Raw genomic sequence first — 108,699 nt, 5'->3', positions numbered from 1 at the left:
CTGTCCTGAGCACAATGAATGGTTCATGTACGTGTTCAAGAGCAGTATCATGCTTGAGATAACCAATTATTAGTTGCCAGTATTTTTGCAGTATTTGGCAGCAGCACTTCTGTATGTAACTCCATGGTCATCTGTTAATCACAGCAATATCTTCCTCAGGCAGACCCGTTCTGTGGCCACTTTGCTTTCTGCCTCTGCAGCAGCAGGGAGAGTGCGGCTCCCATGGACGCCTCCATCAACAGAGCTGGGCCTCAGGCACTTCGAGGAGGTGCACTGCAGGAACCCTGAGGAACTGGGCCTCAGACATCCTGAGGAGCTGGGCTTCAGGCACCCTGAGGAGCTGGGCCTCAGGCACCCCAGGGAACTGGGTTGCAAGGACTCTGAGGAACTGGGCCTCAGGCATCCTGAGGACCTCGGCTGCAGGAACCCCAAGGAATTGGGCCTCAGACACACCAAGAAGCTGGGCTGCAGGAATCCTGAGGAACTGGGCCTCAGGCACCCTGAGGAACTGGGCTGCAGGGAGCCCAAGGAGCTGTGCTTCAGGCACCCTGAGGATGTGGAGTGCAGGAACCCTGAGGAACTGGGTCTCAGGCATCCCGAGGAGCTGCGGCTGGGGCACCCCGAGGAGCTGGGCTGCAGGCAGGCTACCCCAAGAGATACAGCGAGGAACATGTGGTGGCAGGTGTCACATTACATGCTTGTGCAGACTGCAAGTTCCAAATGATTGCAGTGACTCCTGATCCCAGTGAACTTGATGATAAAATTAGCATTTTTATTACTTGGTGAATCATGCTTATCACAGAATATTAAAAACCCACTGCTATGGAAGAAGTGTGGAAAGCACAGCAAGATACTAAAGGATACACAGGTTGGATCAATGGGCCAAGGCCAATGAGATGAGGTTTAATAAGGCCAAGTGCCGGGTCCTGCATTTCGGTCATAACAACCCCAGGCAACGCTACAGGCTTGGGGAAGAGTGGCTGGAAAGCTGCCCAGCAGAAAAGGACCTGAGGGTGTTGGTGGACAGCCGGCTTAACATGAGCCAGCAGTGTGCCCAGGTGGCCAAGAAGGCCAGCGGCATCCTGGCCTGTATCAGGAATAGTGTGGCCAGCAGGAGTAGGAAAGTGATCGTGCCTCTGTACTCGGCGCTGGTGAGGCCTCACGTCGAGTACTGCGTTCAGTTCTGGGCCCCTCACTACAGGAAGGACATTGAGCTGCTGGAGCATGTCCAGAGGAGAGCCACCAAGCTGGTGAGGGGTCTAGAGAACAAGTCATCTGAGGAGAGGCTGAGGGAACTGAGTATGTTTAGTTTGGAGAAGAGGAGACTGAGGGGGGACCTCATTGCCATCTACAACTACCTGAAAGGAGGTTGTAGAGAGATGGATGTTGGACTCTTCTCCCAAGTGAATAATGGCAGGACCAGAGGAAATGGTCTGAAGTTGTGGCAGGGGAGGTTTAGATTAGGTATTAGGAAGAATTACTTTACTGAGAGAGTGGTCAGGCACTGGAACAGCCTGCCCAGGGAGGTGGTGGAGTTGCCATCCCTGGAGGTATTTAAGAAACGTGTAGACATGGCACTTCGGGGCATGCTCTAGCGCCTGAGATTGTTGGTTTGTGTCTGTTTGTGGGTGGGTGTGGTGTGTGGTTGTGGGTGTTTGTTTTGGTTTGGTTTTGGTGTTTGGTGTTCTGGGATTTTGGGGGTTTTTTTTGGTTTTGGTGGGTTTTTGTTTGTTTGTTTGTGTTGGTTTTTGTTGGTTGGACTTGATGATCTCAAAGGTCCCATCCAACCAAAAATATTCTGTGATTCTGTGATTCCGTAAAGACCATCTTAAGTTGTGTATCAATTATACATAATGGCTGCAAATGTGTACAAATTGCTGCTTTGCTTTGGCTTAGTCATATCCGTGTGCAATTACAGCAGTTGCTGTGCCTATTACCAAATGACTCCAGAAATCGTGCTGGTAATACTTTACTCTTTTCAGGTAATAAAGGCGAGATACTCAAGAAAACGTGAGTATTGAGAAAGAAGCAGAAGGAAGGTCAGACAGATGCGCAGCAGTGAGTTACAGGGATTTATGCAGAGCACATGGAAGTTCGAATGCAAAATGTATTCACAAGTTGAAAGAGTGAGCTGGCATGAATGATTTCGTCATTGACAACAACCACTTCGGGTGGAGTTTCTTGGGAAACCTTTTTGTCATCGCATCCTTTTTTGAGACTCGGTTTCCCAGCTCAGGACGGCGTGGAGCCACCAGAAGTATTTCCAGACGAAATGGCACGTGGAAGAGGCCGATTGGGAAAAGCCAGAGTGTAGACCATCCACAGAAAAATCCTTGCAGGTTTTATTTTGTGTGTATTGAAACGCATCAGCCTGCAATTGCTCAGACCCAGAAACACACAACGGCCACGAGAAACCGGAGGAGTGGGCCACGACAACGAGCAGCACCAAAGCGCAAGGAGCCTCCCGTGCTTCGCGAGCAAGAAAAAACCCCTACTTTCTCTTTGGCCGAAAGCCACAAATACTGCATTCTTTTTTTTTTTTTTTTTTTTTTTTTTTCTCTGGACGCCGAGAGGGCACCACGGCTTATTAGTATTACGCTACTTCTAAACGCCCTGGTAAAACGCATCCGGACAGTGGGTCACCATCGGCGAGAGGCACCACGGCTTACCGGGGCTAGCCGCCCCGCCGGCCGGCCTGGCACGGGAAGCTGCGGCCCCGGGGCGCGCCGGTCTGTCCATCGGCGTATGTAAATGAGCCGCGTCCTGCCGCCCAATCAGAACGCCGGGAGAGGGAAGCGCGGCGGCCGATTGGCGGGCGGCCCATGGCGAGATGGCGTGTTCCCCGCTCCTGATCGACTCGCGGGCCGCGCGGCGTTCGGCCGGCCGGTTGCCCCGGCGACGCGGCGAGTGAGGCGGCGCGGCCTGGGCGTGCCGGCCTCTCGCCATTGGCTGCGCGATCGGGCGATGGCGGCGGCTGGCGCGGCGCGCCCCGGGTGTCCTTGCGGGGAGAGGAGCGGCCGGCTCAGTCCGCGGCGCGGCGGGAAGGAGGCGGGTGTCGCCTGTGCGTGGCGGGGCGGCGCCGGGGAGGTAAGCGGGGGCCGGCGGGGCAGGGGAGGGTGGCGGGGACGCGTTTGGGTCAGGCGCGGTGCGGGACAGCCCCGCCGTTGCGACCCGGGTCCTCCGCGACTCCTCGGAGATCGCCGGATAACGGCGGCGCGGGGGGAGGGCACTTGTCGCCATCGCTGCCCTAAGGGAGCGGCGGCCGGCCCGCGTCCCGGCCTGCCTTACCTGCCGCCCCGTGTGGCGGGCGGGGCAGGTCAGAGCCGCTGTCCCGGTGCCTTGTTGAGGCTGGAGGGCGCGGCCCCGCGGAGTGGGCAGCGCCGAGCCGCCCGCCGCACCTGCCGCCCGCAGCGCGCCGGCCTCGCCGTCTCCGCCCAGCAACGCGCGGGGGCCCTTGCGGCTGCGGGGAGAAACTGGGCCTTCACCCAGCAGGCTGCCTGCGGGCTGCGGGGCAGCCCTGCCTTCGTCACGCTGGAGGGCTGCGGCCCCCGCCTTTCTCACGGGGTCTGAAGGGCTACGGCCGTGGGTCTGGTGGGGGCGGTTTCCCTTTTTGGAAGCAGGGAGCGCTGCCCGGCAGTTTGGCGGGGTCGGTGTGCTGCCGTGCGCCTTACAGGTGAGCTCTGCGCAGGTTTTGGCTCAGCTGTTTTTGACACTCCGTTCCTGGATAGTGCTGTAGCTATTGCTGAGTCAGCCGGCAAGAGATGGGAGATTTGTGCTGAAATGCCAGCTGATCATATGCATTGAATTATTTATTATTTTTTTTTACAGCACTTAATAGTGCAGAATCAGCATGAAACCTTCATCATTATACTCTAGAAATGTCAACTGCATAGCAAAAAAGCAAGGTGCACTTCAGGCAGGTTAAATGAACATGAAGGCTTTAAAGAATCCTTTTAGGTTAGGAGTTCATGCTGCTCAGTTAACCCCAAGATCAGCAAATAAGGCTTCCTGTATTTCATAGCAGCAGTTAATTAGAAAACATTGCCTAAAAATAGATGTAATGGATAATTATTTTCATAATCACATAAATGCATTTTCCCCTAATTTATTTTTTGTGATACCAGTTTACACTTAATAGTTTTGCTTAGAAATGTGAAAAATAACATCTGAAGAAAGATTTTGAAATCTGTGTAGCTCTAATAATTTATTAATTGCTTAGGTAATCATTTCAACTGTCAGAATTTAGGAGCTGTATTGCTATTTAGGACTGTATACAGCCATGTAATACGTGCTAATTTTGATTTCCTTGAAACTGTGTGGTGTTGAAAAGTATTTGTATTTTCATAGGACATTGCTATGCTTTTTCTTTAGTTTTCCTGATTAAAAGATGCATTCCATTCTGCTGAGGTAGAGTTTGGAACAGCTTGGAACCGTTTTACAAGAACATACATTTACAAAACATTGTGTCGATTATATTACTTGGGGGAAAAGCAAAGGATAAATGTTGCAGTTAGGTGAAAGAGAGGAGAGGTGTGAGATTTCCTGCCGAATGTTTGTTATCTGTTGGAAGCAAAGGGGATGATGATGAAATGCATTAGTAACCTGGGAATTAGTTATGGGCGTAAGAGGACTGTCAGAGTCCTCACATACTGTATGTGAGAAGCACTTGTGTTTGAGGTGAAGAAAGAGCCGTTTTGAATGTGATGAACTTGAATCACTGAAATAGATTGAGCAGGAAGTAGAGAAGACATAGTCAGAGGAAGATGACATTGCAATTCTTGCGCTTGAAGTTGAGCGTTACCAGCCATGGTTAGATGGTGATTTACGTAGTTAAAATAAAATTAATATTTTTTATAGGAAGAGCGAGTAGAAAGAAGAAACAGAATTTAGTGAGTATTTGCATAGGTGGGAAAACTAGGAAGTTGGAGTCAAAGTGGTATCAACATTGTGTGACAGGAAGATACTAAGAGATGTGAGAGTGGAGGAGACATTGAAGAAACAAGGGTGATGGGTATTAAAAAAAAAAAGATTGAGAAGGCAGGAGCAGATCATCTTATATTTCAGAAGATAAGAAATAGATGTGTTTTACATGGAAGGTTGAAAGGTGAAGATTAGTTTCCTTCCTGATCTGTTACTTAACTGGTTTGGGTTTTTTTTACTGAGGCATGACTTGCAGAAATTTATAGAGCTCTGTCTTTTTTCCCCAAACCTTTTACGTGCTTATATGAAATATTCTTTTGTTGCAGGATTACTAAGGATAGAAAAACGGTCTTGAAAATGTTGTCCAGGCTCTTTCGAATGCACGGCCTTTTTGTAGCCTCTCATCCATGGGAAGTCATTGTGGGAACAGTGACTCTCACCATCTGTATGATGTCCATGAAGATGTTCACTGGGAATGATAAGATTTGTGGCTGGAATTATGAGTGCCCCAAACTTGAAGAAGTAAGGATTTAAATTCGTGTTATAACACTAAGTGTTCATCAGTAGATCCAGGGTTTTCTGTAAAGAAAGATCAGGTTGAGATGTATTAGCAGTAGCTATGCAGAAACTTCTTTAATTGCTTTAATTTCCCATTATGGATATTAAAGCTGTATGCAAGCAGTGATGCATTACAGAAAGTTTTCATTAAATCTAACTTTCAGTTGCACAGTATCTAGTGAATAAAGATTTTATATTAATATTGTTTGCGATATTTTAATTTTTGAAGACACACTAGCAGTGATACTTATTTTATTCTGAAGCTTCATTTTTAGTGCAGCTTCACAATGGATTTTTTATTACTGGAATGTAACAAGTTAATGTAAAAGCTAACTAAATCATGTTGTATTTCAAACAGGATGTTCTCAGCAGTGACATCATCATCCTGACAATCACACGCTGTATAGCAATCCTTTATATATATTTCCAGTTTCAGAACTTAAGGCAGCTTGGGTCAAAATACATTTTAGGTACTGTATCTGATTTTTGTATTTCTTTATGGGTTTTTTTAATACAAATTGTTAATAAGTACTAGAAAGTTAATACTTATATACAGAACAGAGTTATTTTAATTATTTCCTGAATAGCAGAATAAATGTTCTGCATAGCTCAAAGTGCAATTTTTTTTTTAAGAGAGATGTGTAGTAATTGTGTAGGATTATAGAAACATTGGAAATGTAATTCTTGAAGTAATTGTTTATTGTGTGAAATGCTTAAAACATAGAGCTGCTTACGCCAGTTTTCATTTTTGCTGATAATGATAAGATTTATGGCTTTTATTTCTTAGAGTTTTACTTTGAAGTACAAATTTTAGGTTTAAATATCTATATAAAAATAGCATCTACTTCATTGTGTATCTCAACTGCTCTTAATGCGCACTGAGAGATGAGAATTGTCATTTGTTTGCTTCAGAACTGATCTAAAAGTATAGTTTTTCAATTACTTTTTTTTTTTTTTTTTTAAAGGTATTGCTGGTCTCTTCACAATCTTCTCAAGTTTTGTTTTTAGTACAGTGGTAATTCACTTCTTGGATAAAGAACTGACTGGTTTAAAGTAAGTAATGAATTGTTATTCTGGATTTCTTGCCTGAATTTTTTTCTCTACAGTAAACCTTGAATTCTAACATATGCCTCTTTTTTCAGTGAAGCTTTACCATTCTTCCTGCTTCTGATTGATCTATCAAGAGCAAGTGCATTAGCCAAATTTGCGCTCAGTTCCAACTCACAGGTGAGGGGGGTTGCGTTTTGATTTGTTAGTTTTTTTTTTTTTTTTCTGTTGGTTTGTTTGTTTTGGTTGGGTTTCTTTTGCAATGGAGCTTTCAAATTCCGTGTTCAAAGATTAACATCATCCCATGGCAGGGGTGCTTGAACTAGCTGATCTTTAAGGACCCTTCCAACCCAGACCATTCTGTGATTCTGTGAATAACCCAAGTGATGAGACATAGAGGTGAATACTGTATTCGTGATATATAAAAAGGATCAGATTTTATCTGGATTCTGTGTTCTCTTGTCTTCAATCCAGATCAGTGTTCAAGTGAATAATAACAGTGTGAAACTAGTGTGCACAGTCATGTGAGTGAAGTTAATTGTATGTATGAGTACTTTATAGATTCAGAACTTTAAACCAGCAATCCTTTTAGCTAAATTAAGGAGGCTAGAGTTCTGAGACCAAAGTCTTCCCTAAAACAGTTACTGATAGAAAAAAGTTAATTTCTAGGGCTCAGGAATAGTATATAAAGAGACATCTAATGTTATAATGCTGATACTGAAAAAAAATATTTCTGGACAAAATTTTAGCAGAACAAACATAACATGTAGACAGAAACATTCATGCTGTAATGCAATTAAAAGCACAACAGGAAGCATTGACAGGACATCTTGTATGTGATACATTGTAATGGTTTTTTCCTAATACTTTCCTAATAAGTTCTGAAATAAAAGTATATTTAGTGAACTTAATTTATACCTACAAAATACTGCATGTGGGAATTGAACATACGAATTGTGACAAAAATATTGTATATTATATTTTAATGGGCCAAAGGTAGAGAAGTTAATCAAAATCAAATGATCTTGTGTAAATAAAGACTGCCCCCGTATAATAACTTATGGGAAGTAAAGCAACTAAAGAATGTATTCCTTCATAATAGTTCATTATCGGTGTACATTTTTTAAGGCCTTCTCACCAAAATACTACGCAGTTTGCTAATCATGTACTAATGTCGCGTGCAGTACCTTAATTTGATTTTTGTCTTTATGTTAATGCACAGAAATTTTTATTTTTAGGATGAAGTAAGAGAAAATATTTCACGTGGAATGGCAATTTTAGGCCCTACGTTTACACTGGATGCACTTGTGGAGTGTCTTGTGATCGGTGTGGGTACTATGTCAGGTGAGTGATATAATCTAAGGGGTCTAAATCTTCCCAGTTTAAAAAAAAAATATGTTTGGATATTGAGAATTTAAAATAATAGGTGTTACCTATGGGACTGGAGTGACTTAATGTATTTATTTAGCTATTTATTTACTTTCCTAATTACCATATATAACTAGTTTCCTGAAGATGTGAATAATACGTGCATGTTGAGAGAAGTTTGAAATACAGGTAACAGCTTTCCTTGAGCAATGTGCAGTGGGAATAGACTTGTGTACAGCTGCTTTAATAAAATTAAGGTCTCCCATTCCCATCATTCTTGTTAACATCTTGAAGTAGCTGCTAAGATTTTCTCTTGTGCATTCTTAGAAATGAGTTACACTTTCAGTACATGCACACGTTTTTCATATTCTTGCAAAGAATGAGTATTTCTAAAAATTACTCCAGGAAAATAACCAACCTCTTACATTTTTTCCCCACCCCATCTTTTTTTCCCTGTGTGCAATAGCAGTTGTCTTTCCTTAAAAAGAACAGTTAGATGTAATAAACGAAGGATTTTCACATGCAAATAACTAATTTCTTTGTAAAATAAATCAAAGTTCCATACTTAGGACTAAAGTGGGTTATTGTCTGTATGTTTGGTTTTGTCTGTTTGTTTTTGTGGGGGGGGAGTTAAACTATCTTGCATACCTTAAAGGCATCTTTCAAAGCACTTCCTTTTCAAATTGTTTTGGACCTTTTTTGGGGGATGTGTATTAAGCTGTTTTCCTGTTTATATCTAGGAAAAAACACCTCATTTTGGTGTGGCATATAGTTGGTATTTGTTTTGTTGTTTTTTTTTTTTTAATTGTACTGTTAGCTCTTTCATCTTTACTAAGAGAGTTCTGTAATGCATGTATGATGTGGCTAATTGTGTTTCTCTGGACACCAGGCTTGTGAAAGAGTAGGTGGGGTATATGCTGTTTCTTATTGCCTGAGTGCTTAATTGGCCATCTTTCAGAAGAGATTTCAATACATAACGTCAGGTAATTGTATTTTGCTTAGTCAAGTGAGGAGCCTCAGGCTTTCAGTGTGAAGCTTTAAAATCTTGGTGAACCGTAATTATTTGTGTTTATTTAGAAGTATGCTTTAAAAGTTTTCTATAAACATACATTATGCTTAGAATAAGCTAATACACAATGACTAGGGCTTAACATTGTTTTTTTTTCATTAATCTAGACAGTTCCTTCTATAATCTACAGTGTCAGTTTAATGGTTTCTTTCTAACATTTGCAACAATTCTTCGAGTATATAGAAAGCCCATTGCATATTCAAATGTGAAAAAATCCTTCTTTTTTATGTAGGTGTACGACAACTTGAAATTATGTGCTGCTTTGGCTGTATGTCTGTTCTTGCCAACTACTTTGTCTTCATGACCTTCTTTCCAGCTTGTGTGTCCTTGGTATTAGAGGTAAGACCAACTTCAAGACAACATCAAGCTTAGTATTCAGACCCTGTGCTTTTTGTAGGCTGCATGTTTCTTCACGGAGCTACGTGCCAGCCTGTTTGCCTTCCTTTCAAAGCAAACAGAGGGAATGCGCAAAAAGACTTACAGTGGCTCAACTGATTATAGTGACTTGTTAATGCCTTGTAAATGAATCATACTCGAGTTGTGATCTAAAGCAGAGTAAGCAAATTACATTTGTAAATTATTGGGGGCCCCGGGTTTTCCACTGCTTAAAGTCTAACATAGGATAAACAGTAGATCGTAGGATAACTCACTTGTTGGTTCTTCTAATATGTACTAAAAAGCACCTATTTTTAAATTTTGTTATTCTTTCAGCTTTCTCGAGAGAGTCGTGAAGGGCGCCCTATATGGCAGCTTAGCCATTTTGCTCGTGTTCTGGAAGAAGAAGAAAATAAACCAAATCCTGTAACGCAGAGAGTGAAAATGATTATGGTTTGTGGCTCTTTTTCACTTGTAGTTATGCAATCAGTAATGTGTCCTGATGTAATGAATCAAGATTTTGTTTTAGATTCATAGAATAGTTTGGGTTGGAAGGGACCTTTAAAATTCATCTTGTCCAACCCCCTTGCAATGAGCAGGGACATCTTCCACTAGATCAGGTTGCTCAAATCCCCATCCAGCCTGGCCTTGAACACTTCCAGGGATGGTTTATCCACAACTTCTCTGGGCAGCCTGTTCCAGTGTTTCACCACCCTCATCGTGAAAATTTTCTTGTATCTAATCTGAATCTACCTTCCTTTAGTTTAAAACCATTACCCCTTGTCCTGTCCCTGCAGGCCCTAATAAAAAGCCTGTCCCCATCTTTCTTATAAGCCCCCTTTAGGTACTGGAAGTCTGCAATAAGGTCTCCCTGGAGCCTGCTCTTCTCTAGGCTGAACAACCCCAACTCTCTTAGCCTTTCCTCACATGAGAGGTGCTCCATCCCTCTGATCATCTTCATGGCCCTCCTCTCGACCCACTCCAGTGGGTCCATGTCTTTCCTGTGCTGAGGGCCCCAGAGCTGGACGCAGTACTCCAGGTGGGGTCTCAACAAGAGTGGAGTAGAGGGGCAGAATCGCCTTGCTTAACCTCCTGGCCAAGCTTCTTTTGATGCAGCCCAGGATGCGGTTGGGTTTTCTGTTGACTTGTGTTCTGCATCCCATTATTCTAGTTTACAGTAGTAATTTTGAATAACATTCCCTGTGTCTACTCCTAAAGTATTCCTGTGTATGCCATTTCTGTGCCAAACATTCAGGGCGTTTTCACGTGTACGAATTCTCTCACTCTTTCTCCTACAGCACCCGCAGCTTCCTTCACTTATTACTTGAGCAAGAGGGAGTCTCTGATGGGGCAGGTTCAAAGCTATGACTGGAAAATCAGCCTTTAGACTTGGAGGCATGGGAAACAAAAAAACCCCAAACAAATAAAATAAGAAAATGTTTAATATTAGTAGGCTAGATACCTAGTTACAGTTGAAAAATTAATGTTTTGTTATTTTGTGTTTTTAATACAGTCACTGGGTTTGGTTCTTGTCCATGCCCACAGTCGTTGGATAGCGGAACCAGCTGCTCAAAACAGTACTGCAGAAAATTCAGTGGGATTGGATGAGAATGCACCGAAGAGAATTGAACCTAATGTTTCATTATGGCAGTTCTACCTTTCTCGGTAGGTGACTTCATGGAATGGAAGTGTGTTTCCTTGATTAGGATATTCCCCAGTGGTGCCAAACTATGGTCTTAGGGTGCAGCACTTGTAAACTTTCAGATCTGACCACTGTAGGATTCCATCAAAGCAGAGATGACATTTCATAAAAAACATTTCAGTATTAACACTGTTTGTCCAGTCCCCTTGAAGTCATCAACATGATCAGGAGCCATCTGTCCTGTGTGCGTCAGAACACCTCATTTTCCTACTAGCGCAGACACCTTTCAGAACACACTGGAAAGTAAATTTTCCATAATTGCAGACTGCACTGTAATTATTTATGCAGAGCTGCTGATCATTCACACACAACTGCAAAAGGTGCAAAATCCATGTCACTGTTGCTCAGAATTATCTGTTTTAGGGGGTTTTCCCCCCATCTTGGCAGTTCAGCTTGCATCATAGTAATCATTTTGGTAGAGGATAATTGAAACTTTCTACTTTATTGTTGGGAGATAGCTACATCAAACTGATTTAACACCTGTTAGTGAATATTGTACAGTCATTTCTCTTACTGGGAGCTTTTTAGCTAAGGTTTAGTAAATATTTAACGACATCTGAAAAGTCTTACATTGTTAGTAATACACATAATGATTTCTCTACTCTAACCCTAGCATATTTGAATATCCTGATAGAAAACATCTTTTGACTGCAATTTATGTAACTGTATAAATTATGATGAAACTATTACCCTTTCTAAAGCAAAGGGATGTCAGGATGCTGTTATAAACAACAAATTGTATATACCGTGTGTTTACTTTTTGTCTGTTTTAGAATGGCCAGTATGGATATTGAACAAGTGATCACTCTTGGATTAGCCCTTCTACTTGCTGTCAAATACATTTTTTTTGAGCAAGCAGAGACTGAATCCACACTCTCACTGAAGAATCCCATAACATCGCAGGTGGTGGTCCAGAAAAAGGTCACTGATAATTGTTGCAGGAAGCAATCTGGACTTCTGAGGAACAATCAGAAATCTAACACAGTAGAAGAAGCTTTAGTACCCAAAGATGGAAATGGTAATTTTTAACATTTTAAAGTCTGAACTATTCCTGAATATTTGGAACAGATAGTGAAATCTTGTTAGCGTGTTGTATTTTAAATCAAAACTTAAGAATTTTGTAAACCAAAGTTAATTTTATTTGTCTTTATGCAGCTGAAGTCATAAAACCTGTATTAGCAGAGTCATCAACCAAGGCTACATTTGTAGTTGGCAGTTGCAACCCCGTGGAAACCTCTTCATTTCTTAATGGAAAAGAGGAAGAAATTGAGTTACCTAAGGAACCACGTTCTATTGAGGAATGTGTCCGTATACTTGGAAATGCAGAGGTATGGAAAAATAACTTTTTTTTTCTTTAACATCTACTGCAGCATCTGACTTAAGAATTCTTACAGTTCATTTTTTCAGCTTTTAATTGATTGTAATTTCATGCTTCAGAAAATTATATGATTTTAATAACTTGGGGGATCATGACTAAAACAAAGACCATTCATAAGTCATTTCTCCAGTCAGTTGGGGCTGGGAGGGAGGGGAAGCAGCTTCATCATTTGTGACACAGCAAGTTATTGAAGCTTCATCATGTAGGTGTGTAAGTGGGTGTCTGAGTAATTAGTTTTTGATCATATCCTGGCCTAATATAAAACCTGACATCGGGAGTTGGTTCCTTTAGATGTACTCTGATAATGTCAAAGTAAAGCTGTTACTCTTTTTCATTTGGAAACATCTAAAAGGATTTTCACCAAAAGAATCTGTGCTTTCCTCACCCTTTACATTTCCAGAAAGGAGCAAAATTCCTTACTGATGCTGAGGTTATCAGCTTAGTTAATGCTAAGCATATTCCTGCATACAAACTGGAAACCCTGATGGAAACTCAGGAGCGAGGTGTGTCCATTCGCAGACAGATGTTATCTAAGAAACTCCCAGAACCTTCATCTTTGCAATATCTTCCTTATAGGAATTATAATTATTCTTTGGTAAGTAAAACACAGACAAGCAAAACTCACTGTAAAACCATTTTCCAAATACACACTCAAAGTGGTGTTTATGAATTAACAATGAGCTTGGTCAAAAGTGATGTAGAAGAAAAAGAAAAAAAGGTAAACATAAGGCACTACCTTTTGTAGGTCTTGATATTTTTAAACCTAAGGAAGTGGGTAAGTTCTGTAGTTTACCCCAGAAAATACTTCCTACAAAGCATGCAGCTGCCTTATCTCAGAAATGCAGAATTCTGCTAATACTAAATGATTATTACTGTTCAGTTTGACTGAATGATAATATTACCTTGAGCTCAGGTTAAAATGGAACTTTATTTAAAATTCATTTAACAGTGTTAGGTTTTTTTAATAGTGTTTAAGACTTAATAAGGTTGAATATATATATGCCAAATACTAGACTTGAACATTATTAGCTGTTGATAGCTGTAGCTGTTAACTTTTTGGGGTGGGAACTGCTTGCTTTATGGATAGGGTTGTGGGGTTTTTTGCTAAGGTACCTTGTAGTCACAGGCATAGTATGTGGCATGCTGTACCATACCACTCAACTGTAACCTTAATGATACCTTTTTTATTATTTTTTTAAGGTTATGGGAGCTTGCTGTGAAAATGTGATTGGATATATGCCTATTCCTGTAGGCGTAGCAGGACCACTATTTTTGGATAACAAAGAGTTTCAGGTGCCAATGGCAACAACAGAAGGATGTCTTGTAGCAAGCACTAATAGAGGATGTAGAGCAATATGCGTAAGTACTGTTTGATGAGCCTGAAAATCTTTCTATTTTATAAAACATATTTGAGGTGATACGAGGCGTGTTTTTGACTTCCTAAAAACTAAAATTCACTTTGAGTGATCTTGCTTTGTTTCCCTTCTGCTTTGATTTTTAGCTTGGTGGAGGAGCACGTAGCCGCATTCTGGCAGATGGGATGACTCGAGGACCTGTTGTAAGGCTGCCCACTGCTTGCCAGGCTGCAGAAGTGAAAGTTTGGCTTGAAAGCCCTGAAGGCTTTAAAATAATGAAGGAAGCTTTTGACAGCACAAGTAGGTTAGTACAATGGCCATTCCAGTCTTATTTACTGATACAAGACTTCTGTGGATGGTAGAAAGCTCCTAATTGGTTGGTTTGTTTTTGTTTGGTTTTTTTGCATACTGCCATACAGGAAATTACGTACTTATTTTGGCTATCCCACATAGTGTGAATCTAAGAGAGCAAAAGTCACTCTGGTTATATACCAAGGCTAGTAATGAGCATTTTCCAATGACGAGTGGTAAACAAGTGTATCTTAGCAACAAATACACTTGCGTAATACATAATATATTATTTATTTTGTCTAAGCATTTAAAAACAAACATAAAAGCTTATTTGAATTTTTTGTAGTTACTGTGCAAAAAGTAATTGATAGTTTGGAATCTTAGCCTTTCAGATGATATTACTGATATTAATAATTAATTTGTGAGGTCCCAGAGAATACACAATAAACTAAAGCTAGAACTGAAATGCTAAAAAATCTAAAATAGTATTTAGAATTAGTCTACTTTGAGCCCTAGAGTTTTTCCTAAGACTTACGATCACCTGCTTTCTTTAGAAGGATTCAGAGAGAGATTTCCTCATCAGTTTTGTTTCTTGCCAATCGTACAAATGTCAGCCAAGGACATATGTGTATTTTGGCCAGAATCAACTCACGCTGCTGTTTAAATGCAGTATTTCCTGGTTTTTGTTTGACTTGTGGAGCTTGTGCTGATGCCAAAAATAGCATGGGTTTTGCCTTGTTGTAAGATTAGCATAATAATTTCCAAAGGCTGTATTATTAATTTATACCTTGTACTCAAGATGCTTTAAGGAATACAAATGAATTAAATTTATGTTAGCACTTCAGGATATTTATTTCATGAATTCCAGAGACAGAAAACATAAAAAGGCAGTGAACACTTTTACGGTGAACATTTGTAAAGCATTTACTTGAGAGAACTAAGTGCATGTTTTTTTGCATGTTTTTTACTGTGAGGTTTTTTCCTGTGCTGAGAGAGGAGGAATGCAGTGTAGTCAGCAGCGCTATCTGCAGTGATTTACTGTCATTGTTCCACTTAAAACTAATTTGAACTTTTCCCTTGAGGATTGTAAGTAATAGCTAAATTTCCTTGCAGGTTTGCCCGCCTACAAAAACTTCTCATCTGTTTGGCTGGTCGTAACCTTTATATCCGTTTTCAGTCTGGAACAGGGGATGCAATGGGAATGAATATGATTTCAAAAGTAAGGACCAGTCCCCTTAAGTCTTTTTAATAAATGTGCATTTCTTTTAAAAATAATAAACAAATCATAGCTTACCAATGTGTGATTACCTGGCATGTGAAGACAGAAAGATAAGACATAATACTGTTTGCGGTTCTATAAAATAAAAGTGTGTGGCCTTGTAAAGTGTAAACAAGAATAGCATGAGAACACTGAAATAAAAAGGTAACTTTGTATTTATTTTTTTATTATTATTTAAAGAAGGTATTCTTGATAGTATGGAAGTTAAGCTTGTTGCTCTGCTGCTTTGGGCCAAAGATTTTATCCAGCAGTATTTAATCTGTTACTGTATTTATCACTTCCTTCTGAATAAAGGATTAGGAATCTGGTGAATGGCAGCAGAGAGGTGTTCTCTAGTTTTGTTTGTTTGACTTTTTTTTTTAATTTTTATTTTTTTTTAATGCAAATGTGGAAGAACCTGAGACATGACTCATTGATAGGGGGGTGCCTTGTGCTGTTTGAGATTTAATTAATTTTGGATGTAGTAGAAAGAGCTTCTCTGCACTGTGAAATCAGACAAAAGGTCTTCTGTATTTAGTGCCTGCCTATGACCAGACCCATTTGTGTAATGGTTCTGATAAGACATAAATTTTGCATAGAATAGGCAATTAGTATTAATTTCATGCCTGTGGTGTTTGACTTGGTTCATGTTGTATCTTCAGTATGGTAAGCGTATGTCCATTCACCTACAGTGAATATAACCCAGATAGTCCATATGTACTGGGAAGAACCAGTTATTCTCCATATAATTCCCAAAGTGGGAAGATAGTGATAATTGGGTTTTTTCTTGTTTCAGGTTCCTTCTTGAAATTATGTTCTTCTCTTCAGCTATAACTGATGATCTGACTAGACTTAATCTAATCTTGCTGTTCCACTTGTCCTTGAGTAGCTTATTTTGCAACCACAATGATATACTAGCTTTTTATCTGTTTCTTTTCTAACAGGGTACTGAAAAAGCACTGGCAAGGTTGAATGAAGAGTTTCCTGATCTCCAGGTTATAGCTATTAGTGGTAACTATTGTACAGACAAAAAACCTGCTGCTATAAACTGGATAGAAGGAAGAGGGAAGTCTGTTGTCTGTGAAGCAGTCATTCCAGCCCAGGTTGTTAAAGAAGTAAGTGCTTTGCTTTACTTGTTTATAAAAATGCATACATTTTACAAAACTGATGCCTGTCTTACATCATAAATACTTACTGTAGGTTTTTTTCAGGTAAGGGTAATTCCTACATGTATATTCCAACACTGCTGAAGGATAAGCCAGTTTTCCTGACACAGATTTTTTTTTCCTTTCATTGTCTATTCTGACATAATGTGCATGTATTTAATGATGCATATCTAGCTGAAGGATTTTCACTTTTTACCTTTGAAAAATTATGCCACAGTTTGACAGATTCTTACACATGGGGTTTACACATGGTCATTATACCCAGTCATTTTGATCATTTCAGTCACTTGTCGTCTCTTGCTTAAACCTGGCATGCTCTTCAAGGTTTATATAGCTCCTTCTACAACAAAAACAGATAATCAGGTGCTCCACTTAATTCCAAAGCTGTGTTACCATCTTGCATGATGAAGGATGATCTTTATAACCAGTGCCAGTCCTAGCCCCTGGCAAACTTGTCCTGCATCATAACAGCCTCTCTTAGATTCTCTTCCACCTGAGCCCAGAAGACTGGCTGTGGGTCAGTCAGACCAAGTCCATTGCCTGTTACCTGGTCACCAGCGCTGGCCATGAGAGACAGTACCCAGGGAGGAGTTCACTACACCATATTCAGCACAGTTTTCTATCGACTTGTTCAAGATTTTCTTAATTGGTGCTTTTGTATTTGATGGATATTTTTTTTTGTCTGTTTGTTTGTTTTCCCCCAGTATTTGTCTGGTCCCTTTTGTGAAAGTATGTAAGCTTTTAGCACTAGTATCCCAGGCAGAATTCCATGGCAGAACTACACCTTGTTTGAGAACTATCTCCCTCTTGTTGGTGATTACCCTTGGTGATGCCCAAGTTTTGTACTGGAAAAGATGCTAAAAACTTGTAGCTTCGCTCTACTGCTCAAGATTTTATAGCTCTAGCACAGCCCTTCCATCTTCCCATCTATTCTCATTTTGAGACTGAAAAGTACTAGTTTCTTTTTGAGGAATGAGTAAAAAGACTATGCTAGCGTGTCCTTGAACATCCTTATATTGAGATGTTTTTCAGTTGTAAAAGTTCTAAAATTCTGGGTACAGAGTTGGACGCAGTATTCAGAGTGTGTGCAGGCTGGATTTATACATTGACATAATTCACATTTTTGGGGTTTGCTTCCTACTAGTTTCCTAGTAGGAATTTGAAAATTATGTTCACAGCAATATCTCTTTTTGTTCTCTTTAATCATTTTTATACTAGATTCAGTGTAGACCTTTTATCTGAAGGTTTCAAAATACAGTCAGTATAGTATAAATGTGCCACTTAATTTGATATTACTATGCACAATGTTTATTTACCAGTGTAGCACGGTGGTTTGTGTTTGAACTCTTGAGTTTAGCTCTGTATTCTTATGCAGAGCAAAACTGGGGAGGGTTTAGTGTCTGGAGCAACTTGGGAGGAATGTAGCTCTTAAATAAGGTGAATTAATGGGAAATTTCTGGTGAGTTGATTTTGTTTGTTTCATTCTGAATGTAAATGAGAATTTGAAATGGAGCAGATAGCTGGTGAGCTTTTCTTAAAGCTCTGTGCAAGTCCAAACCCTTCGCACTGACTTTTCCATTGTTACTTGGACAATGCAGCCTGCATTTGGAAAGGGCTCCTTTTGAACAAAAACGGAAGTAGGTATATAGGACAATGATTGAGTCAAAGTCCATATGGAAGAAAACCAGGGGTGAGGGCTTATTAACCATAAATAGAGTATGTCTACTCCTGAGCAAGGAATGGTGTAGTAAAAGTGTATCACTTTGTCTAGGTGTTGAAGACAACTACAGAAGATATAGTTGAAGTCAATATAAACAAAAATTTGGTGGGTTCTGCGATGGCTGGTAGCATAGGTGGCTACAATGCGCATGCAGCAAACATTGTGACAGCTATCTACATTGCCTGTGGTCAGGTAGGTTTGTTTTACACCGATTCAGGTTTTCTTTATATCAGTAATTCTTAAACCAAGCACTTAGTTGAGAGTTTTGTTTTTGTTTTTGTTTTGTTTCTCCTTCCTGATCTGAAGGATGCTGCGCAGAATGTGGGCAGCTCTAACTGTATCACTCTGATGGAGCGAACTGGTTCCACCAACGAAGACCTGTACATCAGCTGCACAATGCCTTCTATAGAAATAGGAACTGTTGGTGGAGGCACCAACTTGCTCCCACAGCAGGCCTGCTTGCAGGTATAAATCAGAAAGTTTAAACCAACTTAGCTTCTTAAATCAAAGCTCACTTTCATGTTGTATATATTGTGTCCGAGTAATGTTGTGGGAATGGGGGCCTCTTAAGACTTGGTGGATTTGATATGAAAATTGTAGAATTATCTAATGAATTGTTTTCATGTGTCTAGTTTTTAAAGCTTAAGATGTTTAATATTAAAGAGACTTATAGCTAGTTGATTGGATATAATTTTTAGACACTTACTTTTAATACTAAATTTAGCATAAATTTACTTAGATTTCATAGGAAAATACTGCATATTTTTCTGTACAGATGTTAGGAGTTCAAGGTGCATGCCAAGACAACCCTGGTGAAAATGCCCGTCAGCTGGCTAAAATTGTTTGTGCTACAGTGATGGCAGGGGAATTGTCACTAATGGCAGCTCTTGCAGCTGGGCATCTAGTCAAAAGCCACATGATCCACAACAGGTAAGAAATGGAAAAATTCTTGTCTTTCTCTACTGTTTTGCCCTTTTTCCAAATACACAAGTTTCAATAATAGTTAAATTAGATAGTTAAAATGTTACACTGCTGTTGTATGTTGCAATTATTAATATAACTATCTCATGTAGTTATCTTAACTTTTTTATTAGGTCAAAAATAAATCTACAAGATCTTCAAGGAACCTGCACTAAGAAGGCAGCTTGAATACTGAAATGGCTTTGAAATGAAGTATTGTTCTAGCAACTGTCCAGGTGCGCAGGGATTAAAAAAAAAAAAAAAACCCACAAAAATCTGTGAAGTTTAGAACGAAAATAACCTTCAACTCAATGATGTCTGTGTAAGATAAACTGAGAAGTCAGTGGACTTGTGTGAGACTTCTTATGCCTTTGACATTCTTCAGTGGTTCGAGAAAGTGTGGTTGGACTTCATGAAAGAAGTCCTGTCAGATGTCTTGAACGTGGCTTTGGAATTCTTACTCTTAGACATCATTTTGTAAAGGGTCAGTCTTACATTTTCACACATTGAGATCATTTTGACTAGTAAGCTCCTGGTAACTATCAAGCTGAAAAGTCATGTGAGGTACTTTGTACATTTAAAAAGAAAAAAAAATAGTTGGTCTAAACTTGGCTTGAATGCACTGGTCCTTGCCGTCTTTATTTTCTGGTTAGACAAGCATGGTTTTTAAAGTGATGGCATGCCTAATCACTTTTCATGAACTCCCAGTTTTAATTTTGTTCACATGTAAAACTTATGTCTTAGGGTATAAGACAATTTTATTGAATCATATTAATTTCATAGAAACCTCTGTCTATACATAGTACTTAATTTGCTGCTGTATCAGCTAAGCAGCGTACAATGTTTTAAGTCCACAGTTTAAGTTCTTCCTTTACAGAAAACTTGTGACCTATAAAGTTCTGAGCTGTTCAATATAGTCTGTACTGAATGAGGGAAAAACAGTGTTCTCAACTGTTTTGTTACTTTGTTCAGGTTAAAAAAAAAAAAAAAAAAAAAAAAAAGAGATTTTGAAACTGGCAACTCCACCAAAACCAGTTACATGTCAGACAGGTTAGTAATTTAAGCAAATGGAGTTTCTCAAACTTTTTTTTATGGGAGTGCATTCAAACAACAGGAGTCAAGAACAGATGTTTACACTTCTTCTTTTAGAAGATGTCTCTTAAGGTACAGTGTGTTTGTATATTCCTAATTATTATTTTATTTTTTTAAGTGTTTGACACTTATTCCCCAGGAATAGGTGTGTATCCACTGCTTAAGCTGAGATGAAATGAAGCCAGAGAATCATACTGTTCTTTAACATTAGGTTTTTTTATGTTTTAATTCTGTTTAAACTTTCTTTATGAGGGGGTAGTATTTATTTTAAGAAAAAATCTTATTCTTTTTTTTCAATGAAAAGAACTAATTAAGGGAATTCAGTGAAATGACATGTTAATGCAACAGCAGGTTTTGTATTAAAATACTGTACTTGGACCAGTGAAGCAGTCTCAGGTGTTCTTAACGTAATACAGAAAATCCAGGTGTATTCTGGTTTGATTCACCTTCGGGAATATTGCTCAATGCATTGCCCTGTCTAGTTAATCACGAGAGGAAAATTGTTAATATGCTTGATGTTGGGTTGTTGGGGTTTTTTTTTTTGTTTGGTTTGAGCTTTTCTGTTTGTGGTTTTTGGGGGGGGGGGGGGGGCGGGAATCAGTGGATTGGACTAGGTTTCTTACAGGAATGCAGCGGCAGCCCTAAAGGGGTGACTAGCAGAGGTGCTCTTCTAATGTGCAAATTTGATATAAATCATGATGGGTTGTTTTGTAGCACATCAACACATTAATATCACTGTAATGAGCTCATAAAGCTAATGTGCAAGCATGAAGACATACTACATGCTAGATATGTTATGATAGCACGTAAATATCATGAATGTTTATCTTCTGCAGTATTGTTGCTAATAGCTATTTTATTTAAGGAAAGATGGAACTGCTTTGTTTCTATGTTCATTCAGTGATCTTATTTAAAGTAACACTGTTCTGGCAATAAATGGTGGTTCAGTGTTGATTTTGGTGGATTGAACTGACATTCTGTCTTGCAGAATTAACATTTTGTATTAATACTAAATTGTGTACATTTTGGTACAAAACTACTTTTTAAGTTTCAGTAAAACAATGGAAAATGTATTGGCTTAATTGTGATATTTTAAGCTTACTTCATGACTTAGTGACATACCTTACTAGACAACATAAAATAAGAGGGTTAAGGAAAGTATGACTGGCATATAGTATTAAATACCTGTGGCACTGGGACTTCTCAGCCTGGTTTGCAGAAGCCTGGACTGATTTATTCTCCTCAAGTCTGAATTACACAGTGTCCAAAGGGGAAAACTAATTCACTGCAGCTTTAGCGATGCCTTCTGTTTTGGGCATTTCTCCTGTCTTCCAGAAAACTGTTGGTTGTACTTGTGGCAGTTTCTCACGTGTCCACCAAGTCCAAAGTTTCAAAGGTGATTTTTTTTTTTTTTTTAGTCTGTTAGCTTGCTACCTGAATTTTAAACGCTGCTTCCACCAGGAAAATGTAATTTTATCAAAATACTGTATATTCTTGCAAGACGGGTTCAGCTGGAAGAGTAAGAGCCCATCAGTACCACATCAAGAACTATTTGGAATTCATACCAGAGCTTTTAATACTGTAGTGGATGTTAACAGCAAAGCGGTTAAGCTGAACCTACTTTACCCCCACTACACACAGCTCCCCTCCCTGCGGTCTGACATGAAAGCTTGGGAGCTGTGAGGCCTGGAAGTTCTGCAGCTGTGTTTAATTACACGATTGTTGTCCACTTTGATTTCCCTCAGCCAGAGTAAGACGTTTCCAGTGAGGTGTGCCTTACCTTGGCTTCCTGACAGAGGAGCAGCTTCTGCTCGCACCGCCTGGGGATGAAGAACCCCGCTTGTGCCGAATGTCACTGTGATGCCAGCAGACTATTAGCGGCCGCCGCCATGGTGGCGGGGTGCGGGGGTGCCAGCAAGGGCCCCTGCACAGGCACGGCTGAGCAGGCACAGCAGTTCCCAGAAAAGAGCTCGGCTGAGAGCCCGATGCTTTCGCAGGCATATCCCGGCTCCAGGTGTGTCTGTGCACAGCACTGTTGGATCCTTGGTGCGAACCCTGCTCGTAAGGTGAATGCAGCTCTGACAAAAGCTGTGGCAGGTGGTCTGTCCTCCCACACCTTTCATTTGCCTTTTGGGGTGGAGTGAGAGGTCTTACTACTCACAGTACTTTTAAGATACATCATCATCTCCATATGAAGCTATGTCTCCATGGGGACATAACCTCAGAAACGGTATGTCCTCTTACTTGTTCCCTTTGTGTTTGGTTAGGGGAGGTTTACACTGTACAGTGACACCTGCTGAAAGGAGATGATGGTTTGGGCTCCAGGCGGTGTCCGTGTTCCAGCAGCAGTTTCTCTGCTCCACGGATCCTCTCTGTTGCCTCGGGGGAAGCTTGTATTCCTGGCAGAGGTATCTTGCCTTACAACCGAGGCAGTTATGGAGCGGTGCCTATGGTGACACTCCTAGCGCTGACAATTCCGTACCTTATCTTCCTGCCCAGAGATGGCTGCTGGCCCCAGGCTCACCTTGGTGCACCAGCCCCAGGGAGGAGGGGCTGCCTCTGAAGTAAGCCTCATCTCTACAGCGTTCTAGGCCCTTTGCAGTCCATTATTACACTATGCAAAATTACCTCGTATCCCATCTTCACTGCTGGTTTATGCTGGGTCTGCTTCTTCATCTACCCAGGGGGACACTACGGGCTTTAGCCTTGGCTTCCATAGGTTTTTCCCCAATTACAGAACCAGCAGCATCCTCACTAGGACTCAGAACATCTAGAAGAACATGGTGGGTCGACTCACGATGCTGCTTGCTCACCCCAACCTAACAGGATGGGGGAGAGAATGGGAAAGGTAAAAGCAAGAAAACTCATGGATCGAGATAAAGACTGTATAACGGGTATAAGCGAAGCTGCACAGGCAAAGCAAAATCAGAAATTTATTCACTCCTTCCCAGCAGCAGGCAGGGCCTCGGCACACTAATGGTTACTTGGGAAGACAAATGCCAGAAACACAAATGTCCCCTCATTCTTTCTCTGAGCTTTTAGTGCTGGACATGATGCCATAGGGTGTGGATTATCCTCTCTGGGCTGTGTCCCCTCCCAGCCTCTTGCCCACTGCAGCCTGCTCGCTTGCAGGGGGCACAGGGAGGAAAGAAGCACGAAACGAAAGCCTTGATGCTGCCAAACCCTGCTCAGCAATAGCCAAAACACCAGTCTGTTACCAAGTCACAAACACAGAACGCAGCCCCATACAGGCTGCTGTGAAAACAATCCTGTCCCAGCCAGAGCCTGTACAAACTAGAAAATCTAGATCTTAGTGCCAGTATCTGCTGAGATGCACAACAGCCAAATAAAGACCTGCTTTTAGAATCATGGAATGGTTTGGGTTGGAAGGGACCTTTAAGTATCATCTAGTCCCACACATCCCCTGCTGTGGGCAGGGACACCTCCCACTGGACCAGGTTGCTCAAAGCCCCATCCAGCCTGGCTTTGAACATCTCCAGGGATGTAGCATCCACAACTTCTCCAGGCAACCTCTTCCAGCGTCTCACCACCCTCGGAATAAAGGATTTCTTCCTTACCTACTTCATTCTTCCCGAGAAGAATTGTATGAGGTCAGCCTATTTTCATAAGCTAGAACGCCGGGATGAAATAACCATGCCATAAAAATTATGCCAGTGTCTGTTCTCTCCTAGGAAGACTGGGTGAAAAACCAGACTTAGACAAGCCCATCAAGTTCAGAGCAAGCTGAGTCACAGGGTCTGCATCTTCTAGCTCTCCCCCTGGTACCACAACAGGGTTTGCCAAACTGCTTCCCACTTCCCCTGTGATGAAACGCTGGTCTCCAAGAACAAACGGAAGGCAATCCTACAGCACGTGTACCATCGGCTGCAGCATCATCCATCCACAATCTCAGACAAGTGGTCTTGCAAGGAGCCAGTCACCGTGTAAAGTTGCCCTGAAAACCTTACTTTACCCTGAAAACAAGTGGGCGATGTTGCTGCCTTCTTTTGCCCAGCACTGGTTGCTAGGTCAGTGTTAGGCCCGTAGTCCACACCCAATCAAGCCCGATTTATACACTGTGCACGGGGATAACTATGCTGCCAAGGTTAAAACTTCTTTTAAAAGAGGTACCTCAGTCAAGCCAAACACCAGGGTAACAATACGTGCAGCAGCCCAGGTTGTTCCCCTTCTCTTATACCTGAGAGCTGGCATAGGTCTGTGTGAGCTGGCCCAGTTAAATTATTCTAAAACAGAGTCAAAATTAGCCCAACTTCTGGGAATATTTGCTCTAAAGGAGTTCTTCATTAGTGAAAAAAAAAATGGGCAGGTCTATCGGGCACACAGAGAGACTCTTGTCAGAGTTTCTAGCTAAACAGAATTGCACGTTTTCAGGAATAATCTTGGCTTCCCCCTGTGAAAATTGTTTCTGGGTAAGTAAGGCTGAAGAGTTGGACACCCTAAGGAAATGTGTCCACAGCAGCTTCTTTTAATATTTAACAAAACACCCTAAACTGGTCATTTAAAATCCAGGGGACACAGTCACATAGCATAGAAAACTCCATGCAACTTTAGTTTTTGCTGTGGTAACACAAACATGGCCAAGTCTGGAAGCCACCAGGCTTTACCTCTCTCACTTGAAAAATTTTCCTGCTTTGCAAGGTAGAGAGGAAAAAATCATAATCTGTATTATGCTCAGGGTGATAATAATTCATCAATTGCTTGATGGGTGTTTTCTTCTCTCTCTGTCTTTATGCTGTAAGCTTATGTAGTCCCTTTGTTTAAGGTAGTCCCTCAGCTATTGACACGTCACTGCTTGTGGTGAAATGGCTGAGAACAGCCTGACGTCCTTGAGTTACCTGCTTAGACACAAAATCACTTAATGAGTAATCCTAGCCTTGAAATTCTGTCAACAACTTTTAAAAATGTGAATTAGGCAAGGAACTCTTTACGTAAATTGTCTATGATATAACTGAATGGAGTAATTCATTTCGACAAGCTCACACACAGATTTGTGGGGTAGAAGGCTTTTTGCTATCAATTCACCATCAGTGAATTGAAAGTGCTGTATGCTTAGTCTCAGAGCAACTTTGATTGATAAAGGTGACAAAATGGGGATTCAGACCCCAAGTCTGTGACATGAGTTTAAAAAACCCCAAGTTTTAGTAACAAGGAAGAAAAAAAAACCCCTCACATCCAGTTTACATCTCTCACTGAGCCTCCCTACTGTTTGCGCTGTTTCAATGTGTGAACACGGCTGGATCATACATTTCATGAGAGGTTTCCCTGCAGGAGCTCTGCAGGGAGGGGTCTGCTCTGTGCACTTGAAATGCTTTGATACAGAGCTGAGAAAAAGGCCTGGCCTGCCCCACGGGCATCCTGTTTCTCAGACACAGCTAGGAACATCAGGAGGGTTTTAAAGGGAGTGGAGCAGAACTTAGGTAGGTGGCTGGGAGTAACATGTTTACCCTCCATTTCTATCTCTGTTTCTCTCCTCCGTCTGTCTGACCAACTGCCTTTTGTGTCTGCTGCATCTTATCTTCAATAAGTGCAGAAAAAGGTTCTTTTTAAGATACCTTTAAGGTATGGAGGGGCACTATAAAGCCTCCAAGCCCAAGGCGACCACACTGTGTCATTGCTGTCTTTACATGACTGGTAAGGGGATTTTTGGAGATGCTCTGTGTGCGTGGGGAAGCCACTTTTGCTCACCTATTTTACCCACTCCTACAAAGAGGTTGCCCAGTTTGGGGGAATGTTTGTTTTCTGTGCTGCAGTATTGCACAGCTCCTCAGACTACATGGCAGAACTGCAATTGGGGAATTTAAAAGAATATGCATTTCAAAAGAGAAAAGCAGACAACCTCTTAGGGTTTTGTGGTTTTTTCGGCTTTTCAGTAATGTTACCATGCACCTTGGCTCACTAGGAGAGGACTGTGGCAGACTGGTACTGACTCTGAAGTCTTTTATCCACGTCCTGTGGTTGGAAAATCTTCAGAGACTGCTTGGTGTTTCACTAACCCGTTTCTCGAGGAAAAAAGATTCGGATATATTTTTTTCAAAAGAAAGCTGAAAATCTCATTTGATATAGTACGGTAGGTGCCTGAAAATAAATATAATATAGTAACTTAATGAAGATTTGGTAAATGATTAAATGTGATCTGCACAGTGTTGAAAACCTATGTTCATCTTCTCTCTAGAGATGAAATAGTACGTAACACATGATTACACATGCATACAGATTTCATGCTCCGTAACTCTTCCCTTTTTATTTGCCTTTCTCTCATAATTACTGCCCTGGGAGAGGAGGGTTATGCCATTTCTTATTTGCAGGTGTTTGGCTTGTGCTAGTATTTATATAGTTTATTCCGGGGTGAGTGGGGGACATCACCACAGTGTAGAGATACTGATAAAAGAAAGACAGTTTACTTTCTGTGCAGCATCAAGACTGTTATAAAAACAGCTTAGGAGAAAAAAATCAGATTTATAACACTACGTTTGGACTGAATTTAACTGATACGTACTGGACATCTCTGCTACTTTTTCAAAAAGGTGGCTTTTCCGTCTAGTGCAAAGGGTGCAAAAGATGCACCCTCCGGATAAGAAACCCCACAGGCAGGATTTCACAGAATCACAGAATGGTATGGGGTAAAAGGCACCTCTGGAGATCATCTGGTCCAGCCCCCCTGCCAAAGCAGGTCCACTTACAGCAGGTTGCACAGGAACATCTCCAGGCAGGTTTGGAATGTCTCCAGAGACGGAGACTCCACCCCCTCCCTGGGCAGCCTGTTCCAGTGCTCTGCCACCCTCAACGTGAAGAAGCTCCTCCTCATGTTTAGATGGAACTTCTTATGTACAAGTTCGTGCCTGTTACCTCTTGTCCTGTCAGTGGGCACCACTGAAAAAAGGCCGGCCCCAAAGGCATTTCTGCCTTCCCAAACCGGAGCACCGTTCCCATTTCACCCCCGGTAACAACCGGACACCCAAGTCGCCACAGGTGCCTGAACACCAGCCGGCCCCATCTTCCTGCCCTGACCCCTCTGCCGCTGGGCCTTCTCCAGTGACGGCGGACGACACGCACCGACTGACAGGGACCGCCCGCCCTACTTCTCGCCAAGATGTTCCACAAACTTCAACGCGTCCGCCTTTTCCTCGCACAGGGAACGGGAGGGGCGGCACCGCCTGTGGGTACAACTACAGCGGGGGCTGCTCCCGCCGCCCCGGGCCCCCGCCCACGGCTCGGCCGGTGCCACCCCGCTCCGCCGGCGCTGACGTGAGCCGTCCCAAGCGCCGGGGAGGGCGTCCCGCCACCCCCGGGGCGGCCCCGGCGCTAAGGCCGTCCACCGCCACCGCCGCCCTCCGCGCCTCAGGGCGCCGGGCCTCGGTGGCACCTCCAGGCCGCCAGGCGGCGCTGCCGCCCCCGCCGCCTTCACGCCGCTCCTTCCCGCCGCCTGCTCTCAGCCCCGAGGCCGGCTCGGCTCGGCTCGGCCCGGCCCGCAGCATGGAGGTACCCCCTGTTACTATGATGCCCGTCACGGGCGGCACCATCAACATGATGGAGTACCTGCTCCAAGGTAAGCGGCGGGGCGGGACGGCAGCTCCCTCCTGCCGCCGAGGAGAGCGCCCGGCGGGCCGCGGGGCCTGTCGGCCGCTGCCGCCGGGGCCGAGGGTCCGCTCGCAGGGACCCGGGCGTGAGTGGGGGGGGCTCGGGCGGGCTGAGGGGGGCCGGGCTGTGGAGAAAGCCCCGCTCTGGCGGGAAGGGGAACGGGAGTGACCGAGGCGCTGTCTCCGCCCGCTGCAGGAAGCGTTTTGGACCAGAGCCTGGAGAGCCTGCTGCACCGCCTGCGCGGCCTGTGCGACAACATGGAGCCGGAGACCTTCCTGGACCACGAGATGGTGTTCCTGCTGAAGGGGCAGCAGGCCAGCCCCTTCGTGCTGCGGGCCCGGCGGTCCATGGACAAAAGCGGGATGCCCTGGCACTTGCGGTACCTGGGCCAGCCAGAAATCGGCGACAAGAACCGCCACGCGCTGGTGCGCAACTGCGTGGACATCGCCACTTCGGACAACCTGACGGACTTCCTGCTGGAGATGGGCTTCCGCATGGACCACGAGTTTGTGGCCAAAGGGCACGTGTTCCGCAAGGGCATCATGAAGATCGTGGTGTATAAGATCTTCCGCATCCTGATGCCGGGAAACACGGAGAGCATTGAGCCGCTCTCCCTCTCCTACCTGGTGGAGCTCAACGTGGTCGCGCCAGCAGGACAGGACGTTGTCTCTGATGACATGAGGAACTTTGCTGAGCAACTGAAGCCTCTAGTGCACCTAGAAAAAATTGACCCCAAAAGGCTAATGTGATTGGAAAGCCGGGCAGCGTTCCTGAAGAGGATGTTTCTCTAGAAAGTGTTTTAAGGGTGAATCAAAACAGGGAGAGGGGAATAAAGGACTACGTATCGGTTTTGTCAGTTGTAATTACTGAGTGCTTTTTTTCCTTCATTTGTGGTTGTGAACAAAAGTGGTCACTTTAATGCCATTCAAAAAATCAGTAAATGCTAATGTTGGTAGTTTTCCCTTTCTTGTTTTGGAGATGCCTGTTACAAAGCATGTTGCCTAATAGTCCAAGAACATCAGACTTACTGGAATTCATTCTTCTATGTACCCACATTCCAGTGCTGCTTCCTTTCTTTTTTTTTTTTTTTTTAAAGCATCATTTGTTTTTCCTACCTAGTCATCCAAAATTTTTCTTTTAAGCAATACATGAAGTTTGTATCCTTTAATGCAGGAGGTGTTGTTTAACACAAGCATAAACCCAGGAACTACACAGTATAAAAGAGCAAGTAGAATCCTACCTACAGTAGAATAGTAAAGTAATAGCATCTCTAACAGGAACAGCTAGGGCACAAGGTCCACTGTAGTGAAATTGTTTCTGATAGAGCTGTTCCTGATATATTTCCAATATAATAAGTTAGAACTGGAAAACAATTTAGCAATATTAGGATTGCAAGAGGTTTTCAATTAATGCTGTTCCATCTTCTGCACTGAAGTTGGGTATGGCAGTCTTAATTAATGAGAAAGCAGTAAATTACATGGGGTTTTTATTATTAGACTTCTCACACCTGACAGCAATATTGAACATAAACATATTAAACAATTAAGAGCATTGTGCAGCTGCTAATTGAACTAGTGATGATTTTGTTTAGCACCTCTCTTGGTAGTAGGGTGGTTAGTTACCTTCCCTGTATTTCAATGATACTTGAATTAGGTTTGAGAGCTTTCAAGTACAGCATAAGCAAAGAAAGGTTGGGAAAAACAACAAAGATACAGAAGCTTATTGAAAATTTCTTGAGTTCTTTATGGAAGGTGGCCACTTCACCCATTACTAAAATGTACCAACCCGTCAGAGACACTGCCACCCTTTAGCACCACACAACTCTCCATGTAACAGCTGAAGGCAAAGACCACTCCCACAAAAAGCTTCAAAAAAAGCCTTTTAAGTCAACAGCTACATTTTTAACACCGGAGTTTGGACAAGATAACCCACAAGTAGTGTATTAGCGCTCACCCGGTGCAGTGTCTCAGGCGTTCCACTGATGTACACTCTACCTACAGGCAGAAGGGACAACTCGAGACTCGCACTTGACAGCGGCTGGAGAAGGCCATTACGTTGAGTAACATAGCGATGGTTTCCAACAGAGCGCAAGCAATGAGGTGACCTGTGTGACTGCTCGTGACCCAGACTGGAAATATTGTCTGAGGGGTACGGAAACGCCTACAGTTCTTTTGTTCATACTGGGGCATGACTCACCCTCATCAGGCCACACACCGTCCTGGGCTCCTGGAATGCTGTAGCATAACTTGCTGGGGGGCAAGGGGTAGGTCCCAGAGCTCTGCCCCAAGCTGAACTTCCCAGCTTGCTCCGTGATTCAGCTGTGGTCTCACCCCTTTGGGTGGGAATCCTCAGGGCTGTTGTCATATCCTGCCACTGTAACACCTGGTTAGGAATTGTTTGCCACAGACTTCCACGATCTGTGGCTCCTGCATCTTTGGGACAGGAAATTTTAGAAAAAAAGTCCAATGGTTCAGCAAAGCTGAACAACATTGTGTGCCAGCTTTTCCAGGGGTAGGTACTTGTAGTACAAAGCCACATGGAAACAGTAGGCAGAGGGGTCCTTCCCACGGCATCTGGAAGGAACTCACTCAGAAACTTGGAAGGTAAATTACCAAGTGGAGGGGCAAACAAATCAGAAAGTGCTGATGTTAATCTAGTGGTGATAGAGAGGAAAATCCCACGTGGAATCTCAAGCAGACCAGCTCCCCCTCTGCTCTGCACTGGTGAGGCCACAGCTGGAATACTGCATCCAGTTCTGGGCTCCCCAGTTCAAGAGGGACAGGGAGCTACTGGAAAGAGTCCAACATAGGGCAACTAAAATGATTAAGGGATTGGAGCATCTCCCTTATGAGGAAAGGCTGAGAGAACTGGGGCTCTTTAGCCTGAAGAAGAGAAGGCTGAGGGGAGACCTTATTAATGCTTGTAAGTATCTGAAGGGTGGGTTGAAGGAGGATGGAGCCAGACTCTTTTCAGTGGTTTCCAGCGATAGGACGAGGGGCAACGGGCACAAGCTGGAACATAGGAAGTTCCATTCAAATGTGAGGAAAATCTTCTTTATGGTGAGGGTGACAGAGCTCTGGAACAGGCTGCCCAGGGAGGTTGTGGAGTCCCCTTCTCTGGAGATCTTCAAGACCTGCCTGGATGCAGTCCTGAGTGATGTGCTCTAGGCAATCCTGCTTTAGCAGGGGAGTTGGACTAGATGATCTCTAGAGGTCCCTTCCAACTCTGACAACTCCATGATTCCATGATTCAAGCAAAAGGAGACTAAATGGAAAGTTCATAACTGATGTTTTTGCACTTTAGGTGACAACAGGTCTGACTATTGCTTGGTCTGTTCACTGAAATAAAAATGATCATTTTAAGTAGTTCTTTCTAAGGAGAATTAGTTTAAACCTTAGAAATTGCAGCATTCCACATTACCAGTCTGCTGTAGTCTATGCATAGAAGAGGCAGGAGAGCAGAATAAAAACAGCTTACTGCACCAAGCGTTACAGCTGGAGATAAATGGGACACTTTCAGGCACCCACTGCTCAAAGTGTTCTCTCTTTTATCTACTGAAATACACTTTTCTCCTCCAGTGAAACTTACAGCTTTTATAGCTGGGGACTAAGATAATAGCAACACTTTTAGTAACACACACTGGCAAATTGCATGGCATAACCCTAATTGCCATTCATTGTATCTAGGGTCAGACTGTGTTGTAGTTACACTGACAGGTACGGAAATACTCAACCTCTCCTTACTGGAAAGTATGTATTTTTTAAGTTACACGCACAACTTAGGGGACCAAAAATGCGACTGTATTCTTTTTGGTTTGGGGGATTTCTTTTTGCCAGCTAAAATAGCTGCATTCTTCAAGGGCAGGGCTTACCTCGGGACTGTGTTGGCTGCAATGCATCACCCGAGGCCTGATGCAGCTGAGCGTAAGGTAAGTTTTCTTTCTGTGCAAGTTATGCCTTCTGTTACTTCAAACTGTCCCTCCAGTCTTGCAGATTTGTAATGTTTCTATGACTTTATTGATTACTATATAAAAAGTAGAAATCCCTGCATAACAAAGAAACATAGGATTGTTATTGATCCATTAGGCGCCAGCTATTTCTGCTGCTAAGAAAGTTCACTGTACAGAAGCTCATCTCAGTTCTTAAAACTTCTTAATTCAGAAAACGCCACAAGTTTATCCTCTGGCACTCCTCAGTCCTGGATCTCTATTCTTCCCATAGAAACTTCCACAATGCTGGTAATTCTTTACCAACAAAGATGAGTTAAAATACTTCGGAAGTGCTCTATGTTAAGACTCTACTGTATAGCAACGTCTGTGAACACGCCTCTGATAACGCTAGCACAAAATGAGTTTTTCCATGCATAAGCTAATTTGGCATTCTAGTTTGCATCTCAGTAACCTCAGTCACACAAGCAAATGGCTTTCCTGTTAGATGCCTTCCATATGTTATAATATTGTATATACCTTTATCTATGATCTAAAAATTGGTTAAAAGGTAAAACGTTTTAAGTAAGTTCCTCCAGAGCGCTTTAAGTTAAAAATAACTACAAACCAGGATTTTTCTTCATAATTTTTAATACTTTTCACTTTTAAATACTGGTTTTAAATTTGTGATTGTAACATGGAAGAGCCAACTTCTTTTAATTTTTAAAACTTATCATTAGGATCATAAAGCTATTATAGAACAGTTACACTCTACACACTCAAGGTACTCAAAAATATGATTCATGTTTTAAGTCTGTAGATGAACAGTGGTAATTCAAATACAGCGTTATCTGTACAACTTGACAAAAATACAGGTGGACAATCTGATTAAAGAGAATCTGCACAACTTCATGTAAGCCAGCTCAGCCCAATTAAGTAAAAGGTAATTCTTTTTCAAAGTGCATTCCATTTTTCACAGATAAATTTGTCAAAATAAGATGTTCTGGTTCTCAGACAGGGTAACAACCACCATCGCATCCTCATTCCCAATACAAGTTCTACCAAGTCACTTCCTTCAGATCTAGTTTGGCAAAATCCAAATTCTCCAGACAGACACAGATATTCAGAGAAAGGTACCTGACAGCGAAGACTGCTTCATTCTCAGCCTTTCAGATTGGTTCAGCTTATAAAAACATCCATTCTAGAGTCAGGAGGTGCTTCTGCAAAGACCACCACAGCTCTATAAATACTACTGATCCATTAACAGGAAGAAGTGAACTCAGAGTGCACAGATACATGGCAGTGACTGAAAAGAGGAATGGGCTCAAGAGACACGGCAAGTTTTATAAAAACATAAAAGCAAGATCACTTCCAGAAGAAAGCATCTAATGGCTGCCTTCACATCGAAAATCTGAGAGGCCTATAGAGAACTGCCTTTGTTTTAGTTTGTTTTTAAAGACGTCAGTTAATACCTCTTGGTTTCTCAATCTTGCATATTCTTTAAGAAGCCTCTTACAATTCTGATTGGGCAGGGCTAGCTGTAGTGAAGTACCAGTGCCTTATCTAAAAGTAAAATGTATTCTTTACAAATAGTATCTGTAGTGTAATTTTATTTACAGAATAAATCGCAAAAGTACATCACATTTAGTGCAAATGCAACTAATGATATAAGTTTATATACCGCTTTGTAAACTTTCCATACCTTTGTAAAATAAAGCTATCCAATTAAATTAATAAGCTCACCTGTGTTCCAACAATTACCAGAAATGGCAAATAAGGAGTTAAATTCTTTGAATTTTGGATTTTTTTTTTTTTTTTTTTAAGTTCCCATCAGCAGCTATGGCAGAATGAACCATTGCTTGGTTGATTGTAAAAAGATGAAAGTGCATTTGAGGTATAAGGTTTTTTGTTTGTTTGTTTTTAAACATCACTATATAAAATGCTCACTGGTGATACAGTAAACATGTAAAAATTTTCATCTTACTTGCCTTACTAGCGTTACCATATAGGCACTTTTCTACATATTCAAATTAACAGAATAACTCTGTAATAAGGCATATTCCATGCACACCATTAGAGAAAGGCAAATAAAAAGGGAAGAGTTACGGAGCATGAAATCTGCATGCATGTGTAATGATGTGTTACTTATGATTTCACCTCTAGAGAGAAGATGAACATAGGTTTTCAACACTGTGCAGATCACATTTAATCATTTACCAAATCTTCATTAAGTTACTATATTATATTTATTTTCAGGCACCTACCGTACTATATCAAATGAGATTTTCAGCTTTCTTTTGAAAAAAATATATCTGAATCTTTTTTTCCTTGAGAAACAGGTCAGTGAAACACCAAGCAGTCTCTGAAGATTTTCCAACCACAGGACGTGGATAAAAGACTTCAGAGTCAGTACCAGTCTGCCACAGTCCTCTCCTAGTGAGCATCTCCAGAATCAAAGCTGGGCAAATATCTGACACTTAAATTTTCACAGCAACTAAAGGGAACTTTCCAATAAGAACTACACATCCTTATAGCTCTGATGGATTTTTGATCAAGAGGCAAATCATCTTGTACATGAACCTCATAGCATGGCTTTATTAAGATGAGGAAAACACATGCAGGATCTGAAAATGATGTACTCATCTTCATTCTAGACTGGGAATGTTGTCTTCTGTAGTCCAAATTACTTCAATATATATTATAGTGTACCTTCTCATAGCTTTGGGAAAGCCCTGGGTATCATGCAAGAAAGCAGTCCATGTATAGCATGGACAGATGACTTCTGGCTTTCAGGCGGTCTCTTGCCCTCTCATACAGAATCTTCTTAGATATTTCTGGATCATGTTTAATAACAAAAATTCTGTAGCACATATTACATAACTAAAAAATACAATAGAAATATAAAGATATCTGGAAAAAAATAAAGCTTTTCACACTTACTCCTTCAGAACCAAAGATCGTCATAAGAGTAAGATAATAGAAAAGGCAAAGTCATAAGGATATTGACAGCCCTCAGTTATTAACTGACATTTTATGTAACAAGATGATTCATTATAGAAACCAGCAGCAATGAACTATGATTATACAGAGCAAAACAAAACCTGCCAATAAATCACCTAGGCTTTACTGAAGTCCTTCCCTCCCCCTCAAAATACCACATAGATTTCTGTGCATATAAAGCACATACAGTATGCTATATGTGCATTTGTCTTTTGTGCTTTTTAGACATGCACAAAAACTGCATGAGTATCTTGGGAAGGTTGACAGTGAAATTCTGCAACTTGTTTAAAATTAAAGCAGTAACCCACGTTGGTGATTCAAAGTTGTACGCGTTCTTCCTCTTCTCAAGCAAGCAAATAAAAATAGAGCCATATACATGTTATCAATACATGTATTTATAATTACACACTGATTCAGCAAGAAAAGTTAGCAGGAGAGAGCTAGTGTTAAATATTCAGCCTTATGGTGTTGCAACACTTCTTCACTTCAGTATACAAAGCCTAGAACTCGGGCCATAAAAAGACTGTAGATCCTTCGTTCCAGCATGGAGTGCTCGATGCATGGTCACTTCTCCAACGTGGAATGCTCACCCAGTCTTGTTCCGATCGCTGCAGGTAAGCAAAGATAAAAATACAGCACTGAAAAGTCTGAACACTAATAGGAAAACAAGAACTTGTTAAACACTCTAAATAGTATCAGCAGTGCTATGATCACGTTTGAACTGTTGGCTCATGACAGCCGTGTTTTTAATGGCTCACCTACACTAGTTCTCTAACAATACACAATTAAAAATGTGAATCATCACAGGGTTACCTGTTACAGAAGGATCAAATGAGTAAGACTTTTGGAGTCTGACATAATAAACAGAACCCAAAAATAAAGGTAGCATAGAAAAAGTGACAAAAACTCATTTTCAGATCAGGCTGTAATACTGTAACTACCAAGTGGAATTTGGTAGTTTGACACTACAGTTATACATGAAGAAGTAAGCCTCTGACAGCTGAGAAAAAACAATACTTCTTCCTTTTATACTTCTACACTTCTACATAAATTAGACATGTATGCAAAAACTTGCAAGATAAAACTAGTAAAAGTCTGCAACAACTAACACTTCATAGCTTATGCAGCCCTTATTTTTCATGCTAATAATACACACAAATTACATGAATGTTTTAAAAAGTATACTGCATGCATATATTAAAACTAAGCACTGAATTCATGCTAATCAAGGTAAGACATTTCTAGATTGCATACTTCTGTTTGGCCTTAAATTTACAACACTGAATCAAGAATGAAGAAAATGAATGCATACCTGCTAATACTAGAATAAAATAGGCTTTCCTGCTGTTTTCTCTTGCACATATGATGTAAAACGTTTCAAGAATTTTGGATATTCTCGTTTTGCCACTGCCCGTAACACTGATGCTGGCGCCCATCCTCCTGGGTTCACTAGAAATAGACAGGAAGACAGACATGGAAATACGGCAAATCTGCTAAAGGCTAGAAAAGAAAATTTGTTTGCTATTCCTGCAACTCTTTCTGAAGTTTTCTGGAAAGAAAAATGATAAACAGATTATTTTTTTTTATGCCTTTACAGCTTACATTGTAGCATTTTCTACTCTACTTAATCTCAGTCAGTTCTATGATGCCACTATTTAGAAAACATTAAATGTGATGTGTTGTCAGTCTTTGGGGAATGTACCAATGGAAGATAATATTCTTTAAAGTCTTCCTAGAAACAACAGAAAAGGGACTTGAGTTACTTCCTATCTCAAAGAAAACAGAAGTCAGTCTTAACTTTTCAGTAACCGCTGAGTTTGTCTGCAGAATTGCTATACAACCAATGTCTTATCAATTATTCTTACAGCACTTTAAACAAAATTCAAACTGATTCTAAAATACGCTTCAATGCACAGGGCAAGTATTTTGCTGGAAATGCTGCCACTTCCCATATAATCATAGTTCATAATTTACCCATGAAAGTGTATTTAAGTAATTGGGAAACTTCTAAAAAGGAAACAAAGCAGCTTACACCGGAGTTTAACCAGGATTATTATATATTTTATATATATATAGTATTATTTGCACAGGATTTAATACAAGCTGCATCACTCCTGCATTGCAAAAATTTACTGAACCAGTTTTTCAGACTTCGACTCTTTAGTAGGCCATGTAATAAGGTGGTTAAAAGTAATAAGCAGATGAGCTTCTTGAAGTATTTTTTGGCTGCGGGAGAGCAGCTAATAAGTATGTAGCTATAACACTGCTAAATACTACATACAGTAACAGTACAGTTTAGCTTTGATAACTCTCCAGTCAATACCAAGGATTCTATCAGTTAAAAAATAATAAAACGTAGATGAGATTATAGAGCTTGCAAACATCCTCATACAAAATGTATTTGCTCCTTCTTAACACTGAGGGTAAGAACTGTGTATTTTCAGCAGCTTTTCAGCCTAACAAGATGAATCACAGGAAAAAAGAAATACAACTATGCACGAAAAAAGCATACTATTACTGAAACTAAAAGCTAGGCCAAGTCATCCCAGTTGCAGACGTTTCTTCTGTCCACTCTTCTCCACCCCAAGGTTCCGTACTTAGGACCGAGCTACATACACACCACTTCCATTTATTCTGCCCAGAATGCCACACAATGAATGATCCCATTCATTGATTCAAGTAGCACATTAATTCAAGTCTTTTTGAATGTGAAGACCACAAGTGTGATGCTATCTATAAATCTAACGGAAAACTCCATCAAGCTTTTTTTTTTGCCAGTATTCAGCTCCCCAGAATTAGCATATATCATGACTGTCGTACTGAAAAACTTTAGACTTACCATTAGCTACATATGTAATCTTGCATAGGATGTTGTCCCTGCTTATTTCCTTGTTCCCCTCCGGTGGGCTTACTAACGTCTGACATATCATAGCAATATTTATTTTGGCACGGACACAGCGATTGTTCAGCTGCAAAAAAAGAAATGGAACATTTGTAAGCCTTAAACTAGACTTGTTTCAGCACACTTAACTGCTAACATTTTAATTTACTGTGAAGTTTAGTAAGTCTAATACACTCCAGAAGCTGTGCTTCTGAGAGTTTGCATTCCAGCACTACACAGCTTTAACAAGAATGGGAGTGAAATGAAAGGTACATGGTCAATAAGGAAAAGTTTAAACTAAAATGCCTGAATCTCTTGTTTCTGCTTGCTTAATACATATTACAAGTGAATTACTGCAATTATTGTGACAAATAAGTAAAGAAACATTTCAGGGATAATGTATCAGCATTTACAAATACCAATTAGTAACTTCTCCCTTGTAAAGCTGTCTATGGCACAGCGATCAGCAAAGAAATACTCCAAAGACGACAATATTGCTACTCTCTGACATAACCAAGGCAGAACTGTGCAAGGTGGAGGTTTAACAGGTTCCATACCTACAGTTATACAAGCCTACTCCTATATCTGACAATACTGAAAAGTTATTGATTTGATTCCATAAAAGTAACATCAATTCTTAAAAATGTTTTCACAGCTCCAGAAGCTTTGTTTCCATTCTGCTGCAACACCTTAGATCTGCCAGGGGTTGAGGTAAGGCAAAAAGGCTTTTTGCTCAGAATGCCTTCATCATGTCATTGCATCACCTGGTTTAAATAAACTGTATTTTTGCGTAACACCCCCACCTCCCTCACACTACTATTGCATGTGCATTACCACATAACAGAAAAACGTTATCTTAAAAGCAGAACTTAACAGAATGAAAATAATACTTACAGGAGCGCTGTCATGTTCCACAGAGAAATTGCACACAATCCATGTTTCAGGATCATTTTCACTGAATGCTGGTATCTTTCTGATGGCAGACAGATACAGCACATCCCTCTGAGAAGCTGGCCACACCCTCTGCAGAGAAACACCAGAATATAAGCTTTTCCAGTTTTGCAAATTAAGTACTTACTATCCTTAGATAAAGAAAAAACAAGCAACGCAAACCAGGTTAATCACGTCATTTAAGTAAAAGTTTCTTCAAGTTAGTAACTTCATTCTAAAAAGTGAAACAGAACACAGCTGTTGTACAGATGTGTATCAGGTTATATGGCTGTGCTTAATTTTAAAAAAAATTAAGGCAAAAGTTTAATGCCTTTGAAATGCAGAAGGCCAAGCTGCAGTGACTTCTTCAGTAGACAAACAGGAAAAGGCAGTTCCCCTCCTGGCTCCCTCAACCTCAAGTTTACATTTTAGTTAATACTTGCAAGCTACAAACTGAACTAGTGGTTAAGTATAAATAGATGCATCTGCAGTTACTTATGCATCCAGAGATACACAGAGAAAGGGAAATATTTAAAACATTATTTCAAAAATTTACTGCTTCAGTGAGACAGATATGGTAAGCTGTTATCTAAGACAAAGTTTCAGAAGCAAAATGATAAAATAAGAAAATATACAAAAGCCATTTTCCTGACACTCAGAAGGGGGAAAGAAAGCCTAGCTTTTACCACGACACCATACAGTCCCCACAACTTTCTTATTCAAAATCATGAGTCCTCTGTTACAGAAGTTTTAAGGTAACCGCATTACTGGTAAAATTGTCAAAGAAAAATATCTGGTTTCATATTTGAGTATATTGGTACTTGGAATCAGGCAAGATTAAAGATAAATCTGCATACTTCATTCCCATTTTCTGAACTTCCAAGTTACAGTTGTTGGGTTATAGTTCAAATTAACATTTAGTAAATTTACACCAGAACTGGGTCAGGAGGAAACACAATAAAGTTACAAAAACAAATGCTGTACCAGCAATTATACCACCTCATAATGCAAATCTGTATGGCAACTAATTGTTGTCAACATTAGCTTGCATTATTGCAACAAAACACATGATACAGTGGCATAGGTTTCTTCCTTGTCAGAGTTAATTTTTTGCTTCAGAGGACTCTTGCCTTGCTGGCAGTGATATATTTAGAGATTAAAACCAGTCCTCATTCGTTATTACGAGTTCTGTCAGACACCTGCACAACCAATTACGCTACCAAGATGAGTTTGAAAAATTGACAGAGTTGCAGTTTAATAGAGAACTTGTTCTGAACTGTTGTCTTGAGCAGTATTTTAAGTCATTAAAGTATGCAGAATAAGATTAGAACACATATGCCCCAGACTATCTCAGTAAGGTATGCATATGGTGGAAGTGTTATTACCTTATGTGTCTGGTAAATGATGATTGCATTATCAGCTAAATTTTCCACAACATGGAAATTTTCAATTGTTGCTAAAAGAGGAGGGGGGAAAAAAATCCATCAGTAAACAAGCACAGATATTAGGTCAATGTTCTAAACAATATATTTGCTGATAAACATGCAAAGCTCAAGAACCAACTCCTTACTTTCCCAGTCATTACGAACATCAACATTCCAGAAGTAGTGGCAAACTTCATGCCCTGTTACCCCTTTAACAGCGTGGGTTGCTTTCAAAGGATCTAAAACAATTCCATTCTCTTCCACCTCTCTTCTGTATACCTATAACAAATACAAAGAAAGAAATGTAGAACAGAAATTTTCAAAAGTGTCCAGTTCTTAATTGTTTAAAATGTCACCAGTTTTTAAAAAAAAAAAAAAAAACACAAACCCAACATTTACCTAGAAGACTAACACATGAATAACTTGCCATGGTAGTTACCAGAGAACACTGACAAGGCAAACATTCTTACATGGCAAATCAACAGTAAAATACCAGTATTCTAAGAATCCCTACTCCAAAAATGATTAAGCTACCTTATTTATTACTATGCACAAGGATCCATACAAGCACAGTAGAGCAGCCAAGATAGTAACCTGCTACTCTATAACCTTTTCCAACATTGAATTTACACATCATTTTGATACCAAGATTTAAGTAGGAGAGAAAAGAAACGAATCTGCAAAGACAAAGCTGTTGCAAGAGTTACACAGGATTTGTATGCATAAATATATTAGAAGCCACAGCCCTTGTGCTCTTCAGTCCTAACTTAAACTACACTATTCTCAGAGAGAATTTTTAACAGCATGACTTGCTGAGTAATAGTATTCCCAGAAAATGATAGAATCATTTAGGTTGGAAAAGACCCTTGAGATCAAGTCCAATCACAAACCTAACACTGCCAAGTTCACCAGACTGAAACTATCTGTCTTCACAGCATACCATCTTGTAACAATTAAAAAAAGACCCAAACGTTTACCTTCATTTCTCCTTCTTCTACCACTAGCTGCCAATTGGCATCTCCTCCTACATCTTGCAAGGAATATGTCATATGGTTTTGCACCATCTCTTCCACCTTTAAAGGAAAAAAAAAATACACATTTTTAACTCATTCATTCCATCTTCTTGGGCAGAGACTATACAGTATTGGAAGCCACAAGTCAATAATTAAATCCTGTGCAGGAGTTGAATTTGGACAGAGCTTTCTAATAGAAACTAAGAACAAGCAGATATTTCTGGCCTTCAGAAACAAAAGTCAAAGTCTTGATTCAACTTCCAACTTCATTCTTCATGGGTACTTCCTATCATTTCTTTGCACCTCTAAGCTACCAAAACTCCCTACTTCTACCTAAAACAGTTTTATTTCACCATCTAGGAACTTACTTCAGGTATCTCTAAATAGAATTCCAGTGCACTGTCAGATATTCAGTGAAGAGCATTTAAAAAGCTGAACAAAGGTAGGGGGGATGAATATGAGTGAATGCATATCAAAAGTCATATTGGAAGAGCAGTGAAGGAAACAGTCATGAGCAAAGCATGCCTATTCTATTTCATTAGCATCTTTGCACAGTTGCCAGATAGAAAAAGAACAGAAATGCTTACATTCAAAAAAGTTATGAAGACACAGGCTCTACTATTATAAAATACTAATTTAAAAATTATTTAGCTAGACAGCTGTGCACTTTTCTAAAAGGCCAAACAGTTGATACATTTTTATCAAGCTAAGTGAATCTAATATTTTTTATTCCATATAGTGTGCAGGAAAAATCAGTGCTGGGACAGGAAATTTTTTTTAGATCTATAATTTAACTGTGTTTCTTTGGTTCCCATCCTCTTTCTAAACCCCCCCTCTCCCCCAAATAAAAATAAAATAAAAAATACATGGTATCCTCTGCTGTGTAACATTTACAAGTACTGGAAACATTTCAGTAACTTTTTTCACCCAAAAGGTAAGTGACCAGTAAAACTTGTCACAACAAATAAGTCAATGTGATTGACAACATTTTCCTGAAATACTAGAAATACTTTTTTTTTTAATAAGGAAAAGCACTACAGATAAAGGTTAGTTAATTAACCAACACAAAGATTACCCTATGAAGTGCAATCACAAAATTAATAGCCGGAACCCATAAGTCTGCAAAAATACTTGTAACCTATGTGCTATGCAGCCTTGAACTGAACATTAAATGGGAAGTTCTTCCCTTTAAAGGCACCCAGAACAGCTCAATCTACTTTAAAATCTGATAGTCCTTTAAAAGAAAGCTATCTGCAAAACACCTACAGCATTTTAAGTCCACATCCTCCCATTCAACTGGCAGAGACAAATCAACGCTTTTCTCGAGGCACACTGAATAACCAGATCCCATCAGAATACGTTACACTTCTCCATCTTAAAACAAGCCTGGAAGTTTCTACCTGACCTTCTACTGATACCAAAATTCCCTTTGTATGAATGAAGTCTAGAAACAAGTCACATTTATTCAGAATCAAGATACTAGTTTGCCTTTCCAACAGCAAAGTACTCAGCCTGGGGATAGAGGACAATTTCATATTAATAAGGTCCAGAGCAGGTTGGCTCCAAAAGAAGGTGTGCTGCTTTTCTCTTCATGCTCTCTGTTGTCTCTCATCTGCTTGTTCAGTAGCAATGAAGGTCCAGAGCAGGTGAATTGATTTGTTAGCTGGCAAAAATTTGTTCTAAGGAAATTATTTTTGGGGGGGTGGATGTGGGAAGAGTAGTTTCCTGTAAGTTAAGAAAACCCTCCTTTCTGCAGTGAGTCCATTAACTTGAAACGGCACTCAAAGGCACTCCATAATAACTTCTACCTAGTATAATCCATGCAGCAGCTGAAAAGAGCAACACTTTGACTCCAGTCATTTGATTCTGATCCTTAACCTCAATTTGTGTGACTGTGGCAAGTACCTGGTCTATCTCAGACTTGTTTTTAAATGGATAGTTTTTCAGCTACACCAGTGCTCTGATACTCGTGTTTATGATACAAATGCACAAACATGATTAGAAGCATAAAAGAGGTGAAAATGAGGAGGCCCACATATTTTAGCAACTATCAGTTTCCCTTATATTCAACTGCCCATGTAGCCATTGCATGACAGACAACTAGTTCTCATCTTTGGAACCAAGATTGCTTTCCATTGTTTGATTCCACCCCCCCAACCAAAAACAAACTTGAAAAAACTGACTTGACTACTGGAGTACCAGTAGATGACCCTATTGGTGCTGTGCAATATAATCTACATACTTTTTCCCTTGCAGTAAGTTCAAATTTCAGAAATTAACTGACTGCAAAAGGTCAAGGCCAGTGTTGGTATTTCAGTCCAATAAGCAAGTCCTTAAGTGTCAGGGTCCTGCTCATACAGCTGATAGTAAAGTCTGCAGGTGCTACAATTCCAGGCTCTGTTAATTAAAACAAAATCCATTCCTTCTATTTGAAAAAGCAGGTTGTGTGCAGTGTTAGTTACTAATTTAAAAAAATTAACAAACCTCCAAAAGAGCAGATCCCAGAAGGAAGCTCCATATTCACAGTCACATATGGACCACAGCAAAAGGAAATTAATGGCATGAATACCATGTCTGAACAACTTTTTTTTGAGACTAACGAACAAACACATGAAGTCACCTATCTAATTCTACTCTAAACTATGATCTTCAGAGCAAGCACCTAGAGTAATTTTGTATATTGCTGGGATATGTCACTTATGACTACATTGTCATATTCAGGATGTCAGACAATTTTCTGAAGGATGAGTGAATAGACTGCAACCCTTCAGTAAAAATTCTCATACCCACAATCTTGTTTGCCAACAAACTTCATGACCGTTCAGTAATAAAACTAGTTGTAGAGGCACAAAATGGTAATAGTGAAGCTTACCATTTAGTATCTTAATGTCATTACAAACAAACATTAAAGACTAAAACCAAGCCTTTGCTTTAAAAGCAAGAAAAACTATTCAATTTGCAGCAAATACCATCTCCAGCCCACACAAAACAGGTGTTATTCTATTTTTATGATAATCAGAAATGCAAAATTTTCAGCATTTTTATTAAAACTACTGAACTAAATCCTGTTTCACAAGATTTGGGCCTCTGCACAAGTGATACGCATGCAAGCTGGGTGTAAAAAGACAACCATTTAGTACAGGAATAGAGAACTCCTTTGTTTGTCTCAAAGTACTAATTTAAAGCAAGCAGTGACTTATGTAACAAAAAAACCCAGGTTCTAGAGAAGAGGATGAAATACAGCAAAGATATGCAACCCCCACTCTACATATTAATACAGTACCTGGGCGCTGAATCTGTGAACATCATCAGAGGCACTGACTAGATCAATGGAAGACATGGAGGAAGAGCGACTATAGGGCTACCAGAGACAGACAAAGAAAAAACCAAGTAATCAGAACAAAGGCACAACAGAGCATTCAGTACCAACTTGCAAGCACAAGATAATGAAGAAAAGGAAAACAAAAGCACCATAAGCAGCAAGCACAGCAGCGAATGCTGATTTCATGCACCTATTATGCATTATGCTCCAAATGTAGCCCTGAGAGGAGCATAGTGTTTCTAGTCAACTGACCCTGATAAAAATGGCTGGATTATTATTTTATAAAATCAGTTAAATGGATTTTGGTGAAGGTATCTTAAGAACATTATGGTTACAAGTTGGGATATTTTCTTTACTATCAAACTGACAAACTTGATACAAATCAAGAGTACTCAAATAGACACTTAAATCAGTATTTTTTTGAGCCAAGATTAAAAAAATCAGTCCTTCTCCAGTTCCAGCTACTTCATTTGAAAATTAGTAAGCCATTGAAAGTTACTAGAAACACCTAAAAAAAAAAATCTCATCTACCCATACAAAATATTACATAGAAATATCATAGGTCAGCCCATTATTCAGAGGAGATCATGAGAAATATCTTACCTTTTGGACAAATCGATGAGTCCCCACAGCAGAATACGCATCTCCAGAAGGCAGGGATGTTGGCCAGTGTAATCTGACCTTTTCACTTTGGGACTGCAACAAAATAGTTTTAATTATTAGTAGTCAGCTGCTACTGGGTGGACTATGAAACAGAGCGAGTCATCCTCAATCTACATAGTGGCTACAACTAATGCTATCCATGACAGGCATGAAGCTGTCATCCTCCTGGAATTCTCAGTTAAGTGAATGGGCCTGAAGACTGAATTTGTCTATAATTCAAGATGTATTTCTGAGTTAAGGAAAATAGATTGGAAGCATTAAGGACCCATGTAGTAGCACAGTAGTCACTCAAAACTTTTACTCTCCGCTAAGACACCCCAACGTCGGTAAACTGTTGCGTACAACATGCCCACTAGAAAGTCTTTTAATTCATAAGCCACTCTATTCATAAGCCTGAACAGTTTTAAAACAAAGGACGCACCACTTCATTGCCTCTCATTTTATGTACTGCTATACGTTCTCATATTCTATATATTTCCTCACATGCATCTTATCCCTTTTTGATCCTTGTCACTGAAGTCCAGGCAAGAAATAAGTTAGAGAAGTAGCCATAGCCTACAGAATTTTTAAATAAAAATAAATACCAACAGAACTACATCTTTCTTATTTAACATACCACTAGCATCAAAAAAAAACTTCAGAGCAATAATTAGATTTTGAGAGATAGCTGCAGTGTTTGAAATTCTTATTTGCACAGGGCATCAGTTATGTACAAAGTTTTATACGGGACACTTATTTAGGAATTAGAAACTAGAGACATTCAATTGGCTTAACACTTATCCTTTTCTATGTAAGCTGTGAAGTCACTTTCTCAAAATTAGAGTTAAGCAACAATATTTAACTGTAAAAATATTAAATTAATTCCCCTTGTCAGTGTCAGAATAAAATATCTAGGTCTTCAGGAGATGCACCCCAGGACTGAGTTCAAGTCACAGAAGTCTCTTATTAAGGGCCCATCATTAAGACATTTTTCAAGTATTTTTTTTTTTTACCTGTTCTTCCATTTTATCCTGTCTATCGAGAGCGGCTTCAACAGCATCAAAGAATTCTTCTTCATTAATCAGACTATTAGGACCCTCCTAGAGCATAAGAAACCAAACTAGTTCAAAATTTTTGAGTCATGGGAATTCCCTTTCAGTTTAATTTTAGAAATACATATTTATATATGATGCATACAACTGAAGCGAATTTCTTCTATTGACTTCAAATATTTTCACCAATATTCTTAGACTACAATTCCTCTGAAAACCCTACTTGCTAAAGGAAGTTACTCCCTCTAACTACAATTTTGGCATAGTTGTATGAAGAAAAACAAACAGGAAGCTGAGTAACAGTTCAATATGCTTTGACATTGGTTTAAGTTTTAATTAACATATACCTTTTCTTTAAAAATGTTTATAGTATGTCAGTAAAGTACACATATTAACATAATTGTGTAGTTAAGACTCCTTCCAAGTATTCCAGTGCTTTAGGGCAAATTTCAGACATGTGCTCAAAACATAACTAGACGACAAAGTTCTGGGGATCTCTATTGAAAATTCTTGGAAAGAACAGTTTAACACCCAACAGCAGGTAGAGTTAAGTCAACTAATGAAAACTTGAGTCAAAGTAAAATGGTAATTTCAGAAAATCAGGTTTACTGCTTTTATGGTATTGTAAAAAAAGCCGGTCCAGCAAATTTAAAAAAAAAAAAACCAAAAAACAGGGATACCTGGGGGAAGAAACTGGGTTCATAATCAGGCAAAGTCCAACTTCCTACCCATCTTTTTCTTTTACAGTGCCTCAGTCACAACAGAGAACCTAAGTTCAAGTATCTTTTAAATATCTCATATCAGTACTATTTCTCAGGCTATGATTTTTAAGTAGAAACATGTTTGATTAATGTACATGGAAAGGGTGAAGTTCCTAAAAATTATGCAAACTGCATTACAGGTGCACTAGCTTACATTGTTCTTCAGAAGGTGGTTTAAGAATCTTAGAATTTGACTAAATAGCTCATTGAGGAGGAAGCTGCTGAAATTCGCAACTTAACCGATGAAAGGAACCTAAAAATCACTGAATTTGTCAACATGAAATTTCAAGTGGTAGTGACAAGTGAAAAATCAAGTTAAACTTCAGATTCTAGGGCTGCCTCTGCACTCAGGGTTTTCACATTTGCTTTACATATCTATACAGCTGAACCATTAAAAAGGGAAAGTACAAAACTATTGCATATAGGCAGTATCAAGAGTACAAGAAAAATAACGAAAAATCAGCAGAAATATCTGTAAGCAAAATGCTTCAGACAAAAGCGTAACATGGAAGCCTGAGGTAAAGACAGGCTTCCATTCTCAAATAAAGACTGAGATTCTTCATACAGTTTCAGTTTCCAAGAAAAGTGGCATGAACATACTTGCACAAGCCAAACACCTTGATTTACTCACTCCTTTCCCCACTTTGAGAAACAATCCAATTTTTAAAAGTCATAGTTTTTAAAAATTTCAAAAGCAAAATTTATACCTCATAGTCTGGACCTCCAAAGTGGGACTTCTTCTTCAGTTCTGTGACAGCATTTTTGTATGCTTCCTCAATTCTTCTCCTTTTCTCTGTCTCCTGTAAAATTACATGATCATTTGATGCGGTGAGAACAAGTTGACTGGTAATAGTCAACGTGTCAATAAATGGAATGACCAGTGTGATTTTTTTCCAAGTAACAATTACGAAGCTGCTGATTTTCAGAATTTATTTGCATGCATGCATTATATGTGCCCATATACATGCATATATAATACAAAGCCTGGGGAGCTAGCTACCTTGAGAACACCTTCTTTAAGTCATGTGGAAGTAACTAGATCAGCATGCAAAAACTGGTATCTAGTTTAAGCATAGCTATTCATGGTTGACTGAGGGTCAGATTTTGTATCTGCCAGTTAATATAAACCTCCTTGACACAGATGGTAGGGCAGTGATAACAAAGGGTGAAAAGTAAGACTGGTAAAAAGCTAACTTGTTGATCATGATGAGATACTAATGAGTCAGAGCATCTAAGTTTGTATCTATAATTAGCTGCATAGGATCAACGTGAATCATTTTGTGAACCCCATGCAGAGACTAACAACTCAACATCATTCTCCCATAATAGGTGGGTGACTGTACTAGAGCCACTGATGATGTCTATATTATTGTATATTTTGAATAAAAAGTAGTAATGCCAGAATCAGATGAAGTTTAACATTTCCTCTGCAAATTCTACCTACTGCTAGATATTTTAAGTGAAAAAGCTATAAAAAATTCTAAAATTCTTGTAGATGTCAGCTTTAATACTCAAGATGTTTCTCCATCCCCTTTCAGAATCACTTCAAGTGGAAGAAATTTAAGTTTTACAGTGACAACTGGACAGAAAACAGTACTTCTTGCAGATATGAGTATTCAGCAATCCAATTTGAACTTTAAAGATTCAGTGGTAGAACCTTAAGCAACACTGAAAGGCTGAGTTTACCAACTGGGAATTTAGTGGTAACATTCACTCTGGAACACACTTTCCAGTTTCTGAAGAAAAGTTTGAAAGTAAACCAACAGTTCTGATGAAAAAAAAAAAAGTAGTACAGTTATCCATAGGAAAATTTTTAGTAAAAAAGAATGAAGACAGTATCATCTTTATGTGTGAATGTAGCCTTTTCCCTTCTGAAACTTTCATGAAGAAGCAATAATTGCTAACATATTTCACAAAATTTGCACATTCATCTTTTTTGAAAGTAACTGAAGAGTCCTGAAGATGCACAAAGCATGACTTGAGTATAAGTCAGACAGAATCCATGGAAGTTTTACCAGAACACTTGGAATGCAAAACAAAAAACAAACAAAAGAAAAACCAAACCCAAAACACAACTCCTCCTGCTGCTCGCCCCAAATTCCCACACTTTCTGTACTTCAATCTGCAAGTTTGTGATAATTCACATATGTCAAAACACAACTCTCCAAATCTGCCAGCTTCTCTTGGCAACAACTTTAAATAAGGCAAAAATTGGGAAATCGTTTGACTGCACAGCAGAAAGATTGCTGGTGTATTAAAACTCTGTAAAATTTAAGGAGACATTTAAGTTACAATTTTCAAAGGTTAACAAAATAAGCTATCTAAACATGCTAATCTTAATGTAAAATTTAATGTTCAGGCAATAGATTTGCTTGTTAATAACAATGAATAAGATCAAAGGAAACAAGACTACAAAAAGTTGTAGTCAAGACAACAAGAAAAGTATCCTCACCAAGATTTTGTTGCAAATACAACAATGGACCAAATACTAGATATCAGGTCATTTCCTTGTTTATCTATGTTGAGAAAAGTTTATTTTAAAATACAATCAAGAGGCTTACACTGAAAAATATACTCCACTGGAAAAATAAGAAGTCAAGCTCAAGATCTTAACAGCTAAAAGGTCAAAAGCAAAGCTTTAACTACAATTACCTTTAGATAACATTACATGCTTTTGTATTAATTTTATTCTGGCCATCTGACTGTTTTGGTAACAGAAAGAAAACTAAAGACAGAATTCTAAAATTAAAATTAAGTGCATTATTTTAGCAGTCTCCTTAAAAATTAAAAGATATTTTTATCATAATTTCTTGTTTTCAATGGTTTATAAATAGTTTCCAACCTTCAGAATGTAACTTAAAACCCCTTCTTTTATTTTAAAATAAAATTGTGTTATAGAGATACTCACTTTGTAACATATAACCATAACATCTCTAGACAAACTGTGGTCACCTCCAGATTCAACAAATTCTACCAAACTTGAGCTTTTTTAAATCTGAGACATCTTCTAGGACAGCTATAATTTTGAAAGGTATTTGTTTCTAGTTCAGCAGACATAAATCTATCTTGCATCTTTAGGCTAAGCTAGCCCTCTACAAGATGGAGGCTGTACAATTTTTGTGCAGCAGGACTCTCACTGATCACTGTTGTGTGTTGCTGTTAAGTAAAAGACAGTTCAGAAGCTAGTGCAGTGAGGAGGCTGGAGAGGAAAGGAGAGTGAGCTGGATTACAGTGGCACTTATACTACTTGTAAAATGCTCACTGATTTTAGCTGCTGATGGAGACCCTATACTTCCTGTGACAAACCTGCACAGCAAAGAGCCAGCAGCATGAATCTGCTGATACACAAAGGACAAACTTGATACTGCCCCTTCCAGCTCTGCTAGATGGTCCTTTACAGGCACTGGACAGACTTGTAAGAGCTCTAAACCCCTCCAAGCTAGAAAAAACACAAACAGCTGCCCAATTTCATGTAATTTTCCCCTCTAATCTCTTTTAGAGAAGGTACTCTGAACATCATCTCACAATATTTACATCTTTTGCAGGGCACTTAACACATCTATCAAAAAAACCCAGAAGTACAGAGATCAACACCATTCTCCTCCCACGTATATTTATCAGATGACAGAGTAATGTTTTTTGCTCAGGCCCACAGTTATACAAGATACTCTTATAAAACCATGTTTAACCACTAAACCAGCAAAATAAAATAAAAACTAAAGCAGTTCTACACCTGAAGTGGAATAGTGCTAGCAGAGGTCTGAATACACTCAGCTGCTGTCTTTAAGGGTGTAGGTGTCAAGGTGTTGGTCATGGGGGATTCCAGGGGTGGCCTCTGTGGGAGAAGGCCAGGGGCTGCCCTGAGTCAGACACAGGTGGTTCTAGTCAGCTTTGAAATAGACCCAGTGCAGGACACAGCTGAGCCCATCCACCATCTGTGTAGCACCTCTCTGAAAACACATTTAAGAGCAAAAAATACCCCTTGGAGAGAGGAAGCAGGAACAAACAGTAAGAAACAACAGATGAGCTCTTCACAGCAGTCTATAGTGGAAGAATGAAAAACAATAGGCAGACACTGGAGTAAGATTTACTCCAGCTAGATAAAGAAAAACTTTTTCACTGTAACAGCTGAGCAGCAAAACAGGCTGCCCAGAAAAGATCTGCAGTTTCCAGCCTTGGAGACTTGAAACTAGACCTGATACAGCCCTGAGAAACCCTGTCTGATCTCAAACTATCCTTCCTTTAAGCAGGAGGCTGAAGAGAGAGACTTCTTGAGGTCTCTAGTCCAACCTAGGTTACCCTATGATCCTATGAACAAGCTCCAGGTCTTGAATTGACTGTAATTCCTCCAACTACTTAGATGAAGCAGTAACAAATTAAGAGTTGACAGAAATTGCAAAACAGTTAGACAGGGCCAGATCTTTGACATATGGACAAAGATGACCCAGAAGACAGGGTCAATGATTCAAACATGGATGTATTTTGTCCGAATGCTTCCATTCTTCGAGTTGTGTATCCCTAAAACATAAGGAATAAGAGCTGAAGTGTGATATACACCACGTGGAAACACTAAATGAAAAACATGAGACAACAACAGCTAGCGGACTGCACAGGACACCAGCCAGTGATGACAGGATTCTAGAAATCAAAGTCTAAAATACAACCAAACCATGCCTCCAGCATATCTCATGAGAGAAGACACTGCTCCTTTGAAGCTGCCATAGTGGTTGATTAGGCTTAGCATGAACTATCACTGCCATTAGAGTAACAGATGTTCCGATACCCCATACCTAAAACATCTAACCAATTAGGATAAAACATGACTTCAGTCTCTTCATTCTCTCCTAACGGAAAGTGAAATAACTTTCTCCTAAAGAGACATTTAAAGTAGAACTGATTGTTCTCCTCAGTATTGTCACCATCTCTTATCACTACTAAAACATCTCATATGATGCTTGCCTCATTTTGCAAGCATGGATAATTATGCCGCTTTTAGAAGGTTATAAGCAATACGCTTATTACCTTGGAATACTGTCAAGCTCTTTATTGACACAAAAAGTCTTGGAATACTATCTGAACAAGGGCTAGGAAAAGAAAGACTATGACGAATAATACTGTATCACTAGCCAGGATGAGAGTTTAATATTTTATGGGAGTAATAATGAAAGCACCTACAATTAATAACTGCTATATATAAAAGTAAAAGCAATACCTGGAATAAAAAAGTTAACAACAGCTCATTTGAAGTTTCAATTTCAAGCTAAAGAAACTTTCTCTTTTTTCAACAAGAGCAAAAGGAAAATGATCTTACCTTATCTAGCCTTTTTTGCCAGCTTTCTTCACGTTTTACCATGAGTTCAATACAATGAGAGAGCGTAGCAAGGATTCCAGCAGTAGTTGCCTTGAAAGTTATAGCTTCTCCTTTAAAGTCTATGCCATTAATTCCTTTGGGTGTCTCATGCGGAAACACTAAAAACAAACACGAATTGCTCACTGATAGCTGCCTTTAACTCAAACAAGCATTTTACATGTATGCTTTATATAACAACTGAAGAAAATAGACTGGCTAGAAAGTTAATATAAAAATAAAAATCAGAAGTGCTAATAATTCTTAGCTATCCACAGGATAAGGAAAGAGATTCAAATGGAGGAACACATCCCTTCAGCTTCATCTTGCTGTGCTGTATTTCAAGTCTGCTTGCAATGCTGTATTACTCTGCACTCTGCATATCATGTGGGTGGAGGGAGTGGTAATACTTCGTAACAATAGCAGTTTGACAGCTTGAAGTGGGGCCTAATTAACACAAAGCAACCTTAAAACTTATCTGATACAGCACTAAGAAAGGAACAAATTCAATACGCAATAAAACTCAAAACGTAACATTCAAGGTTGCTTTAAGCAGGTAATTACAGATTTAAAAGCCTCAAAGCAAAAAGGTATGATATGAAAGTATCAAATCTGTTGAATTATCCGAGTACTGTGGGGTTTGCAGTTCCAACAACTACTTCATGCTGTCAACGAAGCCATCTGTTGCTAAGGTTATTTAAACAAGTCACTTAAGATGTGTGACAAAAAAAGTACCTATTATATGTCAAACTCATATGTAGGTTGACATAATAACAAATCAAACACTACACATTAATGTCAGAAAATATTAGAAAGCAGAAGTAACACCCATGTTGAAGCTGAGTGAGCCCAGCAAATTAAAGTGACTCCTGTTATGCCATGGGGCAAGCAAATTACATCACCTAGCTGGATATCGCTTTTTCCCCCCTAGTACTGTCACTTTGTCAACATGCCACTGTTATGGTTCGAAAAGTACAAATAAATATTTGTGTAAGTTTATCCAATATCTGTCTGCAAGGGCAAAGCAAAGCCTTCAGGCCATTCAGTTCTTGTCGGGAAGAGAAATGCAACTGCTGTTCTCTAATGGTAGAGCACAGTATCTACACTTTGGGAACAGAAAGCAATCATCACACGATCTTAAGCAATGGTTTAAGTCTCTAGAGGTTTCATACGCCCTCCTTTCAGAAGGAATCAAACTCTTTTTCAAACAGATGATTACAGACTACACACTACTTCAAATACCTCAATAAGTATACATACTATGGTAAAACAGAGCCTACTTTCTGTTTCATGTTAATCAAGAATACACCCTAAAAGGTAAAGATGATGGGAGCTGGAGAAAAAAGGAAAGTAAGAGAAAGAAAAACCTGTTTCAAACAATAATGAGCAGACCAGCTTTCCCTCCCTCTAACAGCTGCAGAGGGAACACGGAGGAGGCTGCGATTGAAAGTGGTAGAAGCTGGCAGGAAGGTGATGCAGTGGATTCACTGTGAATAATGAAAATTACACAACAAGAGCTTCACCCATAAAACTTCACAACTGAAAAATACAGTTTATACTAATAATTTGTCCTGTTGGTGCAGACTTGTGTTCATGTGCAGGCTTACCAGCACAGCTATAGTGTTCATAGAAGTGATTTTTCTCTCTTAATTATGCAACATGCTAGACATGCTGAAGAAACTACCGCTGCTGCAACACTGTATAATAATTTCAGAAATCTCTACAGCAGTTTGTAAGGGTGATGCAGCAACGCAGCCTCATTCCCTGGAAAAAGCCAGCTTTTGCTCCTGGATAAATTTAGGACTCAGCTACAGCTCATTAATACTTCCATACAGTTTCAGTCATCATATATTCTAAATCACAATTTAATGCCTAGTCTCATTGTAGCAGTGACACATGCAGAGCTTGCACTTTTGAAGTCAGTGTCCATAGTTCCCTTCAACCATTATAATTGTGGGAAAACCAAACTTGTTGCAGAAAAATGCAAAACTGGTTTCTTTGAAGAGATGGTCACCCAAGAGATTGCTTACAATGGATGGGAGTATTTTGATTCATTCCTAATCAGAGGAGACATCTATCTTCCCAGATCGTGTCAGAAGATGAACTCAAACCGCATCCCAGTAACAGTTGAACTTCAGCACGTTCGATGTATTTATCAGGAGATTTTCTATTTGGAGAGCCTGAACCTCTTTCCTATTCCTTTTTTTAGGCTTTTTTCCATGTCAGCTACAAGACTGAGTATTTCAAAATGAAATCTGGCATCAGGAAATCTATGTGGTTCAAGATAAAGACTAATAGGAAAATGTTCTTATCATTGCAACTGGTCTTCTTGCTTGGTGATCAAACTGCATGCAGGCATCTGAGAAAAGCAGCAGGATGATTTTTCCCCTACTTTATCTTTGGTTTCAGCATCTTCCAAACGTTTCCTTTTTAATTGTCCTGTCTTTTAAGCATTTTACTTTATTTCTGATTTGTTTTCTCTTGCCTTTCACATAAAAGATTCATCATACTATACTTTAGCCTTGAATAGTATTTTAGCCTCTCCTAGAATTCTGTTAGGATAGGTGTTTCCTTCTTGTTCCTAAGATTCTCCTTGTAGCACTTTCCCAGATGTTCTAAACATCACGTTTGATCAAATCTGTTTTTCCAGTGAAACAGAAAATTATTTTAAAGACAGTAAGTAGAAAGAAGTTCCTTTACCTTTTCCATTTTATGCCACCATAACATCTTATGTCACTAAACTAAGTGAAAAAGAAATGTTCCAGTCCATGACCTATTTGTTGATACCTACTGGTGTTGGTCTTCTGTGGATAGCAGTAGGGTCAATATGATTGGTTTTCCTTTAAGAACAACCCCATTATTTCAGCAATATGTTGATGAATATTATTCCTCCATTCAAAGCACAAAAATACAGCATAAATCCCACTGTGATTTACATCAAGTTTCTCATATTCAGCCTCTGTACCATTTCCATCTTTATCATTTCAGTACAAAAACACCTTCCATCTTCAAAGAGGTTCCTTAAGTAGGTTTCACCTGTTCTTCCTATTCTTACATAATTTAAATACACTCATTTTCCTGAGCAGATGGATAGGAACATGTGCTGATCGAGATTTTACAATCTTAGAATATAAGATCCCAATGGGTAAATATTCATCAGCCGGACCCTCCCTTGAGTTTTATACAAATGATTGTTGCTTCAGCTACCAGATTTTTTTAATTGGAAAGTGACCAATAAATGTAAATACCTTCATAGTACTCTTCCTAGCTCTTCACTCAAAGTCCTGGAGGACACAGAAAAAAAGCCTCCCTACCTAAAATGTCATCTTCATAGTAGTACATAAATCTATATAGTCATGTTAACTTTTGCCTCCCACCCAGAAAATGTGCAGAAGGGAATACATTTCAAAAAACAATGTGAATATGGTCCTTTAAGAGAGTCTTAAATCTAATGATTTGAGCATTAGGTTGGTGCACTAGTGGTTTGAACTGCTGGCTCAAACACGCCTCCTTATCACAGTAGGCTAGTAAGAGGTTGAACCCGTGCTTCTCGCTTCCTTGAGCGCTGACTGCAGAACAGGCTCAGAATAAACAGGGAACCACTTCTCAGCCACAGTTAAGATTGTTCCAATCCTTCTAGGACTGGATGGAGACTTCAACAAGGAAACTTGAAATTTGAGAAACCAAAGAATCCCAACAGCTGCTCTGAGGCTAAGCTTTAGAAAAGGGAGAAGTTGAACATAAATCTTTCATTACCAGTTAGTCTGAGTAGTTTTCTGCTCAATACATGGGGTATGGCTGTCTCAATCTGAGACATTTACTTCCCACACTGCATCACTTATGACTTACCATTCCACTTTAGGGCAGAGACTCCAATTTTTCATTTCTAATCAAGCTTTGCAGCACTCAGCTACTAAATATTTGATGGATTTAGCCCTTAGAAATCAAACTGAGGCACAGAAAAACTAAAATGGAGATAAAGCTTTTCATAGAAATAATTGATGGAAAGTAAATTTAATGCAAGCAGGAATTATAAACAACTGGAATTAGAAGTTCTGCAAAAGCAAGGGGTTGCAGAAATTATTTTCTGTAGTGAGCTATAATGAGTTTATATACAGGCACCCATAATACATAGTAACTTCCCAAAGACTTGATAAAGAACTTTTTACAACAGGAATACGGATATGACTTCAAATTCTTGATATATAGGTGACAAAAAACCCATGAAGTCACATTGCATTTAAATATTCTAAGATGACCGGATGTACTAAAAATATAAACTTTCCTAATGACATTCCCCATATAATATGTGTGTATATATATATAGCAGATACACCAGAAGAATGTAGATATGAAGAAACATTCTAAAGGCAAACTAAGCTGAAACTCCTACATGATCTTACAAAAATTAAGTTTGACAAAGACATCTCTTTCAAAGTGAATCATACAGTAAAATTAAATTCTCACTTAAAATGTATTTAAAGACAGCTTTTTCAGTTTTCTGAAATTTGTTCTGACTTAATGGTCCTCAAAGAAAATGTACGGTTTTATATACACAGTAGGGTTAGGGGAACTGTGCACTTACTTCCAGGTGAGCATGGCAAGTTTGCTTATCTTTGGTGATGAGAGGCAAAAAAGATTTATTCAAAACTTCAGAGTTATACAATAGTTAACCACTGAAATCAGCATTACAATTAATCCTCAGTAGAGTAAGCCCTTTACATAATTGAAAAAAATCTACTCATATGATGAATTCTGGAAATATGCTGAAAGCTCCTTCCATTTCCTTTCCTCTTTCTTTGTTACAGTTTTGGCTATACTCTAGAAACAGCACTTAAATACAGCGAAGAAAGATGTAACACAGTGACAATGGGCAGTTAAAAAGAAAACAGAACACACAGAAAAGGCTTATTTTGCCTATACATTTTCCAGCTTATTGCTAGAAGTATTTACATATTAAAAAACACTTTTGGTGATTCCATCAGATTTGAAACTGGAGGCAGTGCAACTTCAAAGTTTTTTAATTCAAAGTCTAAGAAATACTTTAGGACTCACTGAATTGTCAACATCTAGAGAACATCTAGTAAGCACTAAAATATTTCAGTCAGGAAACAAGAGAAAGTCTAAGAAGAATGCAAATAGATTTTAAATGCATACACAACTTCTGCCAGGCCAGAAGTATCAGATTTCTTGACTTGTGCAAGACCTGCACAAGTTCTTCACATTTACTGCATGGATGCTGTGAGAACAATAACTAGATCATTTAATGTAAGAATAAAAAGCAGAATTCTGTTCATTGTAACAATGGAAAATACGGTAAAAATATGCTAAAATTATGAGTGAGAATCAGTAACAGTGTTGACTTAACCACTATGTAGCCACTGAATGAAAAAAACACTGACATACCTAACTGGAAAAGCATTGTGCTCTACCACACGCCAAATAAATAACACATAAATAACAAAGTAACAAAGCAGGTGACGCAAGAAAATCTGCGACACTGCAAACATGTTACAAATCTCAGTTCGTAATATCTGGATGATGCAGCTGTTTCAACAGAATTTTGTAGTGAAAATGGCCTTGGAAACAGAATAGGAAATTCCAGCTTCACAAGCTTGCATTAATATTTGTGTGAATTAAGAATAACTCAGAGAATCACGAAACGCAGCTAACGAATGATAACATGAATAGGACCTGCCTGTCACATACGTTAAAGTAACTATTACTGCCATTTTCTGCTTAGATAAAGCATAAATATCCACCTTGGATCAGGCTTATCATACCATTCATATGAATTTTCAGTCAAAAAATTGGAACACTTACATTTTTCCTTACTGCTGTTACTGTTATGTAAAAAATCCCCATCTGAACGCATTGTAGGGAAATCATCTTCATCGTCTTCTACCACTAAATTTGAGAGAAAGTGCGTTATGGGAGTGAGAAAGCATTTCCAATTCTTTAATGTGTAAGAAAATTAAGAGCATCTTCACAATTAGGCAGTATTTAAGATTTTTTCCTATAACAGCCATCAACTGCCCTGCCTTTTTTTTTTTTTTTTTGACCCAAGACCACTATCAACATTACTGTGAGAAACCATCAGGAGACAAACACTTGCTCAATGTTGAAAGTTTAGCACTTGATTCTATAGGAATAACAACATTATTTTGGTGTTACAAGTGGATAAGCAGGGAGCCATGACTCAACAACTACCTATTCTTCTACATTACGAAGTTTGCAAAGAAGTGGAATTGTATTTATCTACTGTTTTCTTACTACCAAAAGTTTCAAGCTGCCAGGTCAAACACAGGGATGAATGTAAATGCCTCAGGAGAGAGCATGGATATGACAACAAGCTGTGCTGTGAGAAGAGCAATTCAGAGATACATAGACATTCACACCCGAGTCTATTAGGGCCTCAAGTGTGCACTCAGTGCTCTAGTTCCAGCCAATGCATTTCAGGAGCATTCATTATGGCAGCACCTTAGCCTTTTTTAAAGAATGTATTTTTTCTATCAAAAGTAATATCCCATTGGTTTTCCAAAAGAAAAGGTAAGAGATACAGAAATAAACTAACTTGAATTTATCTTATGAGGGTAAACAATTATTGTTCTGTAACATCAAATGCTTAAAATGGCATTTATTTTGTACTGTTGACAGCTACAGGTCAATATTAAGTTAACCAGGGTTTTATGGAAATGAAGTGAAAGTAGTTAACACTGTTTATGCAGAAATACCTACGACCAATCCCTACACTAAAGAGTAAAATTAAGATACGTATTTTATTTATATGGCATCAAATTCTATAGCAACTAGTTCAAGGGTTATTACTGTGCAAAAAAAAGCTAAATTCTATTGAGATAAGAGTTTTCAGTTACAGTTACCTTTATCCCTCTGGAGTTCATCTTTGGAAACCGCATCTGCACAGGCATCAAAGTATTTCTGTAAAGTATCAACTTGTCTACATAAGATGTCTCTAAAAGTTTCCATTTCTGCAAGCTTCTCGCGTAAGCTATGACCCTTCTGAAAACACAAGAGAAAAAAAGCCTGAAATGCATCTAGATACTCAGAGATAGTTCAATGCACAAATAAAAAAAAAAAAAAAGGATTTCTGCAGCTATGAAGAACAACTTCAAGTACACTAAGGTCATTTTAGATATCAGCAGCTATGAAATACTGTCAATGTTAGAAGACTGTAAGAAACTGTATACAAGTGTTCCTTACTCATTTTGTCCACTGGTCTCAATCTTTTGTCTTGACTGCATCTGCTACATAAGAGCATTCAACAAGAGGTTATTAAAAATGTGATCTTGCATGCTACCAACTTTATGCCTATTTGCCTGAAAAGTGTCAGCTCCAGTTTAAGATCTTTGTTGTAATCTTTACTCCCCTTTCCTATGTTGCTCCTCTTCTGCTCTCCCAGAAGTACAGCCCACCCAAGTTCATACATTAAACATTTATCCACATGAGACAAGGATGTGTCAATCAGTATTAATCCAATTTATTGATTAAATCACAAAATGAGCATTCCTTTTCATTTAGAGGCCCTGATATTCTGAGGATTAAATTAGGACAGGATAATAAATCCTCCCACAGGTTTGATTTTTCTTGCCATTGGAAGATGACACCAGTTTAAAAGGGACAACTGCACAGAGGCATGAGAGAGCTTCCTATATTGTCTGTTCATCATCCTATGATAAATTACTAACACTTACAGTAAACCCAGCATTTTGTATTTTCTCTATCATAGTGCAAATGAATCTTCACATAAATAATTTCTTTTCCAGTTGCACGTGTTATATACACACCAATACTAAGATGACTTTATTCTCTAACCTTGAATGAAGAGGTGGATGTTGCAGAGTATCCACTTGCTCCAGAAACAAGAGACACCATGGAGCCATGACGTCGTAAACTTGACTCTGATCCATAGCCAGATTCAGTCTAAAAAACAAATCACACACAAAACTAGAGTGTTGAGGCTTTTTATTAAAAAGAAATAGAGAAAGCAAGATTAATGTAATTTCCTCTGAAACCAGTCCATTTGTTTCTTTTCAGGAAGCAGCAAGGGCTTAACTCTAATTATGCCTGCGTATTTTAAGATTCTGATGCAGCATCTGTACAGTTACCATCAATCTATATTTTTGTTATCATAATGTTCTTAAAAAAATAGTTACCTACAACCTATTATGTGCCCCCAAAAGAACAGGGCAACGTATATTTAAGAGTTCAAAAAAAGGGGACAATGATCCACTATTTTGGTTTATGAAATCCCTACCAAGCAACTTTTGCACAGCTTTCAAAAACCTACACCTACAGTACTCTACAATTAATCAGAGGATTAACATGGTTCAGTTTGAAGACAACCAGCCTCAGTCAATCCTTCCAATGACTCATATAGTGCCATTTTATTTTTAAAAGCAAACAAAATAGAGATCATAGAAAACAAAACAATTACTGCTACCAAGTTGTTTGGGTTGGTTTTTTTAATTTGTTTGTTTGGGGTTTTTTGTTGCATTTTGTTTGTTTGTTTTCCCCACTTGTTCCAGGCTTCTTCAGCAAAATTCTTTATAAAGGACAAATTATTTTTTACAGAGAACAGAAGTCTACCTAAAACAAGGTGAGATACTAAAAGCAAGAGGGAGAAAACAATAATAGTAACTGATTAAGTAGTGGGGAAAAAGAAGAAAAACATCTCTTGATTAAAATAACATTAAAAAGATCTAAAAAATATCAAGTTTGACAAATTTCCTCACATATGAAACAAAAGCAGATACTGAGGAACTGGAAGAAAAATATTTCCCTAAAGGTTAATGTAAATGGCCTGTGTGTGGCAAAGGAGAAGAAAAACCCTGAAAGAGAATGTAAGAAATAAACAGATGGTTCAGAGTTAATATTTGAAATACTGTTAATAGATGAGTTTGACAAAGTATACAGTGACAACATTGTAAAAAACAGAAATAGGAAATTCTGTCAAATACTTTTTGACAGAAATAAGAAATTCTGCAGTAGCACAGAAATTCTTATGGGGCAGGGAGAAGGGGAGACAAAAATTACATAGAACAAACATGAAGCAGTGAGAAAATTCTAGCTGTTGTACTTTTTATGGAAAAAAGGAAACTGCACAGGTTTTGGGAAGGCAAGACAGTGCTGACAAACTAGGATGCAAAGGAACTTAAAGAGTATTAAAAGCAAGGAGAAAGTTGTTTCAAGTGTTAGTTAAAACAAGAGGATTTGGAAAATACTGTAATATGCAGGACAAAGTATGTATGTTTGGGTAACAAAGGAGCAGTGGCAGAAAAACCCAGTTTTGGAGACATGAAGGTGTGATTGAAAAGAAACAAGCAAGTCCCAGAGTTGTCCACATAACACCTGAATGAACATGACCAAATGAAATTATCTAACAAAACCGAGCAAGAAGGACCCAAGAGTCAATTTCAATCTGGCCCATTTAAAGAATGATGTGGAAGACAAGAAAGCATTGAGAAAACAGAAAAGAAACAGGATTAAGTATCAACAGTAGAAGCAGAGTTGAAAAATGAGTATGACCAATTAAAGCTATCTCATACTGAGCAAGAATCGTAGAGGAATAGCTACATAAACATATCAACCAAAGTGCTAAAAGGTCAATTTTTCACATGGGGCTTTTTTAGAAGATCAGTTCAAGTGTTAAGCAGTGTACCCAGCTTTGGTAATGCATTTGGGATATTGGACCACATTTTGAACTGCAACGCAATTCAGTGCAAATTAATTCAGTGCAACCTTAATTCACTGGTTTGTAATCTTAAATATAACAGAAATCAAATAATGAAGCTTTGATTAGGTTTTTTTGCAAATACTCAAATAAGGGCTTTTGGCTCTTTTTATGGACTTTAAGTCCTCCAAAGGCTTGACAAGTAGAAACAAAGTAGGTAAAGGAATAAAGATTTTTAAAAGGACAAGTAAGAGTTTGGGCTATACCATTATTTCATTCCAGAAGTGCTTAATGAGCATAAAACTGGAAAGCGCATTTTTATAAAAAAGTCATACAACACTTTGAAGCATGAAACATTTAAGATGTTCTCTAAATGCAAATCTAAAAAAACTTTGGTTTTTTTTTTTTTTAGAAGGTAACGTCAGTATTTATTTATTCATATGCTACAAATATTAAGATGACTCTGAACGTGCTTTTACTACAGTCAGTTTGACAGTGGGGACTCATTCTATTTTCTCTGTAAGTTGTACACACTAGAAAGAAGGTAAAATTTCATTTCATCAGCATATGACTTAAATACTTTAAAAGATGTAGCCAAAATATCCATTGCATTGATGCCAGAGCATTTTAACTAAGGACAGCAAACATCTTCTGATCGCTTTCTCCTTTAAGTGAGAAGGACATACATATGCAAAACCTGGATTTAAGCTTAGGAAGTGAGATTTTTTTAGTTTCTCTATTTGAAGATTTAATCAAAGTCACAACTGAATAGTACTACTCTAGAACTTACAACAATAGATGTAATCTTAGAATTAGATAATCTGATTTATACTCTACATTTGAAGTGAATACTTCTCTTCCAATATTACCCATACAGTCAATGCTCACTTAATTTAAAAAAATAAAAAATGAGGGTGAAAAAAAAAAGCTTCTTTCCATATCAATATGTAAGCTTGATTTTTTAAGGTACCTTTTCAGCAGTGTATTTATTTGACTGTCATTTATACTTGTGATTAATAAATTCCACTAAACAGTTCATCCACGTTTCAGAATCGTATACAAAACAGCATATACAGCTATCAGCTTGCAAACCCTCCCAATAAAAAGGTGCTACATTAAAAAGCATTTAGGCATTTAGGTTTTAATTACTTGCCACTAAGGAGCAAATTCAGCAGACAGAACAGCAGACCAAACAGCATACAGCATGAATCGAAAGCATGTGCATTTACAGATCATGTTCACAAAACTGCCTCAGACAATTATGTTTTAATAGCCATGGGGAAAAAACGAAAATTACATCAAGAATACTTATTTTCTGTTTCTTCTGACAAATAAGTATTCCTTTATAACCGATGCAGAGAGAAGCCATCCAGCTCACAGCAGACACATGCAAGCAGCTTAACACAAACAATGAAAGCAGGCATCATGCAAAGCCCCACCATTCTACTACCGCAACATCTAAAAGAGAGCAGGTCACTGCCGCATTTATGTCTTGCAAAGCAGATCATCATTAACTATTCACTGCAGAAATGCTCAATTACATTGAGAAGAGGAATGTAGACACAAACTTCTTCTGTTTGCACAATTTTTAATTTCCCAAGACAAAAAAACTGGAAAAGCAGGTAGAGTCCATACAACAGAAGCTAACAGTCTCTGCTTGAAAGCAAAATAACTTGCAGTAGGTGTATCAATTCATACCATCAAGCACTAAATTACCATGCTCACTACATAGATGCAGTTCTTTGAAATTCCATGCGTTCATCATAGCTTCAAAGCGACACTAAAACTGGCACTTGTTAGTACATTGCAACACCTTCAGCTTTCTGAGGCGGTGCACAAAATCCATTAATCCTTTCGTTATGTCAGATGAGAGGAAAGAGCCACATGATCCAAAGCTTCATGTGATTCTTTATTGGAGCAGGTTGCTGGTATCAGTAACAAGGCAGTACATCAGAAAAGCTGCTTTCGGTAAAATAGCTGAGTATCTGCAGAATCACATCGCAGACCTCCATTATGGCTCACACTGATCCGACAGTTAAGGGTTCCCTAAAGTGGGTCAGTAATACTCTCGAGTAAAGCACAGACTCATGGGAAAGCTCCCCCACTTAAAAAAAAAAAAAAATAAATCAAAGCAAATTATTCTCCCGTGTCTTCAAGGAATTTTTTTTTATTATGTCTCAACTTAGTGCCTGTCAAGCACTTCAAATCATGTTTGTCTACCAAGGCAGATATTTTCAGTTAGCATTATAAATTATTTATTATTTTACATAACACAAGCAGCAGGCAGCTCCTCCCTCTAGGCATATGGCACACCCGAGGAGGTGATGAAACAGACATGATACAGAAACAGAAGGATACAGTGGCTCTAATCATGTTCTCTGCAGTATTTGTGAAAAAATCCTGCTAAAACATCCAAGAGATCAAACTGCAATATCTTATGAAAAACAAGAATGCAGAAAAAAGTATAAACACAAAATGAAAAAGATAGAAGGTATTATGAAAGATTTGGTGGCGACAAAGCAGACAAGCTCGGTGAAACAACTATGTTCCAAGGACAATTTTTAGACTTGTTTCACCATAGACTTGAAGAAAGAAGTGTTACTGCTAGGATGAGCCAAGGAAGGGCTACCTAGGGATGGCTGCACGCATTAATAACACCACAGACACCACAGGTAGGGCAGTCCTAAGGACTGAAGGTAAAAATACAACTAACATGTCTATAGGTCTGATTTTCCAATTGTTTCATAGCTGCTGACAATGGGAATTTAAAGTTTCAAAATAGAGGTATTTATCGGCAGGAAGGCAGAGATAGGAATTTCACAATCCAGGTCACAGCAGCTGGATGATGGTTTCCCTGCCTACAGGCCTCCCAAGCACAGTGCAGGAAAAAAAGTTTCTAACATGACCTTTCTTTGCAGCTGCAAAAGCAGGTGAAGAGATGTAGTCATATTTTCCCTCCAACAGTGATAAATGTTGCAATTCCATAGTAAATAGCATACTACATGCACAGGTGGAAAAAAACCCAGGAATTCTGAGTTGAAAAATAAGTATAAGAAGAAAACTGAAAATACTAGAATCATAGAATGGTTTGGGTTGGAAGGGACCTTAAAGATCATCTAGTTCCAACCCCCTTGCCACAGGCAGGGACACCTCCCACTAAACCAGGTCGCTCAAACCATAGCAATATAGCCCTAAGACTATTCTAACTGCCATACTCACTTGTCCAATCTAAGTAACAAAAATCTAAAGTTCTCTGCTGAGAAGCAGCATCAACACAAATAATTGCAGAAAGAAGAGAATGCATGCTGACAAAGAGGCAACTAAAGGCCAATGACTGGTTTTTGATAATCCTTATCCACGTAGTTCACACCCATGTTTACTTACATGGATGTGTACTGTTTTTCCATTAATTCTCTTAACTCCTAACGTACACAGGAAAACTACTCACCAAGTATTATTCAACATCTTTAAATGCTAAGATTCCACAAAAGTTGAACAGGGAGAGGCAGCCACTCCAAAAGCAAAATGAAGAACAGCCAGGACACCCAAGAGCCCACAGAGAAGGGGAGCAACAGAATGCCTTTAATGTCCTGCTCCTCGTGCTTGGGAACCACTGTGTAAAAGTGTAATTTTATAGAATAATACTCTTCCCTGAGCCAAAGTACCGAAACCCAAGCTGACAATAATAGCATTCCTCTGAATACTGACTATTAAAACTAAAGCAGCTCATACTGTTGGGCCATGAGGCTATAGGAAGACTGGGAGAAGTCTACATTTGTACCTTCTATGAATCTGGGCTGTCAGGAGAGGGAGAAGTAAGATCTCCAGATCTACACAAGAATTACGAATCTCCATTCCGCTACCAGACACTGTCAGGAAAAGCACTGATGTTCTGGCCTCAGCTCCCAATACACTGAAGTGAGTATTCTTATTTGCTTTGATGCTTTGACAGCTAGAAGGTATAGTCATAAATTTTAAATAATTAGTTCATTCAAACACATACTGCTTGGTCTTGTTTTAAGGCTAGTCCTTGTGCAAGTGTGCCTTTAAAAATCAGAACAGCTCTTGATCCTGCTGCAAGCACTTGCCGTATCTTCCTTTTTAACAGCTATACAAAATTACTCAATAGTTAAACTGCATTTAATAGTTATATTAAATCATCACTATGTATAAAATTCTAAAGGGAGTGTTGCCAGGGACGGTGCACAAGTGCTAGCAGGCAGAGGAGCCAGGAGGTGGCAGGGAAACCTGCTGCAGCAGCTGGGGACTGGCTTCTGCACATTCCCCTGCAAGGATGTGGAGGGAAAGCCGGGACAGGGCACACAGGGATAACCCGGCTCCCATCAGCAGCCACCAGGAGTGAACTGCACCCTGTGTTCACAGGTAACAAGACATGTAAGTAATATCTTACTTATCCTTCAAAGCAGCAGGGAAGGATTAATTCCCTTGTGCTACACTTGGTTGTTGGGGTTTGTTTTTGTTTTTGTTTTTTTAACCTATTAATGTAATACTTCACTACCTTAAATATCACCTCTGTGCAGAACTGGAAAAACACATCCACAATCAGTGCTATGCCAAAGAATCTTGGGTTAGACCAGAATCAGATTTCAAAGGAGAGACCATGGTTAAACAGAAAAGTTGGAGATTTTTTCCACCTTTGCAGAAAGTTACTTTTTGCAAGTCTATAGGTAGTCTTGGTTCTGGACTTGAGAAACCTACACTTTGCTTATTCAGAAGAAACACTTTTATATCAAGAAACCCTAGAATTCAAAGCATAGGTGCAGGCAAGGTTCTTAATTGCACAGAAAAAAAGGGACTACAAAAAGCTTTACAGTAACACAGAACAAATCCATCAGCAAGCTTATCAATAAACAGAAAAATTACCATAGCAAATGATTGTCCAAAACTCACAAAGATCATTAATCTCTTGTTCACCTAGTGCAGTTAACAGTTATCTTGTCACTGCTACACATGGTAATAAAATTTTCCCCTCCATTCAATCCTCAGACATCCAGCCAGCCATCAGAATAGAAATCTGTTAAATGCTTGGCATACCCCTGAGTATGCAACAGGTTGCAAGCACCAGAGGATGAAGACAGTTGGAATTGTCAAAGATGGGTAAATCTATATTATGTTTGACATAATATTTAAGAAAAATTGATCTTACACCCAAAGGAACATCACGAGGACACGCTCAGCTTAAACTGCAATCTTAGAACAGTAATTTGGGAAAAGGTAGGTAAAAAGAAGAGTTTACTTTCAGCACAGTGCTTGTTTTGCATCTTACACCCTATCAAATCTAACACATTTTTCTTGACTTCCAAAACCTATTTCCTATTCACTTCCTTCTTGCTGTAGCCCTTGTTTTTATCAGGTGTCAACACTCACTTCCCTCAAAACCAAGGGAAGCTCACTGCACCCATTACACACTTGAACAAAAAAAGGTATATGAAATAAGGAGCTCCCCAGGACATGCATCTTTTTGTCACGTTCCTTATATAGTTTCAGATTCCTCATGTTGTCCAGGGCTGAAGTTTCATAAAACCCGTCCTTCTATTTGTGCCAGTTATGTTTGTTTAGAAATGAAGCCCAGTCTGGTTTAAAAGCTTTTTATGCACACAGAGTCCTGCCATCAGTAGCAGCTTTAGGCCTGTTTCCAGCAATGCATCAATCTGGCAACATAAAGATTCTGTGTCTTAAGCTCAAACTAATTAGGTAATAATTCCGTCCAAAGGTATTTTTTTCTTTTTTTTTTTTTCCCACTAAAGATTAACAGACTAGAAAGTATCAATTTAAAGTTCTGAAAGGATAACTATATAAACAAAAAGAAAGAACAGTTCTGCATGACAACCAGAAAAGAATTTACACGATAAGAAATATTTCACTGAATTTCACTGAATTTTTAGAGTTGGAAGGGACCATAGAAATCATCTAGTCCAACTCCCCTGCTGAAGCAGGATTGCCTAGAGCATGTCAGGATCTTGCAGTCCTGAGTAACACGCTCTAAGTCAAACACCTGATACACAATGGAGGTACCAACATTTTTAGAAAGTAAAACGAAAACATGAATTGGTTTACAAAGACTAGCACTACCCAATTCTATAATTCTCATGTTAATTTGTGGGTCAAGAGTAAGTCTAATGTGATAAAACCAAAACACTAAAGTTACAAATTATATTAGCATTTCCAATGTTTAGATATAAGAGCTAGTCCCAGATACAGAAAGGCAAAGATATGCATATATAGTGCAGTTCCCACCTCAAAAAACTTCAGAAGCAAATTTAGGTTATGCTAAGAGCTCTGTATGATTGAGTTTCGAGTAAAAGGCACATCCGAATGTCTAAAAGGATAAAAACTCAGCCCATTTCCAAAAGGTTGTTGAATCACCAACCCGAAGCACAGGAGTGTATCCACAAGACACAGTTTTCTAACAGGTCAGGACCGCGCAAATTAAGTTTTCATACACCCCATATTACTTCTGTGGTAATTTATTCACGTACAAGTGTTTGAGAAGTTAGCAGGTCATGGGTTTAAACTCCCCAGGTCAATATCCTGTGTGACCACTAGAGGGAAACAGCAAAAAGGAAACAGACATGACTAAAGGTTACTATTGGTCAAAGCCCAATAGTAACCCTTACCCTGTTTCTGCTGCAGTCCCTGTGCATATAAACCTCCTTTCCTCGGCAGACGATTAGAAACAGAGCAGTTTTACCTTTAGCCTTTATAATTACAGTTGAGACATATTGCTAAGCGAGGATAAGGTTTACCACACAGTATGTAAGAAGTAACAATGACATCTATTACTGAAACAATAGCAGTGACTTAGAAGTTTTAATAGAGATTGATGAAATTATTCTTAATATAATCTCTCAGCCAGTTCAAAACAGTGAAGGAACTAACAACACGTTAGTTTCCACTTAAGATTACCCAGTCATTAGCACCAAATTAAAACCTCTGACAAATGTTTAGCCACAGATTTCTTAAAATTTCATTTAACATGAAGCAGTTAGGCTCATTATAATTTAGCTTTAAAAAAAGAGCATTTAATATGTAACACACAGAAATTTGGGCACCTCTGTCTCAAGCCGTACATCTGTGCAGAAGACTATTCTTCACATTCAACTGCTCAGGCCTTAGTCTGCAGCTGTCAAACATACAGCTTACAGTGAAAAGGAGGTTTATATACCAGCCTGATGAACAGGCACAGGATTTCTTCATGTACAGAGTATGCATTAAGTAGGTTCTCACCAAACTAGTTTTCACTGTATGCATATGCACTTTGAGAAGCATCAGAAGAAACAAAGTTCTAGTTAAACCCTTCTAAACCCACAAAAAGGCACACAGTAGTGATACAGAGACATTCCATTTGAAATAAGTTACCTACTCTATTCATAACACTTCAGTTTAAGTGGGCTTCCTTAGGAGTTTGGAGAACTGTTTTATGCAACACAGCTTTCAGAAAGCTAATCTTTTGATAATTGAAGTGTTACCTGACATTACAGACATCAGTAAGAATATTAAATTCATCTGCCAATACAAAAACACCCAACACCCCCCACTCCCCCCCGATCATTATTCATTCACGCGAAAAGAATCAAACTGCTTTTATTTGCTGAAAGCCAACATCCTCTGTGCAAGACAATAGAAAAAACAACTTCAAGCACAGCACAGGTCTCTATAATAAGAGGACCTGCCCTGCCCTTGAAGGAAAACCCAGAAACTGGTGGAAAAACAGCTCACAAAGGACTGCTTCTGGTGCACCAGAAGAAAGCAAATCAAAGGATCTAGGTTCCAAAACGCTCTGGACTTTAAGGTGTTATCACCAGTTTTATACAAGACTGTAATACTGTCAGCCATCATTAGATTGTACATTAAGCTGTGGATCACCAGTTTTGTTCTTACTGCTTTCCAGAGGGGTAAAAAACTACGAACAAGATAAACGATACCAGTGCAGTGCTGGGTAGCAACACAAAAGCCCTCCTTGCAATAATCATAGAATTGCCTAGGTTGAAAGGGACCTTTCAGATCACCTAGTCCAACCATCAAACTAACACTGACAAAAACCATCACTAAACCACATCTCTGAGCGCTACGTCTACCCGTCTTTTAAATACCACCAGGGATGGTGACTCAACTCCTTCCCTGGGCAGCTTCTTCCAATGCTTAATAACCCTTTCAGTATAAAAACTTTTCCGAATATCCAATCTAAGCCTCCCCGGTGCAACTTGAGGCCTTTTCCTCACTAGTTAGAACATTAGTTACAGAACAGTGTACTACTGATAAAACAATTAGTTTAGTAGCCTATTCTAACTCAGTGTTCTAGTAACTAAACTGATTCATTTCGTGAGAGCACCACTGTGGTTTGTAAAAACACTTTCTGCAAGAACTTGTGCTTTATCTGCACACTATACTATGAAAAGTCCAGGCAACTGCAGAAACACATTCAATATGTACGTCCTTAGATTAAATTACTTTCTATATTCTCTACATACTGCTGAAGCCCAATCCTATTGCTGGTTTCCTTACAGCGGTATATCCCTGAAGAATTCACGATGAGAAAGTCATCCACATGTTAACAGTTCACAAACTGCCCGAAACACTGACGCTACTGCCTACAGACACGGGAGTGTGTGTATGGTGGACTGAAGGACAATGGCTATATTCTTGCTGTTATCTGCTTTGAATTGCAAAACATTAAAACCTGACTCCACTCCACTGGCAAGACAAGGTGTTCCTGGCCCATTCTGCATGGCAGTGACAAAATGCATATTCTGCCACCAGATCTTCATATTCTGATAAATTTGCATATAGTCCAGTTCAGGCATGACAAAGTAGCAGCCATAAAGATGGCAGAAAAGTGAAGCTATGGTATCTACATCCAAAACCACTCCAGACTCAAAGCTGCAGAACCATAGTCTAGGACAGTGAAGGAAAACTTTGCAGACTGCGTATCACAGGGCTCTAAAAAGATCTTTCTTGAAGCATTTTGTATTGAGACACTATAAATCAATGAGGCTAGCAGAAAGCTTTTACACCCAGGTGACACACAAATTTTACTTCTAATTGCAGCCTCAGGCCATATATTGCAGACTTCCTTTTCTTATGACCAAGCCCAAACAAATAATGGAGCATGTTTTTATTCCAGGTGCATCACCTGTCTACTCACACGGATACTCCAAGAAGAGAGGCTATGTATGACTGGTACTGTGAGCTAAACACTTCTGATCTGTTGAAGATATGTGTCTAGCAGGCATGATGGCCTCTTTTCAAGAATTAAAACACAAACCAGCCCAGGAAGTCTCTGAAGATCAGATACACTTCCACAAACCTTAAGTCCTATGTGTTGTTTGATTAGATTATGGGAAGTATAGCCTCAATAGTTATTATTGCTAATCCTTGCACTTTCTACATTTCAAAATGGCAGGTTTACACAACAGATTTCCTCAAACCTTCTACTACCACTAAACACATGAAATAGATACTTAATACTTTCTGTTTAACCTTGTTCAGCATATTTGGGGCAGGTAGAAACAGGAATGTAAGTGAGTACAAGCTGCACCTTCAAATAATGCAACAATAATGCAACAATAAATAAAACTTCATGGCAACAGAGTTTAACTGGATCTTTTATTGACAAAGTCTGAAAAACAGCAAACTGAGGCAACAAAACTTCACTTTGTTAAAAAAGGATCGTTTCAAGACAGAAATGAGGAATCCTTTAGCTATGAAGTAGAAAATACTATGACATGAGCAAGGAAGAACTGAACTTCTATATAAGAAATGTGGTTTTATCACAGACAAAATGACTAGGTTGCAAGATATCTCTAGTACCACCTCCTGCTCAGAGCATGTCCAATTAGATACCCAGGCCTCCACCCCATAAGGATGCATTCAGAGAACTGTAATATCTATTTTCAAAGCCAAAGTGATTGTTATGAAACATAACTGGAACACACAGGCAAAGAAAGTTTGGGCTGGTCAAAGTGAAACAATCTGCACTGTTTATAATTAATCAAGTGTGTTGGGCTGGAATGGACTGAAAGCTTTAGTCCAGCTTTAAACAGTCTTAACTGTAACTACTTATTAATAAAGCTGCAACTTACAGCTGCTGTTCAAACATGGGCCCAAGAGTGGCAAAAGGGTGCCAAGACAGACAAAGAGCTATTTTTTCCTGTCCTGAAAGGGAAGTTTCAACAGTTTGGAAGTGACAGCATTTAGGTTTGCTGCAGCATACACTGCAGACATTAGTCAACTGAAACTGCTGATTCACTGGCTTTCCCTTAAAGTCTTCTTTCAGGAAACACAGAATTTCCAGCAATAAGTGCACTTAGCAAATTCAGTAACATTTAATGACAAGTAATATTGTATCTATTAAAGGGTTCCAGCTGATAACAGTGCTAACATAATGGAATGTGTAAGACATACCCAAGCTTAGTTTTCCTCCTTGAAGGAGCATATTTGATTCAATTTTAAAGAAAGAAACTTTTGTTATTTCCAGTAAAGGACTAATAATTTGAGAAATGCATCTAATCTTCCCCTGAAACCACAGCTTCTCTACAACTTCTACAAGTTTCACTATCACCATCATAACATAAATCAGGGACAAGTAGTTCTTATCAGCTGAGGAGCTTCAGCTATACTTGCTTGCTTAAACCAGCAATTTTAAGGTAATACACAAATACCCACAAGTTATTTCAGATAGGGTGGGATGAAAGATAGACGCCTCTCTCTATTCCTCCCCACCTTCAGCATTTTCTGATGCCTGTGTTCATACCAATCAATACAGGACATTTAAATATTAGCAGTTAAATATTAAACCTTCCTCCCTCTCCCATTTAAAGCAGGTATGCTCAGCACACCAGGATTTTGATTACTCTGCAGTAAGTCCATTCACCTAGATGACACTAACATGATAGCAAAGACATTTTCATTTTCTCTCTCTAAAAACAGATAATGCTTGATCTTATAATTGTCCTATAGTGGAAATTATATTAGAAGAATTACCTTAAGAACTTCCAATAATGGCAAGTGGACATCAAATTTAAAAAAAAAAAAAAAAAGGCAGAAGATGCCCCAAGTCTTATTGTTATGTTTTTAAAAGAATTCCTGAACTCCTTACTCACATTGGCTCCTGCAGCTATTGTCTTTTTCAGCAGGGACACAGGGGTTGTGAGGTGTGTATCTGTGTGTCTGTCTCAAAAGAGCCCGAAAGTTACCTCTGCTGAATGTTACTGAATATTTATCATCGCCACTTGGGCACCCCACCCATGTGGCTGAGCAGCATCTACTCCCTATGGCTAGGGTGTAACTCTGGTCTGCGAATATCAGCTCAATGAGTTTCACTGTAATGAAAGCCGACTGAAGAAAAGCCACCCCATACAAAGTCTTTTTAGAAAGAAAAAAAGACTTCATTTGGTAGACGGAGGCATACAGGGTATCCAAGATTTTTCTATTAAACTGTTAATGCACAGTACTGTTTGAGCTGATGAGTAATAATTCTGAGTAAACAGCATGCAGATCTATTTGGCAAATGTCAACTTTTAACTGTTTAACCACTTACTACTTCCACATTGCAGCTCTGTACTTTCTGTTCATTATTCCATGAGCTTACCCTGATTCTAAGGGGCATTTACCACCAAAGTCAAGCTCAAAGCAGGACTCAATGAACAATATTGTTTTCTGGGAGACCATGTAAAAATGTGCTGCCACTCTGCCATGGGGAGCTCGACTGCCAGTATCAAACATTGACATTCGCCTTATTTCTATTAAATGAAAGTATACGCTGTCAAAATTATCTACCACAGTTGTTTTCAAAGTGAATTAATAACACCTTTGAGTTTACCACTTGTTTATGGAAATTATACTGGTTATTTATGGCACAGCCAGCTGCAAGTTGAGCCTGGTAGCTTAGTTCCAGTCACCTCAAGACTCAGCATTAGACTTGGCACCAAGTTTATTTTAGCCATGTACATCACTCTTCATTAAATAGCATTACAAAAATATTGACCAACATACCCTTAACAGCTTAGCAGTAGTGTCACAAGGCTTTCATGCTATCCGGTATCGAGTTCACACTTCCAAGTGTTTTCTTTCACATGGTATTGCATCCACAGGCAATGCTCTGCTAAGTTGCATTTTGGCCTGTAATTTTCAGGCATTCTTTAGGTATTCCAGAACGGCCTGGTTCACCAGTTCAGCTTTACAGTGATCAAAAGGTTACTTTAACCTTTATGTGCATTTGAATCTTCAGTCAAATCATATAGTTAGCTGATTTAGAGGAAAGATAGGAGTAAATCATCTCAACTACCTTTTGGGGGTAGGGGTTTGAGAGAAGGAGAGTTCAAGACGTCTACTAAGATTTATAAAGACTACCTGTTAATGCTTTGACTAGATGGAGGAGAAAACTTTTTAATTAGGAACATATGGCAGACAGTGATCACAGCTTTCACGGATACAAAGATTTAAGATTATCTTAACTGCATATACATGTAAAGCTTCAGACTCAGATAAGCAGCTCCCAATAGAATAACAAGCAAGCTCAGCTATCAAGCAAGACACTGCTGAACGGTCCAGCCTTTCTTCACCCAGCCAGTCCCCACACTTTGGAAAGTATTAGAAGCAGCACAATCACTTAAGAAAATTAACCCAAACGAAGCAGCATGAAGAGTTACTTCTGGAAGGAAACCAAAAATCAAGACAGCAGAGTTGGAAGGGCTGAAATTGATAGAAGAGCAGCAAAAACTTAACACTTGTGTACACTAGAGAAAAATGAAGTTCAACGTTTACTTGGTTATAGGAAATACTGTACTGCACAAATACAGGTCAGGTAGCAATCTGCAGATAGTTCTAGAAATGGATCAAATTTAGTGGTTCTCAAGCCAAATAACAACAAAAAAAATCATGGTGTTGCAAAACAGGGTAGCTGACAAGACACAAAATAATCTCACATTCTATACAACATCTGTAATATTCTCAGTGGGAATACTAGGTCTAATTTTGGTGCTGTACCTCAAAGAAAGATAAGGACTGAGTAGGGAAGAGAGCCATACAAAGTATCAGGGAGTTGTAAAAGACCTCCACGTGAACAACAACTGAGGAACTGGGAGCTGTTCAGGTCAACATAAAAAGACAGATTAACTGGTCAGAAATTTTTTGCTCTGGCATCTACTGCTAATAAAATAGTAGCATGAGAAAGTTATCTCCATTAGCATTTTCCAAAGTTTTTTAGCACAATTAAAAATAATCCCATAGATCAATATTTAAATACAGCATTCAAACAAAAGCTTGACTTGAAGCATTGTTAATGTGAAATTTCTTAAGGCAGCTATTAGGTTGAAGGAATGGGTAGATGCACTTGAGTCTCAGTCTGAAGGTGAAGCACTTCAATTACAGAACACGAGGAACAGAAATACTCTGGGTGCTTATCACTAAGTTGGAAGTGAAATTTAAGGTTTGCTCAGAGTTTCAGTAAAGTTAACTCTCGCATAACCTCTTATACTTGAGGTCATGAGAGACAACACAAAGATAGAAGGTCAAGTTTAAATTAAAGAAATACTTTAATATTGTATTTCAGTATTTTACCTGATGTCCTTCATACTGAGAAGGTGATTGGTACTACCAACAGATTTAAGCAATCTGACTAACTCAACCTTTTAGAATTGGAACAACTAGAATGGTTTGAGGAGGCTCTTCTAAGAGTACTCTGTAGATTATTTTATTATATTTAAGATTCTTCTCAAGTGCACTTCACTACGGTGCTCTGTTTTCAGCCGCTGGGAGTTTTACTTTTGTATGGTGTTGCACTCATGTTAGACTAGCCAAAGCCCATCTCTACACCTTGTCCTCTCCTCAGACACCCACGAACCTGGCTGCCTTTTCTGCTTCAGCATCACAGTTGCTGTTAGTAGTAATATTTTTCCAACACCTAACAGCACATACAGTAACTCACAAGCATTTTGTGAAAATTTCAAGCTGACAATGGGGTGGGGTTTTTTTTCCACAACTGTATCATAAAGTGCCCTTATTACCTGCAATCAAAATTGTGCTGTTTAAAGTTTGCCCTGCAGTTTTCTAAATTAATCTATAAACTAGGATCCACATTCAGAAAATAATAATCTCAAAGCAAAATGTCTGAATTCTAGTTTACTTGTTTGGAAATGTATCAGTGTTTAATAGAGGAAGTGAATAAATTGTTTTAATACTTATACCTAAATTTGACTTCATTAGCCTGCCAAAATCAGCTTTTTGGTTTTTCACCATTTTAACTAGATCTGCACTTAAAACAATGCAAAAAACTGGGATGTGAAGCGTCTTGCTGAGTCTGAAAACTGACAATTTAAAAAACCAAGCTGTAGTATACATTGAGGATTCCACAAAATTAGAATTACAAGCTATACTATCTTTGACCCCCTGAGGCTGCCATGTCCCCTCCGTCCATGCTATTTGGGGAAAAAATTGCTAGAAAAGAGACATTTTATAAGTTTTACTCTTCCCAGTGTTTCTGTATAACCTAAGTAACTGACTACTCCTCTCCCACTGTCTAATCAACAGCAAAAACAATGGAGTGACTACTTCAAGGTAGCCACTTAATGCCTTTCACAGTCCGAATTTTAAATTCATACCTCTTGCTCTAGATATAAACTCTTTGTATATCACCACTTCAAAATGAAAAAGGGAACCTACGTGCTCCTTACATGCCAAATTCGTTGTATATGTAGATATCCCTCTGGAGAATGACTTTTTCCAGTTTGACACAGCAAAGACAGATTTTGTAAGAAGTTCAGCAAGACTTAAAACAGTATTTCAGTTTGACAAGCACAAGATTTTGAAAACCAATGACTTAAAACACTGTCAATTTATTCTGCTGAAGTCACAGAGTCAATAATGAACACATGCAGAACCTGTGTTAGAAAAAAATTAAAACTAAACCGGAACAAAATGGGACAAACCTAAGTTGATCCAGAGTTTCTTATGGAACACTATTTCTAAAGAAATTCTCAGCAAGTTTTCAATTCAGGTGTTAGATTAACATTACAAGAAACCATTGTCTGTATCTCAGGAGTTCAAGTTAATTTACTCAAAGTAAGTTTAATTATCTAGATGGTTCTTGCAGCAAACAGCAATTCACTCCCTTCATCTATACCTTTAGGAAGCAACGCAAGTTTCTAAATTCACATCAACTCTACCAGAATACAGGGTAAAGAATGAAAACTTCAGATAATTTTAATGTGTAAAGAAACACTTCCCACTTCAGTGAAAAAGTAAATCTTGTTTATTCATACTACATAGCACACATTCATGTTACTTGTTAGAAGTTACATGCTGCAGGAGTCCACGTTCTCTACAGGGTAACCCAGACATTTTCTTCTGAGCACAGAACTAAACATTTAAGCCAGTTTCTCTAATCCCAGGTTAGAAATTCCATATTCCATTTTCAAACCATGGTAGGGACGCGGAGTCAGTCCCTCAATTTATTATTTAAGAAAAGAGTATGGTTTTAAAAGCATCGATACCTTGGTGCTTGTGCACCATCAGTGTTTTCACACTGGAGAAATGTGGAAACTTAGTCTGGTCTTGAGTTCTTCAGCAATATACATTTCCATTAGATCCATCTAAGAAAAGGTCATAAGCTATCCTAGACCTGACTTCCTCTTAAGGCACGAGAACAGAAAAGCTTCTTAATGACACACACCCTTACAATCAGGTATTTTACAGATAAAGTATCTGCTCAGTACCTTTAAGTAGAAGAAAGGACTCCTGGTTACACATGAACTATTTTCTCATTTGCCTCACTGATGGTCTTGTAACTGTTTTACACTTTTCCCTCCTCCAGTTCAGGGAGTTTAATGAGCATTTTGGAAGCTGTACTTGAAACATTTAACCTAGTAAGTATTCAAGAACCTCAATACAAGAAAAGGTTAATCCAATGATGAAAAAAAGAGCAGCAAATTCTAAAAGTTTTTATGCTTGAACATTAGATGTTTTACATTTCTTGGCTACCAGCTACTCATTGGTGTTGCTAAGCAGAAAGTTTTTCTAAGTCTGCTTATACTCAAATTTAATACAAAATTCATTTTAAATCAGTGTTTTCTCTGTTCCGAGCACAATGAAACAGTCACAAAGCTGTAGTCCATCTTTCATACTCTAAAGATAAACAACCTTGTGACATGCTACAGTAAGTCTCACAAACATACTTTTGTTAGCAAACAGCTTAAGCAGCCTACCAGAACTACCTGCCCACTCAGTAAGCAACAAAGAGCTTCAAAAACAAAGAAAAAACTACTTTATATAGCAGTAGACTCAAGTTAATAAAAATGACCACTTAGTAAAGGAAATAACTTCCTCTGTCAATTTTACTCAAATTATTATGCGTCACTTCAAGAACCTAGTTCTCAAACAAAAGCAATTTTTATCTGGTAACAACAGTTTGTCAAGGAATTCCTTGACTTTTTAAAACCCGATCAGGACAGTTCCTTCAGAAAATTTCAGACTACGCAGACAAAAATCTGAACTTTTCAGTGAAATGGGATGTTTTGCCTCATAAAAGCCCATCTTCTCCTACTCTCAATCAAGTGTTTAGATATAAGACTTCCACAAAAGTTGAAGAAAATTAAAGGATGGGTAAGAAGTTACTTAAAACTAAGTGTTGTTCATACAAATTCAAATGAAAAATGGGATTAACTTCCAGACTCCAAGAAAATCTATTTTTCAGATGCGATCTATGTTATTAAGAAGCAGTACATTTTTCCTACAAAGTTGTATATAAATTATAAGATATAGCACTAACCACTCAATATAGAAAATATAGAAACAAGACATTTGGAGACACATTCTTTGAGAAACATTAGCAATAACCAGAATGAAAACGGATTTGGGCATTTCTGCTTTATATTTAATTACACCAAACACTATTTATGTGCATACAGCATTTTTCCAAGGCTTCTGATGATAGCATGTCTATGTATTTTAGTAGGCACAGTTAAGTAGGAACAGATGCAGCTCCACACCTACAACATTCACCAAATGAATCTGCTACTGTGTTACAAAGACAACAGAACCTTGTACTGGAAAAAACGCTAGTAACTCACGGTTTTCTGAGATTTAGGTATATGCTTTTGACTTGAGTCTAAGCTATTGTTATAAGACTGCATTACCTTTCGCTGTTTTCCTTGTCTTGCCTTGATCATGGTATTTAGGTGCATACTACAAAGAGAATGCTTTTAAATAATGTATTGCTTTAATATATTAAATGGTTTGATGGTTTATTTAGAAGTGAGGTGACATAATATTCCCCTCTCCATTTAAGAATGAGAACTGCTATTTGTCTTGAGTACTGGAAACACTATAGAGTAAAAAAGGAATATGCAACAAACTGAAAAATGTCAAATAACCATGAAATGGCAAGCTACGCATACTTAGAAAGCCATCAGATTCAGAACAGTCAAGCCCAGTGTTATCACATTAGGACAGCAAATGCAAACTGAACTGTTTCTTGTCGGTTCAGCATATACAGTAAGAATTTTATTTCCACTTCCTACTTCTGAACATACTTTTCTTCAGTTTATATAACATTCCAGAACACAACTCACTTTCATTTAGCAAAGAGTAGAAAGATAACTTCAATAAAACAACCAAAAAAAGCATTCATTACTCCTATCCTGATACTAACTCCAAGTAAATACTCAAAAAATTGGGTAGTGGAATTATCCATGAAACCTCTCATTTCACTGTCTTAAATGTGAAGGCAGATCTGGTACCAATTTATTTATTTATTTAAAAGAACCATTAAATTCTTGCAGAGCATGCAAGTTTAAACTATCCAAACCAAAATCAATATTAAAAGAAGCTTTTTTCTTTTAGTGGAAAACCTGCATAATTAATCAGGCTTCTTCACGAAGGGAGGTCACTTTTGGAATAGGAGAGGTCATGTTCCTCAACACTCATTAACAATCTGAAAAGGAAGCTGAATAAGATGAATTAAGTCTACCAATAACGCCAGGCAGAAAAAAAAGTAAACATACACCTCATGATAGGTGCTGGGGAGTAAAGCAGGAGAAGAAAATTCAGTGTTGATAAATACAAGATTTTATAATTTTTTTTGTGACACAGAAACAGGGCAATGAAGCTGGTGAGGGGTCTGGAGAAAAAGCCTTCTGAGGAATGGCTGAGGGAACTGGGGTTGTCTGGCCTGAAGAAATGGAAGCTGAGGAGAGGTTGTAGAGAGGTGGGGGTCAGTCTCTCCTCCCAAGTAACAGGCATTACCACAAGAGGAAATGGCCTCAAGTTGCTCCAGGGAAGGTTTAGATTGGATATTAGGAAGAATTTTTACACTGAAAGGGTTATTAGGCATTGGAAGAGGCTGCCCAGGGAAGGGGTTGAGTCACCATCCCTGGTGGTATTTAAAAGATGGGTAGACATAGTGCTTAGAGATATGTTTTAGTGATGGTTTTTGCCAGTGTTAGATGATGGTTGGACTAGGTGATCTGAAAGGTCCCTTCCAACCTAGGCAATTCTATGATTCTATGATTCTAATTCCAAATTTAGATATACAATGACAAATTCTAAACTATTACCACTCGATACTTCCATATTATGAATAAGCGGTTCCATGCAGGAGTGAATGATGAAAAATACCTAAATCCTGTCTTAAACTCTGCTCTGCACAACCTCAAAGGGATGTCTTTTCCATGCTGTTCTTTTCCCTCTTTTAAGGCTGTCCTTAACTGTTGCTGAGTTCAAAGATGACAATTTCATGCATGCAATGACCCAGCCTGTATTTCTGCTTGTCTGGATTTACAGATTAAGTTCTGCGTTTCACTAGCTAAATCATTCACCAAACCTTGTCTGAATTGTAGCCCAGGGTTATTAAGTTTCATGTCCCCACAACTCCATACCTGAAGACCCCCATGCCTGCAAAACAGTTTTTGAAATGCCAGCTCTATGGATGTGTAATCCAGCAACTTGTTCAGAGTATCCTCTTGAGACGTTTCTCTCAGGTATTGCAGTAGTAACAAATGGCAGTGTTTTTGCCTCAAGAATACTCCATGGTTAACTTCATGTTTTTTGCACTAGACTACAGAAAAGAATCTTGGTTTTGCAAGTTAATTTTGTGTGTTTTAACATTACCTCTGTACCTAAGTGAAGGCAAAACGCCAAGCTAAAAATGGACTAATACTCTAATTGAGATGATTTTTTTAGAGAACCGTTATCAAAAGGCAGCACTTTAAATTTAAGAGCATGTACTGCTTATTGCAAGGATTGCCCAATAGAAGGTGAAACTTCCTAATTACACACAGTACTTACGTAAGCAATACTTCAAGAAGCTCAAGGTAAGAATACATACTTAGATATCTATTTTAATACATATTCCTGTAACATCTGTATAACCCAGCTGCAGAACTCACATTGTGCTAGGTATTGCGGTTAAACTCAACACCTTGGGGCAGTGCCTATCTTGTACCTGAAAACATAATGGATGCTTTGCGTGCTACGTACTTTAAAAACATCTGACCTTTCAAGCCCTTTAGGTAAAATGAAAATAACCGAATTCATTGGTAGAGATAAGGAAGAGATCAGGAAAGCTGAACCAAAATGCTGATGAAGAATAGGGCCTTAAAAGACAAGTAGATTAAAGTCAGTAATTAGATATGGTAAAAGCAGCCAAATGATGAAAGAGAGGAGCCTAAAACCAGAATGATAACCTAGGAGAATTGACTCTTAGACTAACAAGTTTAGTATCTAGGACAGATAAGAAACAATTCAATAATCAGGATGAGTGAACCAGGAATAGCAAGAGAGGATGGACAAATGCATTAAAAAGTCACTCAAACATAATGAAAGCTTTTTCTTTTTCAGGCTAGAGAGCTCAAGAAAGGTTCACAGTTGTTAGCTCAGTTGTTTAAACTCTTATCTATGAAGAACAAGCAAAACAATTCCTTCAAAACATAGTTAACACACAGCTTCAATCTTGCAGCTTTTACCTGTCATAAATACCTTGAGTACTTTAATGACTGTACAGGGAAGCTTACAACTCTCTGCAAGCATCAACAGACCTAATGAGGGAGTAAGAAAGGAAATCAGAAAAAAACCCACATACCTTGTGTTGTTCTATTGCATCTACCCACTGTTGTCTGTGGTCTGGGTCCTGAGCTCGGAGGTACCAAACACTATCGTTTACGCTAATATCAAATCTGCATTCGTCAAAGTCATGGGGCTGTGACAGAAAAGAGTGTAAGAGTAGCTAAAATTAGCAACATTATCAACAATACCTCACAGAATATTTTGACACTATAAAACACTGTAATTAGAAAACCCGGTCTATACGGTCTTGAATTCATCCAAGATTCTAAATTCCATTTTATGTAGCTGTCTCAAATAATGAACATATACTCTTATAATGAAAAACGCCAGTCTTCTGAAACAGAAAAGCCTGTTTAATACATTCTTATTAAATAAAGTTGTCACAAAAAAGGTCCACAGACACATTGACCAAGGCTTCATACTTCAAATTCTTTAGCAAAATAACGACTGGACACAGCCAGGAAAAGACACCTATAATTTTATTATTATTATTATTTCAAAGCATGGAAAAAAGAGGTTATTGCTATCAGTATTGATCTTAGATGGAAGGGATACATACATGGTAGTAAAAAGTACCAGGACAGAAGCACAAAAGCAGACTATGGCAAAATGACAAGGAAGGGCAGGAACTAAAGGAAGCTCTGCCCAAACTATTTTCACCATGTAAGACAGGATTGTCAGGTAATTGGGAGCAACATCCAATCCTTTCCAGTATCACTACTCAATTCATCTAACTTTCAGTTCACATGCTTCAAAATACTAAAAAGCTTTCACTAGCATTACAATGAAGCTGCTAAGGAAAGTACATGGAAACAAAACAATGATCTAATCAGTCCTGTGCCCTGACATTGTCAGTTCAAAGCTACTCCTTATCAAATATCCAACTGAGCACAACATTCCCCACCCCACCACCCCCTTGAAAACTATTCTTAAAGAAATATAACACAGGTATAGCTGAATACCTTTTTGAATTTGAATACAAAGAAAAGTTACACATGCAAGTAACTATAGGAAGCTGACAGGCTCTAATTAGGGCTAAGGCAAATGACACTACCCGAATCATAGAACACCAGGTCAGAAGGGACCTCAAGGATCATCTGGTCCAACCTTTCCTAGCAAAAGCACAGTCTAGACAAGATGGCCCAGCACCCTGTCCAGCTGAATTTTAACAGTGTCCAGTGTTGGGGAATCCACCACTTCCCTGGGGCGATTATTCCAATGGTTGATTGTTCTCATTGTGAAAAAATTCTCTTGTGTCCAATCAGAATCTACCCAGGACTAACTTGTACCCATTACCCCATGTCTTTTCCATGTGACTTCTTCTAAAAAGGGAGTCTCCATCTTCTTTGTATCCACCCCTTAAATACTGGAAAATGGTGATAAGGACCACAACTACTGATTCCAGGTGCTAAAGACATGTCTACACATTAATAATATCCTTTACAATGTAAGAACCACTCTGCAAATACGTTGCGTTGGTCCCTTGTAGGTTCACAAGGGCAAGCCAGCAAACCTACTCCGACAGGGGCTCTTCTCCACAGGTTCACAGGTCCAGCCACAAGCCTGCTCCAGTGCAGGCTCTCCATGGGGTCACAGCTTCCTTCAGGCACATCCACCTGCTCTGGTATGGGGTCCTCCACAGGCTGCAGGCAGATATTTGCTCCACCATGGACCTCCATAGGCTGCCGAGGAACAATCTGCCTCACCATGGTCTTCAGCACAGGCTGCAGGGGAATCTGCTCCAGCACCTGGAGGACCTCCTCACCCTCCTCCTTCACTGGCCTTGGTGTCTGCAGAGTTGTTCCTCTCCCGTATTCTCACTCCTCTTTCCCAGCTGCTGCTGCACAGCAGTTTTTACCCTTTCTTAAGTACATTATCACAGAGGCACTACTATCATCACTGTTCAGCTCAATTTTTGACCACAGCCAACTCAGACCAGATAGAACTGGTTCTGTCAGATATAGCAGCAGCTTCTGGCAGCTTCTCACAGAAGCCACCTCGGTAGTCCCCCCACTACCAAAATCTTGCCACATAAACCTGATACAGGATATCAAGTCTTCTAACCCCTCTGCTTCACAGTAGCAAACCATCAGTGTGTCAGGCTTATCTGTCAGTTCCCAGCCACCCGTTGCCAGGCCCTCCTTTAGCCATGTGGTGGGGGACATGTATCTACAACAATGGAAGACTCTCCCAAAAATCACCAAAAAAGCAAGTGTAAAAGAATTGGCTATTGAATTTTTTCCTGCTGTGACAGCATTATCCCGCTCTTGCTCTGTCTCTCTCTGAAGCCCTTTGGGAGGAGTTAAAAGCAATTAAATGCTACGCAGTTAGAAAGACCTGCCAAAATTAATCTTAAAAGCCCGCAGTACTACAGATTCCACACTTCCACACACAACTTACTCCAGTGCACAACCATCTTTGCTTCCCTGCCCACTCCATCTCTAACCTAAACATCTTCCAATGGGATTTAAAATGATCACCTCTCTGCCCTTTTCAAAGGAAGGTTTATGTATTCCCTTTCCTTGCAGAGTAACTTTTATTATATTTGAAAATCTATGCTTTGTTGCTAAGACAGGGAAAGGAAGTGTTTTCCTTGAGGCCTAACTAAAATTTTTAAACACTTTTCTGGGCCATTCACTATATGTACACTTCTGCATTACCTATAGTTAAGAGACTAGGCCATGTAAAAATCAGATCTAGGGTTATACTTAGCTCACTGTGCAGTTCCGTGTTACAAAAAAGCCAGCTGATCAGGCGGTCCTGTTAGCTAAGTTGCTTAGAGGTAAGAAATATCAACTAACAAGGCTTCAAGAGGAAGTCAGGCAGGTGATACATGATTTGCTCTTGACAGATGCCTGTTACCTATTTACTATCTTGTAGTACTTATTAAATGCCTATTTCCCATAGATTTTGTCAACTAACATCAATCCCATTATTTCCCCCCATTTTTCCACTGCCCTTTTGTGTTTTTTTTTTAAAGACAGGCCCCATGGTAATAACCCTGAATTAACTGAACATGAAAGGCAAGTTCTCTAATATGCATTTTACCAAGAGCAAATAAAGCACCTGAATCACATGTGATCTGATCTTTTCTCAACACAGAACAAATCAAGCTCTTGCCAATGAACCCTTTTCGCAACCAGGAATGAGTTCACATTTTATCTGCATTGATAACTTGGCAGACTTCAGTATGTAACTTTCTGCTATCATCTGTTAGGTTTTCCTCCCCACTGAGCTATGGACAAACTTCCTTGGTTTCCCTCTTGCTATAAATGCTTTCATTGTCTTCTGTAGCTGCATCTAGCAGAGACCACAAACCATTACCCACAATGTGTCAGGTCTGTCCTTTATTCTTCTAACTCAGATGAGTTTCTGCCTCTCCTTACACTTGCTGAAAGCTTCTCCATTTGTCTTCCCTTCACTTTCTTCCTGTAGATTTCGACTCATTTCATTTAGATCTCCTTTTTTCACTGTTTCTAGTCTAGTGTTCACTTTCCTCCTTATGCTCAGAGGCAATTATAAAATGGTACAGCTCTTAGCCAGCCACCTGACAAGACACTGGAGGATAAATAGGGATTTTCATCAGTAACAAGCTAAGGACCTGTGCTGAGGCCTGCAAATGTCCTACTGCCCTTTCATAACCAAGATAAGGCAAGAAAGAGGAATGTTTTAGTCATGCAGGGAAGCAGGAAGCAAATAGGAGTTCACTATTTACCCTCAGGACCTAGAGCAGGTTGGAGAACTTCAGCTGCTTTTTCCTAACACCCCCACCCCACAGCAGCCTCGAGCAGCATACATACCTAAACTGAGAGGGCACTGGGGAACAAAACCCAGACTGACATGACATTTCAAATGGGAATACCACATTTATAGCACTTTCAAAGGTGAGCTGAGCAGACTTTAAGAGTCTGTGGCAGAGGCCATCTGTGCGAGCACCAAGAGCTGCTCCCAGAGCCAGCATTAAAAAAAAAACAAACCAAACCAAAACCAAACCCACCCCAAAGAGTTAAATCATAATTCCATGCAAGAATATGGTGCAAGAAATAGGCCTCCAGCTTCCCCAAATGTCTGTATGTCTCCCAAGCTTTCTTCCAAGGCACCTGCAGATAATCCTGCCAAAATAAAGATGATTGCAAGTATTCAAGTGTCCCAGATCTTTCCGTATAAAACCAACCAATACTAGCTCTTAAATTCTAAATAAGCAAGAACGGTTTACATGAAGAAACATTTACTTGGCTACAGTTACTGAGGAAGTTCGTAGCCAGCTCAGGTCTCATGAGTCATAGCTGACTGCATTGCCACAAAACCCTTCCTGCTATACAGCTCTCAAGCCCAAGGTATTAATGAAACAAGCTTCAGAGCAGTATCTGCTTGAAAAATACCAGTTCAAGTGCTTAAGGCAAACCACACAGGGAAGCTTAAGTGTTTTTATATACTTCATAACCTTCAAGAATACTCCATGCGAAAAAAAAACCACCAAAACTTGAACAAAGAAACTTTTGCTTGCTCTCTCGCTACTCTAAATGGAAGTTCTTCTTTTCCCTACAAGACGAAAGCTGGGGTGGTCCATAGTAGATCCAACTCAAGTCTGCACATCACAGCTATTAAAGTGTACTTCTGCTGCTATTTCCATTGCAGAACTAAAAAACTTATCTATGGTTAACTTATTTTAATTTTTTTTTTTTTTTTTAATTTTGAAGGTTCTTGGTATTAAGAAAATACTGAGCAGGGCACTAGGACACAAGACAAACAATAGACGCCTTCAGAAAATGAGAACCACCATTCATTAGCTCTTTCTCAGACATGAATGTCACTAGTGTAAGTGTGACAGGGGTTATGTAGCCTGACTCCACAAGTTTGCTGTTATTAACAAAATAATACCATATACTGCTGTGACAATAACTGTAGTTTACAAATATACCAAGGTTATAAATTATAATAACACATTGAGTGAGGACAATATTGTACTTAACTAATTTAGCAGTACAAAGCTATACATCCCTGAAGCATTAACATAGCAGTTTGTTATTGTTTTTGTGATTCCAGTAAGTCTTTTTTTCATACAAGATTAAGAAAAATTCAACATAGCTGCACACTGATTCTGCGCACAGCTAAATGTGAAAGTCTGTTCAGCTCCTGAATACAATTCTTGAATTTCTAGATTCCAGTCATATTTAAGCCAGATTCCAAAAACCTCTAATGCTAATTCCTGTTCATCCTGCTAGAACTCTACATTATTTGCTTTTCTGTGGACTGAGTTATCACAGCCATAAAAGCTTGTAGGAGAACTCTATTGATAAAAGAGTAATTTTACAATGACGGCCAATATTAAATACTACTTGTTTTATTCCCTCTAATAAAACTATTGCAAAATTGTGATAAATCATTGCTTTAGAAAAGGCATTTTGTAAAGTGCTGCATTTTGTTTAAGTAATTGGGCTTCACAAAATTCTCTTAAGGGAAAAAGGTTGAATGATCGGAATTTCTCTGATGGTCAGCTTTCTATCATTAGCACAGACTGTAGTACTAGCTTTAAGCTAACACCTGAAACCTGACATTTCCCCCTTTCTCTTAGTGCAGCTCAAAGCAAGTTAACAGAACTTCTCGTTCTTTTTTCCATGAAGGCTTGAGGATTGTCTCAGCTAAGTGGTCCTTAACTGAAAATTAATAAAATTAAAATTTTTGTAATCAAACTGAAATATTTTTCTTCAAAAATGGTCTAAATATACTTGTCTTATATCAGGATATCAAAAGCTATTAAAAATGCTAATTTTCAGCTTTTAAAAAAAACAAAAAATGCCTTATATAAGTAAAACTGACTTAACATATGATTATTCTTCCTATATAAGTGTAAAGTGTTTTGCATCTATTCCATTGATGCAAATGCTGTAACCCATGCTTGCAGTTCTTTGGTGTTTTGTGGGTGTGTTTTTCTTTGCAAGTAGGATGTGTATAGGGACAAACCACTCCAAGATCTCACTTCTCCACTTATCTGAGTTAGTGCATTTTGTCTTTTGCTACATCTGATGGGACAATACTGGAATACCACTTAGCAACTCTGATGTCTATCTGCAAGCGTCTTCCCATTCACAAGCCTGAAAAATCTCTTAAAGATAGCAGTCTTCACCAATCGCAACTTAAATAGCCCTTATAAAAGTGGTCATGAAAAGTTATACCCTGGAAAATGAGATGCAAGCCAGGCTATCATAACCAATGTTTGCTGCTCAGAGCTGCATACACAATCTTTTCACACATGAACAGCCATGTCACTTTTCTACAACACAAGGTACAATTTATCCACTGTTTTGTGGATTTTTCTTTTCCACCATCCCCACGGAATTCAGACAAAAAGTGTCCCTTCTGCAACTTCCTGATATCCTCCAGTTACACAGTATCTGAAGAAACTACTACTTCCTCCACAAAAAAATTCAAAGCAGTTACCATATATCAAGATCTACAGACTGGCCTGTATGTTCTCATAGGTCACTCAATATGTTCTGGACCTGAATGTGTTCACTCAAATGCCAAAATCCCCTCCAACCTCTCTAGTTTCCAACAGGAAATCCAGAAAATCATTCCAGGACAATGAAATCATTCCAGAACAAGAAAGAATAGAGGGGGACAAGCAATTATCAGAATACACTAAATTGCATTTATACCATGGTATTACTTTTGAAACAGACGCAAGTTCAAAAGAGGACCATGTTCACACATAAGCAAGGGAACCTCCTCACAGCAGAAGGCAGCAAACTGGATAAAGGGAGAAATGTATTTGATAATTTAGGAAGCAATGGACAAAAACACTATCATGTTAAACAGAGAGAAGGTGTAACATCTTATATGATGAGCTATAGAAATATGGTGCAGAGGACCTTAAAAAGTCACCTGATGCAGCAGAAAGCGGAAGCCAGTGAAAGCAATGTAAAGTAACAGGTAACAAGATCAAATGAAACTAAAAATCTCTTAACTCCACCATTTTCAGTATTGTAGCATGTATTAAAATGAGAAAAGTATTGCAGCTATTGAGAAGTGAAGCTAACACCAAAATGCGTATATTGACTGTGGAGAAAAAGTTAAAAAAAAAAAAAAAAGAAGCTATCTGATGCCAGGAAGGAAAAGTTGTATCAACATGATCTATATGTACTTATGTTCAGACGCTAATAATATCCAAAGATAAAAGGTTTACTTTAAGATTTGTGCTGCATGATTGAAGGAATTAATTTTAAAAGTAAACATGAAAACTGCATTTCAGCTCCCATGTAAAACCAGTTTGGAGTTGGCAGAGGCTATGATTATTCAACTAGAAAAAAAAAAGGCAAGTGAAAAACCTCAGCCAAGTTTCAAAAAGTGCACATCTTAAAATAATTTTGTCTAAAGCATTTAATTCATGACAGATCCAAACTATAGAGGAATTATGTTCCCTCCCTACAAAATTTAAAATGGCTGAAAATGTGCTAACTTATGAAAAACCACTGAGCAGAAAAGATAGTGAAACGAAGTACCACAGAGATTATTTTAAAGTTGTATTCTATATGGTGAAGAGTACTTAAACTCATCAATGGAAAAATCCTCTCAATCAGCTGAATTGAAATACGTCTTTTACCAATGAACAGTATGCTTGGTAAGAATTTTATCAGACCAGTCTTTTGTGCACTATTAAATACTAGGGAGAAGCATTTAGTCAAGTTAGCAGATTTCTTTCTGGAGTCACTGCTCATTTTTCAGCATACAGCCTGAACACTGCTATTCCAAATGGTCCACTCCTCCTTGTATCCTTTGACATTATTTCCTCAGACTGAGCATCATCAATGTATTTTCCTCTAGAGACCTATTCCTTTCCCCAAAGTTTGAATACGTGCAGCAAAATCCTCCCTCTGCTTCGGAACAATACTTGTCCCTTCTTACTCTTTCAAACAAGTGAACTACTTACAAGCTATGTCTATAATGACTCTCTAGACTACTGTATTAGCTTGACCCTGGCTAGCTGCCAGACCCCTACCCAGCCACTTTCTCACTCCCCCTCCTCAGTTGTACAGCAGAAGAAAGAAGATGAAGCACTTGTCGGTCAAGATAAAGACAGGGAGATCACTTACCTACTGCCATCATAGCCAAAACAGACTTGACTTAGGAAAAATTACTTTAATTTATTGCCAATTAGAGTTGGATGGTGAGAAACAAAAGACAAAACTAAAAACACAGGCACAGTGGGATGGGGAATAATGGCTGTGGTCAGTTCATAGTGCTTTAACTCTGCCACTCCTTCCTCACACTCTTTCCCTGCTCCAGCATGGATATTCTCCATGGCTGCAGTCCTTCAGGGTAAACTTGCTTCAGCACAGACTCTCTACAGCCTGCAGCCTCCTTCAGGGCATACCCAGCTGCTATGGTAGCATCTTCCAGAGGCTGCAATATGGACATCTGGTCTGCTGTGGTCTTCTCCACAGCCTGCAGGGAAATGCCTGCTCTCCCCCCAGAAGCTGTGGGCATCTCTCCTTGGCCCATAGTGCCCCTTCTCCCCCTCCTCCTGCTCTCACCTCAGCGCACTTGCAGGGCTGTTTGTCATACTTGTTCCTCACTCCTCTTTCTCACATGCTGCTCAGCAGCATTTTTGCCCTTCAACTACATTTATCTCATGGTGTCACCAGGGCAGCTGAGGGACTCAGCCATGCCCCACAGTGGGTCAGCTGGAACCAGTCATGTCTGGTGCGAGGCAGCCCAGCACCTCCCATCCCTGCCATGAACACCTGGTTTCCCTTTCTGAATTCCAAAATCCAGGCAAAACCTAATAGAAACATTGGACTAGAATGCTTTGCCTTTCCTTGCTGCTATTCTGAAGCAATAAGGACCCACTTTTTAATTACATATGCTGGCTGTATCTATTTATTTTTAGACATAGGAAAACCTTACTACAAACAAGCAAGTAAACAAAACATCTTTATGCCTACCAAAACAGAGATGATCCTTTTAGGTGGCAAAACACAGGACTTCTAATCATTTGCTTATTAAAAACAAAAACTTTCTCATGGCACATTATAAATGGCATACTTACACACACAGAAATATCTTATCAAGAAAATAGGCTTAAAAATATGAAAGCCTATTAAATATTTTTTTCATTCTTTCCTACTACCCAAACATTTCAGTTCAGGTCTTAGGTTAGGATATTTGCCTTTCAAAATGCCTTTCAACACTGCTTTTTCTTTTAAATAATAATTGTCTTTCCAAAACCTATCTGAAGTAGAGGCCCACTGCACCCGTGAAAGCAGAAGCATGCTGAGTAGAATTTTGTATTAACTTGTTAGCATGCTATGCAAACTTAATAAAATTAGCTTGGTTTATAATCTACTGCAGAGAAGCTCTCGCATCTGAGAAACCTTTTAAAATTTGGAACAAGTGAATATTGTATGTGTTACTTTAGCAGTGAAACCACATTTAAAATCTGAAACCTACAGTTCTCAAGAGCAAACCTGGCCAAGCTGTTTTTTTGCACATCCAAAGAGATTCACATACAGGAGTGATCACATAAAAATATTTTTTAGATTTTTTGTGGGGAATCAACTATCCTATTATCTTACACCACCTGTTTTGTTAATTAATATTTTATCTAATTATTTCCCTTAAATAATGTGGCATTACTATGTAGTACCAAGTCACAGTGTATTGGTTTATATGTAAACACAACAGTGACACATCCTATTCTCAACTGCCTACTGAAAAGCCAATGACTTGTAATAGCAAGATCTAGAGTATAACAAACGTGCACTTGAAACATCAGCTAAACTTTGGTCAAAGACATGGAATGGCACTGTGTTATTAGAATAAGTGAGGGCAAGACTGGAATAGTTGTAAACCAGCACGTGTACACAGCCGTTGCGTAAAGTGATCCACTAGTGACTGTGAATACCCTATGTAAGGGCTCCACGGATTAGTGATGGGGTATCAACAGATTTAGATATGTACTGTGAGAAACCAGGATGTAAGTAATGGGCCTGTCCTGTCTAAACAAAGTCTGAAGAATCCTAAACCTTACTGAAGTCATAACAACTTGCCTTCAGAACTATCAGTTAATGACTCCAGGATATGAGATACTGAAAACGGATGCGTGCATGTTGTCACTTTGGTGGGAACCAAACCAGAGAACTGAGTCCTTTGCAGAAAAACACATTATGATGCTTCTCAGGTAACCATTAGGAGCAAAATATTTGCATTATCCATCCACAATGCATAAACCATGAAAAAAAAAAAAAAAAGGACAAAAAACCCCAAAACCCCAGAATTGTACCACCCAGAAAAACATCACCTTAGAATTGATTTGAAATCACAAAGTTAAACTCATTAGAAATCCCATCATACACAGCAAGAAGCTAGAGTTATTGATCAGGCAGGAAGCAGGCAACTTTGTATCAACTTTAGAGACCATAGAAAGCCCCTGTGTTTCACTTTTTTAAAAGTTTATTTTTACAGGACAGTCATATATAGAAGCAGGAATCACATACACATTGCTGCACCCCTAAAATCACTATTTATGTGTTGATTGGCTTTGCTGTATCTCATACTATGTACTGTGGTGTGCCACGGAAGACTCCGAAGCCCTACATATGCCAGCAGCAACAGTACAATACGGATTTCATAAGAAAACCATGAGGCAACACCGAGAGAAGAAAGATACTGTACTCTAAGAGAAAAGCCACGCTTTGCAGCACTACGTTGAGTAGCAGAGAGTAGAGTACCCTGGACTTAGCCTCACGGTGATGGGAATGGAGAGTTCCCATCCCATGAAAGCAGCAGAGCTGCAGCTGAAACAGAGGCCTGCTGTACCTGTGAAAGCAGCACACTAAGACGTAAGATTAGCTTGGTTTGAATCCAAACATAAGCACCTTAATACAGTACAACTGTATAAGCATTTCTATAAATGCCGTATTAACATCACTAGCAACAGGCGCTATGCTCACTGTGCAAGGTCCCAGTCCTGATCTGTAAGGCTCATTATCAACTTGTTATGAAAACTGGCTCTGTGAACGAGACCTTGGTACCAGGTGTCTCTTACTAGGACAAACAATTTAAGCATGAGATAACAAAGGCCTTTAAAATATGGACACGGACTAAAAGCAGAAGGCCCAGAACCATAAACAACTTATTAATGGTCAATTGCTGGTCAGGGAAAAAGCGCAACCTCCAGAGCTGTGAAGGATGTTTTTGCTCTAAGCAGTAGCAGCTACACAGCGGGAAAAAAAAAACAAACAACAAAACACCAAAAAAACCCAAAACAAACGAAACAGGTGAGCAACAGGGCATGGCATCTGCAGCAGCCTGGGAAAGTAACACCTCTCCAGCACCACACCACATGTAGATCCAGGACCAGGAGCATCAATCATTTTATAAAATATGGTTACAAAATATCCTAAATGGAGGGAGGGTGGGGATGGGGGGTGGCAGTAGAAGATGCCTACTTCAATTCTGTTCCTGACCTGTCATCCACCTCCCCCCACCCCTTATTGAACAACACTTCAGTCAGGTCACCTAGACCTCAGCAACTAGGACCATCAAGAACAAAGATATCAGGCTAACTATTATGGTACTGGCTACACGGTACTGCATACTTACAGCTAATATAGGATATAAGTCAGACACAAGACTGGCTGCTTTGAATACATAATGATAACGGCACTGTGCTATTAGAATAAGTGAGGGCAAGACTGAAATAGTTGTAAACCAGCATGTGTACACAGCCATCGCCTGAAGTGATCCACTAGTGACTGCGAATGTAAGGGCTCCATGGATTAGTGATGGGGTATTAACAGGTTAGTGTGTAAGTACTAATGTATAGTGATAATTAATGTGTAAGAACTAATTATAAGCACAAGGCATGTTGCTAATGAATATCAGCCTAAAAGCTTTTGTTCTGAAGTTTAAAATTGACCCGAATTGTCAATCTAAACCCTCCCATCACAGATGTCTCTAATTCGTTGATATATGTTAATTATATTTGTGTATATATAGATCTATATATACACATATATTTAGTTGTGAAAGAGCTTAAAATGAGAGCTTAAGAAAAAGAACAACTTTTCTCCTTAAAAGAGAGCAACATAAAAAGCTTTAAGAATGTATTAGACACTAGTCAAAATACGATCTGAGTTAATGCCTGGAGTTACAGGGTAGCAAATTCTGTTCCAACTGGCCCTTTTAACTGAGAAATGGTGAACTTCAGTTGAGTGGAAAGGCACACCAAGCAGGCTAAGCGGTGGCTGAAGTCAATCAGAATATTTGATCTAATCCACATTAACTGAAATTCATGAGGAACCTCGCAAAAGCAGCAACTGAAGTGTATGCTTAAAGGAGGAGGCAAAAAGATGGACTGGGAGAAGCAGAAACAACACTCAAGTAGTCATCTGTGAAGAAGTATTCTGAGTGTACAAACAGAAGTGAAAGGGTGGTAAATTGGCAACTTCAGCAGGCAGCAAAACAGAAGATGGCCTGGTGCAGCTGCATATTAGTAGGTGGAAAAAAAAAAAGTATTCTGACCTTTTTACTTAGCATTCTAGGAATACATACCAAAGTGAGGTCTGGTATTGTACAAATCCTCAATAGAGATGTTAAAAGTGTCATTAATGGCTATCACAAGACAGATCAATTAATCAACAGCAGGTTGCCTAGCAGGACTGTTGAGCAACACCACAACTCTGGAGGGGAATGACATACAAACCAACTGTATCCATGAACAATAAATCAATCTTAAAAAGATACACAGAAATTCAGATTGAGCAAGAATAAGAATTGGAGATACCACAGAAAAAAAATTGCTGAGGTATAAAATCATAGCTTTAACATCAAATGCAAACACTGGAATTATTTAAGTCTTGGTATAGCATCCGTGAAGAATGCTCCACAGCATGATATAAAACATGAGCAGGAATTATGATTCTGAAGTGGATGTCAAATCACGAACACTGCTAAAATTTAAATAATTCTCTTTAAAAAAAAGCAACTGAGGCAATAATATTCTAATTGATAATAAAAAGTTCACAAAAGTTCTGTTGGATTACAGCCCTAATTTTAAGTGTGTAGTAACACATTATTATGTTCAAATACTAAAGCTGAATTCTTCAGCAATATTAAGTAATTCTAAAATATTCAGCTAATGCACATTACTGATTTTTTTTTTTGACATCTTAATCATTATGAATTCTTCATCATAATATGAAGAACAGTCTCACCTGAGCTGATCTGGATGCATATTTTTCCACTTCTGACTTAATTTCTTCAATACATATTAAGGAAGAAGTCTTCCATTTTTCTACCCTGCCAAATAATTGCCTTTTACTTCCCAAGGATACTAGCACTCTATAACTTTGATAAACATAGGGCAACATTCTGACATTTTCACTTCGAACATTAACCCATTAACTGCTGTTTCAGATAACTCAAAGACATGTACAAATTTGCACAGAGGATGTGAACGCTAAAAATAATTGTCCAGGAGAATCACATCTTCCAAGCAACTTCTGCCTGCTGTGCCAGCATCAGCCCAGTGTCATTATCTCTGAGGCATCAACCCCCTTTTTCTCCGTCTCTCCTATTGCTCATTGACATTTTCTTCTCCAGAATACAATCACCTCGGGCCTTTCACATATGAGTAAGCATTCCTGACCACACTTGCCTCTGCACAGAATATCCATTCAGATTTCTCTCCCATTTAGCCAAGATTTTCCACCAGTCTGGATTTAGCTGCTAAATTATTTAAGGCACACACCAAAGCCTAAAAGTACTAATTGGCCATGTGTCCTAAGTAAGGCCCTATCTAGTTAGGGCTTGTATTCTATGTCTTAGTTTACCCAGGTCATCTTTTTAGTAGCAATTAAGGCTGAGGAAGCACTTTATCGAATTACAGAAAATGAATTATTTAATTAAATGCTCATCACTTCATACTGTAACAGATTGTTTTCCGACCTCAGACAGTTGGAAATAATATTTTCCCATGCAATTAGCAATTATTACAAATTTGCTGCTACAGGATTTCTGCCCAGGGCAAAAATTTATAGCTTAGCTTTTTTAGTAAGAGCTTTCACCAGCTAAAAGCTATCAGCTCCCATTCAGCTTAACGAGCAACATACTGAATTAAACCTCTCAGTACATAACAGCTGCAATTACATCATTCTTTTATCATAAGCAGGTCTGTTAGCAAGATCAAAGTTCGGAGCAGTAGCTAGAAAAAAGCAAATCCAAAGTTTACGCACTTGTTACACAAAGTTGATCTACTTCTATAAACTGCCACTCCAACTGCTTCCGAAATACCACTACGTCTCACATTTTATAAAATTTAAAAAAGAAACACGTCAACATACTGTTAATGTCAACGTACATTTTTTAGTCTGCTTTGCGAGACGTGATTCTTAAAGCTAAAAGTTTTAAACAATACTACTAAGAATATTTGTCTAGCACTGACATCTCTTTCAATTAAAAATACACTTCTTTATTCTAAAACGTAAGTATTTGTAGAGTCTGAAGTTTCCATGAAAAAAAGCTTTCATAGGAAGCTTCTGTACTTGTTTAAATTGACAAATGTATGAAGCTTCCTCTGTTAAGCTGTCAGTCTATTTTTAAAAACGTCAACCTGTACTTCCTCTCACAAGTGGCAAATTATTAATGGTGGCCAGTGTCATATTCTAAACCAGAAATACTGCTAGAGTGAGGAAGGATGGCAGTTCAACTGTTTCTTTAAAAAGTGGGGTAAGTTTTTTTTTATTATTAGTGGCTGATTACTGGATAGAACCATCTCACTCTTTCTTCAGACTATGTGTAAGGAAATGAGAAGTTTAAAATTGGAAACTGCCAGTTTAGCTCTTTCACATATAGCGTTCTAGTTCTTTCATGAACTGGAACACGTTTATACCAGCCCTAATTTATAACATGAATATTTATTAAGTTCTTCACAAGAGCAATTTATTGTTATAAAAAAAGCTAGGACAATTCACTAAGCTGTCTCAGGCAGACTTCAGTTTTCTATCTTCTTACCTGTACTGAGCTCCAGATATTCACAATAGATATTCAAGAATTCTACCCTTTTGGAAATCCATTCTGAAGGGGAATGGCTTGCAACTTTAATATTAATATAAAACATCATTATTGCCTTCATTAAGCATCAGTGCTCTCTAATTACTGTTTCTGGAAAAAAAACCCTAGTTTACTGAAAATATCCCCATTATGCAAACTGAATTTATTGCTTAGTCCTGGTCCAGGCACTTCCACAGAACTATCTAAACATCTCTTCACAAGACAGTAATGACAAAGGGTTCTAAAAAAAAAGACTAATAACCAATAGCATGTTTCCACTAAGATTTTGACATGAGTATGTATCATCACAGTATAACCAAAACCAAGGAAAATCATTGCATCACAGTAATTGTATCTTGTTTAAACTACTAAATTAGAAATCAAGAAGATTTCCAAAATCAGTAATACATACATAAAGGAAGATGAAGACTAACCACTGCATTATAACAACATGGCAAGTATGAATCCCATCTGAAGATAAACTGAAGTTCAAGTTGGAACATAGGTTTTGCAACTCTTCCTGTATATGTAAGTCACCTCTAGTGACAAAAAATACAAAGTTCACACATGACTGAGTTTAAGCATTCTTAAAATTTAACAAGCATGACATTTCTCTAAGCATTTTTCAAGATCCTCCATGTGGATCCGTACTCAAGAGCTATCCTGACCAGCCAAATCCTTTCTGTAAAAAAAACCTAGAACTCATGAGATAAACAGTTGATTGTTAAGATTTGTAAACAGGTTTGAAAATCTATTAATATAAATTACCACCAGGATTAAATTAGTGCTGGCCTTTCTGTGAGACTGCCTGAAGCCGGCGGGGGGAGGGAGGCGCACACAGCAGATGACCTCAAGAGTTCCATGTTAAGTTATTCTATGCATACCATATTATCCTTGATGTATCACACTGTGACTGCATGAGTTAGTGCAAGTCGCTGTACAGAAGCCACAATGGCACTATCAGAACAGAGACAGTAATCAAAGAAAAGACAATAAAAGCTGAAAGGCCAATTTACCTTGAAATTGGACTTCAGCTTTACAGAGCATTTCTGTTTGTTCTTTTAATGACACAGCCTACACCTTACAACTTCAAAGCTGAATCGAACAGACCCACCAATACAGGACTGCCATCAACATCCACTCCTAAGCCTGTACACAGAAGTCCCCATTGAAAGTTTGATTTTAGGAATGAAAGGGGGCATCTTTAATAAATGCCATCTGCCTTGGACAACCAACTACAGCAGTAATTTTAGATTTTCAGGCTAGATTAATATAACAAAGCATAAATATGTGTCTATCTTTTTATCATACCCATAATTTCTTCTCATTTCTTGACCACACAGCAGAACTTTTAACTTAAGTTCAAGCCTCCACTCTGTTATGAAACAATTAAACACCTTCAAGGTGTTTTTCCTTAACTGGCTAAAAGCAACTTAGTGAGCATCATGTACTGACTTCCATTGTCCTCCCCCATAACTTAGTTCACACGGCCAGTTCTTGACAGTTCATTACGTGATGTCATCCAGTGAGTACACAATAAACATTCATCCTTTAGTCCTCTATTCCAGAAAAAAATCAGCTCTTTTCAGTCCCAGTGGTTAATAAAGCAAGTAGTACAACCACATGCCATCTTTTTCATTCAATTAAAGACTATTGTCACAGGAACCTACCTGTTTTGGAGGAATGACATAATTCTACGCTTGAAATACCTGCAGACGCTATTTTAAGAAGCTAATTTAACAAGTCTTCCTCGTTAAATAAAGAGGGTAGAGACAAGTGTCGTCTTATAAAATATCCCTGTAGAATTATCTGTCTATCAATCTCTGCCCAATATGATAGGAATGATAAAACAAGAGCAGAAGCGATCGTGGCTTTCTGAATGCAACTTTAATGTCTCCATACTATGACTTATCATTAGGCTGATCTTCATTGCTGGAAGTACAGTAAGACTACTCAGCGACAGCAGCTTTCCACATTTGTGCTTATACATCAACAAAACATGGACATTCTACACTAGTAGTAACATTTACTACACACAGAAAATCATTTAATTCCTTGTTGAATCCAAAAGTGCATACCTAATCTGAGTGCATAAAAGAAAGCTTCATGAAAATCCAATCACCCTTTCCTACAAGAAAATATTATGGCCAACAACCATCAAATTTCATACCACTCATGTCCTGCTTTGTACTGAAGGAAAACTTACTGAAATACACCAGGTTAGCAGACAGTATGCCTGACTCTAGATCAGCAAGATTAAAGAAATCTAAACTTACAGTAGAGTGAAAGACTGTTGAAAAATATTCATGATTAAAATCAACCACATAAATCAGTGCTACTGAACATTAAGCCAGTAAGAAACCTGACTCTCCTCTCTACCAAAGTAATCACATGACAGAGTAAAGAGTTACGTTCCACTAATAGCAAAAGTAGTTTTCATACATTATCATCTCAACATTTATTTTATCAGCTACTGGTGTTCTCCTATACATTTAAATACATGCTAGTAAGCATATAGCTAGTAAGACATTACAGGACATGAAATTAAAGATTAACTACATACTTCAGGAAGAATATTTTAAACATTTATATTTAAGCATAATTAATTTTCTATTAAAAAAATAAGTCAAAAAAATATTAAATTTGCTAACAAACAACTATCAAACCAGAAGCATTCATGCTAAAATTCCGGCTTAGAATAACTTCTGAAAAAATAAGAGATGGAATAATAGCATGACAGTTTCAAAAGTGAATTTCTATATCCTAGAGCCATGAAATGACCCAAAAGTATTCCAGAAACTCTAATACTTATAAAACAATCACTTTAACTGCAGCTAAAAATAATTAACAGGAGTTTACTAGGTTTCAGAGAGCGATCTCAAACCGCAATCAAGCAATTAAACTGTCAAATACCACTCACAAAGCATGAGGCTGAATGAAAATGTAACAACTAAAATAACAGATTAACTTTAAGAACTGTGCTCACTTTTCATTCTTTCTACTCAAAAACCTCAAGAACTGAAAAAAATTCAGATTAAACTCCAAGTTACCAGATGTAACAAGTGCCAGATAGCTTTTTTTTTCCTCCTCTATCTGTAAGAAGTTCCAGTGTTACACGCTTCCTAGTCAGAAGATAAGCTTGCCAACTTCCTTTCACGAAGTGCAATGTACCAAAACATTCCAGCAGCAATCGAAGCATCACTATAATCTCTCACTCCACCACCACAACTGGAATTCAGGCTGCTGAGGTGTGCTCAACAGCATGCTTCCAGATGTCCCTCGATCCGCTTTGTTGCCACCACCTTCCTGTCTCTGCCTGGTTGGCACGTTAAGCCTCATGCTACTGAACTTGAGTGTTTTGAAAGTCCACATCAGAGGCTGGTATTACTAGAGACTCCCAAAAGTACACTTAAACCAGAATTCCTAGAGACTGCTGTTGCCCATGATATATACCTGAATAAGTTAAATCATGAACAAGTTCTAAAAGTTTAAGCAGTTTTAGAAGTTTTAAAATAAATGAGGTGATCTGTTTTAATTTTTAGATGACTGCAATACCTGACATTTAAATGTAAAAATCTGCTTTTTCTTCCCAAGCTTTTCTCCAAAATAGATACATTTGATGCCATCAATCCAGTCTTTTTTTTTTTCTCCCCAAACCAAGATGTTTTTAGTAAAATTCTGTTTGTAAGCTGAATGTAAGAAAGAAAACTTTCCATTTGTCACCCGTAATCCAGTTTGGAAAAAAAACAAACACCACATTTAGTGGAATAAGAACATAAATAGTAAGATTTAATACTGCTACTCTAAGAACTTGTATGCTACACAGAAGTCCAGCTATTTTTCCCTAAATCACATAACTGGACTATTTAACAGTAACACAGACACATGCTTTTTTGGCAAGCATAATTAATACATAATTCTGAAAGCCACAAAAAGCAGATTTTTTTTCTTTATCTTCTAAGGTCAATTAATCTTCATGAGATTTCATTTATATGTAGGCTCTTTATTCTTAACAGTGTAATACCGGATCTTTTAGCATTAGACAAAAATAGCAACACACTAACTTGTTCAGAGGAGGAAGCACGGGATAGAACATTTTCTTTTGGAAATGTTCTACGAAGTCATGTTCAGAAAGTACAGTCAAAGAACTACTATCTTTTCTCTAGTGCAAAGTGTAAAGACTGTGACATGTATTACCTCCTTTGGGAAGCTGGTCCGGGGTCTTAGACTAACCCCTGGAAAAAAACTTTCCAGCCTCCAGAGGCAAACCGTATCCCTACCCACAGAAACCTCTAACATAAGAGATTAAAAGCTGCTTAGTGCAGCCGCAAATGAGAACAGCTTGTTTTCTTATTAGGAACTCCTTGCCCTGCTCCACAGTGTTCCACTGATACCACTAATTTTCATAATACATGACCTAACAGAATTTTCCATACCCATGTTTGCTTTCACCAGACATTAGCCTACAAATATGTAACACCTCAAAACATGAAAAGACAGAAATAATGAAATAGCACTTACTGTAATCACAGCCTTGCTCAAACAGATAGAGCCTCTGCAGCCATATTCTGTTTCATCTTCAGACTTGTAATAACTGAGTGTGTTGCTTTTCAGAACTACCCATCGATCCTGCCACCCATGAATGTAATTGGTCCACTGTAAAAAAAAAAATAATTTCCAAAGATCAGCTAATAGAAAAATAACAATAAAAGACAGTGTGGTTGATATTTCTCAGGCTTTCAAGCACCAGCAGAAAAAAAGCAACTTATTTTAAGAGTTCTTCCCAGTTGAGAACTCTTGGCTACACACTAGTGCTTTGATCTTCAATCACAGTGCAAAAATTATAAATTAAATACAAATGGAAACAAAACCATTAAAAATTATTTTATCATGCATGCATTTCTTTGATCATCACTACCCTTCTTTGACAAAAAGCTCTGAGAAATAAGCTCTCTTCAGCATTTAAGTCTAACCATTATTCACCCTTTTGTAATACATAAATAGGGGGGAAGAATGTTGAGTAACAGGCTTGCTTCCACATTATACTACATGTATTAGTTAATGCACATCCCATAACTACATGTTAGCTCTAGTAATAACAAGAGGAGGTCTAAGGAGAAAACAAATTCTATAGCTGAGAAATTCCTAACAATTTTCAAGTGTAGGTAAGACCTTGATTTGCTCTCCAAAGATAAAGCCCTTTTTGATGCCTTAATACATCAAACCATTAAGTTCAGTATTTCTTAAAGAAAGCCTCAGCTATGCTCAGTACATGAACTGGTAGCACAAGCTGTCATGAAGGTATATTATTTCATGCCTTCCTCTTTTCCTGTCTCTCATGTTCCCAGCTCCTCCCAGGTGTGAAAGGCAGAGTCCAAAGTTATCTTGGGCAAAAGAGCAAGGAACAGGGAGGAAAGCACCTTCCCTTCTCTGGCAGAGTTAAGTGAGACAAATATAGCAGTCAATCTTGCATTTGCTGTTGCAATCAACGCTTGCTGTTGCAATCAAAATGTGCCATGAATTAAGAGACTCCATAAAGTATACTGGGTAGGCACACTTCTTTAGCAAAGAAAAGATGACTCTTTTCAAACATCTAGATTCTTGTGCTTTAAGAAGGAGTTTTCCATGTTTAAGTTCTTTCCTTGTATCCACCTTAAATTTGTTAGCAGGAAATACAACGGAAAAAACCCTAGAGTTCTGAAACATTTAAAGAGACCAGCAGGACGTACTTCTAATAACCTTCTATTACCAAATTACCCTGTTTCCTTCAAAGCAAAGAAAGTTTCCTTCTCTTTACCAAAAGGCAAGAACAACTGAAACACTACAGGCACACTGAGAACTGCAGCCTACTTATATTACTTCAGAAGTAAATTATACACAGTTATTAAAAATAGATATTTCCTCAGTAGAAAGTTTGGTATGCTACCAGTTCATTTCAATTAGTTTGTCTCAAGCATTACCGAGGCATCAACTAACAAAAGGTAAACTTATCCCTCAAGCATATTCACTGCAACAGGTTTCACCATACTTGACTATTTGGATTACATACCGTGTTCTCACAGGAAAGGCAGAGTCAGCTACACTCAGCATAATCATCCAGAAAAATAAAAAGTTTGCACATACCTAAGTTACAGAATGTCAGAAACCATGGCTTCACACGCTATGCCAGTAAGAAACAGTACCCGGACTTAATAAAGTATTTAATTTGCCAACATAAAAATCATTTACATCCCACAAACACTAAAGTTTCTAGTGATAGAAGCACCTAATCAAAGGAAAACTTTGCAATGAAAAAAACCAAACAATAGAACTACACTAAACTAAAACCTCACACTTTAAATGCTGTAATATCTCGCATCCACCTCACCCTCTCCCATCCACTATTAGAAGACAAAATCTTACAAATGAAAGCCAAGACCCTTCTTTTCTCCTAACCGTTCCTCTCATCTTTGGAGTTCGAAACATTTTCAGGCTGGAAAGAGTTCACCGAGTCTCTCACAGAAAGCAGAGTCCTAGACCCGTTATGCCTGTTTTCTCAGCATCCAGGGCCAGTTTATGATCTCTGTATCCTGTGACCTGTGCCTCCTACGCTGCCTTGTGTTCAGCCTTATCGTGTGGGACAGGAAGAAAATCCAAAACATAGTGTTACACAGTGTCTTAATTCTAAAGATGTTTCAACACTACTCTGAAGGTACTTTCTGTAATAATAACAAAAAAAATCTGTGTTCAAACTCAGTAATTCAATATTCAACTTTAAAGTACTCCTAGAAACAAAATTCCCCAGTATCACCTCATGCCTACTTGCAAGTCATCTTATTTTCAGTGATAAAAGAGAAAAAAAATGTTTGTTTTTAAATAGGGAAACAAGCTTTAGTGCCATTTTCCTCCTGCTCCTCCCGAATCTCTTGCTGCAGGAGTGTTTCAGTGCCCAGTTTCGATACTCGGACCAAAGCCTGTGCCTCTCCCGTGCTGGTGCCCGCTCCTGGGGAGGGACCGTGGGCTGTGCCTGCCTTCGAGAGTTCCTGGGGGGCCAGCGGGGTGCAGCGGCCCCGGCCAGGAGCCTGAGGCGCGGAGGAGACGCCCTCCCCAGACGTACCCGGCCGCCGCCGCCTCCCGGGCCCGGCTCTCCGCAACCTCAGGCCGGGCAGCCAGCGGGCTCAGTGCGGGGGCAGGGGGTGCCAGGGATCCCCGGGCCGGGCAGCAACAACGCCTCCGCTAGCCGCGCCCGCGGCTCTCCCCCAAGGAAAGGCTTCCTCCCGGGCCGGGAGGCAGCTGTGCGGAGGCGGAGGGGGGCCCGGCGGCGGGGATGTGCCGGTGGCTGAGGGAGGAGGGGGCGCGGGCGATTGACGGCGGGCGCCGCGGCGGCTGCCTGGCAGGCTCCCCGCCGTCAGGTGGCGGCTGCCCCAGCCGTGCCAGCGCCTCCCGCGAAGCCTCCCGGGTCCCCCCCGTCAGGCCCCTCCACCGGCTCCTCGGCCTGATCCTCCGGAGCGGGCAGGAGACGGGGGACGGGGCTGACAACCGCGAACCTGGGGAGGGGCGCCACAGCACGGAGCGGAGAAGCGAAAGGCCGAGGGCTGCGGGGAGGAGGCTTACCTTACTGAGCACCCCGCAGAGCTCAACAGGCAGCCCGAGCTCGGTCTCGGGGTCCTCCTCGGAGCCGGAGGAATTCCAGCTCTGGTTGTCCGACATGGAGACCCTTGGAGCCGCAGCCACCGCCGAGCAGGGAAAAGCCGAAGCGGCCGCCGCCCACAGCAGCCGCAGCCTCCTCCTGCCGAAGGGACGGGAGCGGCGGGCTCCACCTGAAGCGGCACCGCTCCGCGCCCGCGGCTGCCACCAGCGCCGCCCGCCCCTGCCAACGACCGGCCGGTGCCGAGACGCGCAGGCTCGGGCTTCTCCTTCACGGCAGCTCCGCGGCCCGCGGCAAGAGCCGCAACATAGAGGTGGTGGCGAAGGAGAAGGAGGGGCGAGCGCGCGTCCGCCTGCCGCGCACTCCGCTCAGAGCTCCGCCGCTCCGGCCGCCGCCATCTTACGCGAAGCGGGTGCGCGGTGCCACTATTTACCCGCTCCGCCCCACTCCCTCCCGCCCTCCCTCCCCCCCCCCCCCCCCCCAGCCCCGCCCGCTGGGCCTAGCGGCGCCTGGCGGGAGTTGTAGTCTTTCCGCCCCGCGGCGCAGCGGGGAGCCCAGCCACCGTTGGCTCTCGGGAAAGGTAGTGTCTGCGGCTCGCCGGCCCTGCGTGGGGTGCTGGGAGGTGTAGTCCGCCGGCCGGTGGCTGCCATCTTGGTTCCCTCGTTTCTGAGGCGTTACCGGTGTGTGTCGCTTCCGTGCCCCCGATGAGGTGGGGAACTGCGCTGCCCCCGTGCGAGGGCGGCGGCGCCGCTCGGGGCGATGTTTGCTTTATTTTTCTGTGGGTTGGGGGGAGGGGGTTCTTTGTTGAGGTGAAGCGTCCCTCCGCCCCCGCCGGCTTTCTAGCCTGAGAGACGCGGGCTCGTCTTCCCCGCCTCAAACCGGCGGGACTCGGGGGATGGGCGCCAAAACGTTCCCTTAACAAAAATGGTGGCCGCAGGAAGGGGTGGGAGGTGCTGCCGGCTCCAGGGTGAGTCGTGAGGGGAGGGCGGGCTGCCTCACCGCGGGTAGCGGGTCCCTGCCCCGTTACGGGGCTGGCGGGCACCGGCGCCATTCGCTGGGGCCAAGAGGCCGCGGAGGCCCTCGCCTTGCGGGCGGCGGCCCGCGGGGCTCGGCGCGGCCTGGCAGGTAGCCGCGGAGTGCGGCGGCGGGCGGGCTCGGTAGCCCCCTCCTTGCCGGGAGCTTTCCTTCTTCTTCACCGGCTGTGCCCAAGGGCGTATGTGGAGCGGAGCGGGAAGCGGCGGTCGGCAGTCTGCCTCGGCTGCGAGGTAGCGGTGTCCCGGCTTCTATTTGTCTAATGTTTTCACAGTTTAGGGAAAAGAAACGATTTTATTTTTTTTTTCCCCCCTAAGACTTTCGTCTGAGCTATGCGTCCTTGCCGATTATTAGGGGTGGAGAGATATTTGTAGAAAGGTGGGGGGTGGGGGGAGGGAGAAAGGCAGTTGAACGTGTCACTTCATAGTTCATGAACAGATGTAGTGGGTGAGGAAGGACATAAGGATTGTGCTGACTCATCTCCTTTCTCGTGATTCCTTGTGAAAAAAAACAAAAAGTGTGTTAAATAGCGTTGGTTGAGGAAACTTCAGTTTCGGAACAGGCACTTCTGGTTATATCGCAAGAGCAATGGTGTACAATTATATTTTGTCTGACTTCCTACTTATGAAAAATCGTTGGGTAATTTTTCCATGTTGTGTTGCTTGAAAGTTTCCATGGAGGGTTGGTTTTTTTTAAAAAGGGCTTTTAACATTGACGCAGCTATTTATATGCATTCTCTATATATGCAGCAGCTAAAAGTTAAATAATGTTAGTACCAGCTGAAAGACTCTGGTATAAATATATTTACAATGAATGCAGCTCTGAGTGTGACTGGTAAAGGAGCACCATTGTCCTAAAGAATTAGAAATAAAGAGCAGTCACAGGCATCTTAATATTTCTGTAATCACTGGAATGCACAGAAGAATTTTTATATGAGTGTACTGTGGGTGCTATTTCAGATAATTCTGTAATATATGAAACATTGTTGAGAAACTATGTTCTTTGATTCACCAGCTGTTTGGAAAGAAACCGAGGAAGATATTTTTTCTTAGAGCCTGTTGCAATGTACTGCATCTGTTAAGCAAGCAGAGTGGCTGAATTTTGTATATATTGATTTGTATGAGAATAATTTATAATTCTTCATTGCAGTACATTGATGAGGTTAAGTGATATCACCCATAAAGCCAGTCATGTTTTCCCCATTAAACTCTGAATGAACTTCTTTCTCTAGCCTGATCTAGAGCAGGAAGTGAAGAGACATGTCTGAGCAAATAATTTTTGCAGTGATGTGCACTACATAGCCATGCACTGTTATGCTTTCAGTCTGGGACTACTCACTTAGTTCTAAAGTAACATTTTATTTATTTTTTTTTTCTCTCCAGACTATAAACTGACTCAAACAGGTATTAAAAATGCTATGGGTAGATCGTATTTCAGGTTGTTCAACAAACATGTTTGTCCTTATTAGAATATTTGTTAAATTATTAATTCTAGCTAATCTTTTTTAACCAAACTGTAAATTAAATACTGGATGCTAAAATGTTTGTCTTTTCAACTTCTCATATAATGCTTTGGCTGTGCTAACTAACAGATTTTTTTACATCTGCCACATGTATATATATACATCTGTAACACTCCTTATTTTTCCATAGCATCACCAGCTTATGTTCTTCCAAAAGGTGTATTGGGATTGTGAATACCTTATGTAAATTAACTCTTCTTTCTAATGTTCTGACCATGTTTTCATATATAACTTGCTGACTGTTACTTGAAATGAGAACAGGCCATGTCTACATTAGCAAGAATACAGTGCAGTGCAAGTAGATTTGTAAAGGAATGATTTCGTGCGAAGGACCTTAAGTTCATTTTATATATGCTTTAAGAGGTGTGTCTTTGGACTAGCACTAGTCTGGTCAAATGGACGTCACCTCCATTAGCAATTATAATGCATCAGGTGTGCTCTGAAGGCACAGTCTTCTAGTTTAGTTTAGTTTGAAAAGAATCTGGTTTGCCTGCTATAAGACCAACCTGGGGTACAAACCAAAGTCTGGGAAATGGAGATGATCAAACTGATACGCTGATGTAGACCGCTCACTCCTCTTTACCCACTTCTATGTCTTTTTCACTGGACCTTTATTTTGGGCTTTGTTGCTGGGTTTGTTCTTTTCATCACAAGCCCCAGTCATTACCTAATCTTGTACCCTTCTAGTGTCTTAGACAAGAAGTTTACAAAGTACTGTTTTAACTGGAAGTAGTCATCACCTTTGTTAGAACAGTGGAACAGATACTGTCATTCTGTATTGCTTGTGTACTACTTGTAATACAGAAATGGTTTATTGAGTTTTACTTCTAAAGATGTCGGTAATAAGCATCATAAAATAGGTAACTTTATAAATACCAAATTTTTCTCTTCTCCCTTTTTATATCTCCTATTTCCACTATTGTACCTTCTGTTTTAACATGTTCTTTGTATGTTATTAAAATACATTCACCACTAGTGTATAAACATTTTCATGTATGTTCATGGTTGTGTTTGTTCTTAAATTTAAGACTATTTTTCTTAAGAGGATTCTTGAAGGATCTTTGTTTATGCCACAGCATATTGCCTACTAGTACAGGCTCTGAGATATAAATGATTCTGGCTTTTCTTCTAAAACAATTGTGGTCTCTGTGAATCACTGTATTAGGTTTTTTTTCTTCTAAGTAAAATAAACAGAAGATTACTGCTACTTATTAATATATTGGCAATAAACGTATCTGTAGAAACGAGGTTGCAGAGCTACACCACTTCTGGTGTAATTTTGACTGATGAATGTTGTGAATAGAAGTTCAATTCTTTCATTGTTTTCTTATGGATTAAACTGCTTAAACATTTGTTTTCAGTAATCTGGAAGTACTAGGTTAGAGTCTTGAGATAAATCTTTCTGTTCAAAAGGTTTTGTAAAATGCTGAATAGAGACAGAAGAAGATACCACAGTTCTTTGCTCTTTGAATAAACTTTGATGTTTTAAAGACATGAGCTTTTTTAGACAGAGAAGTTGAAAGCAGGTTTTACAACAGA

General features: G+C 39.3%; 3 protein-coding genes across 5 annotated transcripts; 2 read left to right on the top strand and 1 right to left on the bottom strand.

Annotated features, from left to right (window-relative positions):
- The first annotated feature begins 5,277 nt into the window (after nt 1–5,277).
- Nucleotides 5,278–20,142, top strand: HMGCR (3-hydroxy-3-methylglutaryl-CoA reductase). Of its 2 annotated transcripts, XM_074166190.1 has the most exons (19): nt 5,278–5,442; nt 5,837–5,948; nt 6,444–6,531; nt 6,621–6,705; nt 7,764–7,869; nt 9,195–9,301; nt 9,674–9,790; nt 10,851–11,002; nt 11,813–12,057; nt 12,195–12,367; nt 12,818–13,012; nt 13,618–13,776; nt 13,919–14,076; nt 15,177–15,282; nt 16,266–16,436; nt 18,259–18,399; nt 18,514–18,672; nt 18,983–19,137; nt 19,302–20,142. In XM_074166190.1, exons 1-19 carry the CDS (start codon nt 5,278–5,280, stop codon nt 19,354–19,356), a joined length of 2,649 nt encoding a protein of 882 aa, XP_074022291.1. In that variant the 3' UTR covers nt 19,357–20,142. The 2 variants fall into 2 exon arrangements, with proteins under 2 accessions (XP_074022291.1, XP_074022292.1); XM_074166191.1 differs by lacking the exon at nt 13,618–13,776 and having other exon boundaries at nt 19,302–20,136.
- Nucleotides 20,143–27,753: 7,611 nt separating this feature from the next.
- On the top strand, nt 27,754–28,718 carry MED18 (mediator complex subunit 18). Its single transcript, XM_074166689.1, has 2 exons — nt 27,754–27,826; nt 28,054–28,718. Exons 1-2 carry the CDS (start codon nt 27,754–27,756, stop codon nt 28,605–28,607), a joined length of 627 nt encoding a protein of 208 aa, XP_074022790.1. The 3' UTR covers nt 28,608–28,718.
- A 4,886-nt stretch (nt 28,719–33,604) lies between these two features.
- CERT1 (ceramide transporter 1) lies at nt 33,605–105,051 on the bottom strand. 2 transcript variants are annotated; one of them, XM_074165836.1, is made up of 18 exons: nt 104,573–105,051; nt 101,501–101,635; nt 81,942–82,058; nt 59,989–60,096; nt 59,037–59,175; nt 57,979–58,062; nt 52,120–52,277; nt 47,516–47,608; nt 46,009–46,095; nt 44,957–45,049; nt 44,315–44,392; nt 40,996–41,091; nt 40,165–40,297; nt 39,980–40,050; nt 38,559–38,687; nt 37,623–37,752; nt 36,096–36,232; nt 33,605–35,391 (listed from the first exon to the last, which is right to left on the bottom strand). In XM_074165836.1, the coding sequence occupies exons 1-17, from the start codon at nt 104,666–104,668 to the stop codon at nt 36,105–36,107; spliced, it is 1,875 nt and encodes a 624-aa protein (XP_074021937.1). In that variant the 5' UTR covers nt 104,669–105,051; the 3' UTR covers nt 33,605–35,391; nt 36,096–36,104. The 2 variants fall into 2 exon arrangements, with proteins under 2 accessions (XP_074021937.1, XP_074021938.1); XM_074165837.1 differs by lacking the exon at nt 44,315–44,392 and having other exon boundaries at nt 104,573–104,696.
- Between the last annotated feature and the right edge of the window lie 3,648 nt (nt 105,052–108,699).

This window comes from Numenius arquata, chromosome Z, assembly GCF_964106895.1.
Source record: "Numenius arquata chromosome Z, bNumArq3.hap1.1, whole genome shotgun sequence".
Classification (NCBI taxonomy): Eukaryota; Metazoa; Chordata; class Aves; order Charadriiformes; family Scolopacidae; genus Numenius; species Numenius arquata.
This window is presented reverse-complemented; position numbering and strand designations above follow the sequence as displayed.

What these genes read in the sequence shown, in the direction of transcription:
- HMGCR (XM_074166190.1), top strand. Translation starts at nt 5,278, where the DNA reads ATGTTGTCCAGGCTCTTTCGAATGCACGGCCTTTTTGTAGCCTCTCAT. An exon ending in TGGGTCAAAATACATTTTAG is followed by an intron (nt 5,949 to 6,443) that starts GTACTGTATCTG and finishes TTTTTTTTAAAG; the next exon opens with GTATTGCTGGTCTCTTCACA. An exon ending in GGAATTATAATTATTCTTTG is followed by an intron (nt 13,013 to 13,617) that starts GTAAGTAAAACA and finishes TATTTTTTTAAG; the next exon opens with GTTATGGGAGCTTGCTGTGA.
- MED18 (XM_074166689.1), top strand. Translation starts at nt 27,754, where the DNA reads ATGGAGGTACCCCCTGTTACTATGATGCCCGTCACGGGCGGCACCATC. An exon ending in GATGGAGTACCTGCTCCAAG is followed by an intron (nt 27,827 to 28,053) that starts GTAAGCGGCGGG and finishes CGCCCGCTGCAG; the next exon opens with GAAGCGTTTTGGACCAGAGC.
- CERT1 (XM_074165836.1), bottom strand. Translation starts at nt 104,668, where the DNA reads ATGTCGGACAACCAGAGCTGGAATTCCTCCGGCTCCGAGGAGGACCCC. An exon ending in TCTGCGGGGTGCTCAGTAAG is followed by an intron (nt 101,636 to 104,572) that starts GTAAGCCTCCTC and finishes TTTTTTTTACAG; the next exon opens with TGGACCAATTACATTCATGG. An exon ending in GATTACATATGTAGCTAATG is followed by an intron (nt 36,233 to 37,622) that starts GTAAGTCTAAAG and finishes GTCTATTTCTAG; the next exon opens with TGAACCCAGGAGGATGGGCG.